Source organism: Channa argus, chromosome 12 (genome assembly GCF_033026475.1).
Source record: "Channa argus isolate prfri chromosome 12, Channa argus male v1.0, whole genome shotgun sequence".
Lineage (NCBI taxonomy): Eukaryota > Metazoa > Chordata > Actinopteri > Anabantiformes > Channidae > Channa > Channa argus.
The window spans coordinates 6636784-6779354 of record NC_090208.1 but is presented as its reverse complement, the minus strand read 5'-3'; the positions used below and the strand labels follow the sequence as shown (position 1 = coordinate 6779354).

The window sequence follows — 142571 nt, the reverse complement described above, 5'->3', positions numbered from 1 at the left end:
GGCCCCGGCTATAAGTCAAAGTGTCTCTGGGGAACACACTGAACCCCTAACAGCCCATTCCAATCCCCAGCCGTGAAGTGCCGGTACAAGCCGCATAGAAATTGGGGAGGGTTGATTCGGCCCTAAAAAACTAAATTCTGCGTAAAAATTCTGCCAAATCAACATGATCCGCTGTGGTGGATTCAATCTTCAAATCTGGGACATCAAAGTAAAAGGCAAATAATCAAACTAGTGTCCCTGCATTGTGCTGTGGTAGGTCAAGATCTTAGAGTGGGTAAAAGTTTTAAATGAGCGCTGTTGCCGCCATTGTCTGTGACCCAGGTACAGGATGAAGACAGAGGGAGGAGGATGACAACTTTTGTGATATTGAAAGTACTGAAGACCCAAAAACTAGCTGTGATATCAGTGTACAAACAGAGTTCTGAATCAAAGGAGAAATTGCAGAGAAAGGTTGAGTTGTCTGACATGTTTACTGTATGTACTGCAGATGGAGGCCTGAGGAAGAGAAGAGAAAGAAGCACGCCAGACAATTCCACCTTTGATAGATGATCATGAGCTGTTGGGCAACAATTAATAGGAAAAAAATCACAGAAAATGTATTTTAAAATGTTAAGAGATGGTCATTCCACTATTTATGCACCACACCATTAATATAGCACTGAAGATAAATGAGGGTAGCTTCATTAATGGTAATGTTGATTATTAACGCATCCATGAACACATCTATAATTCCCAAATTCTCACCACCAACAGGCCACAAGTCCAACAAAAATCCAAAAACCAGCGGAAGTTGTTTACGACAATGATCACCCACCTTGTCAGCAGCGTTTGAGATGCTCCTTCTCAGGTGTCTCCAAACTCACTGACTGCTGTTAACCTATATTTAAACTAAATCTATATTAATGCACATGTGCTTATGGGTGATTGATGATGGTCATGTGTCAGTGACATATGAAAACAGGAAGTGTTGCATCTTGTAAAACAAATTGATGATGAATGTAGGAGGCAAATTTCCTTCTCAAAGTATTTACATCCTAATCTCTGGTGGTGATTCAGGGTCTATAAATAAATTATCATTAGAGCAAAAAACAAAGAACTCAGCAATGTTTCATTTGTTTTAAACAGCTCTAAAAACCCGGTTTCCACGAATCAGCAGACAGGTCCAGCTAGATTGTAGTTGGAGAATACGCTGCAACTAATAACATCTGAAGAAGCAGACATTTTCCTGGCAGAACTAAATGTTAACACATTTTTGTGCTTCATGTTGTTATTGACTTCAGTAATTTGGCCAAAAACTGTTATGTGTTTGTGTTAGAAGACATACAGACAAGTAGATGTAATACAACAATAGCTTTAATACTTATATAAAGCTATATAAATAAATATTAATGAATTTAACAAAACCAGTAGGTGTAAACAGGAGGTGATGTCATGCTAAGCAGTAGGCAGTAGCTCAGTTGGTAAGACAGTCGTCCCCTGATCAAAGGGTCGAATCCTGGTCCCTCCTGGCTATGTGTGCAAGTGCCCTTTGGGGAAGACACTGAACCCTGAGCGGCTTCCAGTAGGTCAGGTGATCACCTTGCTTGGCACCGTCACTGGTGTGTGAGTCGGTAAATGAGAAGCAACATTGTAAAGCGCTTTGGATGAAAGCACTATATATGTGCAGACCATTTACAAAATACCATTAGTAGGCAGGTGAAAAATCCTAAAGATGAGAGTAATAAAATCTGACATCTTGAGACCCAGCAATGCAGTTTCATCCTCTGTATTGGACGACAGTTTCAGAGGTTTATTTAAAAAAACAAACTATCTGCATGTGGAAAACCTGCAGATACTGCAGATTCTGTGCAGAGTTTTTCTTTTTATCTTTAGCTACTTCTGGGTCTGAAGTCTGTGTTTAGGTATTCTGACTACTAGCCCGATTAAGAGGAATTCTGTACACAGTCATATATGTTAGGGCTTTGACTTTTATTAAAATACCACTGCCCTATTTCAAACATTCTTATTTTCTCTTTATGTAATAATTATTATTACAGTGGAGCAGAGAACTATGTAAGATGACAATATCCAAACCTGCAAACACAGGATGTACTTTGAGCTGTACATTGATAGCAAGGTTTTAGCAAGAAGACTGTTCCAAAAGAAACTCACCTGTACTTTGACAGGTACGTCACATCAGAGGGAAATGGGAACTTCTGAAATGATTGTAAGAAAATCTGTGAAACTTGCAGTGAAGAAGTGGCAGGACAACAAACCAGTTCTCATGGAACAGAAACACAGAGCAGTTGGTCCAGTAAAGAAAAAAACACATCAGTGTTATGACAGTTTATCTGAGTACTATCACAACATAGGAGAAGTGGATATGTGTGATCATATGAGCAGTTAGTATCAGATGTCAGACCAAACTACACAGTGGACTATACACACAATACATTTTATTGATCTGTCTGCTTCTACCAGATGGATCTAGTACAGGTCTAGCCAGGCCTGGGAGACAGAGGAAGGACATCCTCCAGTACAGTAAGTGTAAACAGCTGTTAGCTGAGAAACTAATGGCCCAGGCACAATCTGGTGCAAGCTAATAAACTGATGTGAAGAGCACCGATGATGAAGAAGAGGGCTCCTCCACGGAAGAGATGACTTGTGCAGCCACACCCTGACAGGAGATGTATAAAGTTTAGGTACAGGTCAGATGCCAAAGATGGTTGATGCAACAAACGCAGTGGTGAAACCTTTGTGAAATGTGTCAAATGTATCATGCATTTCTGTGTCTTTGTGAACTGCCAGCACCTTGGACTTTGTGGCTTGGGTGACATGGGTTACACTGAACATACAGTGTGAGCTGCAGGGCCTTGTATACACAGGTGTGTGTCCCTTTTTATGTGTGTGTGTCAGTTCATGTTGCTTCAGACACACCAAGAAACTTTTTAAATGAACAAGATTTTGCTGACCACAATTTGGAGTTCTACAGCTAAGAGTGTGAACATATTTGTAAAAGAGAAATTTCAGTTTTGGGGTTTTAGGGTGATAACCTGAGTAATAGTGTAGATAGAAACAACGTGGAAGAATTTTTTATTTTTTTTTAACTGAGTCAGATCTTTAACAGCCAGAGTGGTGTATGTTCAGTATGTCATTCAGCAGTGGTGTCTAACATTCAGAGAAATTAACCCAATGACAAACAACCAGGTGAGTCGAGTGAACAGTTTTATTACAGGCTTTTCAAATGGACTAAAAAATGTGTTCAAGGTGAACTTCAACCTCAACAAACCACAGTCTGCATGTGTTCTCTGACAATGAGTAGAACCTAAAGTCAAAAGGTTGCAGTGAGTGGGCGTGTCCAGGGGGTGAAGGTAGTTTAAAACAACCAAAGGGGACAACATAGTTAGAGCAGGGAAGTTTACAAATTTCAAAATAAAAACATGAATATAAATATCACAACATTGTGTTAATTTTTGCTGCTTCGTTTAATCTGCCCACTAATTCCTGGCTGGAGATGAGCTGTGACTAAAATAACTGCTTAGTAAAACAGTATCAAGTGATTCAGTTTTGGCACAGCATCTTTCACTATCGTCTGAAATGTAAAAAAACAAGTGATTACATTATTGATCAAATATACAATATGCGCAAAAATAAATCCACAGAATACTAGTTTCTCGCAATAAAAACTACCTAATACCAAATAATTGGGTGCAGTATACTAAATACACAATACACCCTAGCACCCAGCTCAAATACCCTTAACAACCACCCAGACCACCTTAGCAGCCATGTGGCAAACTCCCACTAATGATATATCCCAAGATTCTAACTTAGGAATTGGGTCCTAGATAATTTTCTTCATGTTCCTCTAGTTCATCCTGACTGTGTGCTCAAAAGTGTCTATGCCACAAACTAACAACAGACATACTTAACTTTTATTGGACTTTACTATTTTAGTCTTTTAGAAGCAACGTTTATATAACGTTTTTGTTTGATTTTATATGATTTACCATCAATAATATAGAAATTATATATTTCATTACTTTTGTATCTGTTGGTACTTTATGAATTATGCTATCTATACACAAGTGCATCGGCCAAATGTCCTTCATGATGAATAAAGTTGTATCTTATAACAAAACATAGCTTTGATGTAGATCACTCCCATCTGTTCTTATCATCATCCACGTTTGTGACAGCAACATGATAGTTTTCCTGTCCTGCACAGATACAGCAGAGGTAAAAGCAAACTGCTGGGCATCATACACCAGAATCCAGATGTCCTCAATATGAGGCTAACACTCTGACAGAACACATAAGATTTCTCCAGAGCAAAGAAAACCAGGAATCCTAGAAACCAGAACCACAGCACTCCTGTTATGGCCATAATGGTGAGGAATGCCCTTTGCTTTGATTGGTCAACCCGCTGCCTGTGCCTGCCTCCTTCCCCTGGCCCTGGACGAATCAGAACACACAGGGCAGAGAAGCTGCAGAAAGAGGCAACAACTAAGGAGAAGACCAAAAGGCAGACAATGGGAATAAATGGTAAATCAGGATAGTCTAGATTTGCTATAAAGCTCCACATGAAGGTAAGCAGCCAAGCACAAACGGTGCAGATGTTTCTGATCCTGACCCCTCGTTCATTTCGTAGCCCCACGTAGGTGATGGGGTGAACAACTGCCAGGTAGCGGTCCAAACAGGTCAGGAGGTGAAAGGAGGTCTCTCCAGACATAGTAAGGGAACAAAACCAGAACCCTACAGCGTACAAATTATAGACAGCACAGTAGGCTCCATATACATAAGCAAGTGTCCCTAAATTACAAATAATCTCCAGAGCTGCACTGTGGTAGGTGAAGATCTCAGAGTGGCTAAAGGCTTTGAATGAGAGCTGCTGCCGCCATCGTCTGTGACCGAGGCACAGGATGAAGACAGAGAGAGGGAGGAGGATGATGCCTCTGGTGATATTGAAGGCATTGCTAATAAAAAAATCAACTCCCTTGTCTGAATCATAGGAGACATTGGAGAGATTGCTTGAGTCGTCTGACATGTCCACTGTATGTACTGCAGACGGAGACCTGAGGAGGAGAAGAGAATCATGATGTAAATGTTTGAAACGCTGAAATCAAACAAAAGCAGTTAGACAATGCTACTGTTCATTGATGATTATGAGCTGTTATCAACAAATAAAAGATATGAAGAAAACTTAAGATGTAAAGTTTTAGATGTTTATGTGCTGTAATGTGTTGTTGGGCTGTAGCTCAGTTTGTAAAGGCAGTCATCCACGGACCATTGGGTCAGTGGTTCAATCCCTTGTCCTGGCTATATGATGAAGTGTCTCTCAGCAAGACACTGAACCCCCTAACAGCCCATCCCCAGCTGTGCAGTGCTGGTCCAGTGCATCTGGCATAAAAACTGGGCCAAGTCCACATGCAGACAATGATCTGCTGTGGTGACCCTGAACTCATGGGATAAGGGGAAAAAAATTTTTTGGGTTGCAAAAGGGCAATATTCACACAAAATTACTGATCCTAACATGGGAGTTTACAGCAGTGCATCCAAGTTTTCATTTTTAACCTTTCCCTTCTTACAATGACCAACATCAGTTCTGTACTATATGCAGCACATGAATGTTATGGCAGTCAGGATAAATGAGGCTAGCTTATGTTGATTACTATAGCATCCGTGAACACATCTGTAATTCCTGGATTCCCACCAAGAACAGGTCACAAATCCAACCAACATCTTTGAGATATTATTCATAAATCTATTTGAAAATGTCCAAAATCTGAACAATGCTGCCACCATGGTCAAAAAATAATCACCCTTTGAGATGGTTGATCTGAAAACCAGCGGAAGTTGTTTACGACAATGATCACCCACCTTGTCAGCAGCGTTTCAGATCGTCCTTCTTCTGTGTCTCCAACTCACTAACTGTTTCCTGGTACTTAAATCAAATATACAATAATTCATATTTGCTTATGGGTGATTGATGATTGTTGTGTGTCAGTGACAGATGAAAACAGGAAGTGTTTTGCATCTTGTAAAACAAATGGATGATGAAGGTAGCAGGCAAATTTCCTTCTCAAAGTATTCAAAATCCCATCTCTGACGGTGATTCAGGGTCTGTAAGCAGAGTATCAATAGGTCAAAAAACGAATAACCCAACAATGTTTCATTTGCTCTAAACAGTTCTAAAAACCCAGTTTCCACAAAACGGCAGACAGGTCCAGCTAGATGGCAGTTGGTCAATACACCGGAAAATATTAACACCTAAAGAACGAGACATGTTCCTGGCAGAACTAAAACATTTCAAGAACAGCAAGATCAAAGTTTACCTTAGTTATATCAGCTGCAGTGCTGTAGGTTCAGTGAGCGTCAATGAGCGGTGCTGTGTATCATTCAGCGAAACAGACCCAATGTCCCATGTCGGGGGGCAGTGGTGCCAAAGCAGAAAAATATATAAAGTATGGCACTGCTTAGGTCGTCAAATATTACCGCATATCGGTTTCCATTGTACTACACTAAAAGCCCAGGGTGTCAGTCACCAAAGCAAGGGGGTCCTCTAAGCATCAGCATGTATCACAGAAAGAATGGAAACAGCCTGGACGCTTGCTGCTTCATTTCATCCACCCACTATTTCAAATGAGCTAGAAGTAAAATTACTGCTTTGGAAAATTATACAAATATCAAATTTCGCTTTTTGTGGGTTCATGCAAAAGTGTTTATCCTCTCTTAAGGTTTCAATTTGACAGACATTTTTAAAATTTAGACCAATTTTTTTATCTATGTCATAAAAATCATATCACAGTGTGGTATTAGAAAGTACTCTTGAAATATAAAAAACTGGTTACAGCAAACAAGACTTGTCCCCTGCCCCAAACTGGCTTGGTAAAATGTACTCATGTCAACTCAATCCATCATGGTATCCGAATGTAGATACCATCAAACTGCTTATCCTGTTTAACGTCATGGGGGGCTGGAGCCCATCCCAGCTGTCACAGAGTGAGACTGAGGGTACATTTTGTCTGTATGTTGATTTGGCACAGTTTCGGCTGGATGTCCTCCCTGACGCAATCCTCCCCAATTTCTTGGGGCACTGCACGGCTGGGGATGGCGATGGGCTTTTGGGGGTTTAGTGTTTTGCACAGGGACACTTCAACATGTGGCCGGGAAGAGCAGGGCAAACCCAACCCTATGGTCGGTGGCCACACTACCGACTGAGCCACTGCCACTGCTTGATGTGGCAACGTGGATACCATGCATGAAATACAGGATATGGAGATTTACTTCACGCTGCTTTACTCTGTTTCTCAAAATCACCCAGAGTTTTGTTTCTGATCTGCAAAAACAAGCTACAGAAGAGGGTCAAGAACTAGACTTTTGAGATAATGTAAATCAGCGAGCATTGTTAGACCCAGTGTTGCAGTGCAGAGCAGCCAAACACAACCAATGATGATATTTTATTTCAGATGCAGGTAGATGAGGCTGTGAAAAAGTTAAGGTGAAATGAAGATTAAGATGCACATCCTCACCATCATTATATCTGGTAGCTTTCAGTAAGCAACAGAACAGTACGAGCAAAATGTGAAGATGTTCGACTGACTTCCGTAATTGTTGAACCCTCTTAAAGGATGAGGATGAAGAGAGGGAATAGGAGGATGACGTAGGTAAATAATAGAGTTCTGAAGTACTGTAGAAGCAGCTCTCATCTACAGGATTAGACCCAATGTAGGAAATCAAACCAGTCAGCATTTTATTTAGCACGGAATTTTATCCACAGGAGCAACATTGAGGTCCTCCCCTGAAATCTTTACTGGATGGAGCCCTAAAGACAAAATCAATTCCAGAATATCAAGGAAAACTAATTTTGTGTTCGCTCCATTAAAGCTACAGTGCTGCATTTTGAATATTTGAAGCAGCACTGCAGTTGTTAGGTGCTGCTTCATGTCATCTCTCTGACAGGATTCAAATTTAGTGTGAACTGTCCAAGAATACATTCTGTTTAGTCAAATCACGCCATATCAAGTGACCCCGAACACCTGTGTTTCCTCCTTGTCTGTAGCTGTTTACACGCCAAGGCTGATGCTGCTACGCTTTGTCAAGGATTTAGTATGACTGAATTTCATTTTGAAATTTGGATGAAGAGGATATTGTTATAGGACTAGGATATCCTAATTGGAGTCATCGTGATTATTGTGGTACGCTCTAAGCAATGATATTTGGAGCTGATATGAGTGTTGCTTTTCTACCTTAGTTTTAGTGTTTACAATTAATTCCTGCATGGAGAACAAAGCAGAGTCCTTTTTAGCTTCGTGTTTAAGTGATCCAACTTGTCAGCCACCAAACACCTTCTAACTAATACTTTAGAAAGTCTGCAAATAAAAATAAATCCAACAGTTCATGTTTACATTTACATAGGAGTCAGGCACTTGATAATTAGGAACAAAAAAATGTTACATTTACACACTTTTATCCAAAGCGACTTACAAGTGAGGTACAAGGCCGGAGAAAACATTAAAGCAAAGTCCACTTCTTTTGGTTTATTTTATTGGTTGTATGTATCAATGCTCCTTATATAGGACACTTTTATTACTAGGAGCTTAAGTGACATTAGATGTTTCACATGCCAATTAATCACTAAGTGTGTTTCCTTTGATCTTTTTGTTTCAGCTGTAGGCTATCGTCTCATTTAAGTTGCTCATTAGATGATAAACCGGCACTGTTGTGTTCCTACACCCCATAGTGATTTGATAAGATTTGAGATGATAATCCCAAGATGGAGTTTGCTAATGTGGATGTCATGTAATAAAAAAGATTATCTAGACATCCATCATATGTGCAGGAATTTTCTACTTTATGAATATTTCTCATGTATTTTGCTGTTAGTTGTCAAACTGACCATGTTTTCCCGCCCTCTGTAGAAAGACGAGAGGTAACACCAGACTGCTGGGCAGAGAGAACCAGGGTACGACCAACATTGCTAAACAATAATCGGTGCAGCTGTAACTGGATAAAGCCATTACTGTATTGAAAACCAGAATGGTCAAGAACCTTGGAAACCGAGCTCCCATTATGGCCATGATGGTGTAGTATGCCCTCTGCTTGGATCGGTCAACCCTCTCCCTGTTCCTGCCTGCTTGCCCTGGGCGTGGGTGAAGGAGAACACAAAGAACGAAAAGGCTGCAGAAAGTGATTATAATAGAGGAGAAAACCAAGAACAAGATGTTCGAGATCATGAAATAATCTAGGAGCATTGTTAGACCCTGTGACACAGTGCAAAGCAGCCAAACACAACCAATGATGATATTTCTGATCCTGACCGCGGCCGCCTGTCTCAGACGCAGGTAAATGATGGCGTGAACAACGGCCAGATAGCGGTCCACACAGGTGAGAATGTGAAACAGAGACTGTGCAGGTGAAATGATGATAAAGATGCTCAGTCCCACTCTGGTCATTTCTGGTAGCTTTCTGTAAGTAGCATAACAGAACAGCCAAGTCCCGAAGATACTGATGAGCTCTACTGTGACCATGTTATGTGTGAATATGTCTGAGTGGCTGTTCATTGCTGCAGGAGAACCAGAGCACTGTTTCCTCCATCGCTTGTAGCCCACAAACAGCACGAGGATGAAGAGAGGGAGCAGGAAGAGGATGTCGGTGATGAGTAGGGCTGTGAAGACGAAAATGTTTGTTCTGGAGTAGAAGCAGCTCTCACCTGCAGGATGGAGGGAGGAGTTGGTTGAGGAGTTGACTGACATGTCTGTTCGTATGAGGAGAAAGAGATGGACAAATAGGGAAAAAGAGAGAGAGATGAAAGATGACAGCATCCTAACAAGATACATAGAAATAATATGTGAGCATTTGCCCAAGACCTCCTCAATAATAATAATAATACTTTGAATTCATAAAGAGCTCGGTGTCAGTAAAGGAATTTATTTCCTTGTTGTAGGTAGAAAAACTAAGCAAACATCACTCTTCAGAATTAAAGGTTTGTACTACATGCAATACAAGTTCTTGGTAAAACGAGCCATGTTCTCAGCCTTGGTCACATCTTGCTGTTTTTCATTATTTTTCATTCTTGTTGAATTATTTCTAAATGGCAGATTATCTTTTGGGGGGAATGAACCTGCCAACATTTCCGACATGTGAGAACCAGTTAAACAAGGATTACTAACCTAACTTTTGATAGTGTCACACCATTCATTATTGTAAGTATCTATGATTCAGTAGGTACCTGATCCACATGCTAGTGGGCTCATATAATTTTGTTTGGCCATAAAAATGCATTTGGTTACATACAGTGCATCCAGAAAGTATTCACTTTGTTTTTGTCTACATTTTGTTATGTTACAGCCTTATTTCAAAATGGATTAAATTCATTATTTTCCTGTTTCTAAAAATTATACAAACCATACCCTATAATAAGTAGAGTAATAAACTAATAATGTAGTACATTAAACATAAAATGTTATGTTTATCCGTGCTTCTGCCATTGTTATCATGATATTGACAGACTGTTTCAAACCCAGCAAATCTAGGACGGGCTGCATCAGGAAGGGGGGAAAAAAAACAAAACCAACCAATTCAACGTGATGATCTGAGAAATCAGGATAACGCAAACGTCATGATTTTATAATGTTTCTATGAAAAGAAGTCACCATTGAGGATACACATACCTTAGATTTGCCATTGCTTCTGATTTATCTTTGTATATCCAGCAGAGAGAATTTCTTAATCAAGGCACATCATGAGATTTAAGATTAATGAACTTGTTTTAAAGACTTTAAAACACACTCACCTCATTAACAGCTCCTGATCGCCCTTCATCTGCGACTCTAAACCGACTGCTGTGCAATTCTGCCTGATCCAAATACATGTACATTTTAATATGGGTGTGTGTGTGTGTGTGTGTGTGTGTGTGTGTATGAACACTGTACAATGTGTCAAAATGATGGATGGCAGGAGGACTGGAGGACACTTTTGCATATTGAGAGCCCCACAATCTGAATCAGAGCACAGTTAAAATATTAGAGGTGGCTTTTGCTCCAGGGCCTGCAGCTGGATAACTTTTGGCAGCATCCCAAAAATCTGGGTTACTCAACCACTAAAAGCCCTACATTTGGAAAATGGTTAAAAAGACCATGCACTAAAATGTATTGGAAATGATAATTAAATAGTTTGTTTAGTGTAAGAAACCCCAAACACACATTTTTACATATTCTGATATGAAAACTATTAGTAATGATCTTGTATCCGAATAGCAACCTACAATAAATAACAGTGGTTTCAAACCCAAATGTTTCTCCTTTTTTCATGTAAAGTGTTGCAAATGTCAACCTGATGGATTAATTCAATCAGTTTAAACATTTCATCTCTTTCAGCGTAGGTGATATTTAAGTCACATGTCATGTCAGTGTGTGTCCATATCAGTACTGTGACCTCTTCACCCCAGCCAACAGTATAAATATGTTTGCAATATTTAAACTTAATATTTAAACTAAACAAAAAACTAGACAATATAAAAGTCCAAACACTCTCATCACACACCTCATCAAAAAATAATTGTAACAGGTAAATGTTAGTGCATTTTAATGTACAAGAAAATTAAAAAGACATACTTCTAAACAGTACATGCTCAATGTATCACACCTTGTAACTCATAAATCATTCAAATTAAATCCAAACGTATGCAATTAATTCTGCGAAATAGTGGATTTGAATAAATCTGCGTGAAGTAGCTTGACTGAATTCAAATCACCTACTACTGTTTCTCGTTTATTTTGCTTCTAATTGTCAAACTGATCCAGGCTTTTATTTACAGCCTTGTAGTTTTCCTCCCCTTTGTAGAAACAGCAGAGGCAACACCAGACTGCTGGGCAGCGAGATCCAAGGTGTGGCTGACATTACTAAACAATTATCCACATAGACCGTCGCAGAGGAATTCAGTAATGCATCAAAAACCAGGACAGTTAACAACCTCACACACAGAGCTCCCATTATGGTTATAATGGTGTAGAATGCCCTCTGCTTTGATTGGTCAGTCCTCACTCTCTTCCCGCCCACTTCCCCTGGACCTGGACGAATCAGAACACAGAGAACTGAGACGCTGCAGAAAGTGACTACAACAAAGGAGAAGGTCAAGAACAAGATATCTGAGATTATGTAAAAATTAAACCCGAGACTTATTGTTAGACACAGTGACACAATGCAAAGCAGCCAAACACAAATAATGGCGATATGTCTGATCCTGACTCCCCCCGTCTGTCTCAGACAGAGGTAGGTGACGGGGTGAACAACAGCCAGGTAGCGGTCCACACAGGTCAGGATGTGAAACAGAGTCTGTCCAGTTGAAATAAAGATGAAGACGTATATCCCCACCATCGATACATTTTCTTTATTACTGTAGTTGGCATAACAGTACAAGCCAGTCCCGCAGATACCGATCATCTCCTGGACAACCACATTATATGTGAAAATGTCTGAGTTGCTGTTCATAGCTGCTGCAGAACCGGAGGACAGTTTCCTCCATCGTTGGTAGCCCACAAAGAGGACGAGGATGAAGAGAGGGAGCAGGACCAGGACGTAGGTGATGAGTAGGGCTGTAAAGACAAAGCCACTTTTGCTGGAGTAGAAGCAGCTCGTGTACGAAGGTTGGAGGGAAAAGTTGAACGAGGAAATGACCAACATGTCTCTTGGTTTGGGGGACGGCAGAGGAGAAAAAGATAACGTTGAAAAAAGAGAGCATTAAACATTTGTCCAAGAGCAGCTTAAACTGTTTTGGCTGGATTGAATTAAAGGGTGAATGCATTTATATAGATTAAACAAATACCTAAAGGTAAGGCAGTTTTTCAGGGTTTCCAAAATAATAATAGAAACAAAGATGCAGATAAATTAGCAGATACAGTCTAGTGCTGCTGTCTAATGTTCAGGCTGCAGCTACAACCTCATTCCTGTGCTTTTCCAGTACCTACGATGAGAAAGCATCTACTGCAGAATATACAGGAAAGCTAGTAACTGAAATGACAATTGAATTATAAAGCCAATCGTGTGGTGTTATTTAAAGAAAAGAGTAATATTTGTATTTTTCCCCACAGACAAATGTTTAATGTCTTCCAAGTTTTGTACTTTATCAAATATCCTGATTTCCATATTTTTTTCTAATTTTGATGTTACTACTATTAGTGAATATCTAATCCCAGGATTGTGAAGGAGTATTGTGAAAATTAACAATGCACATATGTTAGAAATTGGCAGTTGAACTAAGTATTGAATAATAATTAGGGAACATTCAATATTTTCCAAACTTTTTTTACAGATCTACGTAAATTGACAAACCAGTTTTAAAAACGTACGACTCACACCAACCTTATCAGCGGTGTTTGATCGTCCACTTGGTCTCCAGAATCACCTGCTGCCTTAATTCTGTTTAAATACTTCTCGGTGCATATTTGTATGTGCATTTGAATTTGTCAGAATGACAAATAGCAGCAGGACTTTAGAAATATTTTGCATATTGTAAAACAAACTAATGATTATAAATGGTTATAGATTAGCAATATTTTTCCAAAAGTGCTCTGAGCACTGCCATGAATTTTACTTTTACAATGTTAGAATTTCTTGGTTTGATAGTTGATAATTCAACTTTATTATAATAATAACAATAAAAACAATAATAACAACTTTTATTAATAAATGCCTTGCATGACTCTGAAGTTTACCGTACAGATAAAAGCAAAATAAAAGAATTACAATAAAAGATAATAAAATACGATAGAAAACTAATAAACATGGATATTTGTTCACGGCCCCTGACTATGTGTTTATTATTGAGATCATAGTGGGTGGTCGAGTCGTGCTGGAGCATATTATATAATATATTATATTAACAGGTGGGTCTAATGTTTTGGATCCCTCTTTTAATTTAACTAGGGTGGCAAAAACATCAGATTGTACATGTGTACCTAATGAAGTGGCCAGTGAGTGTACTTGAAACCTGTTGAACAGGTATCAAGTCTTTGTATTCAATGTTGCTAACTGACAACAAATTCTGACAGTCAATTTCAGAGTTGGTTTAACGGTGAATATTGGTGGAAACTAATAGTTTATCTTTGAAATTTTGCATCTGATGGTGTTTGATAATAACAAAAATCTCATGGTAAATTTCGATGTTTAATTTATTGGATAAATGGTACATAGCTGACTCCGACATAGTTGTGAACAGCATGCTACAGTATCGCAGCATGATTAAAAAAGGTTAATAAAAATAAGATTTAAACAACAGTAATTATGCCTTTATTTATTTATGTGTATAATGGTATTTTTACCATAAAATCCTATCTCCTTGTGTGACTAGAGGCCAAAAGCTTTGTTTTCTCTAAGCTTCTGTCTGGGACTTGATAGAAACATTACAACTATGTACACACTGTCAGCCCACAGCAGAATTTAATTTGAATAAACGCCAGAGTCTGTTTGCAGATCATTTGAATTCTATCAATCACCCATGTAATGACATAAGCTTTTGAGAGACTGACATCACTGTTGATTCAGATAATTTGTCTGAAGTAAGTCTTGATCCTGGGGGGCAGCGGTGGCACATTTGACAAAGTGCTCACCCATAAACCCCAAGGCTGGCAAAATTGGGAGGGGTTACATCAGAATTGGCATTCGGTGTGATAAAATGTGCCAAGTCAATGTGTGAACCACACGTTCCACTGTGGCAGCCCTAAAAACAAGATAAGCAAAAAAAAAAAAAAACGAATGAAAACAGTCTTGATTCTATATTCTGCCTGAATTTTATACAGGATGTTGCTAAACAATTAGTGCATTTGACAATTCATAAGTAGTCAAGCTAAGAGAATCTAAAGGCCTGAATAGGTTTGTGGAGTTGAGGCAGGAAATCTAGATACATATGACTGTCAGGACTGACATAAAAGCAACTTTGAAAACCTGTTCAAGGAAATCTACAAATAGCATTTTAAACATACTTAAAATTCTAAGATGCAGTTCTGGACTAAAACATTTTCAGAGCAGTTGTGTCTGGTTTCTGTTGTCTACATAAAATTTTCTAAAACAAATCACAGAGTTCAGAAGAAACACTACACCGTTGGAATTTCTACTCTGTGGATTATTTATAGCAAGCAGATTACAGAAATTTCCAAGAAAACTTTTGAAGCACTTGTACAGATTCAGCTTTGAAGTAAGTTTAATACAGAGATGTGCATAGCATTTCTATTTTTTGTAAGGTAACAAACATTCCAAGCAGCACGATGTTGGAGTGGTTAACACTAATTCCTCACAGCTAGAAGGTAACCAGTTCGAATCCCTGGCTGGCTACGGCCTTTCTGTGCAGAGTCTGCATGTTCTCCCCGTGCTTGCTTGGGTTTCCTGCCCGTAGGTGTGAACGTGAGTGGTTGTCTGTCTGTGTGTGTCTGTCTCCCTGAGAAAGACTGTAGACCTGTCCAGAGGGTACCCTGTCTCTGACCTAATGATAGAGGGGATAGGTTTTGCCCCCTTCCTGAAGAGGGTAATTAGTTACAGGTATGGATAATAAAAATTTCAGAGCACACAACTCTAGATTAGCTACGTATTCATCATGTGAGCTAGTATTGTAATGAGAGTCTGAGGAAGATACAATGTAAAATACATTGTTCACAGATGATGTTTTGTAACATTGACTATTATTAATAATACATCTACTATGTTCAAATGCATTTTTACCGTCTGTTTTGGTCTGATTTCCACTGCTTTAACCTATTTGTCAAACTGATCCAGGGTCCTGACTAAATCCTGGTAGTTTTCCTGCCCTGTGCAGAAACAGCAGAGGTAATACCAGACTGCTGGGCAGGGACAACAAGGAAATGGCCGACATTGCTAAACAATAGTCATTGTAACTAATCACTGATAAAGGCACTAGGGAATTGAAAATCAGAATGGTCAAGAACCTTGACACTAAAGTTCCCATTATGGCCAATATGGTGTGAAACGCCCTCTGCTTTGATTGATCAACCCTCTCCCTGTCCCTGCCTGCTTCTCCTGGTCCTGGACGAACCAGAACACAGAGAACAGCGAGGCTGCAGAAAGTGACGACAACCGAGGAGAAGGTGAAGAACAAGATGCTTGAAATGATGTAAAATTTAAAGCCGAACTTCATCGTTAAACCCAGCGAAAAAGTGCAGAGCAGCCAAATAGAAGCAATTATGATATTTCTGACCCTGACACCACCCGTCTGTTTCAAACGCAGGTAGGTGACGGGCTGAACAACTGCCAGGTAGCGGTCAACACAGGTGAGGATGTGAAACAGATTCTGTGCGGGTGAAATTATGGCAACAATCCACATCCCCACCATCATTATATCTGGTACATTATTATAGGCTGCGTAGCAATTCAAGCAAGTCCCACAGATACTGATCAGCTCCAGAGTGACCATGTTATATGTGAAGATGTCTGAGTGGCTGTTCATCACTGCTGGAGAACCAGAGCGCTGTTTCCTCCATCGCTGGTAGCCCACAAATAGGATGAGGATGAAGAGAGGGAGCAGGAACAGGTAAGTGACAAGGAATCCTGTTAAGATAAAAAGGGTCGTTCTGACGGTAAAGCAGTTCCCACCTGCTGTAAAAAGGGAGGAGATGTTCAAGGGGTTGACTGACATGTCTGTTTGCATGGGTAACTGCAGAGGACAAGAAAAAAAAAGGAAAAAGAAAGAAAGTGGAGAGAGAAAAGATGAAAGAATCATAACAGGATACAGGAAAATATATGAGCAAGTCTTCAACAGCTACTTAATGAAAAATAGTACTTTACACGTGTAATGGTCATTAGTCACTACATGCTACCTAGAGAACATTCAAATCACAAACATTGGGACCAAACGTACAATAATAAAGACAATAAAGAGTTAGAATTATGATGTATTATTATTTTCACCATTTCTTCCTATGTTGATTTTCCAACGCACAAGAAGATTGAGAATTCACATAAACAGTCATTGCTTCTGATTTATGCCATTTTCTTTAATAACCAGGAATAAATATGTCATAGGGTTAAACCAATAAAACTTGTTTAAGTTGATAAATCACACTGACCTTGTCAGCAGTGTTTCTTCTTAATCGGCCTTCACCTGCAGCTCCACCATCCCTGACTGCTGTTGAATTTTGATATAACTAGATTTGAATGCTTCTCTGTGCTTGTGTGCGTGTGTGTGTGTGTGTCTGTGTTTGTGTATAAATGTGTGGTACAATTTGTCAGACCGACTGTACCAGGACTTTTTTGCATATTACCAAACAATCGCCAAATAAATCAGCAGGGGCTCGAGCAGGAGTAGCTGGAAAACAAGCGGAACAGTGGCTTGCGAGGACTTGGACCCTGTTCTTTGTATTTGGATTTACACGTTAGCTGGATAATATTGTTGGTGATGTTTAAGATTCGGAATCTGTTGTGATTGTTGTCCAGGTAACAAATGCACAATTTTATACCTAAATCATTTTATTCTCAGGTTTAGTCAGTGTACAACTATCAATTATTTGCACGAGCGCAATATGGATATCAGGCTGATAATGAAAATAAATGGGCGTTTGCTAAGTTTGTAAAGGGTTGTGTGAAGCAACAATTGCCTATGTGGGTCAATATAAGTCCAGTGACATTTATCACAAACAAAGGTTATGTTTGTGGTCCTGGTTTTAATAGAAACTTAACTGCTATTTTTGCATATGGATCAGGCTGTTGGTCCTTAAATGACTTCCTGATTTCCACAGTGTCTGTGAATGTTTCCACTTGGAATGTAACTACACTGTGACATGAGGGCAGTGCATACTGAATACGAAGAGTAATAAATAATTAGGATTTTTTTTCTCCTTGATAGCCCCTCGACTGCTTCGACTGAAAAAAAAAGTAAATGATTTTTAATTATTCAAATAATTTTTTATTACAAACGGATTTCATCATGTTTTTGTTTACAGTTTATATAGCATCATAACTTGGGCTTTGAAATAAAATCCATCAGTCTACAATTTGAGCTGCATGAGCTGATTTCTGCACCGAGGACGCGACGTAGAAAACACAAAGACACATTTACAAATGATATTGACACTCACTGGCCACTTTATTAGGTGGTGCTGGTCTTCGTATAATGTAGTCCAGTACGACTCCACTAGCCACACCTCAGAATTCTTTGGTTAAAAACCCAAACCTTTTTACTTTTGCTAGATAAAAAGATTTGATGGACAAATCACAGTTTTATTTATTGAATTATTTATTGCAAAAAAGTGCTTTTCTGTAATCCATGAAGTAAGATGCCCTACTCATTATTTGTATGCACCAGAATTTTCACTACTTTACTTTTAATTCACTTCTCATATTGTCTGGATGTTTTTTTTTACAACCTGGTAGTCTTCCTGCCCTCTGTAAATACAGCAGAGGTAACACCAAACTGCTGGGCAGAGAGGACCAGGATGATGCTGGCATTGCTAAACAATAATCAATGTAGTTGTACACGGGTGACACAGATAGGACATTGTAAACAAGAAGGGTCAAGAATCTCGAGAACAGTGCTCCCATTATGGCCATTATGGTGTAGAACGCCCTCTTCTTGGATTGGTCAACCCTCTCCCTGATCCCACCCACTTCCCCTGGCCCTGAACGAATCAGAACACAGAGAACAGAGAGGCTGCAGAACGCGGCTATGACGAAGGAGAACGTCAGGAACAAGATGTTTGAAATGCTGTAATAAGCAGAGACTGTCATTGTTAGACACAGTGACACAATGCAAAGCAGCCAAACACAAATGATGGTGATATTTCTAAACCTGACCCCATCAGTCTGTCTCAGATGCAGGTAGGTGATGGGGTGAACAACAGCCAGGCAGCGGTCCGCACAGGTGAGGATGTGAAACTACTTTTAGACAGCATAACAGTATGAGAAGGTCTCAAAGATACCAATGAGCTCCAGGGTGAACATGTTATATGTGAAGACGTCTGAGTGGCTGTTCATGCCTGCTGAACGCTGTTTCCCCCATCGTTGATAGCCCACAAATAACAAGAGGACAAAGAGAGGAGGCAAGAAGACGATGTAGGTGACAAAAAGTGTTGTTAAGATCAAATTACTCGTAGTGGAGTAGATACAACCCTCCTCTGAACCTCCGGAGGCGGGGTTGGACGAGGAGAGGACCGACATGTCTATTAGTATAGGAGACTGCAGAAGGGAAAAGGAAGAGGTGATGGACAGATAAAAGGAGAAAAAGAGGGTGTAGAGAGAGACAAAACATCACAGCATCATAACAAACAGAAAAATATTTGAACATTTGTTCAAGAGCAACTTAACACAGGTCTACACCCTATAACATTTTCAATGTATTTATTTCGAAAGATTTTGCAAGTGACACATTATAGTGAAGCTCTTTATCAGGTTTCCAAAATAATTAAGGGCTAATGGAAGGATATGCAGACAGTTTCTAATGGTGCCGACTACCATTCAGATACCATCTACACCAATCAGAGGCTGTGGCAATAGTCTGACAGGCAGGACGTGACACAAAGAGCGTTACTGTCAATTCTACTCACACAACATGGTGGATGTCAAATTTTACATCAGAATACATGAATTATTTTGTCTGTGATTAATAAGTTGGAGTGGCTGAATACAGTGTCACCACTCAGCCTTGCTGCCAACTGTCCTCCGGTCGCAATTGTCCTTCGTGTAGCAAACAATTTTCGGCAGTCTTGAGAATATACTACCAACCGAAATTATCCCTTTTTCATATTTCATGCTTTAACAGGTGACGCTTTTAGCAGGATGGTAAACATGTTTAATCTAAATGGGACAAAAAGAACTTCCCTTAGACTAAGAAGGTTTTTTTTTTTTATTCTCACAAGTATTAGACAGTATATGAAACCATCAGCCAAATACATGGTAAAACATGATACTAACATGAAAAATGTCTTCTACAATGAGACCTTGCAATGCTTTGTGTTCTTAGTTCTGCACTTTTTCAATAAAGCCAGTGACTTAATTAAAAGATACATATAATCATTCAAACCTGGTGGTGAAAAATATGTGTTTTGTCGTTTACATAAATTATTAGTATCTTCCCTCACAGACCTTTGTACTGATTTCTCCAAATTAAAGTAAACACACATGAATTTTATTTAAAGTTATTTTAAGTCACACGTACCTTATTAATTACATCTGTTTCTGATTCTCCATTGCCTGCGTCTACTGACCACTGTTTCTGTTCAAATACTTTTTCATATTTGTCAGAATAACAGCAGAAGGAAGCCAGGACAAAATGTACGGTTATAACCTCAATAAGCCGCTACAACATTTTAATGTGACATAAAATATTATTATGAAATTCAATTTAAACAATTGATTAATAATTAGGGCTTTATTATTTTTACTCATGTAAAAATTAGGCTTTTCAAGCTTTAACATGATGAACTCATTAGCCGCAGAAATAATCAGCTCAATAGTTAATAAGTATGCAAACGTATGAGCAGGCACAATAAAGAAAAATTAGACCTTTTTGTGAAGTTCCTGCGAACAATTATGAGCTCAGTTTCCAGCATTCAATATGTTGTCTAGCAGCAGACCCCTGCCTTCACTAGGAAATAAAGAATTTGCTTGTCATAATTTACAGAATTCAGTCCCATTTGTTTATTATTCGCTAAAAAGGACACAGACATCAAGGACAACACACAGCGAAACACTTAAATTCAGTAAACTTGAACCAAATACCAGCAGCAGTAACTCGGTTTGGAGACAAACACAGAACAGGCGGGTTTTTTAATATACTTTAATAACACTGCCCTACAATTTTTTTCAGAAATAGTTTCGAGAATATGTCTAATTTTATAAATAAGTCTTATTTCTGTGGTAGACCATTAGTGTAACACTGGTGATCTTTTCTTTTTTGGGCTGATGTTTTTTTATAATTAGGTGTTTCACCACAAATGTATTTCATCACCACACACAATTCACACAATATGGACCTCTGTTATTTCTACACAGGGTGAGAAGATGTTCAGTCATTTCAGCAAAGCTAAAGGCTGTTGTATGTGAGAAGAGCGTAAATCTCAATGGATAATACTGAAAGCAGTAAATTTAAAGATGTTAAAGCAGAGTGAGTTAAATATGATGATTAGATAAAACATCTTAATAGATAGATACACAAAAATGTGCAGCAGTAACGCAAATACATGTAAATCACAACATTGTAGTGTGACATAAAATATTAGTACAAATTGTATTTAAAACATTAATGAATATGCCTTTATTGTTATTTATGTCAAAATATTTTTTTGTGACCTAAAATACTGATTTTTAAATACTGAATTAGCTACAAATAAAGAGATTATCAACAACTACTACTTACAACTGCTCAGTCACATGCAAATGATACAAATCTCTAACACTCTCCAGTTTGCTATGTTGTTGAATGTATATGAATTTAGAGACAAGTAATGACATTGAAATTAAGTAAAGTTTTCCCAAATTATATTAAAGTGGCAGCATTATACTGAGTTTTGTAATGGTGACTTATTCTATTTGTTTTGTATCCTTTCTATTTCCTTTATCACAGTCTCAGTTCTTCGATCCAGATTCAGTATCTCAGTCAACTCATCCTGCAGTACTGTGACAACCTACTGCTTTGACTCCATAGTTGCTTGTTCCATATTCAATGGTTTTGTTATCACCAAAGTCCTCCTCTCTGGCCCTCTCTCCATCCTAGTTCTCAACCTGAGTCGCCAAGAGTGGCGGCGGCAGCACTTCACCACAGCAGTGACTCACTCAGATATCATCACTTTATCACAGGAGATGGGGTGGGGATGTGGAGCCAGTTGACAAATCGAAGCAAAGAGCTTCCCACACTGTCATTATTATATTAGCAGTGCTGTTGGGACTATTTTGGGCTTTTCTCTGCAAGCTTCTCCATCATTGAGTAACAATGACAGATGTTTGGCAATGATGTCTGGAATCTGGTTTGGTCTACAAAGCAGTCCAGTGTTACCTCTGGTGTTTCCACACAGAGCAGGAAAACTGCCATATTGTCATTAGACGAATGAGTAATAATCATTAGACGAATGAGTAATGGACAAAAACTACAGTAGATTAGACACAAGTAAAGTTGTTTTTACAGTTTGTCAGAAAATGTGACTAAAGTCAATTACTTGCATCATTGACAATTTAAAAGAGGGGTGGCAGTGGCTCAGTTACAGGCAACCATATTTCCCACTATATGTCGAAGTGTCTGAGCAAGATACTGAGCCCTGAAGCCCATCCTCATCCACAGCCATGCAGTGCCAGTACCAAGCCTGGCAGAAACTGGGGAGGGCATCTGATCTAAAAAAAAAATATTAAAAATGTGCCAAATCAACAACACAGGAAAACTTAATGTCCAGTGCTTATTGATAAAAGATGCTCTGATTGGAAAAGATTTATTCCTCCACATGTATAACACAATATTTTCACTCATGTAACACTCAAAAATGTTTTAGTCCATTTGTCAAACAAAAATAAATGTTTGTAGACAGCAACTTGATCTCTGGATTTTTCTTTTTATGTTTTATGCCATTTTGCACATAAAAAGTCAAACTGAATAAAAATAATCAGCACATTAAATAATCAGCACTACACTTAATATGGTCACTTACCTGATGCATTAAAGAGGATGAGTAATGAAATTTCCAGGTCCGATTTTTCCGAAGGTATCCTCATTTTTGTGCTCTCAGAAATGATGCCTGGAGAAGTTTGTTGAGTTATGGCGTATGATAGGTTTCAGTATGCAAACTCACATACTTTTTTTTTATTTGCTTGGCGAGATGCAATATGTAAAATAGAAAACTAATACAAACGTACAGCCATCAAATCACTGTGAGCATCAAAGACAACACACACCAGAAAATTTAAATTCAGTACATTTGAACCTAATACGAGTCATCAGCAGTAAATCAGTTTGGAGACAAAGGAGAGGGAGGACAGAAACACAGACCAGGTGGGTGTCCTTTAATAACGTTCATTAGAATGTTAGGAAAAGATTTTTTGAAAAGACTCCAGCCACTTTTCTTGATGTTAGCACAGCTGACGTTTTATAATTTGCGCACACAAAATGCATCATCGACGCATCTCTGGTCGAAGGTTTTTATCATCATTTGAACAATCACTATACTTAATCTGAAGATCGACTTCTGTTAATGACACGGTAATTTCAAAACATCCTGAAGAAGTGTGCTGTCAAATCTTTTGGGAATTCAGTCTTAAAACATTTCTGTCAGTGCCTACACAACTCTAACCTCACAGTACGTTAGGTAGTTGCACGGCGGTTCATCGACCCCTTTGAGGATAAAATACTGCAGCAGCATTAGATATTTTTGCATGCATGGGCCACTGAGGACAAATCTAATTGTGCTTTATGTTTAATAAGCAAACATTAACATGCTAATGTTATTTAGCGTCTAAAGATATTTACCTCATAGTCTGAAGGGATAAGAAACAGAGCTCATGAGAGAAAATATTGGAATTAGTATTTTTTTTACATGGAAAAAAAACACTCCTGTTAGTATAATAGATTTATAACTTGTGTTGCCACGAAAAGGGCAAATTATGTTTAATTATAAAAAGACAGACACCTTTTCTCGGTTCATTCATTAGCTGAGTACTGTTTTTAGAGTTATCACAACTAAATTTACCTAAATTACATTGAACTGTAAAGTTCACATTAAAGTATCACATTTGTCCATTTTTTTTTTCCTTAGTCACACCTTTGTCTCCAGTCCAGACCAACGTCGAACTAGATATGTCAGTCAACTTCTCCCTCAATCCCCTGTTCTACCACTGCTTTGACTCTGGAGGAGCTGTTTTGATATTCAATGCTTTTATTGTGACCAAATGTCTCCTCTGCGTCCCTCTGTCTACACTTGTCTTCTACCTGGGACACAAACGATGGCGAATCCAGCAGGGATCCACCAAAACAACAAGCCACTCCAACGTGATCACCTTCCACACAGCTGCAGTGGAGCTCAGTGGCCTCGTTGCGTGCCTCTTCTACTTTTGTGGCACCTACACCGACATGATGATGATGGCGAAAGTAGGGTTCAATATTTTTACCATGGTTTTTCCTGGAGAGATGTGGTTTCACTCCCTGGCCTGTGTTGAACGCTACCTGGCCGTTGTTCACCCCATCACCTACCGGGGGCTGGGACAGTCATGGGGGGGCAAGATCAGAAACATCAGCATTGGTTGTGCTTGGCTGCTGTGTTGTACTTGGGTCGGTGCAGTGGCTGCGGATGCCCCTAAATTTCCCACCATCAATTTTTTCTGTTTCACAAGCTTCTCTTTATTTGTCGTCTCCTTCTGCAGCCTCTCTGTCCTCTGTGCTCTGATTCACCCAGGGCCTAGAGATGAGGGTACGGATGAGAAGCGACTTGACCAATCAAAACGGAGAGCTTTCCACACCGTCACAGCCATATCGGCAGTGCAGTGGTTGTGGTTCACGGGGTTCATTGTGTGCGTTGCTCTGGATTCATCACTGTTGTTGAGTTACAATGATGGATGTGTGGTGATGATGTTTGGAGTCTGGTGTAGTTTAACCATCAGTCTTGTGCTACCTTTGATATTTCTACACAGGGCACAAAAACTGCCATGTTATTTAAAGCAGACTGAAGCAGAATAAGTTAAATTTCATGGCAGTGGTGTTAAGCACTAGCAATAATTGAATAAGTATAAACAATAATTTTATTAATAGCAGCAGCAATTATATTATTATTATTATTATTATTATTATTATTATTAAAATTTATAATATTGCTAGTAGCAGCAATACTGTTATTTCAATTGATATTTGAATAATGACTAGACTGTGTTTATATATCATTTAAATTTGATAAAATAGTGATTGATACGCGGATATTATCAACATTTGTCAGGGGAGGCTTAAAATTCCTCACTAGTTTCTACACTGATGTAAAACTTTGTAGTTTCTCAGAAATGTTTAGGATGAAGAACATCACAATATCTTATTTATGCAAATATACTTAACAACAATTGTGCAACAATTATATTTCTGCATTTAAATCAAAAACTAAAAACTAGTAAAATAAAAGGTGTAAATTGATATGTGCTTGTTTTGAAGGATGATTGACAAACTAAAGCAGACATTGTGTGTTTTTCTGTATTATGTTGGTTTGGCTGCTTCTCGTTTCAACCCAAAACACTGTTTCCTGCTGCCTTGTTAAAGGCCGAGCAGCAGTGTAATTCTTAGGATGCCCAAGTTTGTTTGATTCTGACATGCCTTTGCGTTATACATATAGACATACTGGAATAAAACTTTTTTTTTTCTGTATGTACAAAATACAATCAGATAAGGATTTTGTACTTTTAAATCTGACTGGTGTGACAGTTATTATACCAGTCAGTGGGACATTATCAAGTATTTATCAGCCCATACTATGGTTCTCATGTGTTAGAAAGGTGACATCTAGTGGCCATAATAATAACCTGTATGACAGGGGTGGCTGTGCCTCAGTTGGTAGACCAATAATCCATAAAGTTCAATTCCCAGTTCATCCTCTCAACATGCCGAAGTGTGTATTATACTTACTTGTAAGTTGCTTGGGACTTGCTTTGCTTTCCCTGAGTCTGTCCCTAACGTGTCACTGGTGTTTTGTGCTTGAACAAAAGAAGGTTCTGGGCCATTTTGCAGACGGCTGAAGACTAAACCTACTAGGAGGTAGAATGTTGCACACGGAACCATAGCTACAGGTTGAGTCTAGCTAATATGTACTACTTTTTAACATTCTCAAAATTGTGTAATTTTGTTTAGGACATATTTGTTTTGCATTGCCAAATTTTTGTTTGAGAATATTGTGACCTCAGGTTATGTGTATTTCAGGGGGAGGCGTGTTCATAGGAACCAGTTCTCTTCAAAAGCCATTAAGCTGTGGTGCTGGTAAAGATGTGTCTTTATACTCTTTGTCCCTTGTCTGGTATAGAAAATAAAAGCTCTGCAGGTCCTGGAATCCTGGATATGCCCGGGGAGAATGGGTTTTTTTTGCTGTAATCTCCAGTCAGAAATCTATACATCACACGCAGCTCATGTAAGAAGAGATTATTCTGATTATATTCAAACAGTGGTGCTTATGGCACAGTAACAAATAATAGGGAAAATGCATTTGCCTGCTGTAATTTAGCGTAAAAACAACAAACACACCCATCACATGTGTGTTTGTATTCATCTGGAAAGCTGCCACTGAAGAATAGTGCAGCACATTTGACGAAGCCAGAAGATACCAACTAGGACCAAACTCTACTGAGGTGGGTGTTTTTTTTTAAACAATGTTATAAAAATATCAGTAGAATTGCAGTGTATTGTGTAACCGTGTGAATAATTTTGTTTGAATCACAATCATCATTACACAAGCATTACATTACATTCAATTAGAGTAAAATAAACCTCTAGGTCTTTTGTTTGTGTATCAGTTGAATTTTATCATGTCCAATTCCGATTCTGTTTATTGATTCGGGTTCTTAATTATTCCCTGATTTGATCCCAAAATGGTTATAAATACATTATTAGAAGGGGGAATTTCTAATGTTTAGTTAACAAAAAAATCGATTCCTTTTTGATTGTGGTGTACAGTGGTTCACTACTTCCACCTAATTGGGTACCCTGTCCACCCAGACACCAGGGGGCAGTAGTTAGCAAATCTGCATCAGAACATGTAGAAGAAAACAGCATTTGAAAACACTCTTAGATAGAATAAACAAAGATGACATTTTTGCAATATTGGAAGTGTTTTCAAACATTGTGGTCCACTTTTACTGGAGCCATGACTTAAAAAAAAAGGCCGACACTTAACAACTGTCCCGCCGATTATGAATGTATTACAGTTGTGACGACTGGTCGGACCTAGTTGGTCCCGGTCAACGCCAGTCCAGCTCAGTCGGCGCTGACAGTCAGCAGGGACAATTGTTAAGTGTGTGTCCTTTCCCTCTGTGGGCTCCACTATCCAGCTCTAATCATACAGCCATGCTTATTAGGCTTAGACTTTAATGTTCAATTATCTGCCTCTGATTGTAATATTTCAGTAATTATGTCTCATTTGATTTTTTTGTCTGTCTCTCTGAACCTACGTCTTTGTATTTTTTCAGCCTTTACTCCTCTTCCCCCGCTCTTTTGACCTCTATATCATTTGATATGTCATTAAATTCCTCTTCCTCCTCCAGTCTTATCCTATTGCCCTTTAGTAGCTCATCCCTCAGCTGCTTTACCTACAGAACTACCACTTTCATTGCTGCTGCCTTCACTGTTACCAAAACCTTTCTCCTCCTCCCACTCTGCATCCTTGTCCTCTACATGGGTCACCTACGATGGCGGCAGCAGCACTCGTTTGCAACAACAAGCCACTCTGACATCTTTACCTACTACATGATCTTTATTGAATTCATCAGTGTGCTGGGGTGGACCCTCTTCTGTTGCGGCAATTACATCAATCTCCCCTTGATCGTGTTACCTGGATACCACATCATGTTCATCGTTTTCCCCGGACAGATGTTTTTTCACTGTCTGACATGTGTGGAGCGCTACTTGGCTGTTGTTCACCCCATCACCTACCTGGGTCTCAGACAGTCAAGTGGGGTCTGGATCCGAAACATCGGCATCGGCTTTGTTTGGCTGCTGTGCTTGGGCTGGATTGGCATAACAGTTTTGTACTACCCTGTTTTACCCAGCACCCCATTATTTGGCCTTTTATTTTTCTCTTTGATTATCGTCTCTTTATGTAGCCTCTCTTCGCTTTGTGTTCTGGTCCGTCCAAGGCCAGGGGAAGTGGGTGGCAAAAGGGAGCGGGTTGATCAGTCAAAGCAGAGGGCGGTCACCACCATCCTGGCAATAATGGCAGTGCTGTTGTTGTATTTTGTAGGGTTTGTTGTTTGCATTGCGCTACATGTGGCACAGCTGCTGAGCCACAGGGATGGATGCATGGTGCTGATATGTGCAGTGTGGTTTAGTTTACCCAGCAGTTTGTTGCTGCCTCTGCTGTTTCTGCACAGAGCAGGAAAACTAACATTGTGCTGTGGCAACACTGATACAAGAGCAACTTAACACTAAACTAAGTTACCTTCTGATTGAATGTTCTCAATGTGTTACACTTTTGCTTTACTACAATCAAGAAAAACATTTCAACCACTCGAAGATTGTTTAGTTATTGTTTCTACCTTACAGAAGACAGTTAAGATTCTAGTAAAAAGAAAAAAGGAAAACGTGTGTGAAATTAGGAAAAACTGTTCTGTTGTGTCAGAGCTCATGTTTAAAGTTCATAGCAACCTTAATTATAGTTTTGTAATAGTTTAATCCATTTATTCATCAATTTCCTGTTATTTATTCAGTGTTTTAAATGCTTAATATTTTTATATACTGTGTATAATTACTACTGAATTGATATCTTTCATATTTTTCAAATCTCTTCTTTGCTCTTCCTCTCGACCTCCTGCCTGGCAGCTCCAACCTCAGCATCCTTCTACCGATATATTCACAGTTTCTCCTCTGAACATGTCCAAACCACCTCAATATGGCCTCTCTCCTATAAAATCGGAGCATAATCTGTATTTTTTAGTGATTAGAAAGCTTTATATTGTAGACTTGTGTGTGAAGCAATAAATGTCATCATAATACTCTGCAACTGTGTATTTGAATATGTTTTGCCCGTATCTTTCTGTACTTATAAAGAGGTGTCTGATGTGATATTCAAATAGCATTGCTGCCCACTCTGGGCTCATTACCTCATTGTGGAAGAAGTAAAATGTAAAATTTGCCTGCTCTTAATGCAGCATAAAACCTATCAAAGTTTAAACAACGTATGCAAAAAGACAAAAAAAAAAAAAAAAAAAAAAAACTCAGCCCTCAGCTGCTTGTCACACAGACACAAGGATCAAAATCAACACACTCACACTTTAAAAGATAAGTATAACTGTGTTTTGTGCCAGTCAGAGTCCCGATAGCGCAGGATAAACATGATAAGAAAGAGGGAAACACTTTGCTGAGGTGGGTGTTCTTTTATTAACATGAACTGATGCTTGCTACTATGGTATTAATATACTATTGTTTTAGAGTATCTTCAAACAGCAGTGTTGATGAAGCAAAATACAAACTTTAGCTTGATTTAATTAAATATTGTCTTTGGTAATATTTTCAGGGTGAGTTTTGTGAATTAGTATTGATGAAAAACTTGTGTTGCAACCTTATTACACATCACACATTTAGATTTTTATTACTGAATTTGTGGTACTTAGAAATCATTCATTGATGGATATTTACTCTTGGGAGTCCCGTGCAAATAGGTTGTTCAGGTGGGGAAAAAAGCCAGTCTTTTTTCACAGCCACCACTTCACACTGGAGACCCTTAATTTGGGGGTCAGGGTTAGACTGGGACTTAGGAGTCTCCATCGACACATCTTTTTTTAACTGTTTTTAGCTCCTTTTTAAGGTCCTACCGTGAAATTGTTTTTAATAACTGAAGACTATCACTTCATTAAAATCGTATCTCGTTCCTACTTTCAGATCATTGCAGTAAGTCCTGTCCTGTCATTAATTCTAATTCCTCTACTCTTTCTCTTTAGGCCTTCATGTATATAAATATGTCAGTCAACGTCTCATTTTTCAACTTCTCCCTTAATTCTTACACCAATACGTGTTTCGGCTCTGAAGTGAGCGTCTTTGTCTTCTCTGCTGTCTTCATCAACAACCTCCTCCTCCTCCCTGTCTTCATTCTCATCTTCTACCTGGGCTACCTACAGCGGAGGCAACAAGCTTCTGTTTCTTTGACAGCTACAAGTCACTCCAACCTCTTCACCTATCACGCCATCGCCATGCAGATGAATGAATTACTGGGCCTTTCTCTCTTTTTTGGTGGTGGTTACATGAAGAGGGTTAAGATGATCTTGGTGGGACAAAGTTTCATGAAAGTCACCTCCACTGGACAGGGTATGTTTCACATCCTCACCTGTGTGGAGCACTACCTCGCTGTTGTTCACCCCATCACCTACTTGCACCTGAGGCAAGCAGGTGAAGTCAGGATCAGAAACTTCATCATTGGATGTGTCTGGTTGCTGAGTTTTGGATGGCTGGTTGTATATTACGTGGGCAGCGATGAGCTCAACTGGATTTTATATTTTTGCACAATGGTGATTGAATTAGTCGGCATCTCTTTTTGCAATATTTCAGTTCTCTGCACTCTTAAACGCCCAGGACCCGGGGACACAGTTGGCAACAAGGAGCGGGTTGACCAATCAAAGCAGAAGGCTTTCTACACCATCTTTGCTATAATGGGACTGTTTTTTCTTAGGTTTGTGGGGAATGTGAGTGGGAATTTGATAAACAATTCAGAATTGGTGACCCCTAGTAACTATTGTGTGGTGTTAATGTCCACAGTCTGGTTAGATCTGCCCAGCAGTTTGGTGTTACCTCTGTTGTTTCTACACCGAGCAGGAAAACTACAGTGTCGTAAACAAAACACTGAATCACAGTGAGGGTTGGATTATAGCATGTGACACTGTCGCACAACAAATTTGTAAGTTGGGTTGGGTAGATAGTAAGTAAGCCAGGTATCTTGGCAGCTTTTTTTGCACCAGACACATGATGTCCTTGCATCTTTAGTATTTATCTGTTTGATTTTGAAATGGCAAAAAAGAAATGGCTACTCTATTTACAACCTGGATTGTATGTTGAGAGGTCCAAAGCTCAAATGAGCAACTGTCCTCCTAGTTTAAGAGCTGAACTACCTTACGTATTCATGCATTCTTTTAAATTTTAAATTTAAATATTTTGAGTAGGATTGAAACATGACCTTATATGTTATTAAATATATAGCTAGTTTGCAAATGAGCCTTTATTAGTGTTATTCTTCTTTACTTTATATCATGAGCATATCTCTATTGTATATATTGTGAACATGCAGTTATTCCCTGTAGCTCGTGCTGTGATATAGAACAGAAATTAAACTTGTTCATTTAAGTATCTTGAGAGCTTTCAATGGCATTTTTAAATGTCTGCACCCAATTTTGTGTGATGAAGCTCTGGATTTCCCCTTTACAGAGGTTTCTTGGGCATGTCTGAACAGAGCAGTCAAAGAACTATGCGCGATGAAGGCCATTGCCTCACGTCGTCTTCATCTGGCCTGAAAAAGGCAACAGCCAACAGCCAGCTCTCCTGACTGCTGCTGATCAATTGGTCTTAGGTTTAATTATCCCTAATGGGCTTATCGTGGTGAAAATGTTGTCAATGAAAAGGACGATGAAAAATGGGAAGAGCCTTCCATGTCTGTTCTATTGACTTCATAGTTTCCTTGCCCACATTTCTGTTCTTGTGCACCAATTCTCTAAGATGAAGTACTAATCAGCAGGGGTCCGACTAGTACCAATGGCGTAGGAACCACCTCCAACACTAGTATGAACTAAAATTTAAACTCTGGCCCATGTTAGCAGGTTTTAGCTAAATTTCTAGTTTTACTATAGTTAAAAATACTTATACATATAAAGTCTTATCATATAGCCACGTCATGTGCATAGGAATTTTTCTCATGAGAATATTCACCAGTTCATTACAGGTGTTGACTTTCTTGTTTCCACCCCACTGCAGGTCAATGTAACCAATGAGACATTGGACAAGAACATTCTTGTGCTTGTGACTTGTGGTGAAGCATTTTGGTTAATTGTCTTCATTGTGAAATAAAACTAAACCAAAATGAATCTAATGTAGAAAGTGGACCACTAATTTAGACTATGACAAACAAAATGGTTTAACAATTCCTCTAAAAAAAACACAAATTTCAATATCCTAAAAAAGGTTCATAAAAGCTCATTAAAAGTCTACATTGCAAAGTTCCTAAATATTTTTAGCCTCTTAGGCAGGAATTGTTTTGGCATGTGGTTTTCTAAATTCTAACAACATTTACATTTACATTCACATTTAGTCATTTAGCAGACGCTTTTATCCAAAGCGACTTACAAGTGAGGTACAAACATGTGATGCGTTACTTTAGCATTATTTTGTAACTATTTATTAATCTGTTGTTTGCTATATGCAGGTTCAAGTATGATTTGAAATATTTTTTGTTTAAAATGTAGGTCGGCCTAATAATTTGAGTAAAATAATGATATGCAATAGAGACTTATGGCTGTACTTCCTGGTATGTAATATAATATTTGCTACATTCAAATGAAGTAAGTAATGTCTTGTGGTTCCCCTGCATTTGAATGTTTTCTAGAGGTGGCATGATATTCAAATAGCAGTGCTGCCAACTCAGCCCTCATGGCTTCCAGTGAGAATAGCTCCAAGAAGAATTCTTGGAAAACAAATTTGCCTGCTTTAATTTCACGTAAAAAAGTCATAATGTACATCTTGTAATATGCAAAAAAAAAAACTCACAGACCTGCTCTCAGCTGTGTTTCTCACACAAACACACACCTAAATCACAAATAGGAAGGAGATTTGAATGAGACACCAGGGGACAGCAGTCAGAGTTGGACAACGCAAGAAAAGAGCAACCAGAAAGGAAACCACTCTGCTAAGGTGGGTGAGCTTTAAATAAGAGCAATTGATTGATATGTTGTGTGTTTATATGTTTTTTCAGAGTCTTTGTTGATTAGTAAGTGTCTAACTATTAAACATTAAACATTAAAGTTGACTGAAAAGCATGAGACACACTAATCTGTATTCATCATTACAAACAGAATTATTGTTGCTAATGTTATTTTGACTTTTATGGATTAATATGATTCCACTCTTTAAACATGTGCAATTTTTAAAATCTACTTATTCATTCTCAATATTCTTGAAAACCCAATTGAAATAAGTTAATCAAGCAGCTTGTTAGTGCAGTAACATTACACATTTGACATATTTGCTTAAAAATTATAAATATTTTTTTCATGCTGATAACACAACTGGTACCTTCTGATGTAACAGCCACTCAGACTTGATTTTCTGAATTATGTTTTATTATCTCACGGGTAAATTAAACAACAAACCAACACAGCTCCATTTGTTTTTTTATGCATAAATGGACTTAACCTTAATCATTAGTTTGATTTTTCAACAGTTTCTGGGATGTTTTGCTTCATTATTTTAGAATAAAATCAAAACTATTCTGCTATACTATGTATTTTCTCTGTGTTTAAATTTGAATTTAATATTTTGTCTGTCTTTTCTTCCTTTCATCTCCAACTCTCTGTGCCTCTCCTGTCCCTATTCAGGCCTCCATGTCTAAAAATATGTCAGTCAACTCCTCGTCGTCCAACTCCTCAATCCAGCCTCTCACAAACACATGTTTCAGGTCTGAAAAAAGCATCCTCATCTTCTCTGCTTTCTCCATCACCAACCTCCTCCTGCTGCCTCTCTACATCCTCGTCCTCTACCTGGGATACCAACAATGGAGGCAAGGACGCTCCATGTCTGCAGCAGCAGCAAGTCATTCTGACCTCTTCACCTATAATGCCATCTCCATGCAGATGATTGAATTCCTGGGACTTTCCTTCTTGTTTTGTGGCAGCTACAATAATATGCAATATATGAGCTGGATAGGGCTTAATGCTTTGTTTGTCACCTCCACTGGACAGGCTATGTTTCACGTCCTCACCTGTGTGGAGCACTACCTCGCTGTTGTTCACCCCATCACCTACTTGCACATGAGGCAAGCGGGTGAGCTCAGAATCAGAAACATCAGCACTGCATGTGCTTGGTTACTGACCTTTGGATGGCTGGCTGTATATTACATAGGCAGCTATAAGTTCAATTTAATTTTATATGTGGGTATTATGGGATTCTATATGGTTGTTATCACTTTTTGCAGCATTTCGGTTCTCTGTGCGCTCAAGCGCCCCGGACCAGGTGAAGTAGGTGGGAAAAAGGAGCAGTGTGCAAAGCAGAGGGCCTTCTACACCATTTTGGTCATAATGGGAGTGTTTTTGTTCAGGTTTGTGGAAAATCTGATTGGTAATGTGATATACAGTTCAGCAAAGGTGAGCCCCAGTAACATTTGTTTGGTGTTAATGTCCACAGTCTGGTTAGATCTGCCCAGCAGTTTGGTGTTACCTCTGCTGTTTCTACACCGGGCTGGAAAACTACAGTGCTGTGAACAACACAGTGAATCTGGATGACAATCGGGTTATTAGTGTGTCTCCAATGATCCTACTGTTAAACCAGAGTTTGGTGTATTTGTCAGCACTAGTGATATGGTTACCATGTAAAGTTTAATGTTTGTTAACTGTGGGGGGATGGAGGGGGCAGCATCTGTTGAAGTATGAGTTCAGCCTAGTACAGTGGTGACAGGGAGTTACCTGCATACTTTCTGTATGGAATTGTTCTTTAAATTATCCAAAGTCTATGGAGGTGCAAAGGTTTTTTTTTTTATAAATCTTAATCAGTCTTCAGCATTGAATGAAAAATTGATTACTGACCAATTTTAAAGAGACTTTACAAAGTGCCCACTTCACAATTGTGGATGAAATAAACACAGATGGGTAAACAATAGCTTATTATAAAATTATATATATGTACACACAAAATTATACATGATACATATAATGATAAGTTCATCACTAACATTAACACAATGCCAAAACAATATTCTAACATCAGACTATATTGCTTATCTTAAACCTAATCTCCTGATTAGTTCATTTGTGTGCTAACACACCAATTTATGGGTGGGAAAAGGCATATGTACATTTTCTGTGTCTATGTATTGTTTATATTTCTGGCCCAGGTTGGTATGGAACCATAATCATAAAGCTTTGTGTCATCAGCATAAAAATGGACATTGTGGCACTGATTTGGAAGAAAGCTAAGATTGTAAGCATTATGAGAACAATTTGACATTAAATGGCAGGAGAGTCACAATATCTTGTACTGTACTTGATAGTACTTGTAATAATTTTAATATAAGTTATCAAGTTATCAATTTTACATGAATAATACAATTTCACAAACACTATAGATAAAATAAATGATAACTCCCACGGTTTACCTGTGTTCTTTAAGCTACAAGACGTCATCCAAAATACTGGAGATATACGAAAAACAGGTGTGAGAATCAGTTCTTCATTCATGCCATTGGCAGCAGGTGTGTTGAGTTACATGACAGGTTTTTTGAATTTGAATCCACTCCTTTTTGTTTAGGAGTCATCCATTTTCCACAGTCAAAGGTTGTAAAATTGTTGATACACATGTAAACTTGTAGACTGCTTTACTTAACTTTTATTGAAATATTTGAAATGTATCTTGCTTTTTAGGAAAGTTTAGGATTGGTAACATGTGAATGAAGTTGGAAATATATACAATGTGTGATATTATTTAAGAAAATTAACATGTATTGCATTACTGTATTTAAATAAAGGAATACATGTATACAATTAACTGTTTTCTTGCACTATGTCAATATCAATTTTAAAATTTTTCCAGGTTTCTATTTGATTTAAAAACGTTCTCTTTCTTCCACTACCTTCAACTTCACTTTTTCTTCTCAATCCCTCTTCTTTTCCACTTCAGATTTTCATATATATAAATATGTCAGTCAACTCATCTTCCTTTGCTGATCTCTCACTTTTTCCTCCTCCCCTATCTTCCTCCAACTTCTCCCTCCACCCACTTAACTCTTGCTTCACATCCAAAATGACCATCTTTATCCTTTCTGCTTTCTCCATCACCAACCTCCTCTTCCTCCTCCCTCTCTGCTTCCTTTTCTTCTACCTAGGTCAACAACAATGGAGTCAAGAATGCTCCAGGTCCACGACAGCATCAAGTCACTCTGACCTCTTCATCTACCACTCCATCACCATGCAACTGATTGTATTCTTGGCATTAACTTTCTTTTTTTTGTGGTGGCTATATCGATCTCCCAGAGATGATGCTAGGAGGTCTCTACATGTGGTCTATGACTGCCCTCGGAGAGGCTGTATTTCACATCCTCACCTGTGTAGAGCGTTACCTGGCTGTTGTTCACCCCATCACATACATGGGTGTGAGACATGAAGGCCGGGTGAGAGAAGGAGTTACAGATTCCATTATCGCTGAGGGAGACTGAGCAGGTGAGAGAGGGAGAGACAGAGAAGCTATTGCTAACAGCTAACTGCTAAGCTAGCAGGCCTAAGATAGCAGGTAAATGTGGAACTACTACAATCCTAGACACAACACAGTGTGTAGGAACAGGAAGAGAGTTCACAACGTGTGAATTTGTGGGAAATTACTTTGTTTTGTTCTTGTTAAATGATCTACTGGGAAACATGAGTGAAAACACATTAATCACATTAAAACACAGGCTGCAGGTGGTGGGTTTAAAAACAGTGCTTGATTTGAATACACTCCTCTTTATTTAAGTCCTTGAAAAAGCTTAATGGTCCTTGAAAAATGCTTAATGGCCTGATTAGATGAAGCATAGTTGAAGATTGTTACACTGGTGACTTCAATGGAAATTCAGCTGTTAATGACCAGTTTTATTAGACTTTTATGTAAATTTTCACAATTCCTTTAAAAACAAATGTGAAGATCATGAACTTACAGTATGTGTGATCTCATCAGTAATGTTCTAGTTAATCGTATATTGTACAGTAGAGTTTGCAGCCGCTTATTTTGAAACGGCAAAAAAAGAGTAAAACTTTGTTTTTTAATCAACATAATATTTAATGCACCTTCAGCTATTACAAATGTGCCAATTTAAGTTAAAAATCAATTATTGAGGGGGATGTGAACTTTTGCACAAATGTAATTTTCAATATTTTATTAGAACTTTTTTTAATACACTCCCTAACTATTGTTGTTACTTCTGATAATAAAACAATTGTAGTACAAGTTCATAAAAATGTTGACATCCTCAAAAATTTCAATGTACTATGAATCTAAATTCTATTTGTTAGTTTTAAAATTACGTCTTGATCCCCTTCCCCATGTGGATTAAATATTATCAATATAAATATGCTGATGAAATGCGTCTTTGATTTACACCCTTTGCCATTTCAAAATAAGAGGACACAAACTATTGTATATCTAAATGTGGCTTCATTCTAACAATGTATTACTTTATTTTTAAAAAGAAATAAATGTCACAATAAATTACACAAATTTCTTTGTACTGTCTCTATACAGATCTCTGTCCAATTCATGCAGTATTGGTGACAAAGTGATTAACATATTATGCAAATTGCCGTCCTGCAGACTGCTCTGATTTTCCTGTGAAACAAAAATGCAAAAAATAAATTTGCCTTTTGTAATTTAATCTTACAATATAAATTGTAAAAAAAAAAAACAGTCCTGTTCTTGTTTGCTCTTCACTGAAGTATATCTGAACCAGATACCTGTAACCAACAGAGAGTTTGGTGATACGGGACAGTCAGAAGGAAAATCTGCACAGGTTGGTGTTGATTATTCAGGTTTTGTTATTAATGTGAATCCACTGTTTTATAAACAAATTGTGGTAAATTATTTTCCAGAAAGATTATTTTTTAACAGATTATTTAATACATTACTAATACTTTTACTAATAATACATTTTTTTATATTGCAATACGTTGTCTCTATATTTTAGTTGCAAAATCTTTGATTCTTGGACAATCAATACTTTAGTGAATTAACATAAAATTGATTTATTAAATACATAATACATAATATTTTTGGTTTTGATCTATAAAAAATAATTAAGTTCATTCAGCCACTGGTTTTGAAACTGGCTGTATAATAACATAATCATGTCTGCTACAAATATTATAGACAGACATAATGTACATATGAGAAAAATGTTTTGATATACAAAAGCAAATACGCAAATGTTGGAAAACAGGAGAAACAAATCCTAGTCTCCACAAAATTTCTTGGACCTAGCAGTTTCTGTGGTTAGCGTAATTTTAACGTGTCGTCCATCTACCCTGTGAATCTACGAGTTCCACACCTTTCCAGGCTGGAAACAGGTCGAGTAACCAAAGAGGAAGCGGCCCCTCTGGCCAAAGGGGAGGACATACCCCAGGCCTTCCTGACAACCACAATACCAAACAGCTTCACTAATAAACTATATTATTGAAACTAACTAAACTGAGCTATGGCAGGAAAACTCATTCCAGGTCCTTGAGGGCTGCAGCCCGGCTTGTTTTTCATTTGCCTTATCCCTACCCACTGTTGCTTACCTGGACCAGGTGTGTTCAGCCAATCTGATCCAATCTGAGACAGGAGCACGGCTATAGTGTCAAAATATTGAAAATATTTAGAACTTTTGAAATTCGTTAAAATGTTGAATCTCCTGCCTCAAGAGACTGTTCCCACTGTGAAACTAGATAAGCGACATTAAGTTCAGCCCTGCCCAGAGCTGCACTAAGGGCATATGGAAAAAACATAACTGCTGTGAACAGTTTGTATTGTAGTCGGATGAAGAGTAAGACAGAATGTTTGAAGTGTACTTGAAATTTAAATAACACGCATGAAAAAATACATATGTCTCTGCTAAAGCTAAGCTAGCTGCCTGTAGCTATGTTTAAAAAAAAATTATGTTAATTTGTCAGAAAATTTAGTCACAAACAGTGTAACTGCCGGTTACCCGCCTTCACATTCAGGATCAGACTCCAGTTTACTGATGTTTCATCTACTTCTTACTCTTCTTACCTCTCAAGTGGCCAAGATAGTTACATCATTTAATAGGTTGTGCTCTCATTGGCTTGGGTTTCATGTGGAGGCCACGCCTCCATCCAATCAGAATAGGGGTTCATGAATTCAAGGAAAGAAGGGAATACCGGCTCTTTAAAATTCCTACTACACGTCTAACAATGTTCCCATTCATAGCTAGTAAAATTTTAGAAAAACTATTCGTTTAGGTTTGATGATTTATGAAATCTACACAGTAACCTGTGAAATTTAGATTTTAAGGACTGACTTTAAATAACTGATAACTGATGGACTTTGTCTTTCTTTTTATTCTCAGCTTCTGTCTGGTTTTAGTTTGTGATGTAGCCTATTATGTAAAATGTGTTTCAGTTGCTACTGTGGCAAAATAACACTGTCTCTCTCTCTCTCTCTCTCTCTCCTCCCTCTGTTTGTGTCAGTCATGTCAGTCAGCTCCTCTTCCTTTGATCTCTCTTTTCTTCCTCCTTACCTTTTGTTCTTCAACTCATCACTCGGTTTTTACACAAACGTATGTTTCAGGTCTGAAATGAGCATCTTTCTCTTCTCTGCTTTCTTCATCACCAACCTCCTCCTCCTCCCTCTCTTTATTCTTGTCTTCCACCTGAGTTGCCAGCAATGGAGGAAACAAAGCTCTACTTCCAAGTCAGCAACAAGCCACTCCGACCACTTCATCCACAACTCCATCACTATGCAGCTGCTCATACTCTTTGGGTTGACCTGCTTCGTTATTGGTGGCTACTTGAATCTCCCAAAGCTGGCGGTGGGAGGTCTCTACCTGTGGTCGATCAGCGCCCTTGGACAGGGTCTGTTTCACATCCTCACCTGTGTGGAGCACTACATAGCGGTTGTTCGACCCATCACTTACCGGCACTTGAGACAAGCGGGGGGGGTCAGAATCAGAAACACCAGCACTGGATGCGTGTGGCTACTGACCTCTGGGTGGCTGGCTGTATGTTTTCTGACCAGCTCCACTTTATATTTCATCCTGTATTGCTGCTATATGGTTTTAGTCTTAGTTGTCATCTCTTTTTGCAGTGTTTCAGTTCTCTGTGCTCTCAAGCGCCCAGGGCCGAGGGAAATGGGTGGGAACAAGGAGCAAGTTGACCAAACAAAAGAAAAGGCCTTCTACACCATTATGGCTATAATGGGAGTACTTTTGATTAGGTTTGTGGGGAATCTCACTGGTAATCTAATCTACAATTCAGAAGTTGTGAGCCCTAATAACATTTGTTTGGTGTTCATGTCCATAGCCTGGGTTGATCTCCCCAGCAGTTTGGTGTTACCTCTGCTGTTTCTACAAAGGATAGGTAAACTACAGTGTTGGAAACAAAATAATGAATCACAATGAGAGCTGCAATTTTCAAGCCAAATTCATATGCTTTTGAATAAGTCAGCAAGTGTGAGATAGGTACCAAGTTTTTTTGAAGACTAGCATGTACTGGGGCCTATTTGCATTTAAAATAAGTGTATACATTAAAAAGGAACATTAGAGGATCCAACTGTATCGAATTACAAAAGTCATGGAATATATGGAAGATCATCTCATATTGTTGGAAAATCTGAGCTAAAATTTTGCTGGAAACAAACTTTTCTCATTTTTTTTTTCTTTGGCCTTATGATCGTCATCCTTTATTATTCAATATCTGTCAATTACCAATTTAATACCTACACACATATGACAGATGAATCCCAATTATTATGACACACCATGTTTTTCAGGAGCCCCTAGATCCAAATTCTGGAAATTTATAAGCTTAAAGATACAGTATGCTATACAGTATGTTATTTTTGTGTTTAGACTTGATTATTTATACATAACAAATCCTTATCTCAATGTGGAGAGGTGGTGTCATAGCCTCCTGTAACTCAAACATCAACACTGCCAGTGATGCAAACATTTTCTCTTCTAAAATTTGTTGAGAGAGCCTCGCCATTCTTATTCTGATAAATTTAATTATTTACACTTGGTTTGTAGGTTTTGATGAATTCTCATTTTTGTAATTGTATAGCAAGAATCACGTGAAATACTGGGCAGAGCTTGGTGAAACAATCTGGACGTAGTGTAGTTTAACTGCAGTGTGTCCTCCCTCATAAAGAATCTTTGGTTGAGTACAGACATTGGCTACTCACATAATTAATGTGCAGGAATAAAATGACCATCCACAGTGGCTAAAAATGAGAATCTGGTAAATCAATCTTTCGTACGCTGCCATTTACTGATGACAAACAGCTACAAAGTTTATAAAGTAAGTTTAGAAACAATAAAGGATGTGTGTGCATCAGATGGGTAGAAAACATGTTTCCACAATATCATTTTAATATATTTTATTAAATAAGACTGCGGCAAACCAATAAATTTGCTATTTAGAGGCAGTTTATTGGCACCCATCACAAAAACCAACATGTTTTAACCGCACAGCACATTTTATAGGCCTTTCTCACACCTGCATTAGTTAAAACATAATCCCGCTGAGCTGAATTAAGGGAAATAACCTGTGTCCACAGCTCTGCTGCTTCATTCTGGTTTTTCTATGCGTTACATGCAAATATATGAACATCTTGCTCTTTCTGCAAAGTCTAACACACCAAGCTTGTGTTACTTTATTCCAAACTCTTATTACAGATGACCATCGAGTAAACACTACACTCCTGACAAACTGTCAGGATTTAATCAGTATTATCAATATGGCAGATTATAAAAAGACAATTTCAAGTCAAGTCAAGTCAAGCTTTATTGTCAGTTCTTCCACATGTACAGTACATACATACAGGGAACTGAAATTGCATTTCTCTCGGATCCATGGTGCTTACAGGTAGTTCTAACAGTGGAGCCTAAGATTAGATCACATAAATATAAAAATATAAAATACACTATACAATTCAACTATATAATTTTATTCCTTCTGGAAAGTAATACGTTTCTACACAAAACCATCTGCTCGTTTGTTACCTGTTACAATAATAAAACTATATATGCATATACTATATAATATACTATACTATATATACCATATACTATATAAGCACAAAGCCTTAGGTGTATTAATTAAACCACAATAAACATATTATCCAGCATAATAATGTTGGATAATAGTTGCAGTAATCAGTAAGGTTGTATTGTCTGTTATATGTATTATGTATAATAACCATAATGATGTATGATCCTGCTGTATTTAAAACAAAGGAATCGTTGTTTTAATGATTTTGTCTGTTTTCTTTGTACTGTCCCTTTACAAGGTGACAAACGTATTAGCATAATATACAAATAGTGGTCCTGCAGACCCCTCTCTGACCTTGCTGTAAAGCAAAGATGCAAAGATAAATTTGCCTTTTGTAATTTACCGTAAAAAAACTAGCATAAAATATGAATTGCAAAAATACCCACGGCCCTGTTTCTCACCTGTTTTTCACATTGTACACACCCACGTATCTTATTTAGACATATATACTGACATATATTTGAATCAGTCACCTGTGAACAACAGAGAGATACGCAGAGGAACAATCAGAGGAAACTGCTGAGGTGGGTGTGTTTTTAAAACCTGGAAGAATTCAGCGTCAAAAAGATAAAGGTAAATTAATTTCCAGAAAGATAATTTCTCAACTGTGTCTTTGGCCAGCAACTTCTATTTAACTGTTACATCATAGATCAAGATAGAAAAACTGGGTTTTATCTTGGACTGGAAGGTTGATAATGGACCATAGTTTGGAAAAGTAGATGATTACACTGAAAGGCATCTCGATCAGCATCAGATCCATTTTTCGACATTCATCACAACCTTTGGGAGTAAAAAAGGGGCTTGTGCAACCATTTTCACACTAATTGAGATTTATAAAACGAAAGCAGTTCTAAGTCTGTCTTTAGCGACAAAAAGAATAATTGTGCACATTTGCACATGCAGGTCTAGTCATGAGTCTATACAGTTTTATCAGTCTAGCCGCGAGTGTTTGGTAATTGTCTTTGCAGTTTTTGTTAAGGGCTTTAAGTTACGTTGTTTAGATATTTACAAGTATTTACAAAATCATACTGATCATGTTTCACTACTTGATTCTAACATTCTGCTTGTCTCCGTTTCCTTGTCAGGCCTCCATATATCCAAATATGACATCCAACTCCTCTTTTAACAGTCTTTCTCTTCTTCCTCTTTACTTATCCTCCAACTCATCCCCTGAGTTTTACATAAACTCATGTTTCCAGAGTGATGTGAGCATCTTTATCTTCGGTGTTCTCTCCATCATAAACCTCCTCCTCCTCCCTCTCTTCATCTATGTCCTTTGCATGGGTTACCAACAATGGAGGCACCAACGTTTCACTTCCACAACGGCAAAAAGTCACTCCAACCTCTTTATCTACCACTCCATCACCATGCAGCTGACTGTGTTCTGGGGCTTCACCTGCTTTTATTGTGGTGCCTACTTCCATTTCCCAGACGTGATGATGATAGGGCTCTGCATCTGGATGATCACTTACCTCGGACAGGGTCTGTTCCACATCCTCACCTGTTTGGAGTGCTACCTGGCTGTTGTTCATCCCATCACCTACTTGCACCTCAGACAAGCAGGCGAGGTCATGATCAGAAACATCAGCATTGGATGCGTTTGGTTACTGACCTTTGCATGGCCAGTTATATGTTTTCTAACCAGCTCCACCTTATATTTCATCGTGTATTGCTGCTGTATAACGTTTGTCTTTGCTCTCATCACTTTTTGCAGCATTTCAGTTCTCTGTGCTCTCAAGCACCCAGGGCCTGGGGAAGTGGGGGGGAACAAGAAGAGGGTTGACCACTCAAAGCAGAGGGCTTTTATTAATATTTTGCTTATAATGGGCGTGTTTTGGCTTAGGTATATTGGGAGTATGATCAGTATTATCACATTAAGTTTAACAGTGGTGGCGCCCAGTAACATTTGTGTGGCACTGTTGTCCACTGTCTGGTTAGATCTGCCCAGCAGTTTGGTTTTACCTCTGCTGTTTCTACAACGAATAGGAAAGCTACAGTGTTGTAAACGAAAATCAGGATAAGAGTTGATACTGTTCACCCCCATTGGAAGATTTCACCTTTTATGACAATGTCACGATCAATTAAATTTAGTTGCAATAGATTGAAAGTGACTCAAAAGAAATCCTCATCTGATCACTCAGAAATAACAGGTTGTTAAATGGAGACCACATGAGCACAGTGAATTATACAAATACATTTGTAGCGGTGAAACTGTTTTTGCAGTATTTCCCACACCGTCAGCACTAGTCAGTCACTGTGGGCAACTTATCAGACAAGTCTGCATGTTCAATCAGCAACTGTCCCACTGGTGAGAGAGACCACTCTGACTGACGATGCTGGACAACAAATCAGTGCATGAACAGAGGCCATGGTATTAACAATGCCAGTTCCATTTGTAACTTTTCCTCAGACATATTTTTGAGCTACGTTGAGCAATTTGAAACTGTTAAGGTAACGGCTTTGTTTTGTTCCTATATCGCAGCTCTAGGCTTTTCTTTCCCCTCACACAGACTCCAAATGTACATGCTAATGCTGTTGTAGTGTGTTCAACTCCTACTTGTCAGCCCAGACAAAACCAAAAGGAGGGAACACAGCAGTTAATCTTCTTTGCCGCTAGTTCTTTAATGTGGACTTAGTGTGTCATGGTCCTTCATCCAAATACGTATGTGAGTAATAAGTATAACCTAAGTCAACAAAAACTGTTTAGATATTATATAAAGTTTTAATGTTAAGGAAATCAGAAGCACAGGCAAATATAGAGACTAGCATCTACTCTACATGGTCTTAGTTTTATTTGAAATTAAATCTGAATGATAAAGACGCTGGCGTGAAGAGGAAAAAGAAAACGGGAAAAATATTACACTAGTACTCAAATTACAGGGGAGCTCATAAATACGTAGACATTTTTGTGTTATTTTTTTTTTGTTTTGTTTTCTTTGCACGCACAGTGTACACCAGCTACAACATTAATACTAGTGGTCTAAATAATGTCATGGAGGTCAAAGGTCAGCATGGTTACTCTGAGAAGTCTGCATGTTGTAGCAGATGCTGTATGTGTTTCCTCTACAATCAGATTCTGATCTGAACATGCATCTTCAATACACTGTTTTGTCTTTAGCACAGCATATGTATATAATGACCACTTTAGAATACCCCTACTCCTACCAACCCACTATTCAAAGAAGCTGGACTATTATTCAAACCCCATATTCTACAAAACGTAATATTTTAGGCTTAAGAATATGATGTATGACATCATTGTTTTAAAACAAATAAATAATCATTATTTCATTATTTGTGTTTTTTGGTTACGTTTCTATGCATGTTTCCTTAAAAATCCATGCAGCATATGAAAAAACTAATATACACAGAATAATATACAAATAGTGACCCTGTAGACCCCTGTTTGACTGTCCTGTGAAGCAATAATGCAAAACATAAATTTGCCTTTTGTCATTTACCATAAAAAAACTATTATTAATATGAACTGCAACTGACCTGTTTTTCACATGTGCACACACCCACATTTTATTTAGATATAAGCTGACATATGTTTAAATCAGTTACCTGTGAACAACCTGTGACAGTTTGGAGCAACAGAAGAACAATCAGGAGAAACTCTGCTGAGGTGGGTGTTCTTTAAAAATTTGTCAAAGGTTTATTTAGCAATTTGAATTTAGTTAAAATATAAAATCATTTTTAGATTAATTTATAAAGAGTTTATAAAGTTGTATGTTTTAGGTTATTTAGAATTTGAAAAATCTATTTTTTAAATCTACGATTTTTTTTTTTGCAAATTCGATAACTTGTTCTGAAACTGCAGACTGGCTGTAATATAAAAAACATATCTGCTAACACTTAAAAGGAAATTGTGAACAAAGTCTTAAATAAATGTAAGACAGCAAAATAACATCAGACAGAAGTTAGACCTAAATATACATTGTTAATAGAAAAACTCGAAACAGAAAGACTAAACACACCAGCAGATCTAGGAAAAAAACTAGGAAAACAATTTTTTTTCACTCTAAAGCTTCAATGTGTTTTTACTTAACTTAGCAGTAATTTAAAGACTAATTACTGACAGAATATTATAAACAAGACTGCAGTTTGTAACATTACAATTATCAGGTTATTTATGATCTTTCCTAACAAAGACCCTCATGCTATTTTCATTTGTTGTATTATTTAAAATATTCTGAATGGGATGTGGCCAAAGGACGTCAGGTTCTATGCTCTTATGTGGCTCTTCCAGCTGATGACAAATTCACTCTGAGAACATCCCGTTGGAAGTCTTGCCTTGGCCGAGTAGTGTTGGTCAATTGTCAGGCGTGATCTTGGTCTCATGATGTCAAAATGTGAACAGCATGATGAAGAGGAATGTTTCTATACAAATTCTCCTATAACCAGAACATTTAGCTGTTGATTCATGTATCAGATACTTGTTGTGATTTTTGTTGTTAATCACCTTGTTAGAGAAGAGCATGTTATGCAGTAAGTACTGAAACACTGAACAGTTCAACGTGTGCATTCAAAAGTTTAGAGAAGGTCAAATTAAGTTTACCTGTAAAGGTTATAATGCATTTTAGATAATCATACCAAGATAACTCATCTCAGTAGAGGTACTGTTAGGTAGTCGGAGATGAAATAAACATTTACAGCAGAACATGATCTGAACAGAAGCAAACGCAGACAATGGTCACGACGTGGATTTTTATCACAAAAAACCAATAGATTGCTATTTTTTCTCAACATCGTGTGGCGCTATATAACGATACACTACAGGTCAGGTGAATGAAAAAAAATCACAGTAAACTGACAGTAAACTCCTTTTTCCCCCCTCTTGTTTTCTGTACCTCTCTTCTTTAGGTGTCCATTCGTATAAATATGTCAGTCAACTTCTCTTCAACTGATAATTTCTCATCCTCCATCTCATCCTTTGATCTTCAAATACACCCATGTTTCAGGTCTGGAAGGAGCATCTTTGTCTTTGCCGCTCACTCCATCATTAATCTTCTCCTCCTCCCTCTCTTCATCTTCATCCTCTACCTGGGTTACCAGCAAATGAGGCAACAACACTCCATTTCAACGACAGCTACAAGTCACTCTGACCTCTTCACCTATCATGCCACCGCCATGGAGCTGAATGAATTCTTGGCATTAATTGTTATTTTTGCTGGTGGTTACATGGCTCTTCCAGAGATGATGCTGGGAGGTTTGTGTATCTGCTATATAGTTTCCTTTGGACAGGGTCTGTTTCAAATCCTCACCTGTGTGGACCACTACCTGGCCATTGTTCACCCCATCACGTACCTGCATATGAGACAAGCAAGCAGAGTCCGGATCAGAAGCCTCATAGGATGTGTTTGGTTACTGAGCTTTGGGTGGATGGCTGTGTGGCTTCTAACCAGCTCCCTCACATTTTTCATCGTGCATTGCTGCTGTGTGGTTTTCACTTTAATTATCGTCTCTTTTTGCAGCATTTCCGTTCTCTGTGCTCTCATGCGCAAAGGGCCAAGGGAAGTGGGTGGGAACAAGAAGCAGGTTGACCACTCAAAGAAGAGGGCCTTCTACACCATCATGGCTATAATGGGACTGCTTGTGATTAGGTTTGTGGGGAATCTGACCAGCAATATAATATACAAGTCAAAAGTGGTGAACGCAGATAACTATTGTGTGGTGTTAATGTCCACAGTCTGGTTAGATCTGCCCAGCAGTTTGGTGTTACCCCTGCTGTTTCTACAACGGATAGGTAAACTACAGTGCTGCAAACAAAAGAATTAATCTGGATGACAGTCGTTACTGTGAAACCACATTTTGCAGGTCACATCAGAGATAAAGGATCCCATCATGTCAGTTTCAAAAGTCCAGTTATTTTTACAATACTATAGGCTAGGTTGAGCTTTAGTCTATGCAGTGGACATCTAGACGGAAAAATATAGTCTATTAGTTGTGTGAGGCTGTATTATTACCAACTCATATGAGGGATTGAGTGGGGAAAGTCAAAGCAAATTGGTATCATAAAGCTTTTGATTATGTATTTATGTACATGTGATATTTTTTCATTCAAATAAAATACATTTACAAAGATTTCAAACAAACTTCTTTCATATTGCCATAATGAGGTATTGTTTGTAGAATCTTATAAAATAAAGAATTTAATCGATTTTGAAATAAGGGTTTAACAAAAAACGGGAAAACTTTCTGTATGCACTGTATGTTGTTGTTAGTCTGAGGTTGCATTTGACTAATACTAAGACCCACTGTGAGCAGATGATTTTTATCATGTAAACTATACTAACTTTTGCACATGTATATTCATTTACAAGATGCTGTTCTGATCATGGGAGTCCGTTTTTTTATTTTGCTTGATGTAGGCCAATAATTTGACCCTTCTGATACAGTTTCCACAAACATGGGATGTGTATTCCACCCTGCTTGATTAAAAAATGAGAAGGTACTCATTGCATCAGATAGGGTCGAATAGCTTGTTGCCAGCTGAGACATGCTGATCACTGCAGTAACTATCCAATGAAAGGCTCTTACTTATTTGCTTAGTTAAATCCATGTGGTGACTTTTTTGGCCAGCCAGTGTATAATAACACCACCATGGACACTGAACCAGGCTGCTGTGTGAAATGACAGAATTTGAATAAACACAATCTGAATAAACAATCTTTGTTCAGGAGTTATTTGAATCCTGCAAAATGTTCTTCTTAATGGACGGATCAAATAAACCACAGCTGAATATTGTTACATAGTTGACATAGTTTAAGATAGTTGTAAACTTAGAAGAATAAACCATTAAGTTGGAGCATAATGTGCATTGTATGATATGATAGTGACATAAGAATATAATTACAGAACATATAACAATGTTTCATTTAAATAAAGGTATACATTTTATAATAACAGAATTTCACTTCTTTCATCTGTATGCAATTCGTGCACCACACACAAACCAATGTAGAGATGATTATCAGAACATTCAAATAATGGTCCAGCTGAACTGACCACGGTGAGAAACAATCCTGGGAAAAATGTATTTGCCTTTTGTAATTTACCGTAAAAAATGATGTAGTGAAATATCGGTTGCAAAGAAAAAAATCCAAATCAGTCCTTTTCTTACTCGTTCCACATACACACCTGCACCTGTTAAATCAGACACGTATGTCTGATGTTTATGTTCATGTGACCTACCAGTGAACAGCATTCAAAGTTTAGAGACGCAGATGAAAGAATTCAATAAGGATCTCTGCTGAGGTGGGTTTACTTTAAAAGTTTGTTTAAGATTTGTTTACAGTTTCAGTTTGTTTGGTGTGACAATATTGTTGAATACATTGTTGGTGGTTTATAATTTGATTCTTTGTTGAAGAATCATCAGTGTATCATTCATAGCTTGTGTTAAAATGCTTTCTCACATATTAAAATTCACATTTAGTCTGTTTATAAACGTTTTTATATATGTGCTAAATCTGTAATTCTTATGAAGCAAAAAACGGTTTTAAATCCTTGTTTGTTGACTTAATATTGGGGGGAAATTTCTTCTAAAACCACCATTACATTTTTTTTTGTTGTTGTTGTTGTTAAAGCAGATAATAGCTCTGAAAACTGAAGACCAGTTGTCCGATAAAACAATCAGCAAACACTACTGCTGCCTGTTGTAAAAACTGGAAACAAAAAGTATAAACCTGAGAAAAAAGCTAATGTTTTGTGGGGATAGATTTGATCATCAGAGCTACTAAACTAGGTAGTTTTTACTTCACTGTTAAAACAAATAACATAGGGGTAAAAGTTGGAGTCAAAATAAAGTTCACGTTTAGTTGTTTTACCTGGGATTTTAATCCAATCTTACAACGGTAAATTAACCATGTTTTGATTTCATTTTAACATTCTCTCTCCCCCCTCTCTTTTCAGCTTCCCCTTTTGTCCATTTTCCTCTTTAGGTCTAAATAAGTATGTCAGTCAACTCCTCTTCCTTTGCTGATCTCTCACTTTTTCCTCCTCCCCTCTCGTCTTCTAACTTATCATTTCACTCTCTCAACAACTCTTGTTTTACATCCCAAACGAGCATTTTTATCTTCTATGCTTTCTCCATCACCAACCTCCTCGTCCTCCCTCTCTTCATCGTCGTCCTCTACCTGGGTTACCAACAATGGAGACAACAAGGCTCAATTCATATGACAGCAACAAGTAACTCTGACCTCTTCATCTACCACTCCATTGCCATGCAGCTGATTGTATTCTTGGGGTTAACTGTTTTTTTTTGTGGTGGCTTCATCCATGTCCCAGAGATGATGAGCGGAGGTCTCTACAGCTGGTCTATAATTTCCCTTGGTCAGGCTATGTTTCATATCCTCACCTGTCTGGAGCGCTACCTGGCTGTTGTTCATCCCATCACCTACCTGCATCTGAGACAAGCAAGTGGGGTCAGGATCAGAAATGTCAGCACTGGATGCATTTGGTTACTGACCTTTGGATGGCTGCCTGTATGCTTTTTCACCAGCTCTACATTAAATATGATTGTGTATTGCAGCTGTATGGCCATCTTTTTAATGGTGAGCTCATTTTGTAGTGTTTCAGTTGTCTGGGCTCTCAGGCGCCCAGGGCCAGGAGGGGGTGGGAACAAGGAGCGTGTTGGCCAATGCAAGAAGAAGGCTTTCCATACTATCATGACCATGATGGGGGTGCTTTTCTTTAGATTTGGTGGGAATCTGATTGGTAATGTGATATACAATTCAGCATTAGTGAACTCTGATAACTATTGTGTTGTGCTGTTGTTTATATTCTGGATCGACCTGCCCAGCAGTTTGGTGTTACCTCTGCTGTTTCTCAACCGCATTGCAAAACTACAGTGTTGCAAAAAGTGTTGCAGACATTTCTGAATCTCAATGACAAATGTATTAAATGTGAAATTATAAATTATTTTGTAAGATGTGTCATTTAAATGTTTAAAAACTTAATAGCTGTTAAGTCAACATCTTATTCATTTGTATGAGTTAGCAGGAGTTAAAATAGTAACAGATACAGAAAATCGCATGTATCTGGTACTTAATATCTGTATTTAAAGTAAGTGTGTGATTAACACAATTAAATATGAATGTTCTACTATAGTAACACGCTTGTGAGTCATGAATATTCTTACAAAGTTCTAGCTGTCAACGAGGGTGAAAATAAAAATTGTAAAACAGAAGTAATGTCGCGTTTCCCAAACCAGTCACAGCACACGACAGTGCCTATGTAAATTCTGACATGGAAACAGATTTGCTGTGCGCCTAATGCAAATGTAGGTTGCTTAGGTAATCTGTGATTGGGACTGCAAAGCTCACTTGAAGTGATGTGGTCACATCAAAGACAATCTTTGATAACCTTTTATGAAATCTAAGGCTGTGGTTAATAGCAAAATTAGTGCTCAACCCTCAAATTAACTCAAGAACCTTGCTTAAACTTTTATTTACATACAATTTTTAAATTCCCTCCATAGGGTTCTGAAATGATTCTAAAATGATGAGCATGGCAAACATTACAACTACTTAATGCTAACGTTTAGATTAAAGCACTGTTACTGTAGTTGTGAAGTCTTTGTCTTGTTTTTGCTACTTGTATCATAGACATAAAATTTACCTTTATCTGACAACATAATATAGACTGAACAGTCTGACAATGATCTCTGATTAGACCAAATATTTTATTAAGAGTCATCATGCATAGTGTGACAGGCAATGAACCCAAACATTTGTTATTGCACTATTATCTTTGTTTTCTGTAAAGAACAAACTTTTGTCTGTCTTACTGTTACACTGCTGCTTCTCCTACCTGGTGGCTCTTCGTGTGAGTTTTCAGACAGTGGCTCTGAGTAAAGGCTTTGTCACAGAGGGTACACTTGTATGGTCTCTCCCCATTGTGGGTCCTCATGTGGACCGTCAGGTGAGTTTTGCGAGCGCATGCTTTTCCACAAATGCCACAGACGAATGCCTTGACACCTGTATGGACTGTCAGGTGGTCGTCCAGATTGCTCTTGCGTTTGAAGGATATGCCACAGTCTGGACAGCGGTAAGGTGTCTCTCCAGTGTGGACCCGCATGTGAATCGTCAAGGGTCCTTTGGTTGTGAATCCCCTGCCACATTCACCACAGCAGTATGGCTTCTCGTTCGTGTGCCTTCTCATGTGAATCTGTAGCTGCTTGCTCGTCAAGAACATTTTGCAGCAAACATCGCAGAGGTACGATCTCTCTCTGTTCATGTGAGTCTTCTCATGTTGTCTTAGTGTTCCAATTAGTTTGAAACGCTTCCCACACAGCTGACAGCTGTGAGGTCTTTCCCCTGTATGGATAAACTTGTGACGGGACAAAGATCTGTAGTCGCTGAGGGATTTGCCGCAAACGCCACAGAGATGCATCTTCTTGTTGTTGTGCGTCCTGTGGTGAGCTTTTAACTGCTCCTTCAGTTCAAACACTTCAGGGCAAGAGTAACATTTGTGTAGCTTACTTGCCCCATGACGTTTTCGGTGATTCTCCAGGGACAATTTTAATGCAAACATATCGTGGCAAACATCACATTGGTACGGTCTCTCCCCTGAGTGGGCAGCCACATGCTCATTGAGACTGAGAATACTGTGGAAAGACTCCCCACAAATGTGACATTTATCAGTTTTGTGTTGGTAGCGAAGATGATCTTTCAGTGCCTCTGCGGATTCTGAGAGCTGTCCACAGACTCCACAAGGACTTCCTAAATCATTGACATGACACCATACGTGTTTGACAAATTTGACTTGTGAGTTGTGCAGCGCTCCGCAGACTTTGCAGGAGAGAACAGCATCAACGATCTTGGTCTTTGTTTCAGTGGTTTTTACACAAGAACGCCTGGCTTTAGGTTTCTTTGCCTTATTTGACTGGAATTCAGCGACACATTGCCTCAGCTGCTTATCACTCTTGTCTGGTTCCAGGACATTGTTGTTGTCATTAGCCTCTTTATCACTACCATCCCCTTTACACTCAACTGTAGAGTGGGACACCACATCCTCAGCTACTTCTGAAATTATACAATATTCAGCCTCTCCTTCCATGTCTTGTTGGTATTGCGTTAAGCTGGTGGACAGAACTTCCACTCTGCTATCTTCAACCTCCTGAATACGGCTACTGAGGGACACAAGAGAAAGAAATAGAGGAACACATCAACAAGTCTGTCAGATATTATGTCATATTGCCAAAAGTACGTACTGTAGGCACCTTTTTATAATCGGTGAGTTCAGCAGCCTCAGCAACCCAAACTGGTAAAAGCTGCACTGAGGCAATCATACAGTTATGTACTGTGGTCTGTAGAAGACTGTAGAAACTAATTAAAGAGATCTGTGACTCCTATTCTGGTATCATATTGATGAACTGCATTTCCAATAACACAGTTACCATGACACTATATGTTATTTTCCAACCACATCTTTTGGTTTACAAGAGTGGAGGCTTCACTTGAAGCAATGCACCTCTGTGCAGAGAGCTTTTTTGTTGTTTAAAATCAAGGCATTTATCAGTTTGAATGACCACTAACAATTTTATTTAGTTCCACTTATGCTAAATATAATTTTTGTGGACAATTTAGTGCTTCCAGCTTTGCTTGCTTTGCTTTTAGGCCTGTAGTGTATATTTATTTTAGAAATACCTTGTTTGTGGCCTCGTTTCATCACATGTCAACACAGCAGAGGTGGAGAGAGAATCTTGGATGCTCATGTCTTGTGTTGGTAGAGGATGAATCTCTTCCTCATTAGGCGGACATTTATTTTGTGCCTGGAAAAATAAAGAGGTCTAATTCCATTTTGCATCTGTAAAAAAAAATTCTATTTTCAAAAACATTTGAAGAGCAACAAACTAAGCTACCTTCAGTCTGATATACAGTGTTGACTTCCCTAATCCTGTACAGCTGACATGTCTGTGGATCTCCTCTGGTGTTACTGTCTTTAGTCTCAGTTGCTGCAGCCTACGTGTCTTGTTGGATGTTAAGATATCAAAATATTTCTTATCACCAGTCAGCTGAGGGAAGGTTGCCCTCAGCAGGTCCAGAAACTCAGCCTCCTGCAGGCCACAAGGACACTTCAGCTTCACCATATGACAATTCTTCAAAACTGAAAGGGGAGTCAAGCACAACACAATCAGAACACTTCTAAAAGGTTTATTTTGTATGAATAATCTAATAGGGCTTTAGATCTGTGGTTGCCAAACTCTTTATAAAACCAGACACTGTTTTTTATGTATTTAGCAGTTAAAATTAAAGTGCAAACATATATTATTAAAACTACAAAGAGGGAGAGAGGTTAATTACTTACGATAGAATCACAACAGATTTTCTACATGAAAACACTACATCCTGAATGCTCAGCTGATAAAACCACAACTGTGTGGTTTGATATCACAACATGTGAATTTGTGTTTGAGTCAAGTAAACTTTTAAAGTAGATAAGCTGGACAGGGGTTCAGGTTTGGTTCTAAGGTTCTTTGCACAAGGCAGTCAGATCACTTTATTTTTTTACTGTTCTTCACCATTTTTTGACAGAACTTCAGTATGTGGGTCCTGCAGGATGCAGATACTGAGATGTACATAATCCTGTGTCTTGCATATCAGAGGTCTGCTGTGCTTCCTCTTCTTAAACCGACCTCTGGAGGAAAATAAAACATGAAGATTGACAGCAGGTTACATATACAACACATACAGCTGTATAGAGTATGAGTTTAGAATTGCAATCAGACAGTCAAGTTGCAGTTAACATCCATGCATATCCAGACTCATGCTGTATCAGGTCATCCATAAGTTTAAATTGTATATATACAATTCTCATGGAGTTATAATATATAAAACTGCCACCGTGATAATAAAAATGGATGTGTATTTTGCTTATTATTTGCAATTTGCAAACTAAACTGTTCTTCTTCATTTTAATAATGTCCTGATTTTAGATTTCTCTTATGGCAGACTTTTTCTTTTTTGTTTTATTTCAGAAAACAAAAGTGGAAACTAAGATTTCTCTTTATATCTGTCTTAAGCATTTCTACTTTTTTAATACAGTAATTCAATCTGTATTACACCTGAAATTATTTAGCTATAAATATATAAACTTTTATTATTTTTCAATGTTGAACCTATTCATGTCTGACTTGCATGAAGATTCAAAAATAATAGCAAAATGTATGCTGGAACCTTGATGGAGTTTGATTATTCAGGCTTTCCTGGTTTTCCAGACACTTAGGTAACACATCCTCCTCTTTTTCAACCTCATCTTCCTCGTCATGGCAGAGGCTCCTGCTGCACTTCACATCTAAAAAAAGTTAAATATATATGTGAAAACATATGTGAAGTTTAGCAAAAGAGCTTCTTTAACAGAATGTACCAACCCATCAAGCCTACACAGAACATTGTGGATCGATTTAACATTATTATTATTATTATTATTATTATTATTATTATTATAACTTTTGTTATAATTTATCATATATAATATTTATTTACATATTTATCCAATTTATCAGATAATTTACTATCAATTTTGTATCCACAATGTTGTTTGTGGGCTTGATTTGTTGGTACATTCTGTTAAAGACGCTCAAACTTCATTAACCAAAATCTAGTATTTCTTTCAGTACTTTGTTCATTTCAAGGCATCAAAACTCAGACCCAGAAATTCCAACGAACCGGATTTGCGGAGTGTGACCTCAGTCTGTTGGAAAACCTCCAGCTGCTTTTTCTGTCGGTCGATCTCCTGCCTGAAGCCCGAAGCCTCCTCCTCGTATCCGGCTATGAGTTTGTCTACGGCGGTCAAAATTTCCCGGGAGGCAGCGACGAGTCTCTCGGTGACAAATTCTCTCAAGAATTCGGCATTAGCCGTTTTGCTCAAGGACTCAGTAGTATTCGCTGTATTTCTATCCATCGTGTTACCTGCAGCCCTAATATTTTATGTAAAGGTTATTGTTTACTAGCTGCAAGCGTTTCCGGTGCGTGGTGCGTGCATAAATGTTACCCGAGTAAAAAGCGAAACTTGCGCCTACAGTTCCGTTTCATCATGACAGAGAGTAAGCAATGATTTTTGCATAGGCACAGTATGAGTATGCAAATTACATATTTGTTGTTCGAAAGAGCAATAAAACATTTGTCCTAAACGAGGGAAAATGTAACAAAACTAAAAAGCTTTAAATATATATATATATATATATATATATATATATATATATATATATATATATTTACTATTTTACTATTGATGAACAACTATGCATTTGTGTTTTGTTCAATGAAACTTTCTACACAAAAGGGTTTATAGTCTTCACTTTTAAAGGAAACCTTAATTGTCTTTTTTGGCTTCAGCCTATAGTGTTTACAGTTGCTCTGCACACGCAAAGGCAGGAGAAAATCCAGAGATGTTAGAGGAGGGTGGGCATTGTATCATTTTAGTCTCTCCAGGACATTAAAAGTGATGCATTTGACTGTTCATATGAAAAGTGAAAGAAGTATAGTTTATATCAGGCATTTTATTATTTTAGCATTTCACACAGCTGGGGTTCAGAGGAATTAGGTCTGTGGTTTTAGATTTGAAATCTGCTCATACAGTCTACTAATTATGCTACTGTAGCTAACTGAAGATTTTATTGCAGTTATCAATTATCAATCAGTTCAAAGACCTATTTCAATTTTATAAAAATACAATGAACCTGAATATTGATTCAAATGTATGAAATAAAGCAAAGAAAACCAGTGGGACACCAGTGTTACCTCATGTTTATTCAGGAACAAAAACAGTTAATTCCTGAGTGGGAAGTTTTGTTGTGACAAACCTTCAACACTCTTGCTCTTCCCTGTTTGACCTCTTCTTCAGCTCATCTCTCTCTATTTTTACCGGCATGCTCGATTTCCTGGGCTTCTTCTTTGGCAGAGGGTCACCTGAGTCCCACCTTTGCTGCTGATTCGTAACTGGGGCGGCGTAAGCGTCTCCCTGTTTTCCTTCTGTGATGTCACACAACACAGACTGATTGTTGGAGTTTGCCATGGTGCTGGGGGTGGGATCAGGTGCATTGCAGCTGAGCGAGTGATGACAGCGTTTAGGTTTCTCTGCCACAGGAACAACCAAGGGCCCAATGGAGGGGGGTGAGCCCAGCGGGGAAGCACAGTGACTGGGGAGGAGTAGAGGAGGAGGTGCAGCCTGGAGGTGCAGGTTGGATCTGTAGGTAGAGTCATTCGGGGTGAAGCGCTGGGTGTCATTGTGTGGTACAGGGTGAGAAGATAGAGGAGGGGAGTCAGCGTGAGAATAATTGTCATGTTGGGAGACTGTATGGCCGTTTACTCTCGTTTTCATTGTGTATGCATTATCATCATCCTGTTGGCAGTGTGTGTTGTAAACCTTTTTGTCCCTGCACATACGTGTGTGAGTGTTGTGTATGTTTCTACGAGGCCGTTTAGCCTCATTTATCTGTGTTTCAGGTTTTTTGTGAATGTGTGTGTCTCTGTTGGTGCTGGTGTGTAGTCGTGGGTTTGGGTTTGCACTGTGCCGGTTCCGGCTACGCAGTGAACTGAAGACCATTGTGCAGCCTGCCACCGTACAGCGATGTTTGATCTTCAGATGGACGGCGTTGTAGTGAATCTTCAGTGTTCCTGCACAAACAGAAGAAAACTTGTGCTGTTCTTAAGTTGGTAGAAATGTACTTTACTTCACAGCAGGTGCTTGTGGAATGGAAACTACCTGAAAGAGAAAATCTGGCATATATGGAATTTGGAGACACAAGATTAGTGGAAAACAGTACTAAAGATGTTCTAAATACATACTAAATAATAGCAATAACAACTCTGCCTCCTCATTTCTCCCTGTAGTCTGTAGGTGTACGAAGAAAACTAGTCACTTGGTGATGATAAAGTAGGGGATCTCAAACTGGCACCTGAAGAAAATAGGACACAAGACCGGCAGAGGACCTCAAACTGAACTTCTTGGACCCCTAAGAATCAATAGTTGTAGTAGACTTTGTATTGAACCCTGGGAAAGTCCAAGATCAGAAGAGGATTCATACAGGACCTGGAATAAATCCCTGTACAATTTCCATACACAAGATTAGTATAGAATCACCAACTGAACCCTGTAAAACCTGAAGACACAACACTAGACACAACCCTCTAAACTGAAACTTTGATAAGCCCGAGGCACAAGATTTGCAAAACACATTCAATCTTAGCTATATGGAAGAGATGTGTGAAATGCAAAAATAAACGATGCCATGGCAGAAATAGTGACAGAAACTTCAAGGAATGGAACCCTTCTGTTACCCAAAGATACAAAATCAGCAGAGGATCTTGGATGAACCCTGTGGAACCTTAAGACAAGACATTACCCTTAAATGGAACCTTCTAGAACTCTGTCATACCAAATACTGAAAGTTGAGCTAGAAGAGTAATTCATATAGGATCAGACTGCAACAGCGTCACGGGGTTCTTACCTTTATCATAGAAGCTTTTCCCACAAACTCCACAGCAGACTCTTCCCTTCCGACCTCCTGTGAGAGAAGGAGAGGGTAAAGAGCAGAGGGACGAAGGGAGAGGAGGAAGGGAGGAAGAAAATGGGGATCTGGGAGGAGGACAGAGGAAGGAGGAGGAGAAGGATGGGAGAGGATGGAAAGAGGAAGAAGAAATGTCTTGCAACTTCTGGGAACTCTTCAGCAGAGGGGAGGAAGAGAAGGACATGGGTGAATAGAATGATGAAGAGGAATGCATAAGTGAGGAGTTTAAGGAAGGAGAGAGTGAGCCATTCTCCTGTTTGGTCATTCCCCTGCGAAGGTCAGGCTCGTGAGGGTTGTGGAGCTGGTGGTTTTGTTGCCACAGAAATTGGGCAGATTTCGGCTTGTCGGGGTCCACCTTGATTTTTAAAGCCAGTTCATCTTTGGATTTTGGTAAAATTGGATCATCTGCATGTCTCTCTCGTCCTCCATCCTGCCTGTGTCTCTCCATCAGTTTGGTCCCACTGGGCATCTGTAGACACTCTCTTAGTTTGGTGGGAGGAAGAAACTCCTGCTTTTAATGGAAAAACAAAAGAGAAAGTGTCGTGGTCAAAGTAAGCGCATATTACTTCCCAAGTATATAAATAAACAGCCCTTTTTTTTAGAAGGTTCGCATAGTTGCTATTTTTGCTTTTCCACTGTATAGTACCGGCTCAACTTCACACAACCCTACTGGTCTTTTTTTGAGTTTCCTTCGAGGAAAAGTTGTGGATCCTACTTGCTGTGCATACTTTTGGACATACATACTTTTAATATGTCCACTAAAAGGTTTCCACAAGAGCTGATGTGGAAGATTTCAGCTGTTTCTGAAAAAAAAAAGCTTTCCTTCAACATTTAGAGTGGAGCTGAGCTGGTACCAAGTTTATGTTGACTCATAAGTTTATGTTTGCCTGTATGTCATTTAGAATTTGTCCAGAATCAAACACTGGCATTAACTTTTAAGGAAGTTTTCTAGTTGGAGAACAAAGAAGGTTACAAAAACCTTTTGCCGTCTTTAATTTAATTACCTTGGCGGAAGGAGCCAAACAGTGGGCTGTACAGCTTGGAAATTTGACAGGCAGCAGCAAAGACAGCCCTCTTGGAATGTCCTCAAAATGTTGAACAGTTTTGTGATTGGGAGGACTGTTCTTTTCAAAATCACAGATGTCAGCCACCAAACGTGAATCTCCTCTTGTGTTCCTGTATACTCCTGAAGTCCTCTCATTCCGCTCCATGAATGTGCTGATGCTCGCCTGGCAGTTCTTTGGGACAGTGTTTACCTCTGCATCAGAGAAGTAATTGACAGCGGTGAAGCACTGAAGCGTCATCAACTCAACGATGGGGCGTGTCTCACCAAAACGAAGGAACTGCTTGAGGACAAGCAGCTCTTCTTCAGGAGTCACCATCAACCAGCGGTCCAACACCTTACCACTGGGATACTGGAGAGACATTGCGTTAAAGATTTGTTTAAGATGAAAGACTGGATGACAGTTTTCTCTCAAGCTCTTGGCTGGTTCTTTGTCAGCTCAGCTGCTTCAGATAATGATTTTAAATAAAAGTGAAAGCATTAGCAGAAACTGAAAATCATGCTGCCAACAGTTTTAAGAGTACTGTGATTTACCTGCAGCATATACCCTCTAACATAATCTCCCAAGCTCCAGCCCAGTGTGTCCAGTATATGGCTGACCTACAAACCAAAAAACATGCACATTAAAAATGATGTATTGCTGTGTGACATACTGTACCTACCATATAACTGTGTACCTGGTCTGAGGTCAGGATGCTGTAGAGACGGTCCAACAGTATCTTCAGCCGAACAGGAATGGCTTGAGCTCCGTACAGGACCAGGGAGCTCAAGTCAAACACCAGCCCAGGAAGGGCCACCTCAACTGTGCAGCAGCTGGATGGAGGCTGGGCCCGGAGCTTATCTAAGGCTGGTGAAGAAGAGTGTAAAGTTTTTTTTACTTTTTCTAATACATCAATATAAAACACATGTCAAACTTTAGTTTGGTATTTATTTTTGGAATATAACAAACTCAATGAGGGTGACTCAGTTCAAAGGTCATGAAATGAGTGGGAAATTTGTTTGTCAGAGCATCAGATGTGTGTTCACCTTCTACTAGAATTGCACAGTTAGACGTGTGTGTGTGTGTGTGTTCAGGTGTTTTCTCCAGATGCTCTTGGTGATGTGATGACAGCGACACCAGATTTCTTGTCATCATGCTGACTGCAAACATCTGCAGTGTGTCTGTGTGTGTGCGTCAGGGAAGTGGGAGATGTCCAACACTGTGATGGTGTCAAACAGCAGAATTTTCTTTACGACAAAAATCCCGCAGATATGACAGATTAACAGCTTTTTAGTATTTGGTTGTTGAACGTGTGAAGTTGGATTAAGTTGAATCTGATTTGGCAATTTTCAGGGGGTTTGTTGAGATCTAACTGAATGGTTAAATAATTAACTCAACTTCCTGGTTTGTGATTTGCTTTAATGACTCAAAACTTTTTTTTTTCAGTTGGTAAATTAGCTTTTCCTGAAGGCTGTGGATAAAATTGTAAGATTTAGACAAAATCAAATAATCCTCATATGTCATGTCTTACCATGCACCACCCAGCCGTGTCCACAGCGTTCACATGATCTGAGTTGGGCACTTCCTGGTTTGAAACACACACAGCTGCAGCCAGACACTGTGCACCTGATGGACTGGTCAACAGGACAGCACACAGTTCAGAAGAGGGATAGAGATGAAACTTCTTCACAACAAAGAAGAGAGGATGAGTAGTGGTCTCTAAATTTGGTATTGATTTTCTGCAATGGCTTTTGTAGCCTGATCAATAATTAGACCAAATCTATTTTAGACAACTTTAGTCTGGCTATGATTTGACATATTCACTTCATGTTTCCCACTGTCGCTGTGCTGTATTTATAACAAGTGAATAATGGCTGATGAACTCATGTGAGCCAATCAAATCCACCAATGTCAAATTAACATGTGCTTTAATGGAGAAAACTAAAACAAAGACTCACCATGGTCAATGCCACATATTTATTTCAATGTACTTTCGGACAGAATCTAAAGTATTTGATCTTCAATGTACATGTCAGACCTTCTTGTCTTTTTAAAGCCTTAACTTCTCTGATATTATACACTGTTTCACAGATTGTCGATGTACCTCCTCGATGTCCGGAGTCATCCTCCTAACTCCTGAATCCTGCAGTAAAAACAGAAACATCAGTTCAGCTTCTTAGCCTCATGATTGGACGATTAAAACTAAAGAAACCTTTGATGCATCCCATCAGTTCAGCCAGCTACTAGCATAGTTTTGTTTTAAAACTTTGAAAAAGTAGCAATTTTGCAGTTTTTCCTCCCCTCTGCTCATTTTTAAGACAATAAAGAAGATGAAAATAATTTACTATTAATTTGAGTATTATATCTTTTATTAGTTCATTCATCTAGTTGTTTAAAGTTAAAAACGATATAGTATATTAAGAACAAAAGCAACTACTAAAAGATTTTTTTTAATTATTTAACGCATTTTATGTAGTTTTTTTGTATATTTTACATTCAGAAGTAATTTTATTAATACATTAATATTGTTATTCTTTAGTATGTTTTACATTGTTTTATGTTTTACATTTATAGATTTAAAATGATGAATGTTGAAATTTAAGTATGTAAGCAATTTTAAACCTAAAAGTATTCTAATTATATTCATTACTCTATTTTAATGAAGACATTTAAAATTTATTTTAAAGTCAATTGATTTTATTAAAATAAACAAAGTTTTAGGATGTAATAATAAAATTGATGCTAAAATATAATTAAATATATCAATACTGCTAGTTTTTAATTTTAAATCAATTAATTGAAAAAACTATTTTTAAGTTTTATATTGCTTATCCAGATAAATAAAAAGTTATTAAAAATACATCGTATACATTGTCATAAATCATTTGATTTATTTTGAATAAGATAAAAAATTGTACCCTTTTTCATTTGAACGTAAGTGAAATAAAAGTATGAATTTAAATAATACATAAATAATAACCTTAATATATAAATACAAACACATTTACATAAAAACTGAACTACAGTGTTTTATATTACAATTAAATATTTGACCATAAGCTAAAACATTTACATAATTTATACGATAGCATATAAAGATTTGTTATGTCACAATCAAAAGCCTATTTAGTAGTAATGAAATATTCAACTTACTGATATAAAATACACTGACCTGTGATTTGCTTTTTGGCTCCTAAGTTAATTACACTTTTTCTTCTTTTTTTTCCTCCTCTCTCTCTTCCTCTACTACTTTTCGTCTGTCCTTGTCGTATTTTCTTCTTGTCTTCTTACATTAAGCTTTTCATTGTCTTCATCTTATTTTTTATTCTATCTTTGCATCTTCAGAAAATCATTCGTCTTGTTTCTTTGCATCTCTGGACTGTAAAACACTTTTCTCTCTCACTCTCTTATATATACTGCATGTATACAGTGATTTTTTTTCTTTTCAGTGCTTTTCATCCGTTGACTCCTCCCTGTAACTGCACTGAATAGATGTGATTGGATGAGGATTGAGTCTCTTCCTTCTTTTTCTTCCCAAACTCTTTTGGCCCCAGGCTGACACATGATGGTGGTGATAAGTATGTTTGTAGCTTTTAAAAATGAAGCATAAGCTTCAGGTCCAAGATCAGTAAAAAACTGCTAAAACTATGAGAAGTCAAAGTTCAGATGAATGCAGACGGAGCATAAAAGAAACAAAAGGGACATTTTATGAATATTATATGTGATGGAAGTAGTTCCAATAGTTCTTCTTGTGTTACCTTAAATTCGATTGACAGATCTAAGAAAACAAATTCGTAGCAACTTTTCCATAATCTGGATGGTCATCTCCCTAAGTAGGTAAAAAAACTACAAAACTAAAGTAATTTACATTCAATATAAAGGGTGCAGCAGTAGCATCTGGAGATGGGAGGCAAAAGGCTGTGACAGCTTCCCTCCAGGTAGCAGTTCCCACCCCCCAAGGGTCAGATTGAATTAGGGTGACAGTAGGACACATGCAGATAAAAAAACACAAGTTTAAATGAATTATAATATCCAGAAAGTCTTGATGTCCTCGTCAAGTTCCCATGTCACAGAAAAACAGCATCTGTGCGGATGCAGATGCATCACAAAGCTGTATAGAGTCAACACTGGCTCAATGTCAAACAAGCTCAAGCACAAAATGCGACATAGTCTGTGAAATAGTATTTGCAAAAGTGTTACTTCATAATGAAATAAATTAAAAAGTTTCACTTTTCTCTGTTTTTCTTTTCTAACCATTTTGCATCACTCTGAAGTTGCTTTGCATCCTTGTGGTCATTTTGCTAAATGTTTTAGTCATTTTTGCTTTGTGGTCTGTATGAGATTGACTTTAGTCATTTTGCATTCATGTACTTTTTTGCAAACCTTTTTTCCATTTTTTTTCCCATCTTTTTTACCATCTTTTTCAGTTCCTCTGACTGTCTCTGTGGACTATTTGTCTCCTTTTTGTCACTTAGATTCCTTCGCAACACTCTGATGTTTCAGAGTATCTCTGAAGCCATTTTGCTTCAATTAATCTCACTTCTCACTTCTCACTCTTTGGTCTCACTTTAAACATTTTGCATCCCAGTATATCCACTTTGCTTCATTGTAGTTGTATTTCCTTGCTGTCTCTTTATCACTTTGTTGTTTTGCTTGTCTTGGTCATTTTTTAAATAGCAGGACTACATATTGCCTGTGGTCCTTTTGCATCTCTTAGTGGTCATATTTTTACTTGTAGCCCCCTGGCTCCTGGTCCTCTGCCTTGTAGGCCCACTGAGCAAACTATGCATACTATAATGTGCAGAGGATGAAGTTCAAAATCTTTCCCTCAGTGTTGACTTCGAACAATCAAAAACATCAACCACAAACACATTATTATTATGTGTCTGAGATATTCTGCTCCCTAAATTGTGTTCACAGCTTCATATTAATGTCGGCTACAGCAAACTACAAAAACTCCTGTCAGAAGTTAAGAAAAAGAGAGAAATCTGAAAGAAACATTTTCTTCCCCTGGAGCAGATATGACCTGAAATGTGTCTTTTACTGTTAATCTGAGCACACACTCACTCTCAGCCTTCTCTCACACACACACACAGAGTGAAGGTAGGACTGTTGGACAGGCTGCGCGTCAGCTGGGAGTTGGTGGACCTCTTTCTTGTTTTGATATGGTACTAATTAGAATATCAGATGATAACAGCTAGTGTGTGTGTGTGTGTGTGTGTGTGTGTGTGTGTGTGTGTGTGTGTGTGATCGCTGCCATTCGCTGACACAGATTTTGTATCTGAACATCTCAGAGGAGTCGTATTTAAAATGCAGCAGCAGCACCACCCACCTCCTCACTATACTGAGTGTGTGTGTGCGGGTGTGTGTGTGTGCACGCACATACGTACGTGTGTCCTGGTCCTGTGTTCTTGGCTCGGTCTTCTCTAAACTCACTGAACCAGGTCGCAGTAGATGTTCAACACTAAAATCACAACATAGTTGAGCAGCAGCAAGAGGAAACTCTCTATTCGTCACCACTGGAGTCTCTGACAGTCTACGATCAGAAACGGTTTACCACAAGGAGTGTGGTATCATAAAAATCAAGGCCAAATATCAAGAAATAGTTATTAAAAAAAAAAACCCCATCAGGACCAGATTCGAATATTACAATCATTAAACACTGCATGTCTGTGCATCAGTGTAACTATGTCACACTAAATAAAGATTTATTTCATGACGTAGAAATGTCATGAAAGACGCATAGAATGACCACTTTAAGAATGAATGAAGACTTAAGAGATAAATTATTATTTAATAAGTCATCTTTTCTGACTTTGACATTTAGGCAGACAGCTCTCTGTTGAAAAACACACCTGCGTTACACTAAAAGTTCCCCCCTGATCAGCTGGCAGAATAAGTTTCGCCCTCTGTCATTTTTCTGTCATTTGTCGCCACAAACGTCGGCATCAGTGGCTCAGGGGGTAAATTTTACATGACGCCAAAGTCACTGTGTGTGTGGTGGATGTTATATATTTAACAGAACATTTTAAGCCTTTTAGTGTGTGTGTGTGTGTGTCCCCTCACATATGGTTTCCCTGTCTGAATGTGTGTGTCCTTTCATTCTGCTCCCCCCACTCTTCACATCCTCCCCTCTCTCCAGTCCCTTCTCCCACCCCTCTGAGTTTGTGAGCGAGATCCCACCCCCCTTTATATCTGTGTCATTACACCGACCTAGTGTGTGAGGATTTCTCTTTGTAGCGGGTCCAACTTGGCACTGATGCCGTCACCGCTAGGGAAAGTGTGTTTTAAGTGTGTGTTTAAATGTGTGTATTGTCGCGGGTGCAAGTAGGACAGCAGGCAGGGAGGAAGAAGGACTCGCTGAGATGAAACGTAAAGTTTTGGAAATAAAACCACGGTGGTATTCGTTAGGGAGCTCCAGAAGAAAAACAGGACACTGACGCTTTCTAATTCTTTTTGTTTTCTTTTGACGTTCCAGCTTAAATGTATTTATTTATTTATTTATTTTGATACAGCATAAGGCCTTGACTTGGAAATCAAGTTAATCAGTTTATAAGTGTGACTACAGAATGTTGAGCCTGTGTGTCTCCACTCTGCACAGCCATGATATACCAGGACAGCCCCTTACAAACTAAAAATCCTGTTAGTTCTAGGAGCCAGCAGGGGATTAAAGTCCCTCACACTATTTATTCTGCTCCGTGCAACCAGCTGATGGTGTGTTTGAAAGGATAACATGGGATTAAGTGGTTTTCTTTCTTTTTTTTTTCGGACAATTTGTGGCGTTACTGAAAATCACTACATTTGGTCGACAGCTGAACATTGTCAGTTTCTTTGCACTTGAAGACTTTATGTTTAACCTGACTTCATTATGGCTCGTTAGGTAGAACTGTCTCAGGAAGGAACCCTTTATAATTTCTTTTAACTTTTCATTATGTGAGAGGTGGGGTACACCTTGGACAGGTCTCCAGTCTATCTCAGGGCCAACAGAGAGAGAGAGAGAGAGAGAGAGACATACATAGACAGACAACCATTCACACTCACATTCACACCTAAGGGCAATTTAGACATTGACCATTAAGCTGCCATGCATGTCTTTGACTGCAGGCGGAAACTGGAGGAAGCCCAATCAAGCACAAGAAGAACATGTAAACTCTACAAAAATAGGCCTCCGTCTCAGCTTTAAAGCAGCAGTGCCAATCACTCATCTGTGCTGCCTCTACATCAAAATTCTTTAGGTAATTTTAATCTATGTTAAGATCCATTGTCCTGCTGCTTCAAACAGCTTCTGTTGTTATCCTGCACATTGATCAACTTGACCCCCTCTGTGATGTCAAATCACGATTCTCCCTCCATCGTACTTCGTCACTGGGATGACGTGTTCATGTTGGGATGAGATTTCCCTTTGTAGTGATATGGGTTCTGTTTTTGCACTACATCCAGACTCAAATGGGGGTTTTCTACCCTGAAACGTGACATATGTCTGTTCCAGGGTGATGGTGGTTGCGACAGCACAACATTTTACTCTCCAAAGCAGTACGATTTTTGTCTGGAGTTTGATTTGTTTCTCCACCAATTATCAATATGATCAGAGCAAAAGCCAGTTTGAATGATGTGATAACGTTGCAAATGGGTGACACACAGTGAATAAATCAATTCCTACAACTTGTTCTAACATGAGGCTCAACATCATGTCTTCATTTGCTTTCTGTTTTCCCTGTCATGATCTCTTCATGTTGCTGTGATCCTGTTGGGCTGCTGGATGCTGCAGCTCCCCTTTTATTTTGGGATTACACGGGGAATTCATTTCTCCTCCGCCGGTTTTAGATCTGTCACTTCCTGCAGGACGAACAATCTCAGTTTTCTGGTCGAGAAGGCATTAAACTTAATCTGTCGTTTGAGAGCGGGACAAACTCTGACCGCCAACGCTGGATGTCTCCTGTTGAATAAACCTGCCATTTCAGTGTGGGGGAGCTTGTGTCAGGCCACTAAATGGCAAAAAGCCGAGTCAGCTGTCTGGTCTGTGATGCTAAGCTATGCTAGCTGCTCCACTGAAAGCAAATAACAGAAGAGTCAACAGATGAAGAAAAGAGTGTTAATTGCTCCCACTCATCACACCAGCTGCTGTCAAAAGGCTGCAAAAGACGACGAGCTCATAAAGTTTCTCATCCACACTAGTGCTTTTTAAAACTCTCCTGACTCAGTAGAGCAGTCCTCTGAACTACAGTGTTGGTGGTTCGATTCCCGGTTCCAACTGGTCTGATGTTAAAGGGTTCTTTAGAAATCATTGAGCCTCAAGTTGCCTTTGGTGTGTCGCTTTGGATAAAACCATCTGAAATATCATGAAGATCATATTGTAAGTGCCAGAAACGCAAATACTAAACACTAGGGGCCTCGGGGGACAAAGTCTAATTACTGCGTTGGCTCACGTTGGCTTCATCTACGACAAAGTAAAGACGAGAGCTGATGAGCACACAGCCCTGCTTATTCTGCACTTTAATCATCCAATAGCCACTGATAGAGCTGTGATTTGTGCCGGCAGCAAGGGACACTATGCAAAGACTTGGTGAACAGATGCTGGAAGACCATGCGGTTTAAAGATCATTTGAACCCTAATATTGGGTTCAAATAATATAAGTTGGTTATAATATTAATTTTGTTGTGGTCATTAGATGTTTTCTTGGGGTTTCTGTGTTAACTAGGGGACACAGTTTTGTGTAGAAAACACAATACTGTGAATAAACTAAACAGAGTTAAGCAAGAGGAACCTGGAAACAATCTGAAAATACAGATACCTGCAGTGGTGAACAGCCACTGTAACAAAGAGAAAAGTACAAAAGGTTATCAATTCTTTATATTTATCCCTAAAACAGGCTCAATTTTGGATGAAAAAATAGTTTGAAAGTGTAGAGTTGATTTCAAAACAGAGAGACTCCTCCAAGAAAAAGAGGGGGAAAAAAGGACAAACATCTCTAGAAGAAAGAGGAAATTCCTGTTCAGTTGAATCAGCAAAACTACAGAAGGTGTGTGTGTGTGTGTGTGTGCGCGTGTCAGCAGCTTAAGTAGCTTTATAAGACATCTTAACACATACACAAGGAGCCTGAGGGGATGTGAGGATGCTTTTTCACTTTAATAGAAATCCACAGGGACACACACACACAGACACACACAGTCATCTTGCTAATGCAGCAGCCGTAAAATGTTTGTCGTGTTTTTCTTCTTCAGACTTAAAACTTTTCTCACTTTGTTCGTCTACATTTCTAGCATCATTGGCTCAAACCTCCTACACTTAGAACCGAACACTACGCAGAGCACAGGAGCTGCCGGTCACACTTTAATACACACTACAGTGTTTCTAATTGTCATGTCCACAACCAAACACATGTTAGGGTTACTTACCTACTTTCTCTCTCTGTCCGAGTGACTGGATATCATTTTACACTACAAATCAGCACAAAAAACAATCAATAAAGACCAAGAAACTCTCAGATCTCTGCTAACAGTCGCTCCAACAGAGATTCAGAAGTTCTCGGCATTGACGAAAACCTAAAGGATGAACAATTAGATCGGACTCACAGTAATCAAACATTTAAAGAGCTCTGAGAGCATAGGGGCAAAGATTCTGTGGTGTGATGACCCGGAATTAATATCTGTGGGCAGAACTTCAAGCACTATGCCTGGTGAACGTCAGTCGCTGCTCCTCACCTGCTAATACCATCTTAGGTGGAGCTTCTGGGTGGCAGCATCATGCTGAGTGGGCCCGTGTGAGGGGCAGCTAAATACAGTGAAGTTCTTTAACAGTGCATTAGACCTGAGACTGGGATGACATATCACCTTTAAGCACAATGACCGTAAGCAAACAGAGAGTTTTGGCGTGTCTTCAGGACACGTCTCTGACTGTCCCTGAGAGACCTATTTGAAGACCAGGCTTAAGTCCCACAGAAACCCCATCTGTGGAGAGACCTGAATATGAATATAGTTCACAGACCACTCCTATCATGGCTGATTACTTCACGTCTTTATGATGAGCTACAGTTACACTTGAAAGGAGAGAACATTACATTTACATTAAAGATGTGAATGAATTTTGGTTTTTCAACAATAAATATTGTATTTTGGTTCACTTGATGTCTATGCGTATTCCACAGTCTGTGGGTTTCTATCAATCTACTCAAACTTTAACATTTAAGTCATAGGCACCCAACTGAATTCAAGACAAGATTTTAGACATTTTCTTTCTGGAGAAACTATAAATTAGCAGAAACAGTTTCGTGAAGGTGACACAAAGTCTTAAGCATAAGCAGCTGCTGATCTGTCACACATTATCTGTCATAACAGACGACCATATGGGCTTCACACATCTGCCACCAGGCGGCTGTGTGTGTGCGTGTGTGTGGTGAAACAAATACAAAAACACTACAAATAACCATGTTGAAAATTATAAAAAATTCATATAAACTCTGTGCACTTTTTGTACAGAAAATAAAGTTTGGTTGTCTGACCAGCTTCACATATTTCAGGTTTAGCAGTTTCTGTGACTCAAACATTCCAGGACTCTTCCATGACTTGTCCAAACCTAAAACTAGAATAGTTTTCACAAGAATAACTGAAGTTTGAAAATGTTATGTTGTGTGGAAAATAATGTTTCAGGGTCTCGCGTGCTACACGTCGTCACATAAACAGGGAAAACTACACAAGGCTGATTGTCTTCTGTTATCTCCTCCCTCCTCTGTTGTTCTTCGTGGGTTTCTTCTTCAACTTAACTTCAGGGGGATTTTGAAGGGGAGAGGAAGCGGGGAGGAAAGTTTGGGAGGGGGCTGTGTTTAAACTGACGATGGGTTCCTTTGACAAATCAGATGAGGGAGCAGATTGAGATGGTTCCTCATCAAGTACCAGAGATGCTTTGGCAAACTCCACCTGAAACATGGACAAAGACAAAGATTATTTATTCTCCTTTTCCAAATACCACAAAACTAAACTCTCTGTATTTTTTTAACCCAAACAACAATTTTATCATCAGAATACTCAATAAATTTTATATGATCAACGTTTCAGCAAGTATCCATAATTATAGAAATATAAACTGACACAAAAACTCAGAATTTAACCCAAAACATTCAGATTACAGTACAACGACATGGTGAAAATAAAACAAGTCTCTTACGGGGACAAAGGCCAGGTTGTCACGGAGACAGGCGTCCTGCAGTTCGCTCCGCAGAGCAGTCACATGACTGCGGTTGGCGGAGACTTCCTGCTCTAGCCAGTCGATCCTGGCACTGCAGGTGTGAAAGAGCTGAGAGACGGTGGAGAGAAGGCTCTGCCGAAAGAGAGAGAAGGAAGTAAGTGATGACATAATAACTAATGAATAAGTGAAATAAGAAAAAAACAGAACAACAGAAACCTGACATGCTGCCACTTCTGGGCCTCCCATGATGCCCTCTGCTCCACTCAGCTCCAGGTGCTGACTGGGTAACAGAAGGGGACGTCGCTGAGCAGACAGTGGGCGCTCTGATTGGAGAAAACTGTCCCGGATCTGAAGACCACAAGTGTCATGTTACCAGATGTTTAGAGATGTTCTCTGTGTGTTGGTGTGCGTGTGCGTGTGTGTTCACCTCTTTGTAGCTCGTCTCTGCAGCCTTCATGTAACTGATCAGACAGTCCTTACGCCTAGGACACAAACAAGGAGCATATCAGTGCAGATGAAACACATAAGAACACTGACAACAGCTACAACATATGATATGTATTTTTTATATGTTACAATAAATAAAGAGAGAGAGAGAGAAGACAAAATCCGGATCGTCAGACAAGAGAGAGATTTAAATGCCAAAACATTTCTTCAAACATGTTTACACTTCTGTCATTCAGCAAAAAGATAATTTTTTCCATTTCTAAATAAATTACTCAATTAAACCAACTCTGACTGAACACTGATGGAATAAAATGTGTGCGTTACCCGGTGGCGTCCCTCAGCTCATCCTCGGCTCGCTGCAGTCTCTCCTCTAGCTGTTTCCTCTCCTTCTGAACCCCCGACAGGTGCTTGCCCAGAATCCTCAGTGAGCGCTCTTTCCGTCTCAGCTCCTGCCGAGCCTCCGACAGAGCCTGGAGACAAACAGAGCAACTGCAGCTTAAGAGTTGGTCTTGATGCAAGTTTACAGGCTTAGTGTCGTAGTAATCTGTAGTTTCTCATGTTAGGATGAGTTGGAGCTGGGCCATATGGAAAAAGGTCACATATCGTTTTTATCATACCGGTTGATATAATTATAATTACATAGTTAAAGTCAATATTCTTTAATCAAAGATGCTGACAAGGCTTTTTGAGTTAAAGTAATTTGTTACTGTTGCTGGTTTGACACTATATTCTCATTCTTATTTTATGGTGTTTGTGTTTGAGGTGATGTGTTTGTTGGTTCAAGTTTCCGCCACTTGCAATCACATACGTTTGATTCTCATCTTATTTGTTGCAGAACCACTTTCAGGTGCCTCAGATTTTCTCTAAAAATAACTCTTCCTCAAACTCTGCTTGTTCTGTGTGCATGTCCACATGAATACCATGTTTGATAACACATGGTTATGCAGCTATACAGTCAATACAATGACAGGACACATTGTTATTATAGAGGAATTCTTGATGACGCATGATATTGGATTTGTTATGGCACAGCCCTACATTTGACATAGTGCTAATTTACCAAACTAGCATTAAATATTGTCCAACTCCTTTATTTGACAGAGTTATGTGAGAAAGCCATGTTTGTTTGCTTTTCTGATACTTCTTGTCTTTTTCCTGAATGGACTAACAAAATATAACTGATATGGTTTTAGATAATGCACATATAAAACTAATGCTATTCTATTCACAAACGCATGTCATATAATATATTTTAGGTAATAATTTTGTCTCTACCAACTCTAGATAGAAGCACCCAGCGATAAACTGAATGCTCCACTGTGGTCACCATCAAGTCGCTGCTGCTTATGTTGCTGGAAGACTGAAAAGACCGAACTTAGCTCTTTTTCGGAGCCAAAACGGTCTAAAAAGCTCCATAGACCTGTGTGTGTGTGTGCCTGTGTGTGTGTGTGTGTGTGTGTGTACCTGTGTGTTCTGGCTCAGTGTGTTTTGTGTGTTGGTTTCCTCAGATGTGTGGGTGTTGACTCGGAGCTGCAGTGTGTGCAGCTGATTGGTCTGTTCCTGGATCAACATCTGAGCCTCCTGCTCTCTGTTCAGAGCCTGACAGAGCTCCTCACACACACTGTGGAACCGCTCAGCTGGGACCTGCACACACAATCATTGCACAGATGCACAAACACGATGGAACCGTGTTTATCACAAAGACAGTACAGGTGTGAGTTTTCAGACTAACCGTCCCGTATGTGTCATCTCTCTCTTGCCTCTGTCCTTTCTTCAGACTAGCCACCTCCAGCCTCAGGCTCCGCCGCTCCACCTCGGCCGAATGCAGTCGTTGGCTAAAGAGCAGGAAGTGCTCCTGGAGGGTGGAGACCAGGGCCTGATATCAGGACACACAGTAAGAGATCAACAAGTGAACAGACGTTTCAGGAAAAGACGTTTTTAGGAAAATCTTCCAGACCAAAGGTAAATTATTGCTTGTTTTCATCACTAAGAGGGAGAAATTTGTTGGGTTACCCGGTTGGGTGCCATTAAAACAGTCGCAGAAAGAGAAGTCTAAACAAAATGGAGTAATTAAACAACATATAAAATAGCGCATAATCATCAATGAATATCAAATAATATTATTCATTGATAGTGATGGACAAAAATGTGTAATCACACCCATAAATGTTAAAGGTGTTGTCTGCAACTGTGTTTAGTGACCTTCATCTCGGGTTGTTGAGGCATTACTCTGTTCAAGCCAAGTCTCAGGCGGCTGCTCAGTGTGCCCTCATACACTCTGTAGGACACTGCGTCTGACTGGTCAAGAAGATAATCCAGGAGACGGGACAAACCAGAACGAGCTGCTGACATCACATCTAGAGGGGAAGAGCCTAAAAGGAGTCAATAGGAGATGCTTTCATAAGTGTCTGCAGGTATAACGGAGTCTTTGGGTCTGTCCCAGTACCTGCAAAAGTGTTACGCAAGTGGGCACATGACCATCAGCAAATCCTGCCAGTGTGGGGACTGAAATGGACCCAGAGCTTAGGTTTGTTCACCTGCGTGTGCTAGCGCCCCTTGCAGGTCAGCCATGGAGGACAGAATAGTGAAGGAGAGACGTTTAGAGCGAAGCCAGCGGGAACATTCGTCTTCACGACCTCTGTCTTTATCTAAAACAGAACACAAAACTCTCAGGCAGTTAATCAATTAGTAACATGGTAAATATACAGAAAAAATTTGTAGTCAACATGTCCTTAACTTTTAAACGTGGGATTTACAAACATAAAAAACTAAAAGATTTAGAGACTTAAACAATCATTTAAAATAGTTGCAATTAGTCACTTATTTAGTTATTTGATTGCAAAGAAAATACTGAGCAACTGCTTTGATTGTTGTTTAATTACTTTAGTCATTTTTCTGGGTTTCAACAATACAGACACAAACTGGAAAACATCAAGCAGGTAAGTTCCTTCATTTTTACTGACTTATTAGACAGAAATGACCAACTTCTCTACCTGTACAAAGTAGGAGTTGTCCCTCCTGTGTTGCCGTAGCCAACTCTCCACAGACACACACTGCAGGACCACTGCCACTCCTCTCCAGTCGAAACAACACCGCTGTCGTTTTAGCCAGAGCACACCACCTCCTCACCGCCAGCACCACACACACACCCCTCCTCCACCGCCTCACTGCTCTCCTTCCTCTTTCCTCCTTTTCATCTTTTTTGTCACCTCCCAGAGCGTCAGCCAGCTTCCTCACCTCCTCCTCCAGCGCCCTTCTCAATGCTAGCTGTTTGGACAGGAGGGTTTTCTGTTCAGAGAGAGTTTGCAGACGACAGTGGGCGTGTTTCAGCGCTCCGGCCAGCAGAGCACAGGCTAAAAAGAAGGAGGCCGACTCCCTGCGGCTTCGAGAGAGGCGGCCCTGGAGCCGGGATAGGTCAGAGGTCAGTGACGAGCACTGGAGGTCCAGAGAGGAGACATGTTCCCGGAGAGACTCGCACTGAGAATGACAAACCTGTGGGAGAGAACATGGGTAAATGATGACGTCTGCTCTCAAACCAATCCTGGGAAAATACTGGTTGTCCACTGGTGAGATAAGACTAATTTCCTGCACTGTAAAAGGGAGTAATGGCCATAGTGAGGAGTCATGTCGCCAAATGGTTTGGATTGGTGCCGATTTAAAGGCCGAGAGTTGCAGCTTAAGATCAGCACATCTTAAACTCCTGGACACAGATTGTGGTGGTGTTGCCTTACTCTACTACAGACATAAAACTAACTTCCTGAAAACATCAGCCAAGCTTCCCTGCTGCTTCCTACGTGTTGCCAGGTGGTAAATTTAATATGATAACTCCCCACTTGGATCTAAAGAGAATCTTAAAGCTGTTTTATTATTTTAGAAAAATGTTAAGTCTGTTTGCAATAAACTGGCTCACTTGTCTTACTTGTTGTTTCTGGCTTTAATCACAGGGGGACAGTACTGGGCAGGATTTTTATTACTTCCAAGTGCAGTGTGGGTCTTTGTATTAGGAACAGTGCTGTTAGTTTGTTGCGTAAAATAGCAAGTAAATAAGCACTTATCTTGTTAAAATATAGGTGGAAAGGCACTTTTAAGATATTAAGATCAATAATTCGAGCATATTAACCATGAATAAGTTTTGAATAAAAGGACCTTTAGTATCTAGATAAACAATTCATGAGGCTTGATGAGGACATCCTTAGTATCCAACTAACACTCATTTTTCATGGATCTTAAAGCACCTGTACTTTGGGGAATGTTAAACAGCTGCTGTAAAGAGAATTTGTCCCCTTGGGGACAACAAAACTAAAAGAGAAGTGATGATTATTGTATCTGTCATCTCATCACTTGATGGAGAAGTCGACCAAAGGGACAGTCGACTGAAAACTTCCTTCTTTGCCTTCACAGCTCTACAAACCTCCACAGTTCGTTCTGCTGATTCGGCAGATCAGATTTAAAATAAAAACACCCGGGGGATGAGTGTGTCTGTGTGTTACCTGCAGCTCGTTCTGCAGCTGTGTCACTGCGTGTGTGTGTTGCCTGCTCCAGGCCTCCTCCCTTTTCCTCACGCTCACCTCCAGGCGAGACAACACACACTCCTGACTGCGATGCAGCTCACGCACGCACACACTCTTCTTCTCACACGCAGTCTGTAGGTTGGCGATCTACAGCGTAAGGTGAGGACAGGGACAGAGTAACGTGACAATTAGGTTACGTTACTCAGTTAATACTTTAGTATATAATAAAGTGTGATTCAACAATCTGATTAAAATCCACTATTAAGACTAAAACAATCAACTTACTTTGTAGGGGTTATACAATGCTGGTTTGTCTGTGGTTTCACAGGAAGAACTAGTATTAATGCAAAAGAAGCTAATTTGAACTGTTTATCTTAAAGACTCTGGTTTTCCACCATCAAGTCTAATGTCTAAAATCTTTAAAATGCTTGTGGGTAACTCCTTGTTTGATGCCTACAGAAATAATGTTCTTCGTTAAGCACTTGTTTTTTCGTACTTACAAAATATGTGCTTAGGACTTCATCTTAGGAATTCAAAGTAGAAACTGAAGGTACTTCTACTTGTATTGGAGTACTTTTAGGCAAGTAATTGCACTCTTAATTTGTGTACTTCTAACATCTCTAACCACTAGTGAGATACAACAGGATTTATCCTGTTATTCAGGATTTATCCTGTGGTGCACTCATACGTCTCTGTGGCGCAATCGGTTAGTGGTTCGGCTGTTAACCGAAAGGTTGGTGGTTCAAGCCCACCCAGGGACGTGGTTGCTTCAAGGTAACCTAAGGTATCCTTGACACTTTTATATTTTACAGAGTTTAGAATTATACACTTGTATCCACGCCCCCTTAAACTACCAGTACAGATGTCTCTGTGGCGCAATCGGTTAGCGCGTTCGGCTGTTAACCGAAAGGTTGGTGGTTCAAGCCCACCCAGGGACGGGGTTGCTTCAAGGTAACCTAAGGTATCCTTGACACTTTTATATTTTACAGAGTTTAGAATTATACACTTGTATCCACGCCCCCTTAAACTACCAGTACAGATGTCTCTGTGGCGCAATCGGTTAGCGCGTTCGGCTGTTAACCGAAAGGTTGGTGGTTCAAGCCCACCCAGGGACGGGGTTGCTTCAAGGTAACCTAAGGTATCCTTGACACTTTTATATTTTACAGAGTTTAGAATTATACACTTGTATCCACGCCCCCTTAAACTACCAGTACAGATGTCTCTGTGGCGCAATCGGTTAGCGCGTTCGGCTGTTAACCGAAAGGTTGGTGGTTCAAGCCCACCCAGGGACGGGGTTGCATCAAGGTATCCTTGACACTCTTATATTTTACAGAGGTTAGAATTATACAGCCACGCCCCCTTAAACTACCAATACAGCTGTCTCTGTGGCGCAATCGGTTAGCGCGTTCGGCTGTTAACCGAAAGGTTGGTGGTTCAAGCCCACCCAGGGACGTGGTTGCATCAAGGTATCCTTGACACTCTTATATTTTACAGAGGTTAGAATTATACAGCCACGCCCCCTTAAACTACCATTACAGCTGTCTCTGTGGCGCAATCGGTTAGCGCGTTCGGCTGTTAACCGAAAGGTTGGTGGTTCAAGCCCACCCAGGGACGGGGTTGCTTCAAGGTATCCTTGATACTCTTATATTTTACAGAGGTTAGAATTATACAGCCACGCCCCCTTAAACTACCAATACAGCTGTCTCTGTGGCGCAATCGGTTAGCGCGTTCGGCTGTTAACCGAAAGGTTGGTGGTTCAAGCCCACCCAGGGACGGGGTTGCTTCAAGGTAACCTTAGGTATCCTTGATAATTTTATATTTTGCAGAGGTTAGAATTATACACTTGTATCCACGCCCCCTTCAACTACCAGTACAGATGTCTCTGTGGCGCAATCGGTTAGCGCGTTCGGCTGTTAACCGAAAGGTTGGTAGTTCAGAACCACCAACACTGGTGACACTGTTTTATTTTGTAGGGGTTAGAATTATACACTTGTAGCCAGGTCCCCTCAAGCACTCACATATTAATATTAATATAAATGTCATTCAAATATCATGTACCAGGACCTGTTTACCTTTTCGTTGGCTTTTTGGAGGTCAGAGGTCAGCTGATCAACCTGTTCATTGATGACATCACACAGCTCCTCCCAGGTGAAATCACCCAGTATGCTCTGGGGCTGATCGAGGAGGACGCAGCCGGCCAAAAGTCGCTGGTAGAGACTGTAGAGGAAGGACAGATGGGCCTAACACACAAACACAGACACACGGATGTCCGGTGTGATTAACTCAGCATCATCAACAGTGTAATTAAATGTTTAATACATGATGACATTATGGTGGTCTGCAGTACGGCAACACACAGGAAATGAGGGAGAGAGAGAAAAAGAGAGAAAAACAAAATCACCTTGGACTCTTTCTGGTGTTGGTGTTTTATCTTCTGGATTTCTGCCATCTTCTCCTCCTTTTCTCTCCCTTTCACTCGCTCCCCCTCCTCCCTCTCTCTCTGCAGCTCGGCCTGCAGATCACGGCTCTGTGTCGACCATTCAGAGCACTCTTGGCGAAGGCGAGTCACCTCCTCCTTCAGTTTGACCAACACCTGCTGAGACTCCTGTAGGGCAGAGGCACGGTGAGCAGTCATCCTAAAAACACCTGACTTCCCAGATAAGTCTGGCCTGTGTTTACCTCCATCTCCCTGCTCTGATCTGAAGTCAGCTGTTGGAGAGTTTGGTTCTCCTCTCGCAGCTTCTCTAATGCAAACAGCAGATCCTGGACCTGTTAGGGAAAAGAAGCCTGCAATTATTTCCTGTAATTGTGACTACTGTGACTATGGTCGCGCTTGCTTTGAACTCGCTGTCTGCATTGTTGAAATTTAGAGAAATAAGATCGATGGAAGCACAGAGGGAATCCAGCATTAAGGTTGCAGAACTCAAAAATCTAAGTGCAACGGCAGTCTCAACTTTTTTAAACTTTACAGGGAACAAGAATAGCAACGGGTGGTGCTCCTGGGGCCCCTGCCGACTGGAAGAGACAAATTTGGTCCAATCAGCTGTCACGACCAAATCACATTCATATATAAGCTCCCATGTCATCGTGTGTGTTTTCCCTGAGGCTAAAAATCCAGTTTACTTGTGAGGGTGCGTGTTGTAGGTTTGCAAGTTATAAATTGGCAAATTTGTGAAAAAAATAATAATTTATTTGATTCTATGGTCCACTGAGTAGCAACTGATGCATTAAAAGGATAAAAAATATGCCAGTGTGTGTGTGTATATGTTAGTGTGTGTGTGTGTGTGTGTGTGTGTGGACCTCCTTGGCAGTCTCTTCCACTTTGTGTTGGTAGGTGCCAAGAGTCGTCTTCAACAATTGCAAGACTTCAGCAGAAGGACTCCAGCTCCAGTCCTCCTTTACTGGAGGACCACACCCTGCAGACACATACACGCACACGTTACCTTGTGAACTTGCTACAGGTGGTTGCAGCAAGTGTGTGTTGAGTGTTTACCTGTGTCTCTGTGTTGTTGGAGTGTCTCCCTGATCTCGTTCAGACAGTTCCCAAAGAGCTTGTCTGCATCAGAACGTCTCATAGTTGCCTAAACACAGAAGAAGAAATTAAAGCATCACTCAAGTCATAAAAAGACATTCCTATTGTTTTCACTGTGCGTTTGTGTGTGTGTGTATGTGTGTGTTACCTGCTCCAGCAGTGAACGTGTGTTACTGTGCTGTCTCTTTTCTTCCTCCAGCTGTTCTGTGAGGTCAGAGGTTGTTTTCCTCGCTGTGTCCATGGCAACATTTTGGTGAGATTTGTACTGCTCATACTCACTCTGCAACCTGCACATAAATGTCATTGTAATAAAGTAAATCTAAATATATATATGTGGAAAATAACTAAACTGACAACATCATTAAAGTGAAAGAAAATGAAACATAACTATACAATATTTAACAATATGTATAGAAAATGTATGTATGTATTGTGGTCAAGTAGAAGATTAATTGGCTCATAGACATGTTTTAACACAAACATTAGATAAAATCATTGTTTAGTTTGAAGGGGCTTTTTGGCAATAGGCCAAATATATATGTTGGAGCGTATTGTTTTAGCCTGTGTGTAATGGTTTGTTATTACTGTTGTTAGTGTTGCATTCTCACCGCTCCAGAGTGTGCTCAGTGCTGCGTCTCTTCTCTCTCTCCACGCCGTAAGCTCTCTCTACCTCTCCGAACTTAGCTCTCAGCAGCTCCAGGTCTGACTGTGCCTCCTGCTGGCCAGACCGCCCGGCCACCACTGCCTCCTCTAGGTCCCGCACCCGCAGCTGACCCAGTTACAAAAACAATTAATTTTAGAAACGCTGCTTTATTTTAGACGTTCTTTCAGCCCTTAATCATTTCCTGTAATGTTTCTGTAAAAATATATGTAAATATGAAATTCATTATTTATTTAGGGTAAAATAGAGACAAAGTTGTTAAGAGTTTAACTGTGTGGGTTTCTGTGTGACTGTCACCTGGAGGACCTCAGAGTTGAACTTGAACTCCAGGTGAGCTGCTCGCTCCACCTCGATGCTTGCCTCCAGAGACTTTATCCTCTGATCTGACAGCTGAAGAGAACGAACGATCAGATCAGCCACTTCCTCACCTCTCGCAGTTCTTCCTGCCACCTGTATTTCTACTTTCTCTCTATTCTCCTCACCTCTTTCTCTCTCCTGCTCCTTTCCTCTCTCTCCTTCAGGTATTTCATTTCCTCAGCTTGTCGTCTGTTAACCTTGGCCTCCTTCTCTCTCTCCTTCTGCACTTCTGCTATCCTCCTCTCAGACTCACTCAACGCCTCTTCATGATCCTGGAAGACAAGAAAACAACAAGAACAGCTACAATCCTGATTCTCATCTGCATATTAATGTCTCCTTCGCATTGAATCCTGCAAATCAAAATAAAAACAGCATTAGTCATAAACGTAGCTGGCTCTCCACTCTTGAGAAGGTTGAAAGTAGTAAAACCAGCACCCGATTTTAACTCTGTGTGTTTGTGTGTAAGACCTGCAGTAATTGGTGCAGTCTCTGGTTCTCGGAGCTGAAGCTCTGAATAAATTTGTCTCGCTCTTCGATATCCTGCCGCAACGCATGCTTGTCGTCCTCCCTGGACCGCTGGGTGATGTCAAGAGCTTTCTTCAGCTCCTGCACCTTCTGCTGAAGCTCGGCTGCTTGCTCTATCACACACACACACATACACACACACACTTATTTACTCCTGATGTGGCACATTTGCATACTGATAAACCACAAGCTCCTGCAGGGTGCGTTTGATTTGTGTACCTGTAAGTGCCTGTTTGTCTCTGCTAAGCTCGGTGGCTTGGTCAGCGTGTCTCTGGCTCACAGTCAGCTGGTACTGAAGCTCCAACCTCTGAGCTTCACCTCGCTCCACTGAAGATCTCAGGTGGGTCAGCTCCGCCTGCAGCCTGCACAGCTGAACTCACAAACAACACCCAACCCAGCCCAAAACATTAGAACCAACTCTTAACATAATGCATTACTATACAACACATATCACGCACTTTGACCTCAGTAATAAACACATAGTAGAACTGTCACCTTTCTGACAGTTTTAACTTAACAATTAAGAAATTATAACTAACTTCTAAATAGTATTTTCCAAGGTGTTTTGAACAATGTAAACACCTTACAAATATGTGCTAAAGCACTCTACTGTCTAAACAGCCCAATCAAGTGTGTTAGCATGTAGTAGCAGGTAAAGTAGCCTGAGAAGAAGTGTCAGCAGCAAAGCAGAAGAGTGTGTGACACAGACACCTGGTAAGTTCTGACTTTGTATCTTACTTCCCAATACCTGGATATAAACTGTTAAATGTAAAGAAAACATTTTATTCATCCCTATTGGGTAAATATACATTATGGCACAAGATAAAAAGTTTAAGAACTCTGAGTCAAACTGTCCTTCAGTTTCATTTAATCTCACCTCCTGGTTGTGGCTAGATGTCAGCTCCAGTTTTTCTTTCTCCAGCTGGTTGATTCTCCACCTCAGGCTTTCTGAGTCTTTGCTCCTGTCACGTCCTTCTGACGCTGCCCTCATCCCTGCCCCATCCCTCTCTCTTTCTCTTCTCCTTCCTCCATCTCCACGGCTTGTGCATCTCCTCCTTTCTTTTCCAATCTCCTCATCTTCCTCTTGTTCTTTTTCCACCCTTCCTTCTACATGTCCTGCCTGTTTCTCTTTGTGTTGCATAGTGGTGATGAGCTCTTTCAACCTGAAGAAAGATCAGAAATCTAGTATGTTTGAAACCACAAACATATGCAATATGACTACAGAGGGACAAAACAATCTTGAAGAAATGCAAAAATAAAAAACAGATGCCGAATTAAAGAACTACATAAAAATTTGTCTTTTACAATTGTAATTATAGGATACCAACTGAAAAATAACAATATTTTAGAACCTGTGTATGCATAATATAATACTTCAGATTATATTTTCCCAGCTTTTTTAAATTCTGCCTGGGGTTTCTAGAAACGCATACGATGTTGAAAAGCAGCAGGGTTATACTGTTGGTGTATATATCCTTGGTGTTAGTACATAAACATAGAAATTCTCAGTCCCCACCTTGCCGCCCCACCCTCTGAGCACCTGGCGGAGTTGACTGCAGCTGTCGGCTGGATGCCCCGTGTCTCTGCTCGGCTCTGCGCACTCTCACCCCGCCTTCCCCGGCTAGGCTTTCTCTTCCGCTCCGCTCGGTCCGCCTGCATGTCTCCGCTGCTGAGCCAAGTTTAAAAACCCTGGAGATGCATTTCCAAAGGTCATCGGTACATAAATGTGACTTTATGCTCATCACCATATTAAGGCAACTGCGTCAACAAAGATTTGTTCAGATTTCTTTTTACCATATTATTAGTAAATTAACAGATAGATGCTCATTACATGTGACTCTACAGACAAACCAACCGACAGCAGAGAGCCTGCCGGTTGTTTTGGTACCAGGTCGGTTGCTTGGTTGCTGACGTTACCTTGCCAGCAGACGCCGTCAAGCCAAATCGGTCTCCATTTACAAATCCACATCCATTATATAGACTACTACTGTCTATATTCACAACAGCTTGCCTTATCCATTATATGCCGAATTTACTAGACAGTCGTATTAATTCAGGTACTTTGTTTATTCTTTTTCTAGGGTGTCTATATTTTTCCTAGTAAGCATACATTTTTTTAAATCCTACATTTGGTGAATGAAATTTTGTTCATATACGATAAACAGCTACAACAAAGACACTTTTCACGTTTAACATTGATCGTAAACAGTTTAGTTTACTCCAAAATCAACTTTAACCACTTCGATATAGTCTTCGTTGCCTATTAAAAGTACATCGTTAATAAGAAAACACAGAAATAGCTCTTTTATAAACACTTACTTCAACATTTAACCAGGAACCGTTTGAATCTGACGCCATCTTTAGTATAGCGTCCATACGTCATTTCCAAAAAAGTTCTTGATTGGCTCATTGATCAACCAATCGTGAGTGTCCATTTATGTGGCTTCCTTTATGGATTTCCATTTTTGGCATTTTATGTATGAATATAACTCTCCAAAATATAATACAGTATAAAGTAGCAAAAATGTAAATACTCAAAATGTAAGTACCACTAAATTGCACGTAATTAACATCAGTTATCAGACCAAAATATTTAACTTTTTAATCCACTAAGCAAGTCATCGTCTTATATTCTCACTGAAGTGAATGAAAATCATCAGTGCTGCTTGTGACGTTTTCTACGAACTTATTTATTCTGTCATTTATTCTGTCTTCTGTCATGATTTCACATGTTGTAAGTAAATCTTTTTAATCAAGTGCTATATATTTATGTTGCTTTAAGAACCTGAACGATTTGTCTACTACTATTTAACTACTAACTTTGTGGCAGCATTGCCCCTTGTGGTGGCATTAAACTACAAACTTTGCTTTTATATTTTATTGATTTTGAAGTTGCTGTATTATTGTTGTATGAACACACTAGGGGGCACTGTGATCCGTATTCGCCAATAAGCCTGGTTTAATTCAGCACCGGAGAAGAGGGAAAGCGGAAAAACAACATGGCTGCGTCCATACAACACGCTGAAATCGCATGTCCAGAAAAGGGAACAGTAGAAATGGACAAAACAGAAGCTCCGAAAACTACCAGAGACGTAGAATCATCAGACTCGGATCCGGAGTCAGATCCAGATCCAGGTGAGGACGAAGACGATGATGAAGGAGAGCCGGCCGGACCAAAGATCCGAGACACCCCCCAGGACATAAAGCTAGAGGCGATTGCCAACACAGTAGCGCTTCACCCGACCCAGGACATCCTGGTATGCGGAGACGTAGACGGGGATTTGTACGCCTTTTCCTATTCGTGTACGGAGGGAGAGAACCGGGAGCTGTGGTCGTCCGGTCACCACCTGAAGTCCTGCCGCCAGGTGCGCTTCTCCGCAGACGGGCTGAAGCTCTGCAGTGTGTCCCGGGACAAGGCCATTCACCTGTTGGACGTGGAGCGGGGGCAGCTTGTCACCAGGATCCGAGGGGCGCACGGGAGTCCTATCAACAGCCTGCTGCTGGTGGACGAAAATATCATTGCGACTGGAGACGACGGAGGAACCCTGAAGGTCCGGACAGGAAGTATTGTCCATATTTTAAAACTATGTCCAAACCATGTTAGGAACATGCATCCCAAATAAATATACAGACGCTAAGACTCGCCTTATCTAGTACTGTTTTTATGGCCAGAACTGGACTCTCAAAGTTGACATTTCTGGTCTAACTTAGAATTGCTGAGCTGTTTTAAATTGTCCATACTGGGTTTTTTTTGGTCCTGGTTTGTCGGTTTTGAAAAATGGAAACATTAAATTATCAGCCTTTAATTATCAGTGTGCTGCTTAAACAGAAGGAAAGTCCTAAGCTAATAACCCATCAGATGGTCCTACAGACTGGACCAAGGGCATCCGTAGTAAAAGCTGTGCCAAATTAACATGCAGACAAATCTTCTGCTGTGGTGACCCTGAACTCACGGGATAAACCAAAAGGATAAAAACATTTTACATCCTCCAGATGTAACTTTGTGTGTCTTTGTTTCTGAAGGTGTGGGACATGAGGAAGGGAACGTCCATCATGGATCTGAAACACCATGAGGATTACATCAGTGATATCACTGTGGACCAGGCCAAAAGGATCCTACTCACAGCCAGGTTATACTAATAATAACAATAGCCGGGATAAAATCTTCTGTAAGACATTACTATTAAATACCAGCAATTTTCAAGGACCATACAAATGTTGCGGGCAAAAGCATTTTGGATATACATTCTTCAGTGTGCAATAGTTCTACTGTTTCAGGACTGAGTCCATTTTGCTCTTCACCAACAACCCCTTCAGCATCCGAGTTTTCAGAAAGAAACAATTAAATCTATGTAATTAAATTCATGTCGTTAATTGTCTACTCAGTTTGTTTGGCAAACTAGGGGGTGTTTGTCATGCTGGATAGCTTCTTACTTTCAAATTTTGGACATCAGTTTATTTAAAATGTTCTACTTTAATCCAGGCTTTAATTGTATCTCCTATAATCCAAAACAGTGGTGATGGCACCATGGGCGTCTTCAACATCAAGAGGCGACGGTTTGAGCTGCTGTCGGAGTATCAGAGTGGCGATCTAACCTCAGTGGCTCTAATGAAGCGGGGCAAGAAGGTGGTTTGTGGATCCAGCGAGGGGACAATCTACATCTTCAACTGGAATGGATTTGGTGCCACCAGCGACCGCTTTGCCATCAAGGCAGAGTCCCTGGATTGCATTGTCCCCATCACAGACAACATCATGTGCACCGCCTCTATGGACGGATATATTCGGTCAGTTGTGTTACCATTGGGTACCACCAGTTTTTAAAGGTTTGCCTTAAGGGCCAGCTTACAAATTACAGTAAAATCAGAGGTTACAAATATGTTGGCTTTTTAGGTAATTTCATAAGTATTTATAACCAGACTCATTGATCAATTGATGTTCCTCATCACATAGTGAGTTCGTTACCTCTTCTCTCTGTCCTTCATCAGAGCCATCAACCTCCTTCCTAACCGGGTTATTGGCTGCATCGGGCAACACCTTGGCGAACCCATCGAAGAGCTTGCCAAGTCTCGAGATTCCCGCTTTCTGGTGAGCTGCGCACATGACCAGCTCATTAAGTTCTGGGACATTTCCAGTTTACCCAAAGCAACTGTTAATGAATATCGCAAGAGGAAGAAAAAAGGCGGACAAATGAAATCTCTCACCAAGAAAGCTTTCGGGGACAATGACTTTTTCGCAGGACTTGTAGATGAGCCTGAGAAAAAAGAGGAAGAAAAGGATGAAGATGAAGAAGAAGATGGCAGTGATAGTGACAGTGACAGCGATTAAAAAAAACTTTTCACTTAGTTACAGGTGGAAAACAATACTGTGCCTTTGGACAGTTTGGTCCTAGATGTATCTTTAAAGGTACGTCAAACTGTCTGGAGAATAAGTATATTGAAGATTTGGACAAGTATTATTGGTGTCCCATGTTAAAAACCACTATCAGTAAATGAGTTTACAAATAAAAGTGAGGCTACAGACTGAAGTGTGATGGGATAAACAGCGAGAACACGAGCAAACATACACTTAAAGTACTTGGAAAGAACTTACATTACAGAACTGTAATGATAGAGCTAAGTGCTTTTAGTGCTTTCAGAGGAAGAAGAAATGGGTTTGAATTTACACTTAAATCTGCAATAAAAGGAATGTTGGGATTCATTATTTCATTAATTATGCTTTTAATGGACCATTAATGGTTTAAATCACATCCTAATTTATTCTGTCTGTTTGTCTTTAGGTTGCCTGTCTTCATGCATTTGAGAATTTTGACTTATTTAAGATTGTGTGTTTTCAAAAATGTTCTCAAATCAACAAAACAAATATTGGTATCTTAACCCAATGACATTTGATTGACTAGATTAGAATGAAACCTATACCCAATATATCACTTCCTGAAATGTAAAATAGATGTTAGGTCATACATTTGAGCTTTTAATGTATTTTCTGATTTGCAGATAATAAATGACCCATTTTGTGGGGAACTAATCAAGTTAATTTTAAGCAGAATTTAATGTAAATAGGTATGGCTGTTTCTTTTATGTATTACAAACAACTAATTATTAAGGCTGAAATAACATAAACTGGAGTAGTAGTTATAGTCCAGCCTTGAAGTAATGGGCTGTGCCTTCACCTTGGATGCTATTCTCACCTTACCTCACGTTTTCTTGTAAATGGTACAGTCGATGCCCCCCTTTAATTGGTACGATCCAACCACAGGCGGGAAAGCGTAGCAGGTCATGTGACTGGAGCATAGCGAGCAACATGGCGATGAGGAGAGTGTAGCTTAGTAACAAGAAGCGTCCGGTTGTAGGAAAGAAACACTGGGACGTTAGCTTTCACAGGACTGTCGTGCAGTTTTCGGTAAGTGTGCGTCTTATTGTCCATTCAAATAGAGAATTGCTAAAACCAACCTAAAACATGAATTTCTCCCCCAGCCGTTTGAGCTGCTAAGTAGCTAGCTGAATATAGCATCTTCCAACTTTATTGTAGCATCAAAAACAGCCCATACATGCAGCTAGTAACAAGGTGGAAGGTGCTGCGGCTAGTTTCTGCACCAACGTTGCTGTATTTGTAAACAGATTGATCAAAAACGAAACTACCGAGATACTGTGTGGGTTCACCGCTTCAGTGATGACTCAGTTGTAGAATAATAACTACACCAGTTGTTTTCACTTAAAGTTGGGTTGTGAATTATTTGGTTAAAATATTGCGACAAGGGAAAGTAAAGGCTGAAAGTGATTTGAAATGATATTTCTTTAATCATTCAAGCTCCCAAAGTTTGAATTAATACCAGTCATTTTATACAGTGTCATACTTCTATTTCAGTACATTTCAAATCTTTAGCTTTTTACTTCACTGCATTTATCTGACGGCTGTTGTTGTTTTACTTTACACAGTAGGCTACAGCAAGAACATGATGACAAACTATATGAATAACTATATAATTATTATGAATAAACAAGTAAGTGAGAAAAGATATACATATCCATAGGGCAAGAACATGTACATATATGCAAGTCAAACAGCTTCTAAAAGTTAAAAAGGAGGATGCAAGTGGTGCAAAGATTGGATTTATTGTTAAATGGGAAATGCTAATATGTTTCTGTCAATCAGCGAGTGTCAGAAGCAGGCTGAGCTGTAGAGGGGTCGCTCATACGAGTTCTTCTGTGTGTTCGAGCTCTGAAGCGGCAGGATGCCAGGGAAAAATGGTGACCTCTTTAAACCAGGAGACCTGGTGTTTGCCAAGATGAAGGGCTTCCCCCACTGGCCTGCCAGGGTATGGCCACAGTGGCAAATATCTGTACTTAATCTAAATACATGTTTCTAAATGTAGTGGATTTTATGTAACCTTTATACGTGTGTGTTTTCAGATATGTAAGTCAGAGGATGGAAACAAGAAGCGAGTTACAGTGTACTTCTTTGGGACCCATCAGATGTACGTGCACACACAGCTTCTGATTAGTCAATTCGTGTTCTTTGGCTGAACTCTGATTAACCTCTTATTTCTCCTCAGAGGGCATATCCCTCCAGAGAATATCGTTCCTTATGTCGGGAACAAGATGAAGTACGGCAGCGGAGTTCGCATCAAAGGCTTCACTGAGGGCATGTGGGAGATCCAAAACACACCTGGAATCGGGAGCAAACTCAAAGTCTGTGTCTCCATTCTGCCTTTAGTTAAAAGATTCTCATCAATTCTTTTTCAAAAGCTGATGTTTTTTTCCATTGTGTGCAATCCATTTAATGATTCTGTTTTCTCTGCAGGTTCCAACAAAGAGCAATACACAGACAGGTCCTGCTAAACCCGCTTCTTCCTCCAAAACAACAACTGCCGAATCAGCACCTTCTGCTAAAACTACATCTGCTAAACTGACAACTACTGTTAAAACAACAAATGACAAAATGAAAAGTCCCCCAACTAGGTCTGGTCACAGTAAAATTGCACCTATAACAGTTAACAGTAAACCAGCTAGAACTCCTACAAGAGCTTCATTAAGATCTGCTCCTGAGTCCAAACAAATGTCTGAAGAGGCTTCCACTTCAGAAGATGTCCAACCTACAGATGCCTCAGAATCTGTTGTAGCAATAAGACGTAGAAAGGCAACATCAAGTAGTGATCGACCTACAGGAAAGAGTACTAGACCGAGTACTATTAGTGTCACTTCTGAAACAGATAAAGAGGTAAGAGGATTTATCGGTAACTTAAATTAATCACATTCACTTGTTTATACTTTATCAGATTCAGTGCTGCAAATATAACAGGTTATATATAGAGGTGATGTAGACAGGTCCTAAAGATTGCTCCGTGTTTGCAAGAACTTGGTATGACTTTGTGACCATTATTACTATTATTATTATTATTATTATTATTATTACTACATTATTAGTGCTGAGTTCCATGAATTTCTCAAAGGGAGTGTGGTTTTAATAGTCAGAATTGAAATAAACGGTGCAAAAAGAGGCTAAATTTGTATCCTGTAAAAATGTTCTGAGACGTTGACGTCTGGTTCTTGACTTCTATTTTGATAAATATTGTGTTCTCTAATTTTATTTCCCAGACAACAGAAGACAAACCTCTTTCCAAAGCATCTTTCTGTAAAACCACTTTGGACACAGAAAAACCAGATGCTAAAAAAACAACTGAAAGTGAAACTTCCAACAAACTCCCAACAAAGGCAACAGACTCTAAACCAGCTTCTGAAAAGGCAGAAAGTGCAACAGATCCTGCAGAAGCAGCTGCTACAAGCCCATCTACCACCAGGAGAAAAACTACAGTGTCCATGGTAAATACACTATTATGGGTTTACCTGCAGGAGGTCTTAGTTGTAAAGACACTGCTGCTGCTGCTACTACTACTACTACTACTACTACTACTACTACTACTACTACTACTACTACTACTACTACTACTACTACTACTGCAGAGAGCAACGAGAGTGAAAGCTGATTAACAAAACAGCACTGTTTATAAAATGGAAGCCTTACAGGACTTAATGCCCAGTTTTCACATTAATTCTTATCTGACTGTGGCTGTAGAGCCATAAAGTAAATAATCAAATCTACGACTACACGTGCAATTCAGTCAGATCTGATATTACAGTCTGATTAAATTTGATTTGATCACATTAAGGAGAAAAAAAATAAGTCAAGGTTTAGCCACCCTAACGCCTAAATCTAGCAGTGCTGAACACTGAAATCATGTTACTCATCTACTGATACATGTTCATGTAGATTTCCAGTAACCAGTTTTTTAAGTGCATGTAAACGGTGACCAATCATTGGATCCCGCTGATGGTTTAAAAACAATAATAACTTTTATTCATATAGCAGTTTTTGAAAAAATACTCTCAACCATACAGGTTTCTCACAAACATACACTTCCCTTTCAAAGTATTTGAACAGCAAGGCTAATTTATTTTTGCTTTACACTGAAGTCAAAAAGAAGATCAAAAGACATCAAATGAAAGTTCAAAATTCCAGCTTTTATTTAACGGTATATGCAGCCAAATGCATTAAAAAACAAAGCTAACACAGCACTGTCTGTACTGGGAGTTTTGGGCCCTAAAGAGGCAGATAAGTGTTTGGATTAATCCTTGATTTGTTGGATTTTAGGCTGATGCTGAACAGCAGAAGAAGAAAACGCCTTCCAGTCCTTCTGTGGCAGGTAACGGACACGTCCACACATGCTGCTTATCGTCTTAAAGGATAAATTTCACAAAAGGGTAACAACTGAGGTTATTTTAAGTGTCTGTTTTCTTATTTTTCCAACAGTCAATAAGAATGTGAAGTTGACTCCAAGACAAACATCCCAGAATGATAAAGGACAGAAGGAGCCAGAAGAAGATGAGGAGAATCAGGAAAAGGAAGAAAATATGTTTCTGGGTAACAAAGGGGTGAAGAGGAAGAGGGAAGAAAAGGATCATGGAAAGGACCTTCAAAAGAAAGCAAAAGAGAAGGTGACAGAGGTGAAGAAGGAAGACAAGAAACCAGCAGAGAGCCAAGGAATAAAAAGAAAGAGAGAGGAACAGGAGAAAGTAGAGGATGGGAAGCTAAAGAAAACAAAGCAGGATGAAAGTGAAGAAGGGAAGAAAGGCATCATTACCCATGAGAAAACAGAGAAGAAGTCGGAAGAAAGCCAAGGGATAAGGACAAGGAGAGCTGAGAAAGGGGATCAAAATGAGAAGAAAATAAAACAGGACGAAAATGAAGGAAAGAGAGAGGAAAGGACAAGAAGAGAAACCAGGTCAAAGAGCGAGGGAAGAAAGGGGATGGGAGAAAAGGAGATGCAGCCGAAAACAAAGAAGGATTCTACAGAAGGAAAAAGAGAAATGGCAAGAGAGGAGTGCCAAGTAAATAAGAAAAGGGGAGATGAGAAGGAGGTGCTAAAGAAAGCAAAACAGGATGAAGGTGTGGAAGCAAAGAAAGATGAGATGGAGAAGACTGGAGAAAAGTCAGAGAACAAAGGAAAAAAGATGAGGAGAGCAGAGAGAGAGGTAGAGAAGGAGAAAAAAACAAAGGATGCAGGTGGGGAGGGAAAGAAAGAAATGACCATTAAAGAAAAGAAAGCCGAAAAAGAAGAAACAAGGAGAGAAGGCCGTTCTGTGGATGAGGAGGTAAAGATGCTTTAAATCTCTTTTGTTCACTTTTCTCCACTTATTAACCCTATAACAGTGAATCTAGCTGTAATTTCACAGTTTTGTTTAATGAAATAAAATTAGCGAAGGCAGCAAGTCAAGAAATCAGAATGAAATTACAGACTGTGCTACTTGAAACGTCAAGTCCATAAGTGTTTTGTGCATCAAACTAGAATGACCAATAGTCGTAGTTACCAGCTTAAGTCCCAGAAGTTGCATGTTGTAGCTATAATGCAATAAAATGACAAAAAGAGTGAAAAATAATGTGAGTCTTTTGGAGATTAAAGATTATCACTGCTCTTTCCAGTCTAAGAAATGAGCCGTAGTAATCAATATTCACGGTTGTTACAGATTAAACTAGTTAATGCTTAAAGTGAAACTAAGTTGTGTTTGCTTGTTTGTTTTTTCTTTAGCGGCAGCGGCGTCTTGCAGCCAAGAGGGAGAGTTTGTTAAAGTCTCTGAGAGGTTTGCTGAAGTCTGGAAAAGAAGGGAAGAGGAGGGAGATGACAAAGTCGACTCTGTAAGACAATCACGCACACACATACACAAAGTTGGACCAGATAAATACAATTATTAATGTTTATTTTTAATTATAGGAAAGCTGGAGAAGGAGGAAAGAAGAATATGGAGGTGAAGAGGACAACTGAAAAGAACAGCGCAAAAGAATCACACTTAAAAGTCATCAGCAAGAAATCGAGCATCAAAGCCTTGATTAATAAGAAGATGGTTGGCAAGAAAATAAGAGAAAAGCTTTACTCCAAAGACAAACAAAGTGCTAAGAAAGAAGAAAAGGTCAAGGGAAAGGCCTCCAGCCAGAAAACAACAACAGAGAAGATAAAAGATGAACACAAGACAAAGACAGAGCAGTACAAGAAAACAGAAAACCCAAACCTTACTGACAAAACTGTAAGTAAAACAACAGAAGAACTAGAGGAGGACAAGGAAAGCGGGCAGAAGAAGGAAGACAAGATAAAGATTGAGACAAAGAATGATGAGGTAGTTAAAGAGAAGAAAGAAGACAAGAAGAGCAATGAAACAAAGCAGCACAAAGACGAAGAGAAGAAGGATGAGAGAAAAATAATTGGAAAGATTGTAAAAGCACCAGCCAAGCAAGGAACAAAGGTTCAGTTGAAGACGATGATGGGAGGAACAACTGCAGTAGGAGTGGTGGAGGAAAGGAGGAAGAAAGTGGAGAAAACAAGCAGAGAGGAACTGGTGGAAGAGAAGAAAAAGAGTTCAGAGAAAGCAAAGGAAAGAGAGAAGAAACTTGACAACATAAGTTTGGACAAAAGCCCAACTGTGGAGAGGAAATATGAAAGAATGAAAGACAGAAGCATAACAGAGGTGGAGAAGGAGAAAAAGCCCAAGGAGGAAGACAAGAAACATAAGAAGTGCAGCAGCAATGCATCAGCAGCCAAAAAGAGTGAAGAGCAGAAAGAACAGAAAGAGACGAAGCATGGAACAGAAACAATGGAACAAACGAAGAAAAAAGACAGTGAAAAACCCACCAAGGCAAATGAAAAAACTATGAAAGATCAGACAAAGAAAACGGCTGCAGAAGCGGAGCAAAAGCTCACAGAAGAGACGAAGAATGTGGAAGAGAAGAAAAGTGACAAACGTCCAACAGAGAGCGAAGAGATGACAGCAGAAAGTTCACAAGCTGAGTCAAAATGTAAAGAAGATAACGATGTGGAGAAAGGCGGCACGGACAGTAAAGCGCAGGGCGAGTCGTTGGATGGAGGGAAGTCGGAGAAGAAGGTGCAGCCACAGGCAAAGCAAGAAAGAAGTTCGACCATGACGCTGACTGACTCGACTCTGCACAGAATCCACGGAGACATCAGAATTTCACTCAAGTCCGATAACCCTGTAAGACACACTCACTGTACGGTACACTGTGACTCATTATTACGATGCAAAGTTGTTGTTTTGTTGTTGTTGTTTTTTATGTTAATGGCTCAAAACACTGAAATCTTAAAGATGTTGTGTATAGTGATGAATTAATATCATCAACTGAACTTTTTTAGCTCTTTTTTTTTAGCTTAACGGAGCTGAAAGCTCGTTTTAATTTTGTGTCAGTGGGCGGCAGTGGCTCAGTTGGTAGAGTGGCTGCCTACCGACTACGGGGTCGGAGGTCTGCGACTGCTCTTCGCGACCAGTCCACGACCGACAGACGACTACAGTCTGAATATTGTGGAGAGGCAATTAGTGTATATTCAAATCATGCTGTGCTCTTCTTCTGCAGCAGTTTTATGGAAAAAACATTAGAGACACCAATTGTTTATTTAGCTAAAGCTCATCTTTGCAAAACCTTAGAGCATTAATTTCCATTTGCAGATTATCGTTAGAGTTTAACTGTGCTACATTTGGGTTTAAACTGATCTGTTTCCTCCTTTGTTCTGTTTGTCTTTTGTCTCTGCCTCCCAGGATATCAGTAAGTGTCTGACAGCATTGGATCAGCTCAGCATGGTTTATGTGACATCCCAGCATGTTCAGAGACACAGTGAGCTCATTGCAACACTTAGAAAGGTAGAAAAACACACTAATGGAGCAGCAAATATTCATATCTTTAAGTAAAAGTATCAGCTCTACACTTAAAATGTATTCGTTCTTTTGTAGACAACAATGGTCTGACGATGTCATTGTGAAAGATGTTTAAATTACCTAATGTTCCAGATGCGGTTCTACAGAGCAAACCAGGCCATCATGGACAAGGCCTCCATGCTGTACAACCGCTTCAAAAACGCCTTCCTTGTGGGGGAGGGGGAGGAGGTGGTGAGCGCCGCCTTGCTGCACTCGCTGCTGGAGGAGAAGGGGATGGAGGAAAACCAGAGGGTGGAGCTCTGCAGGGAGAAGAGGGAGGGGGTGCTACATGAGGTGAAGAGATCCATGGGAGACGGGGAGGAGAGGAAGACGACTGACGAAGGAAAACAGGAAGAAGAGAGTGGAGAGGGAGAGGAGTTGCAGAACAAAGAGGAGAAAACACAAGGTAGATACATTGTTTTTGCTAGTTTTAATAAGGAAAAATGCACAAAACTCATTTAACTTCTAAAGCAAAAATAATTTTTAAATGAATTATTAGACAGCACAGTGGTGGAGGTTAGTCCTGCTGCCTGACTTGGGGAAACCAGATTTCCTGTTTACATGACACTTAAGAAAGTAGCTTTCCCCCAAAAACCGACTGTGAACCGGTAACTTAACCTCATGTAAATGCACTTTCTGTGTTGGCCTGTCCAGGATGGACACGGCCTCTCTCCCAGTAACAGCTAGGGTTGGATCCATAACTTATATTTGATGTTTTTAATGTGTGTTGTGATTTAAGCTCAATGATTTATTATAATAGTAAACAAAACTTTTTTTTTTTTTTTTTTTAAACTAGTATGGCGTCTTCACTGTGAGTTATTTACAATTATGTTTTTGGTTTTGTTTGTTTTTTTTCCCCCACAGCCCCAGTGGACTGAATATGAATATGAATATGCTGAATACTGAATATGCTGGACTGAACCATTCTTTGCTGAGGGGTCGTGGAAAAGTTCCCAAACACATGAAAAATGAGGAGTTCCAAAACAATTTACCTCATCACACACACACACACACACACACACACACACACACACACACACACACACACACACACACACCCCAGTATATTTATCTGTATAGCTGAGATTATTTATTTCATATTGTAAATGAATGTGTAATTTTTAAACGGGGCTTAACAGTGTTTGGGTGAATTGCCACACCTGAATAGGTGCAGGATGCCTGGATGTTCATTCGGTCAACCGGTCTCCCATTTGGTGCATTATTACAGGTAATAATATTTTAATGGGGTCAAACATTGACTCTGAAAATGACTCATACCAGGACAGTGATTGTGTCTCTTCTACTAACACACTAGTTTTTAATTTATCTTTCATTAAACCAGTTACTTGTGCACTATACATACATACCTTAAATAATCTTCAGACTACTTTAAATCATCAGAACAAATGCAACAAAAACTTGCTTAACTTTTAAATAGTCCACATAACTTTAACCTACCTCTGCTAAGTGTTACCCATTATGAAGAGACGGCCTTTTTTGTTTTTTGGAGTATTTCAGAGACGCTGTTTATTGGGACAACTGGTCCTCATGAGGCCGTAGAAAAGCCTGGTGTAAACTCCCCTCTTTCCCTGAGCCACTGTTTTAATTCAAAAGGTGCTTTGCTTTATTTCACACAACTATATTCTTTGAGGAGGTGACTGAGGGCTGATGGGTATTTTTAATGTGCTTTGTTTTCCCTAAATAATTTCATGTTAGACTAATTTTGAAACTCGGTTGGATTTGAATTTAGATTGAAAGCATTAAATGGTCATTTATGAACCTTAACATTCACACTTCAGCTGCTGAGGAGGACTTGGTGCCTTGCTAAAAGGAACCGCGAGCTGCTCAGTGTTTTATAAACTTTGTACAGAGATTTTACTATATTTTATTGTGACACAGTGGATTTTTTTTTTTTTTTTTGGGATGATTTTAAGTATGTGCATTTGTTTTCTAGATGGATATTAACTGTTGTGTAAATATTTAAATTTTTACTCAGAATTCTTAAATAATATTGGTTTACAACAATGACATGTCTCAAGTCTGAATAATTGTACTTCACATAATTGCAAAATATGACCTTTTCCCCCACAGCTGTACTACACACTGACTCATCTTTTCACGTTTTGGAAAGAATTTACATCTCTTTACTTTACAGTGAATTTGTAGTAAAAGTACGTTTCTCTTGTATATTTTTGTTTTGTTTTGGTGCATTTAATGTCTGTTTTTAGTTATTTGATTGTTGTTTGCATTTCTTATGTATAGCTTCAGATCATTGTTAATCCTTTGTGAGTCACTAATTTTGTGTGGTCTAGCAGACCTCTGGGCCCCCTGACCTCTCTGACCCCTAACCTGTACCTGTTTACTAATCTATCAGTGCTTTTAGTTGGTGCTCATTTTATTGAGGTGAAAATTTTATTTGGAATTTAAATGTGTATTTGTTTTTTCCAAACAATATACACACAGCAACCTAAACATACAAAGTGAAAATCTACTTTGAAGTGTTCACCTCTTCCTCCTTTCTAACAATCCTCTCAAGTTCCATCAAATTGTGTCTTAGCGAATTTAGTTAAGAGACTTCAGGATTATGTACTGGTGGATTCAAATATCTATCATTGAACATTTACTAAGGACACTCAGATGATATGATATAGGACGTGATGTTTATGACAACCATTTTGATGATTAAATATATTATTCCTCTGGGTGGATATTTGTGAGTGTTGCCCTATGGATGGATTACTGGACCTACTGGGAACGGGCCCATGGGCAAGAGTCAGTAAACTTTCATGTTGAAAAGAGCACGATTAAAACTAGAAAAGCAGGTGGGCTCCAGTCTAGAACAGTTCAAAGTTCAGGCAAACCAGATGCCCATGGGCTGAACTTGTTTAAAGTAAAGGCGGTGAATACTAACCCCCTCCCAAAAAAATATGAATATATATATACACACACACACACACACACACACATACACATACATATTTGGGTCTAAAGTTTGCTTCCCCTTATGGCAAATAGTAAAAGATCTAAATTTTCATCAACATCTTTAAAGGATATTCAGCTAGTGCCAATGTACCTTTGTCTAAAGATAATTTTTAACTTTATTTTTTATCGAAGGGAATATAAACTTGTATACCAATTATTTTCATAACATATATTTCTTTTTTTTAACTTCAGATCATAAAGGAACATTTGTACCAGCTGAATTTTAAAGTGACTTAAAATTGGGGGAAAAAACAAAGCAACGTGCTATGAGAAGTATTTCCATTATGTAAGACACAAGTGCAAGAAAAAACTGAATTACATTTTTTTTTATGTGCATTGAGTTAAATGTAATTACACGCAAATGTAAATACAAGTGAATGTGCAACATGTTTTCATTTGTTACAATTTGTAATTGAATATTGTGTAATGAAAAAAAGGCCAGTCTTTTTTTCTCCTGACTTTATTCTTGAAAAATGAATATTTTCTTAAAAACGTATATTTACGTAATTGTTGCTGATGTTAGGGAGTGTTTTCCACGCTTCAAAAAATAGTTTTTTCTCTGAAGTTGACATAATGATCTAGAAGGAATTAAGTCTTTTATTATTATGATTTTATGATTATGATTATTAACTGTTTGTACTTTTAAAGCACAGTGTTGTAAAATTGCATGTTTTATAAAAATAACTATGTAAAATTACCACCTTTGCTTGTAAAATATATTTTTTTAAAGAATAAATGTGCTTTCAGGAATAAACTAATATACGCCAATGAATCCCTCTGTCCCTCTCTGTCTCCCTCTGTCTCCCTCTCTCTCTCTCTCTCTGAGGGCGGAGAAAAGTAAAAACGGGAGGTGCGTTTTCCGTCTGTGTGTACTGAAACGTAGACGGCATTTCGCGGAAGAGCGCGGAGCATCGGCAGACCGACGCCACCGAGGACACGTCGGTGCGCATCGAAGGGAGCAAAAACAGGTACGCAGCAGCAGAGGATCCCGGGCCGTGTGACACAGAGCGAAATGGGATTGTGGTCCTCCTGGTAGCGGCAGTGGAACCGAGCTGCGGACCTGAAGGACGACAGGCGCCGGCCACAGACATGGCACACGTAGGCAACGGAGCCAGCGCCGAGGAGGAGGTAGGACCGACACAGACACATCACATTTAATATTTTTATGGTCTGTGATATGGTTTATTTCAAATGGCCACAGACTTTACCCAGGGAGTCTGTAGCCTGACTGTGTGTGTGTGTGTGTCCTTCTGCTGTAATATCATCATCCTCTAGTTTGAGAGTTCAGCTAAAGTGGCAAAATGCACTGAGGCACTAGGGATGGATGGATAATACGAAAATGTTTCTTATCCTTTTTGTGTTTTTTTTTTTTTTTTTTTTTTTTTTTGGAGGTGGGGGTCATTTTGTACCTGTTTTTCTAGATTTCTAATTAGTTTTTAATGTGTTGTCAGTGCTTTTGTGTTTGTTAGGATAATTTTAATGTCACTGCTCATCGTGTCTTGGTTTTGTTTGGCATCTTTTCATGATGGTTCAGGTCATTCAATGTCTTTTAAGTGATGTCTAGCAGGCAAATGACGTCAGGGGCTCAGGCCTTGGCTCATGGGCGTCTGGGCCTGTGCCCAGTATGTTGTTTCAGTAATCCATCCATGTGGGGCACCGCTAACAAATATTGACTCACACCAATAATTTATCATTCGGTCGTCTGAACAGTCCTCATGAAGCTCACTTCCTCTCACCCTCTGTTCGAGGTACCTGTGGGACTTCCATTCCAGTCTTGTGTTCCTACAGTGACCTAAACTAAATTTGTCTGTTGTCCTCGATAGTACATAACCACTGTATAGTATATGTAAAGTCTTATTTGTTTCGGAATAAACTTTATCAGGAGGTGAAAAACTGCTTTATCTCAGGGAACAGTGGTACTTTATACAAGGACTGTCGTTTATTGAAGCTCTTTCTCCTGTGTCATCCTTCTGTTGTAGTTCTGTGAGACTGTATTTCTAGTGATTTATGCTGATTTCACTGTTTGGGTACCTGTAGTGTCCACTGTCCTCAGGATTGACATTTTGTAACCTTATCTTCACTCATACATGTTTTTCTTTTCTCCCAGTAACAGCAGAGAAAATGATCGTGTTTGTTTTCTTCACGCTGCACCTCACATGTATGTTACACTTGAGTATGCAACAGTTAAAGTATCATTTGTTTCCCAGCTCTCCTCATTTAGAGCTCGGTTTTCCATTGTTTATTTATTTAAAAAGGGGGAGGGACAGCGTCTCTATAGTATCTCTATACTGGGATTATATAATACATTTGCATTGACCTTCGTGTAGGACATTTTCTTCTTTTATGATGACATTATCGTTCTACTTGTGATACTTGAAGTTATCCTTGTACAGCTCAGGTGAGCTGTGAGCAACCTGCTGCTGATTATTGTATTTATCTATTTGCACTGTGTAATCTGCTTTAAGAGAGACAATACTATCCTGTGTGTATGTGTGGGCTTATGTAAATGACATATCTTTTTTTTTTTTTTTTTTTTCAACCACAGGCTGCCTTCTCCAGAACTAACCTAGGAAGTTGGATAATTACACATAATGATCTAAAATGACCAATAATTACATCACTAATATCTAAATTGGAAGGCTGACATGCCCATAACCCTGGAGAAGGAAAAGTCTTAGGTGGTTTCTTTTCAGTTACACGGTGCTAATTTATCTAGTGAGGTTTTTTTAACCTAAGGGAAAAGCTTGAAGGGGTCCAGAGATGCTCTTAAAGGATCTTGGGGCTTCTGGGGGGTTTATGGGGGGGCATGAGAAAACATTAAGTTTTAAGAATTGTCCAAAAATATATATGTTTTTTTCCTTTTCTTTCTTTCTTTAAAATGTTGTGCTGAGTTGTCTTTTCCTCAGCTTCTTGCAGATGTATATGAGTTGTTAGTGGGTTCTGATTGTATTTGAGTTGATATTGGATCTTAGAAAATTCTGAGAGGGCACTGTGGAAACCTAAACCTACATCTTGTCCATGTCTCTGAAGGTTCCAGTTTTAGATTTAGATGTCCTTGACTAAGTCCGGGTTGTCTTTAAAGGGGTTTTCCACATGTTCAATGAAGCTCTAAAGGTTGGTGAAGTGGATTTGAAAATTTCCCATTACAGCTAGGTGAAGATTTTTATTTCTTTTTCTTTATTTTCTAAATACTCAGGACAACAAAGTTTTTCTTTTATAGTTTTGTTTTTACGAATCCTGAGTTTCAAAGGTGTTGCGCAAGTATATCTGAAACTAACTTGTTTCTTGGTATCTTTCTGTGGTCAATGATGTTAGAATGAGTGTTTGCAGGGTCATTGCAAATGTTCAAGTGGATGTTTTGGGCCAAGTCTGAGTGTCGAAGCAGTCCTGCGTCATACCGCACCAGTTCATTTCCTCATCTGCGCTTACAAATGCTCATCTGTCAGCCGTCTTGAATCTCACTCATCATATTACAGAGGAATTCAGCTGACTTCGCTGGAGCTGTGAGAAATTTGAGGCAAGCTGTGTTTATAAAAAATGCTTAAACACAGTGGACAGTTATTGTCCAACCTCACTGCTCAGCAACGTAACAAAAAAAACATAAACATGTAGACAGAAATTATTAACCACATCTTGTCAATTCTGTCAAGGGAAGCAAAAACACAATCGGCCGTTCACCGTGCTGGTAACATCCAATTAGGCGACTGAATGTGTTTGCTGTCACCTTTTGACCCTGGAACTCTTCCCCCCGAACTTAATTCTGCTGATTAGTTCAGACTAATCTTTTCTGTTAAAAAAAAAAAAAAAAACGGTATGAATGGAACAGTCTGGAATTTCATTACAGGATGTTCTTCAAACTGCATTTGTCTTGCTTGAATTTCCCACAACCCTCTGTTGATGGCTGTTTAGCTTATTGACTTCCATCAACAAAAGCTGTTGGTGGCTTAAGAGTCTTTGTTTATTATTTACCTGCTCAGCCGTTCTGCAAATCCATGGATTTTAGGCAGGAAGTTTTTCGAGCACTCTTTGTGAAATATATATATGTATTTAAATATAAATATTTATATGATACTTTTTTAATATATACAACTTTTGGAAAGAAAGTGAAGAATGTAAACAAAATGCTAAATATTGCAGATGCTGCATTTTCTTGCTCACAGTCAGCTAATAAGTGCAACTGTGTCTTGCCAAAAGTGTCCAGACAGGATGAGTAAGCACAATATGGTTTTTAAGAAAACACAAGGAGATCATTGTATACCTCACCTTGGCTAGACTCCAATCCCTTCCTGTTCCCTCTGTCAGGCCCAAAAGTCCAAGCTGCACCTCTCAAGTAAAGAGTGAAAGAACTTTCCTGATTTTAAGGTTTTAGGATCAGATTCTGGGAAACATTGTACACTTTTGAAAAGCCACATTGTGATTTTAAAGGGTCGTAGATGTGCGGTGAGTTTTTAAAGGGTTAATAAGAAAGCTTTTTAACCATTGGTGAGGTTAAAAGGATCAATGTGGAGGATTGTGGGGATTCCTCTTTGGAATGGAAGTGTATACAGTAGGCTTCAGGTGCTTACAGTATTACTGAATGGATTTAAATTAGCTTTCAGGTTGTTCTAGGTTGTGTATTTAAAATTGTAGGTTTGTGACTGTTTGTGTGGAGGTTCACATTGAGTCGGTTGGTGGAGTTTTAAAGCTCTTCATAAGATCCATGAAACCTAATAATAATTATCAAAAATGTTTTATAAAACGTTTACCTACCGTTTTAGGGGTTTAGGGATGAAGGTAGTGTCTCTCTGGGTCCTTTCACAAAAGCCAATAGGATTTTTTCCACTGACATTTGGTTTATTGTGGAAACTTAGCTCAGTGACAAACAGACATTTCTGATACCTACATGTCTTGTTCAGCAAGATAATCTAAACAGATGAACACTTTTTTTTAAGCCTAAACACAGTGGCTGCGGTTACATTGACAGAATTACAATTAGATTTACCCTGATTAGAGATTCCAACTTATTTGTTTATATAGACGCTGATCTAAATAGATGCACATTTACACGCACAATAACATTTAATCAGAATATACCTTTTGTGTGTGTGGAACCCTCTGGAGTTTCTGTGTGTTGTTGCTTTCTGTGGACCCTGATTTCCTTCCTGTGGTCATAGTCAGTGAGGAGCAGGATGGTTCCTCAATGAATTGAGCCGACGTCTTTTGAGGAGATTCCACAGGTTGTATCATGACTTTGTTTGGGTTTAGAGGTGGTTGTAAAGGTTCTGCTAAAGTCACTGCAAGGGATCAGTTTACCCTCAATGAGGTTAAAGCATATTTATGACTAACATTCAATGGTTTATTTATCATTTATTTGAAGCTTCTCATTGGCCAATAAATTTGGGGGGGTTTCCGAGCGTGTCTGTGTGTGTGTGGGGTAAACGCACACAGTGTGTAGGTCTTCACTAATTGATTAGAAGCTGCTGCTGCTGCTTTCATAAGGGAAGTTTCTCTTTGACCCCACCATGAGTGTAATATCATACAATGGTCAAGCGGCTTCTTTGTTCCTCGTTTCCTGTTTTAATTCAGCTTCAGGCCAAAAAACACTGAAAACCTGGACCCAGTACTTACAAAAAAAGAAAATCCTCTTCTCTGCTTGGATCATGGAATCCATTGTCAGTTTAAATTTTTATTAGGCCACAGGTATAGTTTACCTCAGCTCCATTTCCCACCTCAGGCTGACAGATAAACCATTGGAATAAAAACCTCAAATACTTTTCTGCAGCCATCTGCCAATGGCAGCTTTTGGTTGGTTGTTACCTGATTTACTCGCAAAACAACACAACACTGTACTAACTTTCAGGTAAGAAAATGGGCCTTACGGCAATCAAAAATTCTAAGTTTGGTAAAATGGCATAAAATTGTATACACTCACACAGGTACAAATTAATGAAGGGGATTTACACTTAAAAAAATTGGGCAAACATATGTAATTTCTAAATAAATAGGATTTATCTTGGTTATACAAGTGAAATGTTCAAAATATTTATATAAATATACAGTAGCTATATACCATAAAATAAATTTTAAAAATTTAAAAAAATCTGACCTACTAGTTGTTTGGAAAGATATAGGTTGTAAAGTTGATTATAAATCTTGAAGTATATTTTTTCATCATAAATCTTCTACTATTTACAGCCTTTACTGCCATGAAAGTTAATGTTCTCATGGGAAACTTAATTTCAGGCAGTGCTAATAAGCTTTATTAGCATTTTTGTTCTAGAAAAAAAACACTGAGAGTTCAGAGAAATCTGTTGTTTATTATTCACTAATGGATTTTTACAGGTAATAAAATAGGTACAGATGAACTGAAAATACTGTCTTTTTTTGTTTTGTTTATATAATTATAAACGTACTATTTTGAAAACAGAGATTTGATGGTGGGAAAATATTTTAATTATTTTTTGTCATTTTATTTTATGATCTATCAATTCAATACTCATAATTTGTACATATATATATTTCTTGAACACGGGGCATATTTTCATTTAATTTTGTCATAATATCTGCAGCAAATTATTGACTAATCTACCTGTGAGAACTCGTTTGCATCTTCTCATTTGCGCTGGCGGACAAACTTTGAGTGTTCTGCCTATTGTGCTGTGAGCGGCTGGTTGAACAGCATTCCTCTAGTATAACACACAAGTAGCAGAAACTTATGTCATTTTGTGTTTGAATCACTGAACGTTGTAAACTGACAAAAACAATGACAGAGTGTGAGGGAATGTCAGAGAGAGCATCTGTTTGTAGGGGATAGAGGGAGTGAGAGAGCGATGTAGGTGTGAAAAGAGAGGACGGGTGTGAGCACTGAGCGTCTGTTTGGACGCACACACCCACACACACATTTATTTTGCAATCTTTGTGAAAATCGTCTACAACCGCCTCCCGTCACTACTTCATTTTACCCACATACCCGTCTTCCCTTCGTGGTGCCTCCATGGGATGTGTTGCTACTGAAGCTGTAAAATGGTGGGGAAACAAACAACACCGGAGCAAAACTTGAAAGTTCAATCCAATTCACATTTTTCCCTTATTCTTTAAACTCTCATTCACACATAGTGTAGAATCAGCAAATCCTTTTTCAAGTTGGCATATAAATCTTTTATTAATCATATAAATATTTTTGACTCTATTCAATAATTCACATTAATTGGCATAGAAACAAGAGTTGCTTTGAAATGTAACAAAATATGAGTTAAATCAATGAGTTAACTTATTGCATTACGTTGAAAAAAAAAAACAGAACTAACATTGTTAGACTTCTCACCATGCATTGTTTGAGAATGCTGTAATTTTGTAGTGTGAAGTCAAGTAATCATGGTGGAAACTTGCTGTTTCCTTAATGTATGATTAATTAGGTTATGATTACAATCAATAAAACAATGAGCACCGTGACAAAGGTTGGTGTGAAAGTTAGTCATGTAAGGTGCCCAGTGACAGAACTAACAGGATTATTTTAAATTAAATTCTAAATTAACAACAAACAAATCTCATTCAACTATAGACAAATATTTCAGTATTTTATGCAACAGCTTTTAATCAAGATAACCTTTTTTTTTTTTTTTGACTGTGTAAGAAGAATTAATTGCTTTTTTTGTTGTTTTTATTGTTTTGGACATAAAATCTTAGCGCTGCCCTTCGACTCTTATACTGAAACGAGAAGTAAAGTTGTACAGTGTAGTTAAATTGGGTAACATTTTAAAAGCGCTCGTACCTCGTCAACATGATGTTTTGATGTGGGCAATAAGCCAGTTAACGCACACAAAGCAGAAGTATTTGTTTATCAGCATATCCTGCAGCTGGTGGGCACTGGGTCATGAAAACCACAGCTTTTCTTCATAATGCAGACTTTAATATTTGTGCATTGGTAGATGATTCACATTGTTCGTGCCAACTATGAGCAAACGATGAACGCAGTTCTGAGGAAACAGCCAGACAAGTTGATGTGGGCTAACAGACAGTCGGCCTCCCCAGCATCCAGTCTGCTTTTACTACCAGCCACACTTCCTGTTGCAAGCGTTGGGTTTATTTTAACCTCGAGCAGCATCTGAAGCCTTATACTTGCTCAGTGATAGTCTGAGCCAGGGGACTTCCAGAAGAGTTTTTCAGCTAAAAGCACAGAGATATTTAAATACAAAGATGGCAGAGGGAAGTTTATTCATGTACATTCACTTCTCAATACAGAATCGTACGTTGTAAGCTGGAAATTGGTGATGTCGTCCTTTTAGTTTCAAAACTAAAATGTAACAAAAATCTGAGATATTATCGTAGTAACCTGGAAATATTCATAAAGTTTGAGGATCTAACATGTTACAGATTAAGAACTTTTTCTAACTCAGAAAAAGAACCAAATTAGTAGCATTGACCTAGTGAACAGTCTGTACAATGCTGAGAACTCAAGTTCAGATGATACTCGACTCATCTGAGGCTTGTTTATGTTAATCAACCTGCAGCCGTGGTTCCTTGTTATAAATAAAACTGGTTCATGCTTAGTGTATCACAGCTTCATCCTACACAACGCTGCTGTTGGTTTTTCTTACATGGGCAGACTCTGAGTAGCATATTACAGTGCATTTCATATTTTGTGTTCATGTGCTGTTTGTTCTATGCTTCTGTGGTGCATTTAGTACAGTTTCATGTGTATGCATTTGCCTCTTTTGTTGCCAACCAGATTGTTTGGTGTCTACAAAGGACTGAGTCTATATGTGGGTCACAGTGCTGCAGTCTGTCTCTGTGTGCCCACAGCGGGTCGATGGCTGCAGGCAGCGAGTTACGAGAGTGTGTGCAACTGCAGCTGTATGCTATTATGTAAGGAGCCACTGGGCTGCTATTATTAGCCTGCTACTGAGGCTCCAGAGACAGACTGTGTGTGTGTGTGTGTGTGTGTGTGTGTGTGTGTGTGCGCTCAGAGACGGAGAGTGTGTGCGTGTGGTAGTTAAGTCTCATCACATGAACCTGAGCTCCTTGTACCAGCAGTACGACCTCGTGCTGAGCCGATGCCTTTGATATTATATATGAATGTGTCTCAGCCAATCAGCTGCCTCCACAGCTGAGTTACAAGTGTGTAAAGGTGCAGCTCCTCTAATGCCACGAGGCAGCGTCTCTAAGAAAAGCCTGAATTTCTCCACAGTTCAGCCCTCAGTGCTGCCTTTTCATTGCCTCCACTGTTACAGGTGTATTTAAAGATAAAGAAAATGTATTGTTGTGGTTAAGATTGATAGTTTGTTTCTTCTCATCTCCCTGCAGACCTTCTGCCAGCATTAATTAGCAAAGATGGCAGAGTGTTTATACCAAACTATGTGCTGCAAAACAACCCTTTTATAAGACACTTTTTATTAGGTATACCTGTAAAATTAAAAGCAAACTAAAGCCCCTTTCAGACTTGCACCTGAATTCAGACATTGTCCTGGCTTTTTCTGGGGTGGGTGTACATGTGAATGCAAACGCGCAAGTCTGTTGGCCCTGAGAGAGGTAGAAATCAGGAATAGTCTGCCTGCTTGCAAATTCTACAAAACAAATGGAACCATCTGAAATGTGCCTAGTAACACCATTTTATCTATTTATGAGTTACCTTGTGCTAAAAGTTCTACCTTGTCAGTCTGGCAGCAGGTGGCTAATCAGAATTTGGGTGGTGGCCAACCCCAGACCACAACTCTGGCCCCTCTCTTCCAGAACTGTGACAATACTACTGCATTTTATTACTGAGGCCATAATGAGTGGTGAAGTCATTGCAGTGCAATTTTTAAAACGTAGTTGTAATGTTTTGGACCCCTCATTCATTTTAAATGGGGAATTTAGAAGCTATTAAGTTACAACAATGTATGCTGACTATGAAAGATCAGCCATTTGGGGATTAAACATGACAAGGTTTCAAACCATAAGACCAATTAAAGATAAAGTCAGAACTGCTGAACATTCAAATGTGAGGAGAGAATTTTTCATTTTTGGGGTTTTTTTTGTTAATTGGAAATTGCAAAATACTGTGTTTAGCAATATAAAAGTATTCAGTTCATATTTTGTAAATATGGAAGAGTCTGTAGTTTATGTACAAAAAAATTGAAATTAACCAGCTAGTTGGAGAGAGTCTGGGAGATGTGCAAATAAAGAATAAATAAATAATATTTATAGTAAAAAAAATGCCAAAACATGTTAATTCTAATTAAAACTAATATTTAAATGCAAACATTTGTGTGTGTGTGTGTGTGAATTAAAGTTGCACTGTTACATGGGCTGGTGCACATGATCCCAAATGAGAGGCATTAGACACACAGGCAGATATCTGGTCATAAAATAATAAATCTGATGCTGCCTGATAAAATGTTACGGGTAGCCCGAGTTGATAAAATTCAACCTCTGGGATTCATGAATGTGCAAAATAAAAATATTCAGTCTGGACCAAAGTCTGTTTCCACTGAGATAAACCTAATCTAATCTAAGAACTTGGAGAGTTTTTTGTTGACATACTTCAGTACTGATGAAAGTAGATGCGGAGCTGTTGTGTTCAAATATTTGGACAACAAGTACAGTGCAAGAGTCTGCAGAGATACGAGATGTGTGTGGGAGAGAAAAGGGCACATAAATATTGTGTTATTATGTAAGAAGTTACTTTGTATGTGGAATATTATATATAGTACATGCACAACTGTAGGTTTTCTCTTTGGACATTTTAGTCTTGTTATGGCCTTGTTCCATCTCTTAGATGTTGATCAGGGATCCGCTGACCCCCTGTGCTCTTGGACTGCGCCCTGTGGTCCTGTTCTTTGACAGTCTTTATTCATTTTCTGTGCCTGCTACTTGAGAGTCTGTTTTGAACCAGAAAAAATAGTCGATAATGTTCTGTAACTGTAAAATAAATGTAACAAGACTGTTTCTGTGTTTTCCAGGACTGTTTTGAAGATGCCTACGATCGGATACCTGCGTGAGTACGAATGCACACATGCCTGCTGTGCCTCAGTATTATATAAAACAAGTAGAGGTGTGTGTGTGTGTGTGTGTGTGTGCGTGTGTGTAAAAGAGTAAAAAAAAAAAAAGATGATTTATCATGTTTTCCTGTCAGCCTTCATTTACTATTAGCTCACTTCCTATTTTGATGGTTGATTTCTCTTTGTGTGTGTGTGTGTGTGTACAGGGCCTGTCAGATGGACTTGCAGACAGCCATCCAGGAGACTCAGTGTGCTCTTAACCTGGTCCTAAACAACAAGTTCTCTGAAGCTCTGGACCTTCTCAAACCATGGTAACCATGGCAGCACATCAGCGTGTATTTGTGTAGTCGTAATAGCTAGAGAATGAATACTACTACTACTACTACTACTGTCATTACCACTGATACTGTTATATTAATGCTGCTGATATTAGGACTGGTATGTGATATTACTAGTGTTATTGTCACTGGTGCAGATATTGTAAGTAATACTGCTACTATTGTCTTTTTTATTATTGACATTACCACTGACAAAACTTCAGGTACTCGTACTACTAGTAGACTGATGTTAACTACTTTTCCTCTTTCTGTGGCAGTAGTATCACTGTACTGGTACTACTACTACTACTACTACTACTATTAATACTATAACTATTGCCACTTTAACTAATAGTGGTAGTATGTTAGTAGTGATATTGATAGTCAATAATACTGCTACTGGTATTATTACCACTAGTATCACTACTACTGGTACTGCTCAAAATAGTGATACTCTTTTTGGTACTATCTCTACTGCAGTACCTGAGGTATACTGTTATAAACCACTTATGGCATCACCATGGCTCTGTTACTAGCAGTGCTGCTGCTGGTCTTACAGTACTGGTACTGTACTACCTCTTGTATTGTTATTACTTTAACTGAAATCCTGTTACTGATGTTATTACAAGTAGTAATGTACTGGTATTTTTCATTTTGCTACTAATGTATTACCACTGCACACACTACTACTACTACTACTACTGCAAGAACTGGTACTACTCAGTACTACCACTATCACCGCTACATTCACCTAGTTGTCTTACAACGAAGTGTGATTACATTGTGTAGTTGTAGCCGAATGTCATACAGTATACGTGGCCTGTGTGCAGGTGGAGGGACAGCATGTACCACGCACTGGGCTACAGCAGCATCCTGGTGATGCAGGCAACCATGACCTTTGAGCACAGAGACATACAGACTGCCATGGCAACCATCAAAGAGGCATTACAGACTTGTCAGAGGTGAGACAGAGGATGTACAGTACTTTTTTCTTGGAGGACATTTTGACTTATTGCAGATGTAAAAAATAGGAAAGAGGCTGAACATCCTGGTTTACTGTGACATCACTGTGGCTTATGTGGACACGTGAATAGGTTACAGTTATCTTTAGAGTAACTGGTGATATGTGCACGTCCACTGTGACAAGTCAAAATGTCTGTGGTTAAAAAGACCTGTTTGTTAAAGAGTTATTTTAAAGCATTTTACCTTTATTGGCTACATGAATGTAGAGCGCGAGTATACTTTCCTGTCAGTCTTTACAATGATACGGGCTTTAAGATTTAAAGTCTATAAACCAAACTCCTTCCTCAGGTTCAGGAAGAGGAACTCGATGGTTGGATCTCTGTCCAGTCTGATCAGCAAGCAGTCCAAACGGCATGAAGGTAGATGAACATTTAAAAAAAGGATGTGGAGAAATGAAAATAAAGAAAACGAAAAGCAGCAGGAAGTCACTGCGCTGTGTTTGTGTGTTTGCAGAGGAGATGCACGCAGAGATCTGCTATGCCGAGTGTCTGCTGCAAAAAGCCACACTGACGTTTGTACAGGTCAGAGCTGGCTTCACCTGTTTGTATGTGCTTCAACTGCTGTAGGTTTGGTGGAGTTCAGTTCCTCAAATGTCCAGTAGATGTCATAGACAGTTCTTTATGGTTTTCCATGTCAAAGTTTAATTCACAGTGGATTCAGAATATATATTCTGTAGTTTTAGTGAAACACTATTAACAGTTAAAAGGGGTCTGTTTGGTACCATATGACCTGGACCTATTTTTTGCCATAACCCCTCAAAATCCAGCAAGATCTGCTTACTTATAAATCTTCATACAGTTAAGTATTTTGTCACATATATTCCATAGTATGGAGGTAAAGATTCATGAAGCTTGCAAATAATAGAGTAGCATCTGGCTCAGGAGGACTTCCAAAGGTTTGAGCCAAATCCATACATCTGAGCAGTCACACTAGTGCTTTGTATACGTATGTATATATAATTACACAGAAAGATTTTGCATAAAGCCAAATGTAGCAAAACAGAGTGACCAACAAAAAGAAAAAACTTGTTGAAAGATGCTAATCATCTCTCTGTTCCCCTTGCAGGATGAGAACATGATCAGTTTTATCAAAGGAGGCATCAAGATTCGAACCAGCTACCAAATCTACAAGTGAGTGGCCTTTTTTAACCATTATCAAATATAACGTCTTACTGAACTCACAGCACATTAGGTGACTTCCAAAACCTGCGTAGTTGTAGTTTCCATTTAGTTTAAGAGACAGTATGTAACTTACAATATAAAGTGAGACTCAAATAACTGAAAAAGTGTCTGAAACTGGCATTTTCAGAAGTACGGATTAGCTTTCTGCAGGGTCAGCCGTCTAATGGATGCACTGAGAACATTTGTTATAAATGCTGGGGAGCTTGTTGTAATATTGTTTTACTTCATTGGCTGATGTCATACTGCAAAACTGAGGACAGATGAACAAAATGGTCTTTCCAGCGACGTCTTGTTCTCCTTTTAGTTGTAGAATCACAAAGTAAAAGGCCAGAACTTCTCTCTTTTTGTCAACTCTATGGATTCAACCATTTTTATTGGATTTATCACTAAACACTGTTTCGTCAGTGTCATCATTCAGCTTCAACCTCACGTGGCTGTAGAGAAAGCTGATTAGTACATAGAGTTTAAGTTATCCTATCACACATGAGTAAAAAAAAATCTTCCCAGCTTTAAAGGTATCTTCATTGTTTGAAGTATAGACTCAACATTTCAGAATAAATATGTTTCATGTCATCAATTAGGGATTGTCAGAATGTGCTGAACGTGACTCAGGACCTGGCCGGCCAGTCTGATTCGTTCAGACAGTTTGAGGGTGGAGTTAGGCTGGGCATCGGATCCTTTAACCTGGTAGGTGTTTAAGAGTTTTACCTTGTTCCCCCTGCATTGGCAGGTTGGACTTACCTGTACACTGTGAGCAGAAGGTTCAACTCAAACACATCCTGTAGCATCAAAGTTGACTAAACTGACTTTTGACTGTAATCTTTTCTAACAGCCAAAAGTAGGGAAAAACTTCACTGGTTTCTGGTTTGGTTAGTCCCCTTTGTTTTTGTTTTCTCCCTGCCAAAATAGGCCTATGTCATCAGCATATTGGCAAATCAAAATTAGGAGTCGACTTACTTCATACATAAAGAACACATATAAAGTCACTGAAAACGTAATCTTATTATAATCTGATCTGTTTTTTGTGTCTTTCAGATGTTGTCCCTACTCCCTCAAAGGATTTTGAGGTTGTTGGAGTTCATCGGATTCTCAGGAAATAGGGTCAGTTTTACTTCTTAAACTGAGATCCTGTGGACTCTGAAACCCTTATTTTGCAAAAGATGAAAGTCCGATTATGACTTCATCATGTTTATTCTCCTTGCAGGGGTTTGGTTTGTCTCAACTGAGAGAGGGAGCGTCAACCAACAGTTTGCGGTCAATCCTCTGTGCTCTGACTCTGCTGTTTTACAACACATACGTGTCACTGATACTTGGTAGGAAAACACACAAACAGTCTCTCTTCTTTTTATCCATTAGCCTATCGACACACACTTTATTCACACAATGGCTTAAAACCTCTAAACTGCTTCCCACATGATGAAATGTTTTGAGGGATTCAGAGGAGTGTTGTTGTTGTTGTTGTTGTTCCAAGCCTCTTTGTTATTAATATATTAACCACATTGTAGATTTTGTAACACTTGTTGAAGAAATTAATTTATGGCTGAAATTGCCTGTTGTTCTCCTTTTTAAAAAGGAACTGGGGAAGGGAACCTGGTGGAGGCTGAAGCTCTGTTGGAGCCATACCAACACAAATACCCCAAAGTAAGTAGTCACAAACACAACTACACCAGTGTGTAATCTTTTGGATGCATTCTAAATGTAGTCTTGCATAATAAAAAAATAAATAAAAAGGTTTATGAATTTAGCCTTAGTAGCATGGATGTATCCTTAATATTAACTGTGTAAAAACTAAACAAACAAAAACATTCTGTTTGTCCCACAGGGCTCCATAATTCTCTTCTACTCTGCTCGCATTGCCACGCTTCGAGGAAACTTCGAGAAGGTCTGAAACCCATTCACACATGTCACCAAAATGTATTAATTGGTTTTACTTTACTTGTCAAATGTCTTTTTAGTGAATAAAATGTTTTTACCCTCTACAGAGATCTCTCCAAAACAATAACCACTTTTAAAATAATGTCTTAACCTTTGAAAAAAAAATACTTTAATAAATTTTAGTTTTCTAATTTTTACTTTCCCGAAAGGTTCCAAACATGTCTTGTCTTTCCAAAGTCCAACTGTTTAATTGATTTTTCACAGAGATACAAGAAGTTATAGTTTGATAGTTTTAGTTGTAGTTTGATAACAAAATTAAAATCATAAGTTTCCCAAATCAATTGGAAAAGCAACAGGAACTTAATTTTATTTGTGAAATAGAAGATTGATTTCTTTTTTATTTTCCTTCGGACCTTGGCCTTGTGCTTACTCTCCTTCCTCAACACACCTGAGCAACTCACTGTTGATGTGTTAAATGCACGTTTGTTTCAGGCTCGAGCCAGATATGAAGAGTGTATTAGCAGCCAGGAGGAATGGAAGCAGATCCACCACCTGTGTTACTGGGAGCTGATGTGGACTCACTCCTACCAGCAGGAGTGGCAGCAGGCGTACCACTACGCTGACCTGCTGTGCAAGGAGAGCCGCTGGTCCAAGGTAAACACACAAGAGATGACTCATACATTTGTATTCTAAATTTTTGGAACTGCTCAGACTATGATGTTTCTATTTTTCCAGGTGGTTTTGAAAATGTTTTTCCGAAGTTTCTCTGGTCAATATTACAGAAGTCTGAGCTATTACTGTAGTACAATGTACTGTAGTGTGCCTCAAAATGTCAATCAATATGATGTATAGAAAATAAATCATATATTTTATCACTTGATATGTGACAATACTGAAGAAACTTTTTGAAATAAACAATTAAATTTCCCTTTTTTCCTAATCTCTAGGCAATCTATATGTACCAAAAAGTGGCCATCCTCAGTATGATGTCAGAGGAGGAAGCAAAAAAGACAGGGGAGGACATTGTGGAACTCTTTAGGTCAGTTAGTCTACACATTTTTCTTTTTTACACACACACCCACACGTATAAAAGTACAAACATGTGTATTTGTGTGTGCAGGCAGGTGGAGGGACTGAAGCAGCGTCTGGCAGGAAAATCCATCCCAACGGAAAAATTTGCAGTGAGAAAGTCCAGACGCTACAAAGCTGCTAACCCCATCCCCCTGGTTATCCCCGCACTGGTATACACGCGTATATTTATGCATTTCACACATCTGTGATGTGATATTTTGGTTAGCGGAAATCAAGGGGGGTTTTTTCTGTGTATTTATGTTAATGTCTTCTGGTTAACGTCTAAAGTTAACAGCAGAGTGTGTAGGTCAAACACTCACGTATTTAACAGTAACAGATGGCATTTTCGCTCTCTGTAGGAGATGATGTACATATGGAACGGATTCACCATCGTGGGCAAGCGACCAGACTGTACTGAGGCCTTGCTGATTACCATAGAGGCAGCTGAGGAGCAGCTACGCACAGACCCCAGTAAGTTCACAATGATATACTAGCACTACTGCTAACAGTTTACTACTAAAAGTGTTGTTAGACAGTAACACAGGGATTCCACAGGGTTTTGTTCTCGGCCCACTCACAGGTTTTTACAGTGCATGAAAAAGGAATATTAGGACAGTAACATTTTTGTATCTCACCTTCTTTCTCTCATTCAGATCCATCAGAGTTTCATCCAGATGACAGCTGCCTTGTCCAGATGTTGAAGGGACTCTGTCTAAAGCACCTGGGCAGGTTACTGCAGGCCGAGCTTTGCTTCACACAGGTCCTGTCCAGGTAACGCACACACAAAGACACATCGGTCAGCGTTACTGCTCATCCTCACAATTGTAAGGGGAAAATGCATAAATGTTCCTGTCTGTGTCATCGTTTGTTCTTCAGTGAGGGCCGTATTCGGTATGATCACTACTTGATTCCCTTCACTCTCTACGAGTTGGGTCTGCTCTATAAACAGCAGGGAGACTTCACCAAGGCCACAGCATACATAGAGAATGCCAAGTAAGTTCTACTCAAACACCACCCCAGAATAAGAATGTAATGTGTCATTCTAAATACCTTTAATGTCTCTTTATACTGCAACACCATATACGTTTATTGCTCATTCTTTTTGATGCACAGTACTCACCTTAGGTTTGCAAATACACCTTTTATACTGTATACACCACGGCAGCAGGCAGTGGTGTATACAGTTTAACAGTCCTACACTTTTTTTTTTTTACATTTAACACTTTGCACTAGATAAACAGATTTTTTTTCTACCGGAAAACACGTGTATATACTATAGATATCGCACTATAAATGTTTACATATTCTAGCAGAACATAATACATTTAATTATATTATGTATAAATCTTTGTAGTGTACATACACATGTACAAAACATTTAATTATGCTTTTTTTTTTTGTACATCGTTTTTATTTAATCCACTCAGACCTATCATAATATGCACACATTCTTCTCTACATAACTCCTTACTCAAATATACACACCTTTATTTATTCTTCTCAGCGTGCGAATCGTGACACACATTTGTTATTAGTACTTCACAAAGCGAAAACTTTCACACATAACTGAAGGAGTTTACAGGCTTAATGGTGAAAGGATTTATTTTGGAAGAGCTTAATGAACCTCTTTGAGTTGGTACCTACCTAGAGAAACCCAGCTCAGATGTTTAAGAAAGGATAAACTGTAGTAATTAAAAAAAAAAACTCTTGTGTTCGGCATCAGGACGAACTACAAGGACTACTCCATGGAGTCCAGACTGCACTTCAGGATCCACGCAGCTCTCAGCAGCCTCAGGGGGTCACCTGTTGGCACCCCTTAACACTTAAAAACAACCCACACTGCAACTGGTAGATGAAACAGGAGTCCGGGGATTTTCTTCAGATTTCAGCTGAACTTAACAAATCAGTTGTGATTGCAGTGTAATGAAGGAGTGTAGGTGACTTTGGGATTGTGAGATCACATGTCCACATGGACTCACTCGCTCTTTATCACTAGCAATATTTAATTTTATTTAATTTTTACTTTATTTTATTTTAATTTTTCTAATTTTATTTTATTTTATCTCACTTTGTGTTATTTATTTTTTCTATAGCTTTGAAAGGCAGGATTGTTTAAGCTTGCTTCTCTTCCCACTGCTGCCAAAGGTTCTATTGGTGGATGCAGCGATTTCAGTTTAATCGGTAATATAAGCATTAATACATACAGACTGTCACTTTAAATGCTTATTTATTACGAGACGCGGGAGAAAGCACTTAAAGGAAATTCTGTGGCAATTTCGAATGATCAAGGGGAGCAGAGGAGCACTTTTGATATAAAAAGCACAAGTTGAGAGAAAAAAGTTTCACATTTTGAGGAGATGCAACACAAATCATTAGTTGGACCACGAGGAGAAAACACTAGAGATCATCATTATTAGCAACCAAAATCATTTTCACCTCTTGCAGTTTTCTAAATAAGCCCTAAAATCAAATTCTGTCTGAAAACATGTAAATCTTATTACTTGGACACTAATCAAGGCTTTAAACTCCAATAGATTATAATTTCCTATGGAAGCTATGACTCCCTAAGAACCGTTTACTTGCAGTAATAATGTATATTTTTAGCATCGAACCATAATTGCTGACAGATTTCAGGTTGAAAAGTGTTTAAACGTGAACCTCTGAGTTCTTCATTAACAGCAGGGAGATGTATGTGTGTGTTGGAACACACAGCATTAAATGCTTTATACTTTCTTTACTTTGCCTTTTGATTTCTTTTGACGTCATGTGTGCACAGTACAGAAGTGCACACATGCAATCACAGCCTTCTTAACAACTGCAGCTTAAACAAGCATGCGCACACACGCGCGCACACACACACACACATCATAATACACTCATTCCAAGTTTGCACAAACTGACCTATATGCACCCTGAGAAGGAAAACACACACACATATGGCTGTAAACGTACAGATTTAGCAGCAATAGAAAAACTTGTTTTGCTAGTGAATCAACCTCTGAGTCGTTCTGTCAGTCAGTGTTTTACCTGTAAATGTCTCGATCTCTCAGAGGCGGAGCTGCCTGTGAGGTGGTAACTATCTCTCTTCACGACTGCAGTCATCATCGCCACAATTATGTCCAAATATAGGCTGCGTAGCTATGTTGGACATTCTGTTAATATTACCTGACTTTCTTTTTTCTTTTCTTGGTTACCTGGCCTTCAAACAGCAGCAGCAAGAAGCAGCTTTATTCCAAAAAAGAAGCTCAAAAAAGCCACTGTGTACTACCTATTCTGCAGCAGACATCTAGACCAACTAGTGAACATAGCGGAGCATTTAGCAGCTATAGAGCCAGGTACTTCCCTCAGGTGCTGGTCAAGACCAGATAATATTTAAGTTAGATTCATCCCCTGAACACAAACACGACTCCAGCAGAATGAAAATGTTGACCTGTCTGCTAGATTGTGTGCGGTGTTAAACAGACTCCGCACACAAAGTCTGCAAGGAAACAGCATGTTAGTTGTTGATTTCAGCTTCTTCTGCTGCCTCTAAGTGACCAAAAAGAAACTTTCAACTAAATAGGAATGACTTCCACTTCATACTGTACCTCTTTTGAACCTTATAAACTGCAGCTTCTTATCATCTTAAATGCATTTCTTTACCCAAAGCAGTTCTTCCTCTGAGAAACGTTTGCACGATGTAAACTACACTTCACATTTACTCGACCTCCCGTTGAGAAAATAAAGAAAACAATGAAACAATCATGATAAATCACATCTTGATAATTTCAGATTACTTTTGAAATGCTGAAGTCCGCACTGCTGTAGACAGACGGGACTGGCTAAAACTAGATAAGCCAAGAAAGATGGCATGTTTTTTTTTTCTTTTGTTATATTGTATTCTACACACAGTACACTACATAGCTCAGTATACATGAAGAGCATTTGTAATATCTGGGTACTGATAGGAAGCACAATCAATGATATCCACCATCAATGTAAACTAAAAAAGGAGCCCACTTTCTGAATAATGATTTTATGTCCTCTTGTCAACTCTATACATTAATACTGAGTTACTATAAATGTTGAGCGGGTTCAGTCCAAAGATGGATGCAAACACGTTCATTTCCGAGGACAAACACGTGTTTCACATCATGTTTAAATCCACAGTCAGATAAAACAATGTGCCGGTGATCTTTAAGAACATCTTTGCTTCCATTTTAAATATCAGGGTGAAGGGCACACTTCCAGAAAACCTGTTGAGTCCTAGAATAATACATGTGTGTTCAGAATTAGCCTTCTCCTTATAATGAATGTATCATCCTGAAGACCAAATTACATGTGTGTTGTATTATGTCATTTATTTCAATCTGTAAATTGTGCCTGTAAGTGTTTGGGTGTAATTTTCTTCACGTCTTTTTGTCATCTGAAACTTCTGAACACTTAAATTCGCCAAGTACAGAAAATATTCGGAAGCTTGTCGGTAACTCTTACTGCTAAAGTCGATAATAGTCTTGCTCCTATGACCAGAGTCCTCTATTTAAAAGAGTTGTGACAAAACAACTACACAAAGCCACAGTATTGTTCAGTTAGTTAAATTGTAATTTGGTGATGATATTTGGTTAAAGAAACTAGAAGCAGTGAAGTTATTGGTGTCATTTTACCACTTAACAGGTGGTTTAACTGATCACTCGCTTAAGTCTAATTACCATCCTTTTAAAATAACACATTTCTACTCTCATAACTTTTTTTCATAGCAGGCTTTGGTCCATGACTTTCATTCAGTTGCTTATAAATGTCAGTGCCTCTGTGTGTCTGTTTCAACTGTAATTCTTAAGGTTTTCTATAGGATTTTTTTTGCATGGTATTCTTGTATGTATGGTTGTTTTTTTCTAATATAAGATATATTACTGTATGTGCTTTATGGAAGGAAGAGATGTGTAATATTTCAGGCTTTAAGGTTAGAGATGATGGCCCCATGTGGTGCAATAAAATGAAAGAACAGTTGAGCATTTTGGGATTGGTACTGTGTTTTTCTTATGTTTGTTTGCATCTTACAGTGAGTCATTCCACCTTTTATTACTCATTACTCAGCCTTGTGTTCGTATACATTTCCCAATGAGCACATAAAGAAGCTAAGGGTTTTGCAGCGTTAAAGGAAGTAATTTTATATTTTTATTTTTTGCATAACCCAATTTCACACAAATTAACCTCTAGGTTCTTTAGAGTCTGTCAGCAACACCCGCTTAGGCTTTAACCGACGTGTCATTAGTGGGTGTACAGGCTGCATGTTTCCGCTCTCACTCAGAACCAAATGACAACAAGTCACTGACTCGCTTTGCCAGGTACACAGTGATTTTGAAATCACATTTGTGGTTGTGTGCACATGTAGGAAAATCCAGACTCTTGCAACCTAAACAACAGTGACTTTTTTTTTTTTCTATAGAAACACGTGAATGTAAAAGATGAGCTTTTTATTTAATGTTTCTTAGCAAATCTCAACAAAATGACTGAAACCAACCATGCGTTAGTTCCAGACACATTAGTTCCTTCTCAATCCACTTTGATACAGTGATTTTGAAACACTTCTTTTATTGATATAATGTTGAAAATTAACTCTTTTGCACTTAGAGTGCCCCCCTCCTGCCCCTCTCCAATCAATCTATTTATCCTCTGAATCTCCAGCCTGTTGCACGATACATTTTTCTTTTCCTCAACACAAACTTGCCCAAGTAAGAAAAATAAAGATGATATTACTAATTAAATAAAGTTGAATTCTTTTTTACCTGCAGTTTCTCTGCTGTGTCATGATCACAGTCACCCTATTATGCTGGGCTCTACGCAAATAAAAGCCTAATTCAAACCACGACCTTCAGCACTGTCCCCTGAGCCTCTATGCAGCCCACATATTTACTTTTGTAATCTCAACAACCCCTCCCCTATTGCCCCATTGAGTTTTAAGTGAAATTACATAACCTGCTCAGCTACATAAATCTGGAGACCATGTATGTATTGACAAGAAAAGCTAATGATTAATAAAGGTGACAGCAGTGGACAGAGATCACATAAGGCAGTCAGCTGAAGTGCTCCCACACTGATAATTACTGCCTCTTTGTATTATTGGTTAAATCTTTTTTTTTTTTTTTTGTTGGTCCTCTGAAACAATATTTCTGAGCACAAATATACAGAACATTTTATCTGAACAAGCGGACACATGGGGGGTCATTCTGTTCTGAGGATGAGATCATCTGGAGTTGCCGTGGTCTTGCTGCTTTTTCTCATCATTCAATCTAAAACGGTGAGTTAACTTTTGTTCTTCCGTAGCCAAATTTCTTTACTGTAAAGTCACTTTGCATCAAACTTGTATTTTTTTGGAGTAAGGAAACTGGAGTATTTGGAATAAACAGTACTAACCACTGATTTACTGCCGTTGGACACGCCCACTACTGGTTTATTGTGAAATGATATACAAGTGATATTTGAAGTTACATAAGGAACCATTACATAGGAAAACCTCTTTTAAACTTATAATATGCAATCAATAAAACAACTCCATTTGTTTTCCAATTTATTGCTCCACCTTAAAGATATTTAATAAATAATATTCATATGTCCTTGTATGTAAAGTGATGTCATCTGCATAACACTTTATTTTTCAGATGATATGCATCATAGTTTCTGTTCTGTTATGCTGCTTTGTAACTGTACTTTGTTTTAATTGCTACTCTAGAGTAGTCCACCAGAATCTATGAGACCATCAGCCATAGAGCAGTCCTTCCAGCAGCCTGATCAGATTTTACAAAAACCTGTGTTTCCAAACATACACCTTAAGTTAGATGTCACCACACCCACTGCCACAACCCCTGGCACACCCACTGCCACAACCCGTGGCACACCCCAGATAGATGAGTTTTTGGGACCACCTGAGTGCCTGGAAAATGGGTAAGTGTTATTTTTTTATTTAACTATGGTTCTTCATTTGGTAGATTATCAGTTATTTGCTTTGCTTGTTCATCATAATTGAAGAAATGGTGAATAGTTTGGAGTGTTGTTTTTTTTTTTTTTTGGCAGATCAAACCCAAAAAAGTTGAACAATTTCTTTTCTCATTAAGTTGATTTGCAAACTTTTTGTATGTAATCTGTTAACTTTACCCACAATATTTTTTGCTGACATAGAAATACGAAGTCCCTGTTTTTAATCTGCTTTACAGTAGCAGCAGTACAACTGGGGAGACTAAGCAAGGTTTTAGCTTTTTTAGCTACTGACTGTTGGCCACCAGCTGGCACAGAGACTGAAACAACCACATTTGACTCCTCTGATTAGGGAAATCACAATCTTTTGGTGTTGATTTTTCCCATCTATTTTTAAAACAACCGTGCAACAGTCAAATCATACAATTTCCATAAATGGCTCCATTACGATACCATACATTTCAATTTGGTTTGAACAGAAGATTCTCCAAAAATGTGCAATAAATCTGAAACTTTTCGTATCATATCATATCTATATATTACCCACTTGTCTCAACTGTTGTTCATCTATGTTTTTACTGGGGCTGTGAAGTGCCAGCACTAAAATAAAGTAAGGAGAAGTGAAACAAAACAAAACGCACAAATATTAATCAGACTGTTCTGACAGCAGTCGTATGTCAAAGAGGAGACAGTCCATTCAGAAGGTTTTTAAACCGCTTCACTTTTTCAATTTTGTTATGTTGTAGCCTAATATTACAGTTGTCTAAAATATTTTTTAGATCATTAATCTACACTCAGTACCCCATAATGGCAAAGTGAAAACTGAATTTAAGAATTGTCTGTAAATTAAATATAAGTAAAAATAAATTAATTCAGCTCCAGAGGTCCTGTGTGAATGTGGGACAAAGTTTCAGAAGGACAACCATCACTGCAGCCTTTCAAAGTGGTTAGAAGGAAGCCTACCCTCAGACAAACACATGAAGCCCACTTGGAGTTTGCAAAAATGCACATGAAAGACTGTGAGGAACAAGATGTTCTGGTCTTATGAAACTAAGCCTGAACTGTTTGGCCTCAAGTCTGAATGTTTTGTCTGGAGGAAACCAGGCACCGCTCATCACCTGCCCAAATACAATTACTACAATGAAGCGTGGTGGTGGGTGTTTTTTAAGCAGCAGGGACTGGGAGACTGGTCAGGGTTGAAGAAAAGGTGAATGGAGTAAATTTAAAGACATATCCTCAATGAAAACCTGTTCCAGAGTGCTCATGATCTCAAACTGGGCCGAAAGTTCACCTTCTAACATGACAAAGACCATAAGCACACGGACAAACCAACACAGGATTAGGGAAAGCTTGTTGCATCAAGGCTGTAATTGCTGCCAAATGAGCTTCAACAAAGTACCTAGCAAAGGGTCTAAATACTTATCTACATGTTCAGGTTTTTTTCCTTTGTAAATGTATTTAAAACAAACAAACATTTCTAAAATTCAGTTGACACTTTTTCATTATGGGTAACTGAGTGTAGATTTAATGAGGGGGAAAAAAGAATTTGAAAGACAGCAACTTAAGAAAATTTCACAAAGTGTAGGGAGTCTAAAAACGTTCTGAATGCACTGTAAATCAGATCAGAGACCTCATACAAAAGTAGCCCAGAACTGATTTAATACAGAAAGTGTTTGGTTTCTTCTGACTTTCTCTCAAAAAGTCTGATTTGTGTCAGTAAAAAATCTAATTTGTCCAACTTTAGATGTAATGTGAACATAACTTCATTATTTTCTCTTAGCTCACTGTAATGACAAATGGTCACTTCCATAGCACTTTAATCCAAAGCTCTTTAAAATGTTTGCTTCTTATTCACCCATTCACACACACAGCTGTGTGGCTGCCATGCAAGGTGCTCATCGTGGGGTTTAGTGTCTTGACAAAGACACTTTGACATGTAGCCAAGAGATACCGGGAATCAAACCACTGACTCTGTGGTTTGTGGATGACTGCCTTACCATGTGAGCGACAGTTGGCCTAGTGATCTGTAATGATCTGGGTATAAAAGTAGGAACTAAATCTGTGTTTGTTGTTAGTAAGATTTCTCTACACTTATTAGGTTTTCTCGTGCATCATGTGGCCTAGTGTTTTGTCCACCATGGGAGCGTTGCATTGACGGACATTGCTCCTGTAAACCACCCTACATGTGTCCCACTGAGAATTTGACCCCAGTTTGTGGGAAAGACGACAGAAAATACAACTCCTACTGCCAGGTAACGTATTTATGGGCTCTGAAACTGACTCTATGATTATAGAAACACAATATGTGTGTTAATATGCTGCCGATCGGTTTGTGAAAATTGATTTGGAAGTCGGATATTTGAACCTACTCTTTTAAATGTCTTGTCAGATGGTACATCCTACATTTCAAAAAGAAGCAGCTTTGATCACCAGATTCTTGAAATCGAATTCTATAGGCCTTTGTCTTCTGTTCTCTTCTTACCAGGTAATGGCTGTGTCATGTAGGACCAAGAAATCGGTTATGTCGCACTTTGGAGCCAATTGTGGAGGTTTGCGGTGCCTTGTTATATCTTTGGTATCACAAGTCTTACTTAAATTAATGCTAATGTGATATCTCTCTCTCTCTCCACAGCAAGTTATTCAAAGTTTAGCAGTTCAATAGATCAACACACAGGAGTGGTTAAAGTCTTTATTCCTGACAAGAACATGCCTCAAGAAAGGAAAGAGTTACTGGTGTGTTCAGAGCTGTGGGACATGGCAGCCGCCAATGTGGTCTGCAAGGAGCATGGGAATTTACTGTGAGATGATTTAAAATAAGCATATTGAACTATAAAGCTTAGCAAACGTAAAGAATAAAATGTTGATTCAAAATGATTATAAATTTATGGGATAGGTTTTGTATTCATAGCAACTGCTATCCAATGAAAAATATGCCTTTAACAAAGCTACATTTATCTAACGATGCACGATTACTACTAAGTGCGTTTTCTTTTTGCATCCAGTGGTGCAGCGACTATTGGCAACCATGAAGAGCCGAGGGCCCAAGAATGTGTTAATTTCCACTGCCAAGGTTATGAGACATCACTAGCTGAATGTGTAATCTCTAACGAGACTTCACAAGAGAAGGTCGCTACTACGACCTGTTATGATGCATCACAAGCCAAAAATGGTCAGTATGCACTGATTGATAAACTGTATTATTTTTCATACATTGCAATAGGTTAATTAAGTCCGGCCTCTCAGTAGAATTTAGCCTCTCACCTTTTATTTGGGAACAGGCGAGTCCTGAAGATTTTGTGCACCATTACACTGGAAGACATGCTATGATTAAGTATCATCTGCCTGAGGCTCAGTAGGTAGAGTGACTGGGTACCAACCATAGGGTCAGAGGTTCCCGCCCCGCTCTTTCCGACCACATGTCGAAGTGTCCCTGGGCAAGATGGGTGTAAATATTGTGTAATGGTGTAAAGCTCAAGACAGCGGATAGATTTCACTAAGCAGTAAGTTGTACCCCTTGTTCACTTTTGCCAACAACCACGTCTAGTTCTACTATTATCAAAATGCCCTGGGCAAGATAATCAATATTTTAAGTCAGTAAAGTCTTCCCCAACTTTGGCTTTAGATTCTATGATTCTACCATAGAGGCACAATCCCTGTCAACTTGTAAGAGCTTCACTAAGGCCTTCAACTACTAGAAGAGGGACACACACACACACCAGCAGCAGCTCTTAACAGCCTTTTCAAACAAGACCATTTTATCTTCACCTCTGCTTCAAAAGATTGCAAGTAGATGATGACCTCCACGTGGTCTTTAGAACAGTCCCGTGCTGCCTTTCTGGGTCTGCCGGGCCTGTCCAGCAACATTCGCCACAATTTCACCCATTTCTAAACAACATGGTACTAAGTAGAAATCAAGTCCTCTTCTTGTACCTCTGCCTTGAATGTAGCCAGGTTTAATGTGGCAAGTGTCAGGAGGAGTCAAGTACATTTTAACTCTGCCCCTTCCTCTAAATACTGCTTTGGAATTTATTGACACTCAACTACTAGTCATCAAGCTTTAAGTCACATTGTCTCAGTTCCAGACCCAGAAAGGTACGATGCCTTGCCAACAGATACCTAAACTGCTTTCACCTGGTAACCAGACGTATGCCACAGGATCTAGAATTATCCAAGGGCCCAAATGAACCTAAATGCTTATAAGCAAAACTTATAAAGGTCAGCTGCTGCAAAACCTAATTGAATGAAACCCAACATACATTTATAATCAGAGGCAATGATTGACACTTGTCTTTGGCCAAGATGCCTGAATGTGACGAAATCACTATCTGTAAGGCGGATAGTGATTTTCTTTAGGATCCTTTTTGCAATATAGCACACAAATCCCACCACTCGGTCAAAGGTACATTTCTCTCCTTTATTGGGATTGATGACACTTTTCAAGTCTTTTAACTGTGTGTTTTCAGATGAGGAGTGTGGCTTCAAATGCGTGAACAACAAGTGCATCTTTTTGAACCAGACGTGTGACGGTGTTGATGACTGCGGCGACCGAAGTGATGAGATGTGCTGCAAAAGTAAACTAATAACTTACACACAACTAGATAAATAGTCCTTTATGTCACATCTTTCACTGGAATTCTTGTGTTTGTCAGAGTGTAGGAACGGTGGTTTCCTCTGCAAGACAGGGGTGTGTTTGCATAAAGAAGCTTTAAGAGATAAACAGATCGACTGTCTGGATGGCGAAGATGAATCGCACAAACACGTGTCTATGGACGTAAAAGGTTTGTACCACTACCTAACATTCTTATTGGTTTTGTTTATTATTTGTTGATTCAGATTATTTTTACCCTTGTATGTCTGTAATATTTCTGATACAGTATATTTCTATTTTAAATAGAGCCATCTGCTGTGCACCAGCCACCCACAAACTCTGGTACTTATGTAAACAATTTGTACAGACCATTGGGGGGTTTTTTCAGTTGGAAGTTGGTTGACATTTGTTCCTTTTCTTTGTTTCAGAGTACACCTCTCCCAAAGAAGGTATGTTACATTTAAACTGAGACAACAGCATAGTTGTATCTGCAGTGAACTTTATAGCCTAAAGCATGTGGATGTCTCAGCCATCTAGGCCCTTTGAATGACAAGAGGTCCAGATGTCCCAGTATAGTGTGTCATTGTTCAACTTTGGCAGATGTTTGAATTTTTGTATCCTCAACCGTATCAAACACCACTGAGCTGAACTAGGTCCTATGATACAACATAATTGGGAGCAAACACCTTTGGCTGGGTCCCAAATCTATATCTCATAACAGTTGCATGTGAATTTTGACAACTGTGTGTGCGTCTAGAAATTAAGGTCAGTCGACTGCATCTGGAAGGGAAGTTACACTGTGGGGTTCCCAACAAGACGACAGTGAACAACCTGAATGAACAAGATAGGACCCACAGCCGAGTCAAGAGAGTGGTGGGAGGTGTCCCTGCAAAACCGGTGGGTTTATTTACAGTGCATCCAGAAAGTATTGACAGCACTTAACTTTTTCCACATTTATTAGGTTACAGCCTCATTTCAAAATCAATTAAATTCTTTTTTTTTTTTTCAAAATTCCACAAACAACGCGATAATGACAACTTGAAAGAAGTTTGTTTGAAATCTTTCCAGATTTATTAAAAAAATAAATAAAATCACATATATATAAATATTCGCCGCCTTTGCCATGACACTCAAAATTGAGCTCTGGTACATCCTGTTTCCAGGGATCATCCTTGAGATATTTATTCACCTTGATTGGAGTCCACCTGTGGGAAATTTCAGTTGATTAGAGTTGATTTGGAAAACCCTGTTTATATAAAAATCCAGCAAAGATGTGAATCCAGGCAGGCAAACACTAAGCAAAAACAGAGTTCAAAAAGTCGAACGTGGGCCCAAAACGGGGATCTGTCCAAACAAGAAGTGACATGGGGAAAACTAGTGAGGCCTCGACAGGGTATCAACCCTTCAAAGCAGAATTAATGCTGCAAAAAGTCTACGTGACCACCGCAAAAAAGCTTCATTACACACAACATCTCATTTCACTCTTCAGAGTTAAAATAAAATATGTTGCTGTTTGTTCTTGTTCGTCTGCAGACTCAGATCCAGTGGCAGATTGCTCTGGACGAATACAAGAAGATCGACTGTGGAGGAGCTTATATTGGAGGCTGCTGGGTAATCACAGCCGCTCACTGCGTCAGGTAGGATGGATCTTGCAGTGGAAGAATGAATGAATGAGTGATGTTACCCCGATTATGACAAACCATTGCTTAGACATGAACAACAAACTCAACTTCGAATGGTTCTCAAAAACTGATTAATAACCATTAACATTTCTATAGATACTATAGTAGTGGTACCTATATTGTTGACTGTCTGCCTCTTTATTAGGCCCAACCCCAGGGCGTTTAGGGTGAAGTTTTCTCTCTGGAAGAAGACAAAAGCTCAAGACACAACTGACATTGTCCCTGTAGAAGAAATTCGCATCCACCCTAGGTATTATTCCATCCATCTAAAAACACAACCAACCAACTTTAACCAGCTCAAATGTGACAGATAAATACAAACCTTACCTTAATGGGTGGAAATGTAAAAGAAAAAATATTTTCTTTAATGTCCTGCAGATACAACGCCTCAAGCTATGAGAACGACATTGCTCTGGTGAAGCTAGAGAAGCTTCCGTACATGGAGAAATGTTTGCAGGACAATCCAGCAGTCAGCGCAGTCTGTGTTCCCTGGACCACCCACCTGTTTAACCCCAATCACACCTGCAGCATCTCTGGGTGGGGACGAACTAAAGGTATGTCCAGCGTTTACAATTTATTGAGGCGTAAGCCAAAACTAGACTTTCATCTGGAACCTAGATTTCCTCAGTGTACAGGATAAATAAATACATTAGCTTTGCTGTATAGAAAACTAGATCGGACACCATAAATATTGGCATTGAGTTGTTGCTGATGGATCTGTTTATAGACGGCAAAGGATCTTCGGTGTTGCTCTGGGCCAACGTGTCGCTCATTGACAACTGTCAGAGATTCTACAAAGAGAGATTCAAACCAGGCATGATGTGTGCAGGTGAGTGTGGGTAGTTGGTGGTTTGTATGCACTCAAACAAGCTCCTGTATAGACACCATGCAGGTGTGAATTTATGTGTGTGTATCTGTGTGTGCAGGTGATCTGAACGGAACTGTGGACTCCTGTCAGGGTGACAGTGGAGGTCCTTTGGTCTGTGAGGATGAGCTGGGTGTTTCCTACCTGTGGGGCATCGTCAGCTGGGGGGAGAAGTGTGGTCAGCCAGGATTCCCTGGGGTCTATACACAGGTAGAATACATACAAAGTTAGGAGAAATGTATACAAAACTAACATTAGATGCTTACGGACCAGAGGAACTTTGTCATACAGTGAATCCAGAAAGTATTCACATGCTTGATTCTTTCAATCCAATTACAGACTCAAGTCTTGAGTATGATGCTACGAGTTTAAAACACCTATTTTTGGGCAGTTTCTCCCTTTCATCTTTGCAGTAGCTCTCAAGCTCCGTCAGATTGGATGGGGAACATCAGTGCTCAACCATTTTCAAATCTCTCTAGTGATGTTCAATCGGGTTCAAGTCTGGGCTCTGGCTGAGCCACTCAAGGACATTCACAGAGTTGTCCGTAGCCACTACTTTGTTATTTTGGCTGTGTGCTTAGGTACCTGTGAAAAGTGAACTGTTGCCCCAGTCTGAGGCCCAGAGCGCACTGGAACAGGTTTTCATCAAGGATATGTCTGTACATTGCTGCATTCATCTTTCCGTCTATCCTGACTAGTCTCCCAGTTCCTGCCACTGAATAACATTCCCACAGCATGATGCTGCCAACAGCGTGCTTTACTGTAGGGATGGTATTGGCCAGCTGGTGAGTGGTGCCTGGTTTCCTCCAGACATGACACTTGGTATTCAGGCCAAAGAGCTCAATCTTTGTTTCATCAGGCCAGAGAATTTTGTTTCTCATGGATGTTAGAGTCCTTCAGGCGGGCTGCCGTGTGCCTTTTACTGAGGAGTAGTTACGGTCTGGCCAATCTACCATACGGGCCTGATTGGTGGAGTGCTGCAGAGATGGCTGTTCTCCTCTCTCCACAGAGAAATGCTGGAGCTCTTTTAGTCACCTCCATGACTAAGGCCCTTTTCACTCGATTGCTTGGTTTGGCCGGCCGGCCATGATGGAGGCCACTGTGCTCATCAGGACCTTCGATGATGTAGAATATTTTATGTGCCCTTCCTCAGATCTGTGCCTCATTACAATCCTGTTTTCGAGGTCCACAACTCCTTGAACTTCATGGCTTGGTTTGTGCTCATGCACTCTTAACTGTGGGACCTTATATGGGCAGGTGTATACCTTTTCAAATCTTGTCCAATCAACTTAATTTCCCACAGGTGGGCGGCTGTAGCTAAGTTGGTAAGGCAGGCGTCCACAATCCACAGGGTCATTGGTTCCATCCCCGGTCCCGGCTATTTATCGAAATGTGTCTGGGCAACACACTGAGTCCCCAACAGCCCTTCCCCAGCTGTGCAGTGCTGGTCCTAGCCCGGTAAAAACTGGGCTCACGACATACACATTTCTGGTCTCTAGACTCACCACAAATCAAGATATAAACACATAGATGTATACAGACTGTTGGCCACCCCACATCACTTCAGAGATAGGGTCTAGTTCCAGGAGAATCTCCCCAGGCATAAGGCTCCAGTTTAGTCCAAAAGTGTCAATTTGGACAGCATATGTAAACCTTTTAAAGTAGAGTCAAATATCTAAAGTTATTAATATAGTTTGAGACATTGTTTTTGACTGTGTAGGTTAAACACAGACATCAGATACAAAAATGACACTTTTACACTCTGTGTCTCTGACAGGTTGCTCATTACTTTGAGTGGATCCGGCTCCACACAGGTTGGTCTGCGATCACGAAGTTTAACACCTAACAAGTACACAACTGTATAGCTGTGAGATGGACACTGTTTGCCAAGAATAAAACTTTTGAAAACTGTTCAAGTGTAATGTTTTTATTGGGTTTTAAAAAGTTGTTACATGGTAATGTCAAAAGTCTTGCATATTCCATAAATGAAATTTGTATGTAGAAAGATTTCACCACCCACATTAAGTTTTAATCTGCTCAACAGAGACAATATCTGCCTATTCAAGTATCATCACGTATGGAGCCTTAGCTGTTTACCAGTGTCTCAGAATAATTTTGGAAGTTGTACTGTAATAATAAGAGAATAATTGTTTTTTAATCCATCCGTCTTCTAATAAACATAAGGCAGGATTCTAAGAATTTAGTGATCCAAACCACTAACTCAAGATTTCCATAACTTAGAGCCAGAGCAGCAGAATAATCTCATGTCAGTTTTGTTGTGTTTAATATTTTCCTATTTTTTTTTAAAGCATTTTCATATTTCATATATTCCTCCTAGATCTTGATATAACCTGATTTTTAATTCCTGCACTTAGGAACCCATTTGAGTTTAAGTTTAAAGTGTGGGTGAGTGTGAAAAGTGTCCTCATGTAAAGCACAAGTTTATGTTCTTTACCAGCTTTTCAACCAGCTCTTAATATAAAATATATTTTAAGATTGGCTTTATTTACAGCTGTCAAGCAACTCCAGTGGGGTAGAAATATGAAGTAGTAGAAATTGTACCTGTACATCGAAGCTGTTTAAACTACTACACAGCACAGTTTAATTTGGCTTGATGAATAATTGCTCTTTAAATAAAGTGCACAAGAAAGAAAATTCGAATGTAAATAACAGTTCAAGTCTCACATGCACTGTAACGGTTTCAAGTGACTCTTAGAACAAATAGGTTTCATACTCTTTGTCACGTCTTAAAGGAAAAAAGATCAAAAGTAAAAAAGTCTGAGTGATGTATACCCTGACATTTTGCTTATTGCTGCAATAATGTGTAAATATTATGTTTTTGATGAAAAGCTCACTATTGTCTACGAGAGCTATGAAAAACTCTATACTGAGACCTCACACACACGAAAAGCTCTCAGACACCAGAGAAATGCATTTATACATTTTATTTAAACCTCTCACAAACACACATGCACACATCAGAGAACAAGAGAATTTCAGTGGAACAGGAAGTCTTGTAAAAAAAAAAGTCAGTCAGTTGAAAAACAAAGTTTGAACTTGAACATACATTGCTGAAATATTTGCATTGTATGTTCTTCTTTTCTTACTGGAAGTGCAGACGCCCATAGCTCGGCTGGCGGCTTGGAAACAATGATGCTAAGTGGCTGTCTAGCGTGTCCACAGCTGGAGTTGCAACAGGTGGCTGCTGTTCGCTTGTTGTCGCATTTGACAGGGTTCTCTGCTGGTTTTAGTCTAATGTGGGAAGGATTTTCACATGTAAATAAGAGGAGATTTTTCAGTTGTGTGTATATATATATATATAAGCACATTTTACTGTGTGTAAAAGCTTTTCAGTGGATGTGAGAGTATACGTCCGTCTGTACAATGACTCTCTGCTGTGTCAGGAGACAGACCTTCACCATTTCATCCCAACATATCTACAGCAACTGTAACATACAGAGCACGCCATCGGACAACAGCTCTAACTACTAACTCACAGTGGCCCCTAATGCTAACAGTGCCAGGCACATCACAAAAACTAGGCCTACAGATCCCCAACGTTGGCCAACTGACAAACCAACTGTCAGCTTGGGGTGTCAAGGTCTTCACACCTTGTAAAGTAGAGCAAAAACAATGTTAAGTAAAAACGTACATTCACAACAAGATTTTTGTTTTGCAACTTAGTGTCAGTGATTCATTTTTATCTTGATAATATCTAGATTTTTGACATATATATATATATATACTGTTACTGCTGACATTAGATTCTCCAGAGTATATTTTGGGCTGTCCAGTCCAGCAGACAGTAGCTTCACTGCAGATTGTTCCCCGAGGTTTACTTCTGTGAAGGGTTGGACAGAAGCCAAGAATTGCAGCTGCTTTCTGTCAAGCGACAGATTCTCAGTCTGGACAATAAACAAAGCATTTAGATGAGGCCATCTTACAGAAAACCTGCAACATTTTATATGGTTTTTAGATATGCGGTGGTTTTAAGAACTTTGCAAAACTGCAATGGGTCTAAGAAAATGTTTATTTTTTAAATATTAGAAAACATACTTTTGACACACCTTTAAACCAGTCACTTTTTAAAAGAATCATTTAAAAACAAACAAGCAGTTAGTGAAGTTGTTCTAATGCTGAAAGTAAGTACATGGTTGAAAAAGTTCAAGTATTGATTAAAACCTGAAATAACGAGCTTACAGTTAAATGAAAATAATAAGCAGTCTTAAAAGTAATAATAAATTGGATAATCACAATGTTATAATCTACATTCCCCAGTCCTGTAGCCAGCAGTTTAACAGAGGGCTACAGCTTTTTTTCATACTAACTGCAGTGCCTCAAACTACATCGTTATTACACACGATCTAAATGAAACTGTTTACATCCTGTCATATAGTCAGATAGTCTTGATACCTACACATCAAAAGCCAGTTTTTGAAATTGTGAGCAGGAAGTGAAGTATATTAAGGTTACCATGTTGCAGTCAGTGCCATAATACCGGCTGGTTAGAGTAGGCTTGATGATTGTTATAAGACCCTAAAATTTCGTTTAGCACATGATTAAAAACAAGCCATTTTAACTAAGAGCAGTGTTTTGTGTAACAAAAGCTTGACATGACATTACGTGACATAAAATAAAATATAAAAAAAGTCAAAAAATACAGGAGAAACACTGTGGAGATGTGTGGCTGATATTGACAAATACATTGTTGACCGAGCCTTCATAATTTTACTTTACGTTAGACCAAATGTTAATTAATAATTTACAAAACCAAAATAAATAAAAATGTTACTTCACTGCCTTTGAAAGTTGTACTGTAATCCAATTACTACTTTTAATGAACAGTAATAAGTAGAATGTAAGTTATTAGTTTTGACAAGTAAATTCCAATACTGTATATGTTCTCCAGCCTATAGTGTGAACTTTCCAGACTAGCAGACAGCAGCAACACACATGAATCGGGACAGGCAAAGCCTACTTAAGCCCGGGTGCTTATATGTTGTAAAGTTGGATCCAGAACTCTGTTTCCCTAATTACGACTCTGTCCCACATGCTGGTCACCAGATAGCAATCAAGTGAAATTGTGTAAAGTAATTTTTTTTAAATATATATGATATGATATATATGATATAGCACAAATACCATGACCTGGAGGAGTTAACAAATTGTAGGAAAGCAAAAAAAAAACAAGTTTTGCTCTGAATTTCTACCAAATATGAGTAACTTTGTCTTATTAATGTGATGTGATAAATGTTTATAACATAAACATTGTTTATAGTAGGACAAAACTTCTGAGCGCAGACTCTCCAGTCTACATTCATAGATTTCTCAGTCCATTAGACAGCAGTTTAACATCTATATTTTGCAGCGTGTTGTTACTTAGATCAAGCTCTCTAAGATGGGACGGGGTTGGACTTTAGAGCCAAGGTGTCGCAGTAAAGCTCTGATAATAGACAGTGATGAGAACAGTACATTTAATAGTAAAAAGGTGAGTCTTTGTAAGGACATAATGTCTTTTATCTGGTACTGTAGCGCTTACGCACACACACGTGCAAGTTTTCCCCTTTATCAGCTTCTTGTAAACGTGTCAAAGTGAAATTAACCCACACAGACTTTTACACAATCTCTTTTAGATTTTTCAGTAACATTCTTGATTCATCATCCCAGTACGTCTGTTCTAGTCTAGTCTGATTCTAGTCTCTCTGTTTTAGTTGCATGTTCGACACTGTTGTTATGGCTTAGCTTTCCAGCCTGGTTGTATTGTTACAGGAGCAAACAATACAACACAACACTAATTTTATTATTAGCCATCATGCTAATAATAGCTCTCTAAGGCAGGGTGACAATATATTTAAAGAAAATATTGCAATATAAGCAGAATTGAAGTATGTATGCTGTATGTCAGTCAGCCGAAGCATAAGTTGTAACTACTTAATTACTGTAACCTTTAGTCCACAGAAGTAGCTCCATCCATAATCACTTCACCACCAATAGATAGTAAAGTGTATATTCACCACATTCCTCAGAGTGCTTTGATTAATGTGAATAAATTACAATCAGATGATGCACATATTTCTCCTCAATTAGAGAAGCCAGAATCAGCCAGGATCAGCCTAAATCTTCCCTCCTGTGACCTGTATGTTTTGATTCCCAGTACATCCTGGTTCATCTCCGTCAGACAGTGGAATAGGTTGACGCTTTTGTCAGGAGAAATGTTGAAGGTGCTCATTTCCTTTAAATTGTGGATGGCTTTTTGGATGCTTTCCGTACTGTCTCTCGTCTGACCCAGCAGGCCTCCTAAAAGCTTCTGATTCGATTCGAGTGAAAGACCATGAAGGAAGCGAACCAGGAGATCCAGATGACTATTTGCGCTCGTCATGGATTTTTCTATAGATTTCCTTAGAAAAATATCCAATGATAGTTCATAGGTTCGAGACCTGCCCAGAGGACTCCCCAGAAACATCTCCAGTGTTTTTTTATCCTTGTTTGTGTAACAATGAAAAATATAAACTGCAGCAAGAAACTCCTGAATGCTCAGATGAACAAAGCAGTAGACCGTTTTCTGAAAGATCACTCTGTCTCCTTTAAAGATCTCTGTACAAACTCCTGTGTACACTGAGGCCTCTGTGACATCCAGTCCATACTGATCCAAGTGTTCTCTGTAGAATAGGTTTCCTTTCTCCAGATGGTCAAACGCCAGCTTTCCCAGCTTCAGAACAACTTCCTTGTAGGCCTCTGTCAGCTCCTGTGGACTTGTTTCATGCCCCTCCTCATACTTGAGCCTCCTCCTCTTAGATTGAGCCATCAGTAGGTGCGAGTACATGTTAGTAAGGGTCGTGGGGAGCTCTTCTATAACATTTGTAGACAACATGCATTCCAGAACTGTAGCAGTGATCCAACAAAAGATTGGGATTTGACACATGATGTGGAGGCTCCTTGATGTCTTGATGTGGGAGATGATTCTGCTGGACAGCCCTTCAACACTGAACTTCCTCCTGAAGTACTCCTCCTTCTGCACGTCAGTGAAGCCTTGGACTTCTGTTACCCTGTCAGCACATGTAGGAGGGATCTGATTGGCTGCTGCAGGTCTTGAAGTTATCCATATCAGAGCTGAGGGAAGCAGATTCCCCTTGATGAGGTTTGTCAATAGCAGGTTGACTGATACCTTCTGTGCAACATTAGATACAACCTTCTTGTTGTTAAAATCCATTGAAAGTCTGCTTTCATCCAAGCCATCAAAGATAAACAAAATTTTACAGACAGCCAGCTGCTCTGCAGTGACCTTCTGCAATGTTGGATGGAAAACATGGAGCAGCATGAGAAGACTGTACTGCTCATCTTTAATCGAGTTCAGCTCCCTGAACGAAATCAGAATTACCAGGCTGACATCCTGGTTTTCCAAACCTTCTGCCCAGTCCAGACTGAACTTCTGCACTAAAAAGGTTTTTCTAACACCAGCGACGCCATTGGTCAAAACCAGTCTGATTTGTCTCTGTTGTCCAGGAAAGGCTTTAAAGATGTTGTGGCACTTGACTGGAGTCTCATGCAGAGCCTTTGCTGTGGAAGCTCTCTCAAGCTGCCTCACCTCATGTTGGGTATTAACATCTTCTCTCTGTCCCTCTGTTATGTAGAGCTCAGTGTAGATCCAGTTGAGAAGGGTTCTACTTCCTGTTGCACCAATTCCTTCAGTCACACATTCACATCTGCTCCTCAGACTGATCTTATATTTATCTAAAACGTGCTGCAGACCAACACCTGTTGAAAGAGGAAAATGCAAGAATATTTCCATTAAAATAAAAGCAAACAAAAATAATTTTAAATTTTATGGTTTTCATCACTTTAGCATCGAGTTTATAATCATAGCACTTTCCGTGTCTGTATATTATCTTGGCAGTGGCTAACTGTCAGACTACTGGCAGATAGAAGGTCACCTACTGAGCCATAATTAGGGTCTGATACCAATGAATGAAACACCCCATTAAATGGAGAGATAACAGTCCAATCAGATGATCCTCATGATGAGGTTAATCCAGGCTCAGGTGTAGAGATAAGGCATCCAGTTAATAATCTTACACCACTCTGATATACAGAAAATCATAAAGGGGAATTTCCACATAAAAGGTTTCTTATTTTGTAATGTTAGCAGGTTGCCACAGAGCTTTTTAACAACTTGAAAATTCCATGCTGCATAGAAAACAGTGACATTTGGTCCTACCTTCTTTTGTGTAGCTTTTATTGTGTTTTGGCAGTGACTCGAAGCAGGACTCCACCTCCTCCTCAACAGGGGCTTCAGACTTTTTCCCCTCTCTGTGGAAAAAAAGGGCATCTTTTACTGATACCATCCTGATGGTAAGATAAACATATGTTTTGAGGGTCTTTCTGGTCCAGATGAATGAAATTGTTTTTAAAAAGGTCTGGACTGCAGGCAGGTGAGTTTAGCAACTGGATTTTTAGCCATTCTCTTCTGTAATAATTGCAGAATAGTTTTGCTTTAGCAACCAAAGAAACTATTGAAGGCTTTTGGTTTTGTCCCTCTACTACACACATTTATCCAGATTTCCTTAATGTTTTAATGACATTATGGACCATAGATGATGAAATCCCTAAACTATCTGTAATTTTACAAATATTATTCTTAAATTGCTGAACGTTTTGTCCATGCAGTCTTTCACAGAGTGAAACCTCATTGGCTGTGAGATGTTCCACCAGGCGTTTGTTTTTAGCCTTTCAAAACTTTTAACTTTTGTTATGTTGCCCCATCCCAATTTTCAACATTTGATGTGTTTTTTTTTCTGTTGACAATTAAAAACAGGCTTCAAATGGTTTACAAATGAATCATTTTTTAATTTACATTATACTCAACACCCCTACTTTACTGGATATGAGGCTTGTAAACTGTCCAATACGCTGGTTTAAAAGTAAATACCTGCAAAACCACTCATATTTTTCCCTCCCCAGCACTGCTGAAACCTAACCTAAGGCATTGACGTGCTCATGACTTGTTTGAAGTGTCATGTCATGACATGTACCTAGCACAGTTTCACAGATGCTTTCAGAAACTCGTTATCCTTTATTGTAGTAGTTCATAGTCATTTGTTTGTCTGTTTGTGATAATGTCCAGTCAGCTCTCTTACTTTATATGTGAGGGTGGGGGATCTTTGCAGCAGATTGCCATCTGTGCAGACTGACATCTGTAAAAAAACCTTTTACCTCACCTGTAAGTCGCTTTGGATAAAAGCGTCTGCTAAATGACTAAATAACTAAACGTAAATGTAAATGTAGCCCTCAGAGTCTGCTGTCTGGTGCCAGAAGCTGCCTCTGTTAAAAAAAATAAAAATAATCCTGCAACAATTTAATACAACATGCACCTTTGTATGCATGTTTTCTGTGTGACAAAATTATGAGCGATCTTACATTGTGTGTGAAGGTTTATTACTAAACCAAAGAGGGTGTCCCATGGACATGTTACTCTTCATAGTGAGACAGCTGTAGTTCTGAGACTCTGCTCCTTCCTCTTCATTCTCTTCAGACATCATCAGAGCCTCAGTCTTGCTGGTGAACAAGTCACTACAGACACACAAACAAAAGACAACTCTAAATAAAACCCACTTTGACAATTTGATGTCTGCTGTGTCCACACTCTTATGTGGTTGGATTTCTAGTCCACCACTACCTATCTGGGTGCATCACATGTACTTACTGAAAAATTCCCACAGCAACCATGTTGCTTGAGTGAGGATCCAGGAGAACCTTTTTTCTTCACTTCCTCCCTGTCAACTCACCCTCCCATGCAAAGTGTCTGCATCTGCACAGGAAGCAACAAGTATTTACATTCTGTTTGATAGAGGACGGAGCAAAAGCTTTAAAGGTTTTTTTTGTGCTCGTCGGTTTAACCTCTATGTTCATACTTCGTTATACATAAACACTTTGAAGTTCAATGTGACTCATACATCAGACTGGTTATCTGAACCTGTTCCTCTCAAGCCACAGAAGCTGAAACATTTAAAAATAACGTTCAGACTTTCAGAACTATTTTTAACATTTCTCACATGCCACCTTTAAGCAGGTTTTTAGAAGACGGTCGCCTCCAGGTAGCAATAACATTTTGATGGCACTTTCCTGTGAAACCTATTTTCTAAGCCTCAGTGACAAAAATGTTAACACAAAACCCATTAACAAAAAAGCTGGGAGGCTGAGTACATAATGATTCGCAAATCATTTGAAACCTATTTTTGATTGGAAATAGAACAAAGACAGAAATTAAATGCTGCAAATGAGAAATCTGAAAACCCTGCTCATGTCGGACCAGATAACTACTTCATGACAAGCAAAAATGAAACTTATAGCTGTATATAGGTGTTTCCATGTCTGCATGAAAACCCTGCTAGCAGAAGATGGTAATCTGTCAAGATGAATCACTTTTGTAACACACAAAAAAAAGAGTAGGCATGTTTAGGAGTTTTCTTTTTCAAATGTAGGGCTTATAGAACTGAGTCTGACTAAGTCCAGGAGCTTTCTCTGAAGTAAACAATCATTTCAGATCAACCCCCGGTTTCTGTTCAGCATTAAAGCCAGGCTGACTGTTGAGCCTAGTTTTCCCTTAACTCTGAGTAACAAGGACTTCATGACTTTATTTATTTAAAATTGTAGCTATTAGGGGTGGAAAAAATCACCAGATCCTCCCCACAAATATTACAAATGGATATTTATGTACAACAGCTCTAGAATCATCAATAAGGCCCCAATCCCTCCTAGACTGCTTTCTACCCATAGACCTTGCTGAGCTAACTTCAAAAATAACATGTATGCTATGCTATGCTATGCTATGTACCGAGGGACTATAAAGTTGCTGTAGTCAGACCTCGACTTAAAAAGTCTTGATCCAGGTGTTTTAGCCAATTAGAGACCAATATCCAATTTCCCCTTTATCTGTAAAGTCCTTGTAAAAGTACTTGCAAAGCAATTATGTGACCACAACCTGTACAGGAATAACCTGTCTGAAGCTTTATAGTCAGCATTTAGAGTACATGGAAGTACAGAAACTGCACTACTGAAAGTCACCAATAACTTTCTCTTGGCTTCAGATAATGGACTTGTGTCTGTTCCTTCCTACTAGACCTTAGTGCCGCATTTGACACCATTGACCACAACATTACAAAGACTGGAACATGGATTTGGGATTATAGGAACCGCACTGCATTGGTTTAAATCTTATCTGTCAGACTTATTCCAATTTGTTCATGTTAATGATGAATCATCTCTATGCACAAGTTATTTATGGAGTTCCACAGGGCTCTGTGTTAGGACCAATACTTTCCACTCTGTATGTCACCTTTAGGCAAAACTATTGGGAAACATTCCATGTTCTTCCACTTGAAATCTCCACTGCTATGCAGATGATACCCAGCAATATTTATCTGTGAAACCAGAAGATACTAGATACTAATTAGTCAAACTTGAATCATGCAAAGATATAAAGGCCTGGATGTCCTACAATTTCCCACTTCTAAATTCAGACAATACTGAATTTATTCTATTTGTGCATAAAAACATGAGAAATATGCTGTCTAACAATAGAGTTACTTTAGATGGCATAACTTTGGCCTCCAGTGCTGCGGTGAGGAACCTTGGAGTTATTTTAGACCAGGATTTGTCGTTTACCTCACATAGAAGACAAATCTCTAGAACAGCCTTCTTTCACCTACAGAACATTGCAAAAGTTAGGAGCATGCATTTGTTACTTCTAGGTTGGACTACTGTAATTCCCTACTTTTGAGGTGACCTCATAACTCTCTAAGAAGCCTGAAACTCTTTCAAAATGCTGCAGCAAGACTGCTGACTGGAATTGGCAAGAGAGATCATATTTCGCCTTCACTGCCTCCTTTTCTGTCTCCCTTTCTCTGTCCCTTTCTGCAGGTGTCCCCCGGCTTTGGAGCTTCGTGTTTACAGTGTGCAGCTACTGCTCCTACCAACTTCCCTGATGTTTTGTTGTGGCTTTTTGTTGCTATTTTCTCTCTCCACTTTCTACTCACCTCAACCGTTCAAGGCAGATGGCCGCCACCTGTAGCCTATTCTGCTGGAGGTTTCTGTCGTTAAAGGGAGTTTTTACTCTCGACTGTTGCCTATGGCTCGCTCAAGGGGGACTTGTTGTCTTGCCTCTACATATTTGTATATTCTTGACTTTGTTATGTAAAGAGTGTTGAGATGACTTTGTTGTGAATTGGTGCTATATAAATGAAGTTGAACTGAATTAAACTTCACTTGGTTATGGTATTTTATTCTAACTGACGGCCTATTATTTTAAATCCTAAATCACAAAACCACAAGCCTTCTACATTATCAGCCTCACAAGAATAAGCAATAAAACGGTCTACTTTAGCTTAGCCCTTGATATGGCTCACTGTCAATGATCTGCAGCTTTACATGTTTAGATTTAAAAGGAGATTATTTTAATCATCTTCAAAACAGCATTGCAAGAATGAGTGGAGTTTCCTTCCTTTGGACTCAAAGCACTGATTTCAGCTGTTTGTCCTCTGCCCTGTCTCATGGTGTCCTGTGACCATCACACACATGGTCATGTGACCATGTTCCCATGACCTCAGAACTTGGCCACTGACTGAGCTACAATGGTTTTGGCATCAATCGGACTCATGTAATATCATCTAACTGTATTTTAATTTTTTTGTCCTTTCAGCTTATCCCGTGAGTTCAGGGTCGCCAGCGGATCATTGTCTGCATGTTGATTTGGCATAGTTTTTACGCCGGATGCCCTTCCTGATGCAACCCTCCTCAATTTCTACTGGGCTTGGACCGGCACTGCACAGCTGGGGAGGGAAATGGTTTCAGTTTCTCCAAACTGTAACAAAACCTACAATAGTGTCATCCTGTGCTGACTGGCTATGGCACAAAAAGTATATACAGGAACCATCACCCAAATATTACACTTTGTCATTATTTAAAATGATTCATTTATTTTCTGACTGGGACAAGAAGGGTGGTGGCCAACTGATATTTTTGTAGGGGCCACACCCTCTAACTGCACATCTGTAAGTTGCATTAAATTTGCTGCCATGTAAGAAGCTCAAAAAAACTGGCAAATCGTCAAAGTTAGAGAAATGTTTTTAGTTACAAATGATTTTCAAAAACGGTTTCTTTTTTTTTTTCCATGTAATAAATTTATGTTTTAGCTGTAAACATAATGAGCAGCATTTTGACTGGTGTTCATATTCTATTTCTCCCTAATTATGTGTTAATTTTAAAAAAGCCTCTCCGTCTTCGCGCCGCGGACTCCGACCGATTTAAGCGCCTTTTTTTCTTCGCCGTGTTTTTTCCGTGTTTCCCGTTAATTAAAGACGAACAAACTCTGGTTGAACATTTATCGCCCCGTTTGACAAACAGCTGCTTTTTTCAAATAAAATGTGAAGGGGAAACGAAACGATTAACCAAATACTATTTAGCGACAATATTAAAGTTAAACCTCACCCACATCCGCCTCGCTGAGTGATGAATACGGCTCTAAACTCAAGCAACTTTTGAGAGACGACGCGAAAGGATGTTTACAAGCCTCGTGTCAACACGCGCCAGCTCACGTGACCAACGCTAAACTCAGCTTTGTCACAAGCGTTTTCGAGACATTTGTTTCAACCACTAACCTGAAGTACTTGTACGCGAGGTGAACTATATGCCGCTAAAGAACAACTCCGCCCTTTAGGAAGCAGGAAATCGTTTGCGCGTCAGGGTGTCAGATCATCATTTTGATGAAAATAGTTTTCCCAACCCAGCTGCCTTATGACCAGCTTTCAATGTGGAAATGTGGTTGAAATGATTTCAGTTGTCGTTTTCAAGGTTGAAACGATATTAAATTGTAATTGTTGCAAAAAATCTTACCAATTATCTTCACCTCCCAAAATATATCAGGTCTGTTCAGTTGGTCCTTGTTGAGCCTGTTCCTGTGATGCCGTTGCTCCGACATCTGGCTGCATTAAACAAAGTCCAAGGTCTAAGATGAATTAACTAAAGGTTAAACCTTAGAAATAGAATTAAACGCTTAACCTTTTTAAAAAAAACCTTGTTGGTTTGAAATTTTCCATTTTAAATAACAAATTTGTTTTTGCAGAAAACTCACTACTGAGCATTGTGTGTATTCCTCTGTTGCATTATTGAAATCTTCTGTAGTTGTATAACGAGAGTTAAACATTTAACTATATATTTATTAGTATACAGCAGGTTCTTATCATAGCACGTTACAAATGTAATCTTGTTATCATCAACCTCTAATTATTTCAGACACAGGAAAAATTATTACAATTGTGCTTTACACACTGAACCGTGCAGTCAGATTTGTTCAGGAAAGAAACTACTGAATCCCAGACAATTTGTCCATTGAGCTTCTCTCCATCGCCGCAAGATGATGCAGGTACCACAAATACTGCAGTTCCACTTGTGAACTCCAGGCAGCGCCATTGACCTGTCAGTGCCCCTCAACGTGAGTTTGAGACAGAAGCCGAACGAGATTCAGTCATCACCATCTGTTTCTGTTTATCTGCACACAGACACAAACACACACTTACTGTCTTTGTGTGTGTGTGTGTGTGTAATGAACAAACCAGATGAAACAGCCAACAGCCTCGATACTCATCTAAATGAAAAACCTCAGCATGTGTGTGTTGTATTAGTTTCCCTTTTCTCTGAGGCGCAGAGCGACGGGATGATTGTTTGATTGTTTTCTCTTTCTCTCCGGGTTCTAATTTAAGGCCGTGGTGTTTCTTTTCTCGTGACTTATCTGTATTCACTAATATCCAGGTTTGGCTTTAATGTTACCTCAGTAAAGAAGAAGAAAGATCTGAAAAAGATGTGGTTTGGCTGTTGTCTTTGTACATTCACTGTTTCCCAAAGTGTGTTTAAGCAACACTGTGCTTTACAAAAGTCTTCACACCCTTATTGAATACTGTGGTAAAGCCCCTGTGGCAGTAATTACCAGTCTTCTCTGGGTGAGTCTCTACAAGCTTTTCACACCTGGAGAAAATGGAAAGGCTTTTATTCTTCAGGACTAAACGTTATTGTGGAGGTCTACAAATGGTTCCTTGGACGTCGTGCCCTGGTTTTTGTCCTGACATCCAGTGTGTCAGCTGTAGGACCTTATATTCCTTTTGTATTGTTACCCAATCAATAAGCATCTCAAGAAAAGTTTAAGAAAAACAAAGCATGCAGAGCAGAGCAACAGAAATTAAAGAATGCACGTTTTTTCCCTTTAGTGTACTATGACTTTGTCATTATGTGTTATAATGGGTAGATTGATTGGGAAAAAACTGCAATTTCTTTGATTTAAAATTAAATTTATAACAAAGTAATTTGTACAAAATGTGTATAACATGAAGCAACTATATATAGAGATAGAGAGCTTTTGGAAATGTTTTAATCGTCATCAATCACAGGGA

General features: G+C 39.1%; 8 protein-coding genes and 6 non-coding genes across 21 annotated transcripts; 10 read left to right on the top strand and 4 right to left on the bottom strand.

Annotated features, from left to right (window-relative positions):
- Positions 1 to 47285: 47285 nt before the first annotated feature.
- LOC137137182 (zinc finger protein 724-like) lies at positions 47286 to 55674 on the bottom strand. 3 transcript variants are annotated; one of them, XM_067523120.1, is made up of 7 exons: positions 55290 to 55674; positions 54798 to 54915; positions 54143 to 54258; positions 53483 to 53727; positions 53268 to 53410; positions 51430 to 52747; positions 47286 to 50024 (listed from the first exon to the last, which is right to left on the bottom strand). In XM_067523120.1, the coding sequence occupies exons 1-7, from the start codon at positions 55522 to 55524 to the stop codon at positions 49866 to 49868; spliced, it is 2334 nt and encodes a 777-aa protein (XP_067379221.1). In that variant the 5' UTR covers positions 55525 to 55674; the 3' UTR covers positions 47286 to 49865. The 3 variants fall into 3 exon arrangements, with proteins under 3 accessions (XP_067379221.1, XP_067379219.1, XP_067379222.1); XM_067523118.1 differs by having other exon boundaries at positions 47728 to 50024; positions 51430 to 52750; positions 55290 to 55672; XM_067523121.1 differs by having other exon boundaries at positions 47732 to 50024; positions 51430 to 52750; positions 53268 to 53392; positions 55290 to 55670.
- A 753-nt stretch (positions 55675 to 56427) lies between these two features.
- Positions 56428 to 61300, bottom strand: LOC137138082 (zinc finger protein basonuclin-2). Its single transcript, XM_067524988.1, has 7 exons — positions 61280 to 61300; positions 60707 to 60809; positions 59873 to 60042; positions 59730 to 59795; positions 59137 to 59547; positions 58073 to 58643; positions 56428 to 57239 (listed from the first exon to the last, which is right to left on the bottom strand). Exons 1-7 carry the CDS (start codon positions 61298 to 61300, stop codon positions 56428 to 56430), a joined length of 2154 nt encoding a protein of 717 aa, XP_067381089.1.
- A 7022-nt stretch (positions 61301 to 68322) lies between these two features.
- Positions 68323 to 83248, bottom strand: LOC137137175 (coiled-coil domain-containing protein 171-like). Of its 2 annotated transcripts, none has more exons than XM_067523109.1 (25): positions 82710 to 83248; positions 81931 to 82079; positions 81268 to 81553; positions 80610 to 80760; positions 80334 to 80503; positions 79991 to 80137; positions 79806 to 79898; positions 79456 to 79616; positions 78996 to 79134; positions 78809 to 78896; positions 78616 to 78731; positions 77995 to 78084; positions 77717 to 77920; positions 77388 to 77555; positions 75295 to 75462; positions 73798 to 74296; positions 73342 to 73452; positions 73007 to 73176; positions 72537 to 72680; positions 72269 to 72448; positions 71129 to 71274; positions 70785 to 70839; positions 70574 to 70705; positions 70337 to 70489; positions 68323 to 70089 (listed from the first exon to the last, which is right to left on the bottom strand). In XM_067523109.1, exons 2-25 carry the CDS (start codon positions 82047 to 82049, stop codon positions 69886 to 69888), a joined length of 3894 nt encoding a protein of 1297 aa, XP_067379210.1. In that variant the 5' UTR covers positions 82050 to 82079; positions 82710 to 83248; the 3' UTR covers positions 68323 to 69885. The 2 variants fall into 2 exon arrangements, with proteins under 2 accessions (XP_067379210.1, XP_067379209.1); XM_067523108.1 differs by having other exon boundaries at positions 81907 to 82079; positions 82710 to 83245.
- On the top strand, positions 76180 to 76253 carry trnan-guu (transfer RNA asparagine (anticodon GUU)). Its single transcript has one exon. It is a non-coding gene; the product is annotated as a tRNA-Asn (tRNA).
- Positions 76357 to 76430, top strand: trnan-guu (transfer RNA asparagine (anticodon GUU)). Its single transcript has one exon. It is a non-coding gene; the product is annotated as a tRNA-Asn (tRNA).
- On the top strand, positions 76534 to 76607 carry trnan-guu (transfer RNA asparagine (anticodon GUU)). Its single transcript has one exon. It is a non-coding gene; the product is annotated as a tRNA-Asn (tRNA).
- Positions 76695 to 76768, top strand: trnan-guu (transfer RNA asparagine (anticodon GUU)). Its single transcript has one exon. It is a non-coding gene; the product is annotated as a tRNA-Asn (tRNA).
- Positions 76856 to 76929, top strand: trnan-guu (transfer RNA asparagine (anticodon GUU)). The gene has a single exon. It is a non-coding gene; the product is annotated as a tRNA-Asn (tRNA).
- On the top strand, positions 77017 to 77090 carry trnan-guu (transfer RNA asparagine (anticodon GUU)). The gene has a single exon. It is a non-coding gene; the product is annotated as a tRNA-Asn (tRNA).
- A 98-nt stretch (positions 83249 to 83346) lies between the features above and the next one.
- On the top strand, positions 83347 to 86419 carry wdr55 (WD repeat domain 55). The gene is made up of 4 exons (XM_067523150.1): positions 83347 to 83941; positions 84414 to 84520; positions 84906 to 85175; positions 85377 to 86419. The coding sequence occupies exons 1-4, from the start codon at positions 83390 to 83392 to the stop codon at positions 85714 to 85716; spliced, it is 1269 nt and encodes a 422-aa protein (XP_067379251.1). The 5' UTR covers positions 83347 to 83389; the 3' UTR covers positions 85717 to 86419.
- A 229-nt stretch (positions 86420 to 86648) lies between these two features.
- Positions 86649 to 94676, top strand: LOC137137176 (hepatoma-derived growth factor-related protein 2-like). The gene is made up of 13 exons (XM_067523110.1): positions 86649 to 86790; positions 87544 to 87706; positions 87801 to 87865; positions 87944 to 88079; positions 88192 to 88608; positions 88986 to 89210; positions 90040 to 90091; positions 90199 to 91040; positions 91475 to 91581; positions 91658 to 92927; positions 93486 to 93587; positions 93735 to 94047; positions 94506 to 94676. The coding sequence occupies exons 2-13, from the start codon at positions 87623 to 87625 to the stop codon at positions 94517 to 94519; spliced, it is 3627 nt and encodes a 1208-aa protein (XP_067379211.1). The 5' UTR covers positions 86649 to 86790; positions 87544 to 87622; the 3' UTR covers positions 94520 to 94676.
- A 48-nt stretch (positions 94677 to 94724) lies between these two features.
- LOC137137190 (tetratricopeptide repeat protein 39B) lies at positions 94725 to 118042 on the top strand. Of its 2 annotated transcripts, XM_067523137.1 has the most exons (20): positions 94725 to 94869; positions 97450 to 97751; positions 107543 to 107577; positions 107788 to 107892; positions 108729 to 108860; positions 109210 to 109280; positions 109375 to 109442; positions 109987 to 110051; positions 110684 to 110789; positions 111138 to 111203; positions 111307 to 111415; positions 111676 to 111743; positions 111925 to 111984; positions 112470 to 112631; positions 112925 to 113016; positions 113098 to 113218; positions 113408 to 113519; positions 113702 to 113819; positions 113925 to 114041; positions 114772 to 118042. In XM_067523137.1, the coding sequence occupies exons 2-20, from the start codon at positions 97713 to 97715 to the stop codon at positions 114866 to 114868; spliced, it is 1743 nt and encodes a 580-aa protein (XP_067379238.1). In that variant the 5' UTR covers positions 94725 to 94869; positions 97450 to 97712; the 3' UTR covers positions 114869 to 118042. The 2 variants fall into 2 exon arrangements, with proteins under 2 accessions (XP_067379238.1, XP_067379239.1); XM_067523138.1 differs by lacking the exon at positions 108729 to 108860.
- A 1005-nt stretch (positions 118043 to 119047) lies between these two features.
- cfi (complement factor I) lies at positions 119048 to 129045 on the top strand. Its single transcript, XM_067523131.1, has 17 exons — positions 119048 to 119325; positions 119758 to 119969; positions 122098 to 122251; positions 122485 to 122548; positions 122632 to 122797; positions 123002 to 123168; positions 124463 to 124570; positions 124649 to 124777; positions 124894 to 124929; positions 125016 to 125036; positions 125345 to 125484; positions 126121 to 126224; positions 126415 to 126519; positions 126648 to 126823; positions 126997 to 127098; positions 127196 to 127344; positions 128912 to 129045. The coding sequence occupies exons 1-17, from the start codon at positions 119242 to 119244 to the stop codon at positions 128978 to 128980; spliced, it is 1986 nt and encodes a 661-aa protein (XP_067379232.1). The 5' UTR covers positions 119048 to 119241; the 3' UTR covers positions 128981 to 129045.
- Positions 129046 to 130094: 1049 nt separating this feature from the next.
- On the bottom strand, positions 130095 to 141081 carry LOC137137189 (protein NLRC3-like). Of its 4 annotated transcripts, none has more exons than XM_067523136.1 (5): positions 141022 to 141081; positions 136835 to 136939; positions 136549 to 136701; positions 135350 to 135441; positions 130095 to 134889 (listed from the first exon to the last, which is right to left on the bottom strand). In XM_067523136.1, the coding sequence occupies exons 2-5, from the start codon at positions 136855 to 136857 to the stop codon at positions 133214 to 133216; spliced, it is 1944 nt and encodes a 647-aa protein (XP_067379237.1). In that variant the 5' UTR covers positions 136858 to 136939; positions 141022 to 141081; the 3' UTR covers positions 130095 to 133213. The 4 variants fall into 4 exon arrangements, with proteins under 4 accessions (XP_067379237.1, XP_067379235.1, XP_067379234.1 ...); XM_067523134.1 differs by lacking the exon at positions 141022 to 141081 and adding an exon at positions 140787 to 140918; XM_067523133.1 differs by lacking the exon at positions 141022 to 141081 and adding an exon at positions 140617 to 140774.
- Between the last annotated feature and the right edge of the window lie 1490 nt (positions 141082 to 142571).

Excerpts from the sequence above, each read along its gene's own strand:
- LOC137137176 (XM_067523110.1), top strand. The coding sequence starts at position 87,623 with ATGCCAGGGAAAAATGGTGACCTCTTTAAACCAGGAGACCTGGTGTTT. Across the intron at positions 91,041-91,474 it reads GCCGTTCTGTGGATGAGGAG|CGGCAGCGGCGTCTTGCAGC; the intron begins GTAAAGATGCTT and ends TTTTTTCTTTAG. Across the intron at positions 92,928-93,485 it reads CACTCAAGTCCGATAACCCT|GATATCAGTAAGTGTCTGAC; the intron begins GTAAGACACACT and ends TCTGCCTCCCAG.
- LOC137138082 (XM_067524988.1), bottom strand. The coding sequence starts at position 61,300 with ATGACTCCGGACATCGAGGAG. Across the intron at positions 60,043-60,706 it reads ACACGGCTGGGTGGTGCATG|CCTTAGATAAGCTCCGGGCC; the intron begins GTAAGACATGAC and ends CTTCTTCACCAG. Across the intron at positions 59,548-59,729 it reads TTAGAGGGTATATGCTGCAG|TATCCCAGTGGTAAGGTGTT; the intron begins GTAAATCACAGT and ends ATGTCTCTCCAG.
- cfi (XM_067523131.1), top strand. The coding sequence starts at position 119,242 with ATGGGGGGTCATTCTGTTCTGAGGATGAGATCATCTGGAGTTGCCGTG. Across the intron at positions 122,549-122,631 it reads CTTTGGAGCCAATTGTGGAG|CAAGTTATTCAAAGTTTAGC; the intron begins GTTTGCGGTGCC and ends CTCTCTCCACAG. Across the intron at positions 123,169-124,462 it reads TGCATCACAAGCCAAAAATG|ATGAGGAGTGTGGCTTCAAA; the intron begins GTCAGTATGCAC and ends GTGTGTTTTCAG.
- LOC137137189 (XM_067523136.1), bottom strand. The coding sequence starts at position 136,857 with ATGGTTGCTGTGGGAATTTTTCA. Across the intron at positions 136,702-136,834 it reads GTTGCTGTGGGAATTTTTCA|TGACTTGTTCACCAGCAAGA; the intron begins GTAAGTACATGT and ends GTGTGTCTGTAG. Across the intron at positions 134,890-135,349 it reads TAAAAGCTACACAAAAGAAG|GTGTTGGTCTGCAGCACGTT; the intron begins GTAGGACCAAAT and ends CTCTTTCAACAG.
- wdr55 (XM_067523150.1), top strand. The coding sequence starts at position 83,390 with ATGGCTGCGTCCATACAACACGCTGAAATCGCATGTCCAGAAAAGGGA. Across the intron at positions 83,942-84,413 it reads ACGACGGAGGAACCCTGAAG|GTGTGGGACATGAGGAAGGG; the intron begins GTCCGGACAGGA and ends TTGTTTCTGAAG. Across the intron at positions 84,521-84,905 it reads AGGATCCTACTCACAGCCAG|TGGTGATGGCACCATGGGCG; the intron begins GTTATACTAATA and ends AATCCAAAACAG.
- LOC137137175 (XM_067523108.1), bottom strand. The coding sequence starts at position 82,049 with ATGCAGGCGGACCGAGCGGAGCGGAAGAGAAAGCCTAGCCGGGGAAGG. Across the intron at positions 72,681-73,006 it reads CTCAACAACCCGAGATGAAG|GCCCTGGTCTCCACCCTCCA; the intron begins GTCACTAAACAC and ends TCCTGATATCAG. Across the intron at positions 70,840-71,128 it reads GAGCTGAGGGACGCCACCGG|GCGTAAGGACTGTCTGATCA; the intron begins GTAACGCACACA and ends TTTGTGTCCTAG.
- LOC137137182 (XM_067523118.1), bottom strand. The coding sequence starts at position 55,524 with ATGGATAGAAATACAGCGAATACTACTGAGTCCTTGAGCAAAACGGCT. Across the intron at positions 54,259-54,797 it reads AATAATCAAACTCCATCAAG|AGGTCGGTTTAAGAAGAGGA; the intron begins GTTCCAGCATAC and ends ATTTTCCTCCAG. Across the intron at positions 52,751-53,267 it reads GAAACGAGGCCACAAACAAG|TAGCCGTATTCAGGAGGTTG; the intron begins GTATTTCTAAAA and ends TGTGTCCCTCAG.
- LOC137137190 (XM_067523137.1), top strand. The coding sequence starts at position 97,713 with ATGGCACACGTAGGCAACGGAGCCAGCGCCGAGGAGGAG. Across the intron at positions 107,578-107,787 it reads GCCTACGATCGGATACCTGC|GGCCTGTCAGATGGACTTGC; the intron begins GTGAGTACGAAT and ends GTGTGTGTACAG. Across the intron at positions 107,893-108,728 it reads CTGGACCTTCTCAAACCATG|GTGGAGGGACAGCATGTACC; the intron begins GTAACCATGGCA and ends GCCTGTGTGCAG.